The sequence below is a fragment of the Plectropomus leopardus genome, chromosome 1 (assembly GCF_008729295.1).
Source record: "Plectropomus leopardus isolate mb chromosome 1, YSFRI_Pleo_2.0, whole genome shotgun sequence".
NCBI classification, from domain to species: Eukaryota; Metazoa; Chordata; class Actinopteri; order Perciformes; family Serranidae; genus Plectropomus; species Plectropomus leopardus.
In genome coordinates, this window is record NC_056463.1 from 9,833,290 (window position 1) to 9,974,709 (window position 141,420).

Genomic DNA, 141,420 nt, shown 5'->3' on the forward strand with positions numbered 1-141,420 from the left:
AGTGTTATGGGAGTTGATAATCATTGAAACGATTGTATAACATCCGCTTTCTGTTTTTCTCATTTCCTCAGGTGATTACTGTGAGGTGAACGTCTGTCTTAATGGAGGAACATGTGTGACGGGGATAGGAGAGGATCCGTTCATCTGCATCTGCGCAGATGGCTTTGGTGGAGACACCTGCAACCTGACAGAGATAGGTGCGGAAATTTGGAACATTTTGGAGCATATCATGGTTAATCATTCACTTTAAACCAATCTCTTTCCTTCCTGCTTTCAGGACCCTGCAGTCCCAACCCCTGCAAGAACGATGGGACATGTGAGATCATCGCTCCGACCAGACGAGGAGACGTTTTCAACGAGTACATCTGCAAGTGCCAGCCGGGCTTTGAGGGGGTGCACTGCCAGATCAGTAAGTTCCTTCTGGGTTTGATTCATTAGCTGCTTCTCTTGCACTGTGCAGACCATAAATATATTCGAATTTTCCTCTCAGTTGAGTGCACATCTGTTTACCGTCTTGTCAGTTTCTCAGGAGATATCTTGCTTTTTATTTAGTGTTGACATGAAAGATTTATCATCAGGAATGTATGACCTAGATAAAAAAGCAGACTCACATGAAATCACACAACATAAAAACAGATTGATAAAAACATGACTATTTTGCTTTGTTTATAAAGTATATTGTGGTGGGACTAAAAAAGTTCTTGTAAGGCCAAAAGGAGAACTTGGAACTCTTTATTCCCACCGTAATATACTTTTTAACAAAGTAAAATAGTCACTACTTTTTTAACGTAGCTTTGCACACGTTTTTATTGATCTATGGAACTGCTGTATGATTTTATGTGAGTCTCACGAGTGTGAATGCTTTTTCTTTTTCTCATGTTGTTTTGAGCCCCTAACCAAAGGCAATTTTATGTTCCTATATGATAGACAATAAAGTATATTGAATCTTTGAACATCCAAACCAAAAAATAATAAAACTAATGGATTCTAGTCTGAGAAAAAAGCAAGCAAATGGGAGAACGTTAAGTCAAATTTTGTCCAACAAGCAGTGTTGGACAAAACTTGACAAATAGCAGCTCCACTTTCAGCAGATTTCTCTCTAAGTGTGAACACATGAGGTTTTTCCGTCCTGTCATGGCACCAGCAGAGAGAGAAAGAGATGTGTAGTCGGCTCAGCAGCTCCATGAAAGAGCCTCATTCAGCGGCTTCTGTGGTCATCCTGTTTGGCTAATTAGTGCAAGACCACTCCAAGTCTCTTAGCATGCAGACGCCCTGCACACAGATTCAACACTGCGTCTGTTTGTGCTTGAGCTCGAAGAATTTGATAATAGTGAATTCCATCATAGCAAAGACCCGAAAGACGGAGGATTATTTTCTTTCAGCGTGAATCTGATTATCATAAGCCTCTGAACTCTGACTGACACCCAGAATTTGGAACTGAAACAGCTGTAAGCTCTGTTTGTTTGGGCTCAGTACGTATATACTGTACACACAGGGATGAAACAGACAAACCCTCAGGACTTTAATTCATACTATTACCAAAGAGACATTTTTTTGTGAATCAATAGCTCTCCGTCTCACGGCCCACAGCCTGACCACCAATTGCAGTCTTCATGCTCTCTGGTCTTCTACACCCAAACATTTTCTTATTTTGATTCAGGCAGACGTCATCATAGGCCACACTGTTGTCGAGGTGTAGGAGTTACATTTAAGTACTGTACAAAAATAACCCAAAATACTTGTAATTTACTTGAGTATTTCCATTTATCGAGCTTTAAATGTCTACTCCACTCAGAGAGAAAAATTAAACCTTTTACTCAGACAGCTTTAGTTAACTTTCAGATTACAGTTTTTTATCCTCCTCCAGTCCAGTGAAAAACATGTATCTACAGATTTAGCTCATTTTGTTCCTTTTTGGGGTTTAGAAAATTCTCCTCCTTCTTAAGCTAAATAAACTAAACTAAGTAATTTAAAAACCTTTCCAGATCAGCTGGAAAACGCAGTCAGAAAGCTGAAAACAGGGCTGTTTTCACATTTTAGAGACATTTTCTCACAGGATGGCCACACTACAAACATGATTATATAGAGAATACAAAATATAAATAACATTATACATTCCTGTTGATTATATGGATAGTTTATTTTTTTTAAAGTGTTAGTTAGTGTGTTACATGTAGCAAATGTTGGTCGGCGCACTCCCCCATTCGGAGAAGCAAGCTGGATTCCTGCACTGAAGCTAAGCGATGTACTGCTGTGGATGGGGGGCAACAAAATGTATTTTAGTCACCAAAAAAGTCCCACCTAAAAAAATATATATTGAGAGTATTTTCAATGCTTTACTTTTCTGTCAGACAGCTTGTTCGGAAGAGGAAGCCAGATTGCTGAGCCTACATGTCAGACTCCAGCTTGCTTCTCCAAACTGGGTCATGTCAACTGGCATGTATGTAATACACTGTCTATGAATGAAGTACCCTATATAGACCCACTTCAAAAAACTGAACTATCCCTTTAAAACTACCCAACACAGTATAAAAGAGTTCAACAGTTAACATCTACCGCTTTAAAATGCAACATGCACATTATTGCAGCAGTAAAATGAATCAAAAAACATCATAAACACTGACAGAAAACATTTTCCTGCACAATGAGTATGTTTAGTTTTGATATTTGAAGTACACATACTTTTGCTTAAATAAAGTTTTGAATGCAGGAATTATACTTGCAGTGAAGTATTTTGTCAGTGTGGCATTAATGCTTTTGCATCAGTAAAGGATCTGAGTACGTCTTCCACTACTGTGTGCAGGAAATGCACACACTTAAATTCATAGTTAAAACTAATACAATGATAGTGGTTCAATTGTATTTCAGAGGTTAATAAGGCAAAGTGATTTTGTAAGAAATTAGTCTAAGATCAAATCAGTGAGGATATTTTCACGGCCTGTCCCTCGGTAGGTTCACCTGTTTTTCAGTGTTATTAGCTGCGTCGTGCCACTGTTGATACAGCCATACAGCCATTTGTTTCTAAGTTGTGACCAATCCTCTTAGTGTTAACGGGAACAAGAATTAAACCGACCCATGAGGCATTACGTCAAACTGTCATCTGCTTTAGTTCTGTACTTTAGTACAGTTAGTATGACTGCTGACATAAAACAAAAAATTACATTTAATGTATCACAGTGTTAAACTTAATCAAAGTTTGGCTCATAATCATCAGATTCATACTTTGTATTCTGTATCAAAAGTTATTCAGGTGATTGTTGTCTGTACAATATGACCAGCAGGCCTTTAAATAATACAGAAGCACCAGAATGTAAAAGTCTATAGACTAAAAACACAGAAGTGAAGGTTTATGATAAATACTCAGATATTCATTAGAGGATAAATTCAGTGTATTTGTGGCATTCAGTGCAGGATAAAGCTGACTGATGTTTTACAGGCGGTATTTTACCTTATGATCATATAAAAACAGGGTACTGCCTGATGTGATGACAGGTAGGAGCTGAAGTCAGATCTTTGTCAACAGCTTTCTCATTTTTTAAATTACAGACTAAATGTATTTTAATCTGGACCTCCTCTCATTTAAAAATAATTATGCAGTTGGTCCCTCAGGGCTTTTTTTCAAGGCAGCTAAACTTGAGATATAATAGATCTCCTGTTTATTATAGAAAACAATTTAATGCAAGAAAATGAAGCACATTGGATCATCTTTCTGTATCAGACAACTACAGATATTTTTGTGACAGACAGACACAGAGAGTAGCTTTACATACACACACACAAAACACACACACACACACAAACATGGATAAATTCAGACAGACAGATAGACATACATTAATCCACCCAGTTCACTGTGATTCACTGTGATTTCACTGTTTTTTTAAGCTTTGAGTTCAAGTGTATCCACTTGGACCAAACAGCAGAAAGTGGAGCTGCTCTCAGTCCTAATCGTGCTGCAGTGCATTTGTTCGGTGTAGGGAAAAATCGTAACCATACATTACAGTCAAAACCAAAAAGTTTTCTGACAAAACTACTGTTTTTGACCAGACCATAATGTATATATGGATCACTAATACAGGCCGCTCCAGTCACTCAGCAGTGCTGGTTTTTCTCTCTTACCAGTTACCTGCAGTCACCCGTGTCCTCAAAAAACCCCAGCGAGGCTATTTTTAGAAAACGGTGATGTCAGTGAGGTCTGTTGTGTTTTTTGGCCTAATATCTGAATAGTGTTGGAATTTGGAAAGGAAGAGTGCAATAAGGCTTCAGCTCACACCTTTTTTGGCCAGCATGACCCTGTTTTGTTGTGTTACTGCTCAAAAAATAAAGACTTGTTATTGTCTATTTATCATATTTTTTGTGTGTGTATTTTGAGTTGTCTAAGTTGACCAAACTAAATTAAATTATGCTTATTATCATTTCTCTACCCATTTAATTTAGCATCCACCTGTGAAAATATTTAAGCCTTTATCAGATGGATTAATGATATCATCATGCACATTTAACACTGAGCAAAACATGCTGTACAAGTGTGCCATCTAGTGGAGAAGGGCGAGCATTTTGTGTGTTGTGTTGAGAGACCACAGATTTGCTCTGTTACCATGGCTACTGTGGAGAAAGGGAATTGCAGGATTTTACGCAGGAAGAGAAAAAGCTGGGAAACCTCACATATTGTCTAATTTCAATCACTGACTGGAATACAAAATGTATTTTAAGGAGCCCAGTTTGTACATTTGTCCTTTGTGGATATCAGAGCTCTTATTACTCAGAGCCACAATGCAGACAGTTAGTTTTTGGGCAAACTGTTATGTTTTTTTAATTCTAATCTTCATTTAACAGATTGGTCCCATTGAGACTGAGAATCTCTTTCTCAAGGGAGATCTGACCAAGACAGTCAGCAGTGAAAACACAAAGTTGCAGACAGAGACACAAAGGGAGACAAAATACAATTCACAAGCACTAAAATTTGCATTGAAAAACATTGCATTAAAACTATCTATGAGTCAAAAGAGAACTTTCCGGGAGTCAGTTGTACAACCAGGCAGGCTAAAAATGTTGACATCCTATAGAATCTGTTTTGAAGTCTTTCAATTTTAGATTTAAAAACTTTTAAAGACACCAGCTCCTTGAGTTTCAAATGTGGTAGTGTGGGGGCAGACTGAGAATTGCCTCATGTATAAAGGTGTACCAATGTGAGAGCCTCTCCGCATGTACAACTCACAATGGTAAGTCTGATAGTGGCACAACATGGGCATAACCTCCTAAAATCTCCTGTGTCTGTTCCCATTCATCAAGTCATGGCCGCCATGACTTTTCACCTCTAACCTGCTGTGACCTTTAAACTGGCTGCCAAGAGTGCCTCGTCTCTGTGGTGTCGCTCTCAGGGGCGTTTCTGTCATCATGTTCAATTTAAGTGAAACTACTTGTCAAAAACTGTGTGTTGGAGACACAGTGAGGCTTTTGTGGTCCTCCACCTGCCTTCGCCTCCCTGTGGGCAGGTGTGCACCACATCTCTAACAATCAGCTTTTTTGTGATTCCTAATAAAGTTGGTTTGAGGAGTTTAAAGTAATACTTTATTTGTCTTTTTCAGATGTGAATGACTGTGCCAACCAGCCCTGTAAGAATGGAGGGATGTGCCGAGATCTGGATGGAGACTACACCTGCCAGTGCCCCTCACCGTATGTTGGAAAGCAGTGCCAGCTACGTACGTTTACCAATTATCATGTCATTTCATGTCACACACTTGTCTCAGAAACAGAACCAAAACAAGGAACTGACCTGATAATAAAATAATTTTAAATATGTCATTCTGTTAATTAAAAACATAATTCTCTGGACATTTTTTCCTGGCATTTTTAAAAATAGTTGTCTTAATCTACTTATTTCTTGCAATATGTGAGACATTTCATGACAAGTTGCTCAGTGCTTTTTTTCCATGTTTTTGAAAGAAGTCAAACTGTCATGTAAAAGGTGTCTGAACGCAGCACAATAAAAATGTTGTCGATCCAGGTTTCAAACAGTTAAACTGAAAGTGAAAACACATTGAGAGACTCAAAAATAAAGTGGTAAATGTAATTACCTGCTTCCGCACTTGATAATAACTGGATATCTGTTTGTCCCAGGTTGCATATCTCTGCTGGGGATGGAGGGAGGAGCGATCGTGGAGTCCCAGATTTCAGCTTCATCTGTGCACTACGGCATCCTGGGTCTTCAGCGCTGGGGCCCGGAGTTGGCTCGACTCAACAACCAAGGTATCGTCAACGCCTGGACGTCAGCAGCTCATGACAGGAATCCCTGGATCGAGGTGAGAGGAGTGAATGCTTTAAATTCACGAGGGTTAATACATGAGAGCTGTGAAGCTGACTAACATTTGTTATCTCATTAACAGATTAACATGCAGAAAAAGATGCGTCTGACGGGCATCATCACTCAAGGCGCCAGTCGCATGGGCACATCTGAGTACATCAAGGCCTTCAAGGTGGCGAGCAGCCTCGATGGACACGCTTATGTCACTTACAGAGCAGATGGACAACGGAGAGATATGGTTAGTGGGTTTAAAGGAATAGTGTGTCAAATTTAGGGTCACCTAGCGGGGAGGATTGCAGATTACAGCCAGCTAAAACTTGTCCAGATTAGAATTCCTTCAATGTTTATTGCTCAGGAGGATTTTTTTCTGGTAGCCAAATTATCTGCAGAGGTCTCTTCCTCTCCAAAACCAGCTGACCCAGTGATTAACACAGGTCAAACACTGAATAAAGCAGGATCATGTAACAAATCTATTATTCTCTGATGCTGTTTGGCATGTTGGAGATGGGCCATTAGCCTAACATCTGGTAACGAGTGCTCTTCTTTTCTCTCTGATAACTTAAGATCCAGACACGTAGGAGGTTTTTACCAGAAAACAAATTATCTGCTGAGGTCTCTTCTTCTCAAAAACAAATGGACGTGGTTATTAAAGCAGTTTGTCATCACAAATCGGTGTTCTTCCAATGCTGTTTGGACCGCAACCCCAGCACCTGCTAATGTGTGCTTACCATTTACTCCCTGATAACATCAAATCAAACCATTCAGAAGTTTTAACCAGTTATCAGAGGTCTCCTTCTTCCAAAAACAAACAGACCCTGTGATTTAAACCGCTAAAAACACTTAATAAATAAGTTTCATGTTGAAAAATTAGTGCTTTTCTGACACTGCTCGTTGCTGAGGGCCTGCTAACTAAAAAGGTTGACACAGAACGCAAATGGACCCATTTAGAGACAGTGACTGGTTTGTCTATTCTGGGCTTCAGTAGAAACATCGAGGTGAAACATGGCAGATGCAGTGGACGAGGACCCGCTCTGTGTGTAGATATAAACAGCTAATTCTTAAGTAATTAACTCACTAAACACACACACTCATTATATTTCATTTCTGCCAATAAAGCCCCCTAAATTCTACAGACTGGGCCTTTAAATATAGGATGCTTAAATCGTTTAATGCCCATCGAATCAGAACAGAGATGTTTTTTTCTCTACATAATTTACCTAATTTCTTGTGTCTGTGTTCTGCAGGTTTTCGTTGGCAACACTGATAACGACGGCACAAAAACCAACCTTTTTGACCCTCCCATCGTGGCCCAGTACATCCGCATCATCCCTGTGGTTTGTCGCAGGGCCTGCACGCTGCGCATGGAGCTGGTGGGCTGTGAACTTAATGGTAAACGCACAGAAAAAACATTAAATTTAACTTGGCATATAATGACGACGGATAGAAAAACATATTTGATATGAATGAAAAAGGAGAGATGAACTACAGTAAGTTCAAGAGTCAAGGCAAGTAATAACCTCAGTGAACTTTTGAGAAAAAAAAGGATAAATTCCTGAAAAGTGAGGAAAGATTTTTGTTTAGCTTCTCCTCTGTCTCTTGTTTTACTGTGTTTATGTCTCCTTGCTGTGGTTCCTGAGTTTATTTAAATCACACATCATGGCCTCCATTCAGCCATGGTTGGATAGAAAACGCATAATATAAACAGCATTTTGTGGGTAAGCCTCAAAATGTAACAATAAAAGCAGCAATTCCTGGCACAAATGCAAAGACAGCAACACATTTTGTGGGTTTGTCTTCTGTGAACACAACAGCTAAAACATTTGCACAGAAACATGTTCACACACTGCACATTTAGTTTTATACGCTTTATTGCATGCATTCTTCTCCTCTGTGGGCCTCGCTCTGTTGCTTCCTCTCAGTCATTCTTGGGTGTAAAAATCATTTTCTAAATATTTCTAATTATCTTCAAATAGATGAAGGGTGAAGTTAATTCCCTTGGGTGTATTCTTTCTTTCTTCTTTCTCTTTCTGTCGCTTTGGTTTCCCCTCCCTCCGTCCTTCCGTCTGCTTTCGATTCACAGTTTATTCAAACACGGCAGGTTGCTCAGAGCCTCTGGGGATGAAGTCTCGCCTCATCTCAGATGGGCAGCTCTCAGCCTCCAGCTCTTTCCGCACGTGGGGCATCGATACCTTCACGTGGCACCCTCAGTTCGCGCGACTGGACAAGCAGGGAAAGACAAACGCCTGGTCTCCTGCACACAACAACCGCTCAGAGTGGATCCAGGTGAGGGGGAAACTCAGCTGAACCTCAGTGGTTAAAATTTGCATCGCAACCTGCAGGTGTATAACAGTATAACTGTTTTTTGCTCCCTCACCAGGTTGATCTGGAGAAGACCAAGCGCCTCACAGGCATCATCACTCAGGGAGCCAAGGACTTCGGGGTGGTGCAGTTTGTATCGCTGTTTAAAGTTGCCTACAGTAATGATGGAGAGTCCTGGAGTACGGTGAAGGAGGAGAATACCAACAATGATAAGGTCAGACTCATGTGAAGCTCTAAAATTAATTTTCCTAATACAGTACACTGTATATGTCTGAGTGTTACAGCTGTATGTGTTTCTGTGCTGCTGTCCCTCTTAACTCTCTCCCTTACCTCTGTCCAGATGTGCTGCATTCGCTTTTAAGTTGCATTGTTTGGCGAGGTGCAAGGCTGGAAGTCGCCACACCAGAAGCCTCTGTTCTGGCACGGGAGCTCTGAAGCAGCTGCAACTCGCAAAGCAATGCATCTTTTCAGGCAATACAGCACACCTGGGCAGAGCTAAGGGAGAAGGAACAACAGCACAGAAACATACACAGCTGTAACACACTGAGTTAATGAGTCTCTGTTAAATGCAGAGCCTTTAAAAGGGCTTGTATAGTGCTGAATAATTTACGTTGTGTTTATGACTTAAAAACAGGTGAAAAAAGTTTTGCCAGGATGATCTTTCTAATGTCCTTTTTTCATCTGTTAAAGCAGGTGGAAATATACAGAGCTCCCGAAAGGAAAAATATTAGATGTTGTAAAAAGAAATTGGGTGAAAGAAATATGATGAACAACAATATTTGTTTAAAAAATGATGTTGGAAAAAATGTGATGGTAGGAAAAAAAGATTCAATGTTGGTAAAAAAAAACATGGTAAGGGTAGGGTAGGGGCCCTGTAGAAAAAGGTTTTGGCAGGTGAATTTGTTTTTGTATCAGGGTTTTATTCTGTATTTGTTATTGTAATACTACCTTTGGTGACAAGAGGCATATGTGCACCACCAGCTCATGCTCTAAATAAGACAAAAAAATCTAAATTTTTCTTCCTGTTGAGGTTTAGAGTGCGTGGAGAAATTAAAACTCAACAGGAAGAAAAAGAAAAATGAATGTGTTAGTAAATTATGTAACATTACTGACTGACTAGGAATGTATTTTAATCGGCATTAATCTGAGTCATCTGAGTTGTAGTTGACACCTTAAAGTAATAAAAATACATACAAAAACTTTTAACAAAAATACAAAAACTCTACATTATGAGTAAGACACAATAGATTCAGTTCATACCTTGTTGTCCACTCGACTGGAGCTAAACTCCCTTAAAATCTCCCCGTTCGTCTTTTTTACTTATATTTTCTCCATGTTTGTTTGTATTCGTCTGAACGTGTTTTCCTTCCGGTCAATTTCCGTCTTTTTCCCGCCTGCTCGTCAAAATAAAACTACTTCCGTGTTTACAGGAAATAAATAAACAAAAGCAACAAAAAAAAACAACTGTAAAAATGAAAATTTAACACTTTGGCTTTCCGTCATATTCAGAATTCAGAAGGGGTATTCAGAAAGGGTGGTGGTGCACTTCACTGTCTTGTGGCTGAAATAAGTAAAAATAAAGTTTATTTGCATAGCACTCAACCAAAACCAAGGTTACAAAGTGCTTTACACATAAGGACACTCCAATAAAACACACAGCAAATGTTTTACAACCAGACAAGCCTAAGAGGAAAAGGGAATAAACTTGAAAGACGAATGGATAATTAAAAAGCGGAAATAAAACACAGAGGTAAAATGAAAAACTACCAGTGAATTTAAAACAAATATAGAGCCGTTCACGACTTAAGTGTAATGTGAGGTGTAAGGTACAGTGTAATGCACCGGTTAAGAATAAGAAAAAAAAATATTAAAAAGAAGATACTGATGTAGCAACAAAAAAAATAAATACTCTGACAAAAACATCTTTATACCTGTCAAATCTTGACCTTTTTTCACTTGTTCTAAAGTCATAAAAACAGGAGAGAATACAATGTATATCAGACTTATAAAATAAATCACCAATAGTACTAGCTCACTTGAATCTAAGGGTTTTTATTATATTCATTTGTGTGTTTTTCCACAAACTCTATTCTCCAGAAGGAAGTACACAAAGCCTACATTTTTTTTTAGTTTCCCCGTCTGTTCTCACTTTCCGTTCAAGATGAGACATATTTTACGTCTCTTTCTAAAGGGCCCATTTTCCTCATCATGTCCTCTTTCTCTGAGAGAACAAGGACTCGTCTGGCTGGACCCAGATGATCCAATAAAACAGTTTAACAAGCTTTGATGTTTTTACTGTCTCATGACATAATGATGCTGTCCCACGGCTTTTATGTCAATGCTCTGAGTGTCGGGGTGGAGCTGTGACGATCTGGGTCGTAAGGTTGCCAGAAGTCAAACAAACGCCTGGTGACAACTGTCAATAAGACATTTGGTGGCTGTATTCACCAAATGTCTGTATCACCTGTTTCTTCTCACAACAGAATTGTCTCTCAGGAAAATTGAACATACTTTATATACAGCAACTTCTGCTCAATTAGTTAATGCAACCTTATCATTTAATTGCAGCTTTTTCAAGGAAACATCGACAACAACACCCACAAGAAGAATCTATTCGAGCCTCCCTTCTATGCCAGATACGTTCGAGTCGTCCCCTGGGAGTGGCATGAGCGCATCACTCTACGCATGGAGCTGCTGGGCTGCGATGACTAGAAATTTATCATTCATCTAACAGTGCTCCATCCTCCTCCGGTCGCTCCAACACCTGAAACCGCAGCCAAGGAACTGATTTCCAACAGAATAATCTGCTCTGTACTATAGGGGTCGACCGATATTGGTTTTTCAGGGCTGATAGGATTCCGATTATTAGTACTTAATGAGACAAATAACATGTATCTGGAACCAATATGCATTTATGATAAAAATGAAAATATTTTTGTTGAAATTTTAAATTTGGAATATAACAAACTCCAACACAAAACTTTGTTTAAATGCCTTTAGCAAATGTTTAATCAATACTGAAACTTTCAATGTCATTTACAGCAAGTTCCCAGCAACTTTTTATATAAAGTCAGTGAAAATTTGACTTGAAAATTAACAAAAATATCTCCCTGAGGTTTTATAAAGTAAAAAATTCCTCGCATGCTGACACTTTCTTCGCATGTATTGCAGAATGTCTTGCCTGGCATTGGTTTAGTTGTAATACACACTTTTCCATGCTTTTTTTCTCAATGCTTATACACATTACATGAACAAACAGGAGCAGAAAGAAGAACATCTTATAATACCTGCACCTTTCCTACTAATAACAAAAGCCGCAGTAAAAATACGAACAAATAGCCAACATTTCTATATCTACCATTCTTTTTTGCAAATTGTATTAAGTTTAGCAATAACAACAGAAACAATCAGTTACAGTCCTCTTAACATCACTGTTACTCAAAAAGTTCATCATAAAATAAAAATAAAATAAAAAACACTGTTACAGATAATCGCCATAATGCCAAATATCGCCCCTGATAATCACCCAGGCCGATAATCGGTCCACCCCTATTCGCTACTCCCATTTGTTCCTCTGGATAAAGATCCTGTTGGCTGCTTGGACTGTAACACTTGTAGCACTTTCAGACTTTTTTTTTTAATGTTTATGTTAATAACATTGTTTGTTATTGCACACACAGAATCTTCTATGAAGTATCCATGATTTAATTTTAACAGATTTGGATAGATTTGCATAGATTTATTTTTAGTTCATATTATTTGCTCCTTCTAAGAGTTAAAATTTGAGTCTGGAGACTTGATGATATAGTGCTCAGAGCCTCCTCCAGTTGTACTCAACTTAACTGCTAGTTTTAAACATTTTGGTCCCCCCTTTGCAGTCCCACACCAGTTCACAGCCCTGCTATTTTGTGTCGTTTTAACAGTCTGCAGAGAAGAAATGACCCAACACCCAACTGTTTATCAAGCACAGACTAGCATTATGACAAAGGGCCTGTGCAATTTTCAGCATATTTCAGCCTTTTCAACCATCCTTAAAAGAGATAACATGTCCAAGAGCTGCAAACTGAATGGCTTTTTTCCATAAAGTTTTTCATGTGACATCAAATTTTAGCGGCATCTTCCACTTTATTCTTACAATTAATTTCATTGTAAAATAATCATTTTTACAGCAAATGTGAAATGTGCAGAAAGATGTGTAGAAAATAAACGTTTTGCATTCTTTTTTATTTGTTGTTATGCATTGTTGGTCTTAAAACTGAGACCATTTATTAAATGTTTAAAAAAATCTATCTTTGTGTGTGTGTGTTTTTCAGTCAAGGGATGCAAAACATGTCTTTGTCCCGCTTTAGTATGAGCTGATATACTGACCATAACAGCTGTATGTGACCAACTCACCATAACAGTTTATATCCCACTGCAGTCTTCTCTGACTGTACGATGTACTTCTCTTTTGTGGCTGTTCTGCATGAACTGACCATGTACAGTAGACACAAAGGGAGCTGCATGGAGGAGAGGGAAATGGTCATGTTTGGAGGCATCTCTGCATTGCTCAGATGCTGATATAATCCAAAATGTCTTTTTTGAGACATATCACTACACCAACTATCAAGAAACAAGGTATAGTAGGACTCTAGGTTTAGTAGGTATAGTAGGATTTAAAGCATTCAGATAAAAGAGAATTAAACTCAAAGGTTTCCAAGAAGACCCTGCTGTCAGTCACACTCTGTGTTCTTGCACAAAGCACAAACTGTCCCAACCACATAACATGAGATGACTTGCTGAGGCGTTCAGCCTGCTGTTCACAAGAGTAATTACACCTTGTTGGGTACTCATCTCCCCTCTGCGCTCACAGTCCTGGTATGTCCGGCCCCTGGCAACAGCTTTCATCTCTATAACATGAACGCAATGGATGGAAATTTCTGACACATCTGTCCTCACTACGTTGGCTGTATGTGGACGTGTAATTCACACGTTTTCTGGAGCTTAGCAGAGTTTCCTATAAAAGGTCACAGTGCGTAAAGAAAACACATCTACCAGATGGAGTGATGGAGTAGTATATAGGGACCCTCTGCAACAAACATCTGCTGAAAGAGAGTTTAGGAGGAATGCAAAGGAGTTTGGCCCCAAAACATTCTTTCACAAACAGTTGAAAAACACGATACTGTTTGTTATGGTTGTCCTACTACTACACACACACACACACACACACACACACACACATATATATATATATATATTCAAGCTGTTTAAACCTTTTAAACTTGAGAAAATTAGTTTCATTTCTTTCAAAAAACATGGGGGGGGGGGGTGATTTTTTTAAAGGAATACATAAAAAATGCAGAAGTTTTTAGATATTATATTATTATACAGACACACACACACACATATAAACATATACAAACTTTTTGTGTGGTGTGTGTGTGTGGGGGGGGGGGGGGGGGGGGGGTATTTTATACGTTTTTCTTTTGTTATTTTCAGCAAATTTTTTCGTAACTTTTATACTAATTTCTTGCCAATTTTGGACCATGTCTTGACATGTCTATTGATCCCATTTTGGCACCACCATCCTTCCATTCATTCAACGCAGGTGTGTTTCCAGTCAGCAGCCTGGTAGAATCAGAGCAGCACTGCAGCTCTGCAGCTCTACAGAAAAGTCTGGATAAACTTTATCATCATAGCCTCACCTTCATCCACAAAGATTAAGGGAGACTAAACTTGCTGGTTTATGCTCTTTGGCCAGAGACCAGCGCGTCAAAGCTTCTGGAGACACTTTTCTGGAGTCACAGCTGAAAACTTTCTGACTTCTGCTCCGCAGCATCAAATATTACGCCTCGAAGCAAGCGAATATCGGAGTGAGCTACGGTAAGTGAGAAAAAATGATAACAATCCGTAGGGCTAATCTTTATTAAACGAATCACATCATTAGTCAAATGTGCTTCTGAAATTCACTTTAAAATCGATCTTTTTTATGTGCACACTTTGTTTTCACCTGGCATCCGAGTGTGTTAGATATTTCCAAATTGAGTCAAAAATTGTCATAGGTATTGCATCAAGTAAATGTGGCTGAATGTATAAAGATTCATATTATGCCCTTTGCTGAAATAGGCCTACTAGTACCCGATCTGCAAAGGCTGGCTCAGTTACTTGCAGGATTGGAATGTAACGAAGTTTACATTTACTCAAGTGGTTACTCAAGTACAAATTTGAGGTACTTGTACTTACTTCTTCCACTGTTAGTTATTTGAAGTTTTGTGGTGCCTCAGAAACATTAATCTTACCGATTTATAAAAAGCATTAAAGTTGCCCAAGTGGCAAAATCTTATTTTCATGAAGCGACAGAGTGCAATAAGATGGTGTCATGCTGACATCTACTGGCGATGTGCTGCCACCACAGCCAGAAATTGAAAAAAAATAAATAAAATGTATATAATATAATATATATTATTATATTATACTGTAACTCAATTGTTTTTTATTATATTAAATTGACTACTTATTTTTTTCTACCATATGTTTTAAAATGATTTTGTCTCTAGATTCAATATTATTTGTATTTATTTATTTTTTATATTTATTTTGTTTATTTTTATCAAGTTAATTTTCTTTTTAGATCTCTATTATATAACATTGGTTATTTGTTTTATTTACAATGTATTTCATTCACAAATTTTACTAGAGCCATTTTATTTGTTTCTATTTATTTTTGTTTATCTATTTTATATGTTTTATTGTATAAAGTTACTTTAATATTAAGATTTCTATTATATTACATTGATTAAGGATCAGGGTTTGTCCTCTTCACAGCTAGGATGATGATGAGTTTTCTGAAAACTCTGCTGTTTTTTGGACCCGCATGTTTAACCCTGACTGCCCCTGCAAGTCACAACAACTTCTTCTACCATGACTTCCTTAAAGGAAATGCCAACAAAGAAAGTACGCACATGATCAATAAAATATATTTCAGATCAAAGCCAGGTGTATTTGATCTGGTTTCAGTTCCCAAGATGTTATGTCTATATCCCTGCAGTTCATTTCAGCGGCGTGAAGCTGCATGTGGACTCTGCTCAGCCCTCGGTGTCTGCAGTTGGAGGGGGGAATACCACCATACCGTGCAGGTTTTGGTATGAGCCTGAGTTGGGCTCGCAGAGGAAGGTTCGGGTCAAGTGGTCCTGGTTGCCTGCTGCTGGAGGACATGAGACAGACGTACTGGTGGCCATCGGCTCGCACTGTCGAAGTTTTGGAGACTTCAGGTTGTTGACAGGATAAATGTTTCATTTATGATTTTGTATTCTCTATCATTAGTGTCTGTATGAGCATGTTTGTCTTTTATTGACTGATAAGACGTGTGTTGTTGTTGTTGTTGTTGTTGTTGTTGGTTGTTGTTGTTGGTTGTTGTTGTTGTTGTTGGTCAGGGGTCGTGTGCAGCTCAGACAGGATTTCCCAGAAGATGCTGCACTTGTGATGATGACCCTCCAGCTGAATGATACAGGCCGTTACCGCTGCGAGGTGGTGGACGGACTGGAGGACGGGAGCACTTCAGTTTATCTGGAGTTGTCAGGTACAATATGTCCCCCTATACTGATACCATGACTTCTTTTCTCCATGCATGATTTGGCCTACAGGGCACAGACTCAGGGGCCCAAAGTATGAGGGGCCTGCCACTGGCCTCCACCTGTAAAATGTCTCTCAGACTAACACATATGCACCCAATAGAGCCTCAAAATGACCAGAAAGAAAACAAAAAAAAGATTTAAATTTCCCCCAAATGATGAAAAAAAATACCTCAAAGAAATGCAAAATGACAAAAATAACTAAATACACAAAATGTGTCTCTGTTTTTTTGTGTCTCTGTGGGTTAATTGTGTCTTTGTTGTATTTTTGTGTCATTTTGTGTTTTATTGGGATAATTGTGTCTCTTTTAAGATAATATTGTGTCTTTCTTGGCCTTTTTTTGTCTCTCTGTGTACATCTTGCGTCTCCTAGTTGTTTTGTGTGTCTTTTTTGAGTCTTTTGGGGTAATTTTGTGTCTCTGGGAGATAATTTTGTGTATTTTTGGTTGTTTTGTGTCTCTTTGGGGTCATTTTTGTCTTATTGAGGTCATCTTGTGTGTCTTAGAGGTAAAGTTATGTCTGGAAGGTAATTTGAGTCTTTTTGTGATTGTTTTATGTCTCTCCAATGTATTTTATGTATTTTTGGTTGTTTTGTTGTTTTTTTTTAGGCCATTTTCTGTCTTTTGGGAGTTATTTTGTGTCTCTTCTTGGTAATTTTGTGTCTGTAGGAGGTAATCATGTGTATTCTTTCATGTCTCTTATTAGTCTTTTTGAGTCTCCTTGTGGTTGTTTTATTCCTCTTTGTAGTTATGTAAAATAATCCATCCACACTGATATATTCTATTCTCCTCTAACATAGACATGTAATCATGTCTGGTAATATCAGAAGCCTCGTTATCACTGGTAGTGTGAGTAATAATAGCGGAAGCAGTAGCAAAGAGTACTGGAGTTTAAAATCTTATGAAAAGTGGTGGATCTTTTAGTTGTAGTTGAATGTAATTAATTGTACGGCCTTTTTCAGCAGACTTTTTGACAAAAGCACAGGTGCTAATAATAACATTAACAATGTCCCTGTTGTGTTAAGCGTCCCAGTGAGTAACTTTTGAAGCTAACATACTTTTTGTATCAATGACTAATTAATTCTTCCATCCAGGTGTGGTGTTTCCCTACCAGCACGCTCGTGGTCATTACCAGTTCAGCTTCAGGGGAGCCCAGCAGGCCTGCAAGGAGCAGGACGCCACGCTGGCCACCTTCACACAGCTCTTCCAGTCCTGGAAGGAGGGCCTGAACTGGTGCAATGCAGGCTGGCTGGCAGACGGGACGGTCCAGTACCCCATCACACGGCCCAGAGTGCCATGCGGGGGGCACGGCCTTGTGCCAGGGGTCCGGAGCTACGGCAGACGGCACCTGCAGCTTCATCGCTACGATGTTTTCTGCTTCTCCTCTTCACTAAGAGGTGAGGGCGTGAGACTAACCATGTCACACGTTCAAAAGACCGTCTTCACAGCAGAGGTCAGTTTGTCACAGCAGGGGGAGCACAGGTGTTACAGATAACATTAACGATGGCTGTTTAAGTGACTCAGTAAAAGCTGGCAGTGTGTCAGCGAGCCAGCGTGCATGCTACCAGGATCTAAAACAGCTAAATGGAATTCAGCAGCTGTTAATGTCATTATTTCCACCTGTGCTTTTCCTACTGTGACGTGTCCAAGCGTCCTCTGTGAGAAGGGACTCTGTGTTCTCATCTCACTGCTGTGAAACTGTCTTTGCCCAAAAGAGCTTTTTTCAGCTTTATGTCTTCATGCTGTAAATAGTGTACAGCTGTAACTGCTAACAACATCTGTTTTTCACCTCTGCTTTAAGTTATTTATTGCCTTTTTTTTTTTTTGCCTGTTCATTTTTAATTTATATTTGCTGACATTATCTTATTTATATGTAATATCTGTAATAATTGAAAACCCCATTAAAGATATAGTTTAAAAAATAATCACAGAAATTCTAACTGGGAGAAGTTTCAGCTGGTAGCAATCTGTAATCCTCACCTCTAGAGACCATTAAAATCCCCCTTAATCTCACACGCTGGGCCTTTGAAATTACAATTTGAACCTTTAAAGCTCTTCTGCAGAAGATTCATTTTGCTGTATATATCAAAATTTGTTCCTGTTTTCATCCTTGTTTTCATTTCCGATTTACCACCTAAATAAGCGAGCATTTCAATAAATCTAAAAAGAAAATTGATGACAGGATATTAGGATAAAGAATGAATAGCATAATTCTACATTTTTTTTGCTTGAATATTATATCTTTATGTGCTTGACAGATAGTTCCACGGTTAAAAGTAAGTTAGCATTATATTATTATATTATTATAATTATATTTTAGGATATTTGAGTAATTTTAAATGCTCTCCAAGTTTTAGACTAGAGACAAGTTGAAGGATGAAATTTTACAGTTGCTAACTTGTATGTTTTTTAATGTCTGGGCCCCTATTTACAAGCTTTGAATAGCTTATCAGGTTGTCCCATTTCAAATGTCTAATTTTACTTAAATCATGTGTGTATCTGATCAATCTGTGAATAAACAATAAACAAACAACATAAAAAATTTAGAAGAAACTCTGGAGCATAACCTAATATTACCTGTGGAAGGTTTTCTAAATGCATTTTTGCCTTAAAGGTAAAGTCTACTATCTTCAGCCCTCTCATAAGATGACCCTGACTGAGGCTCAGCGGGCGTGTCAGGAGGACGGAGCTGAGGTCGCCAAAGTTGGACAGCTCTACGCTGCCTGGAAACTCACGGGGCTGGACCGCTGTGACGCCGGCTGGCTGGCTGATGGAAGCGTTCGGTATCCCATCACCAGGCCACGAAGAAACTGTGGTCCCCCTGAGCCAGGGGTGCGCAGCTTTGGCTTCCCACCTCCTCAGCACAAGTATGGAGTCTACTGCTACAAGTCAGGCGGTAAATGAGGGTCTATTCCTGTTTTGTACCAGGTCAAAAATATCAACGTTGGCACAGATTTCTTGAAAATATATTTCCCTATTTCGACCTACCTGCTTCATTAATGCCGTAAATTCTGGAAACTCAGAGTAGCGGGAAAAATGAGACGTTTAATAGAAGTACATCTCTCTGTCTTAGTGTCAGAAGTGAAGGATTTTTACATAACATGTCAACTATTCCCTTTAATACAATACATTTTCACTTATATCTATTTTGTTTACAACTAATCTAAAGCATAACAAGTGTTTTCATACAGCTAAACACAGAATCTGTGAAATGCAGCTGTTAGCAGCACAGTGAACCAGATATTCATCCAGGGTAGATTGTTGTACCCGAGTCCAGTCCAACCTTCTTGTTAGGTCAAACTTAAAGAAACTTAAAACATGCAAAAATTTAAAAAAATCAGCAGCCCATTTCACAAAGGCAATTTGAAAGCTCTACTTTTGGGAAAATTTCAAAATTGTAGACTCAACATCTCATAAATGATTGTCACTGGCAGACTACAGATAAATTTTCAAGTGTGATGTTTGCTTTTATTGCTAAAATATTATTACTACAAGGTCACCTGAGATGCTTCACTGCCTTCTGGGGCCCATTTTACCACATTTGCAACATGACATAATTTCCTCCCACATATATATATATATATATATATATATATATATATGTGGGAGGAAATTATGTCATGTTGCAAATGTGGTAAAATGGGCCCCAGAAGGCAGTGAAGCATCTCAGGTGACCTTGTAGACTCAATGCTTCAGAGCTTGTAAACAGTGTTTCACCTCCACTGAAGATGCAGAGGGCTTCAACAAAGATGCTGTCAAAAATATTTAACGATTTGTCCGTTAAAAAAAAACAAAACAAAAAGACAAATTAAAGCCAAGATATTTAAACTCTGATTCTTTCAATAAAACATGTAACAGACAGTAGCCGTGTGAGTGTGCACAATCTTTCCTACTCAAACTCGGCTTCGAAGAGGAGCCTCTCGATTTTCATCCTGACCTCGACCTTTTTCTGAGGGGTCAGCTTTTTGAACAGCTTCACGAGGCCCATGAAGTAGAACTCATCGCAGTCTTGTGGTTTTTCAATGTTTGTCTGTGCAGTTTGGTCACATTTAGAAGAGTTCGGCTCCGTCACAAACTTGCTTCTCCGGGCACTCGCTCCTTGGTCGTCTGAATCCATGATGATGGTTACATCTTCATTGTTGCTGTCATCATCGCTCTCCTGTGAGGACAACACACATGTTTTTAACAGTGAAATAAAATCTGTGGGCTTCAATGAGACTGATTTAGCATTTACGTAGGTATTGCAATGTTGTTAGTGATAAACAAGACAACATTTAAAGCTGGCTAAATCTGAAGTTTCTGAGTTTTGGCATGGGCATCCAAAGAGCATTTTTATAGATGCAAATAAGACGCATAAGTGTTTGAATTTTAACAGCCACAAAATACGTAATATTGAAGTGTACACGGTAGTGAATGCATACAATGTATTATTCAAATGTATATGTTCTTGATTCACCTCTTTAAAATAAAATAGGAAAGATCCTAATGTACATTTCAAAAGCTGATTAGATTTTTTTTCAATTCAGATCCAAAATTTTTTAAAAAAAAAAGATCTATTTGAATTGTTTTCAACTTGAATTTTTAGATCTAAATGAATCGGATCTGATCTGAATATGAGCAACCTGGATTTATTTTGTTGAGATTCTGAATCTCAAATTTTTCTCCCTGAATTTGTGAACAGTCAAGAACTTTAGGGCTGTATTCAACCAAAGGAAAGCTTGGTCGCAATGAGAATTTGGCCCACCGATCGTCCCTGCAAAAAATGTTGCTTTTTTTTCCCTCCTGGACAAAGTGTTCTAAATTAAGAGTTTTTTCCCTCAAATATCCTTGAGAAACAAAGACCCCGCCCTCTAAACAGTTGTGACTGATGACTTCATTTACAGGATGTTTTTTGATCACACACAACTTGGGATTCCAAAAATGCTCCTAGAGGACATCAGAGTTTCACCCTCCAAAGATACTAAAGACACAACTGATACTCGGACATCATATTAAGAACTTAATCATAAAATGTGACTTGCGCACAAACTGATTGTAAAGTCAACAGATGAAACTGTTAAACTTCAGGCTGCCATGCCATTTAAAATGTTGTTCATAATAAAAATGGACATGGGGAAGCTAAAAGAGGTCTGTTTGTTTATGAAGAAGAGGAGCTCAATCCGTACATAAGATTTACTTCACCCACCAGAACAGGAATCCCTGAGAGTGCAGCTACTTTTTCTTTATGACAGAAGATTAAAAGCAACATCTTGATTAAATTTACATGCTACATAATCACAGACTTACTATTTCAAATGAGGGGATGTCACCCACTCCAGGGCTCGAAGATGGAGCAATCAATCTTTTGGTTTGGTTTCTTTGTGTCGCGGCTTCCTGTAGTAGGGATATTTTTTTTAATCTTCGTGGTAGATTTTGCCGGCAGAGTGGCAGATGGTTGATGAAGTCTATTCTCCTTATCAGCGTGGAGGCGCAGTACAAACAGTGGTAATGTGTATACCTTCTGCACTCCAGTGCGCATCTGTAGATTTTGTACTCTGAAATATGAACAAGACATTTCATTATGAATGAATACATGATTAATAATTTTGCTGAAAATAGAAAATGTAAAAACTTTACCTCCAGCAGTAATGGCTTTCTCTTGATGCTTGTTCAAATGATGCACAGCTCTCGAGTGTTTTGAAGGTTTGAATAAAGATGGTAAGCAAAATGGACAATGAAATTTGGGAGGTTTGCAGCAGTCACTGCATAATTGCAGAGGCGGCATGGAGGATCCCTTCTGGATAGTTATATGAATCTGCAACAGATGATTAAATTATTAGAAATAAAACAGCTTCAGATACATCAACTGTCTATAAACTACTTAAAGGGACAGTTCAGATTTTTTCAGTGGGGTTGTATGAAGTACTCATCCATTGTCAGTGTATTACATACAATAGATGTCTGTCGGCACACCCCCAGTTTAGAGAAATGGCAGGAGTTCTGAAACAGAAGCTGAACAAAATAGTGCTGTGGACTGGGCAGTAGCAAAATGTATTTCAGCTCCCAAAAAAGGTCACACCTAACAAAAATCTACAATAGTTCAAGTGTACACTATATTGGGAGTATTTTCAGCACTTTACCTTCACATCAGACAGCCTTTTCCAAAAGGGAAGCCGTTATTAATGGTTTAATTTCCTCATCTATGCTCTCTTTAAAGACACCAGACTCCATTGGGAAAAAAAAAGCGTTTTAATGTTGTTGAACACAGGAGCTGCTAGTGTACCGCCTGACCGCTTTAATCAGTTAGTTAGTTAGTTTGTGTTATTTGTGACTTTGGTGAGTCTAAATTAAACCCTTTTCAATGGCAAAGTCACACAGTGAGACCAAAAAAATGATTAAGCAGCAGTGGAGAAGCAGCTCCTGTGTTCAGTGACACTGAATCACTGTTTTTCTCAGTGTAGTCTGGGCCTGATCAAAGCAATATAACAGCTTCAGTTCCCCATAAAATATCACTGTCTGACAGAAACGTAAAGCAGTGAAAATACTCTTGATATTGTATACATTATATTTATTGTTTTATGGGAGACTAGTTTTATTGCTCACCCTGTCCACAGCTGTACATAGCTTAACCTCTGTGCCAATGGTCCTGCTCACTTCTCCAAACTGGGGGTGCCGACCGCCATTGTAAAGAATATGTTGACTGTGGTTAAGTAACTCAGACAACCCCACAGTCTCACTGACTGCGGCCCTTGTGAATGAAATGCAGCTTATTTAACCCTCTGAAACCTGAAGTAACATCACTTTTCTTGTGCTGTTTTCAGGCACCCTCCACAAGTACTTAAACCTTGAACCCCTGCCAATTGGTGTAATTACTTTCAAAAACACGTGGGAAATATCAGTGAGCAACTTGGTTTGAAATGTTCAGTGAATTGCAAGATATTAGTAGATATGGAAATGATTTTTATTTAAAGTTAGCGGAAAATATCTATTGGAAAAAAAAGGAAAAGTTAGGGGAAAACTCTATTCATAAATATCAAAATCACGTTTTTTAAATAACTGGCGTTACAGAAATATTAATGATTTAATAACCCTTTCAAGTATTGTTAGCCCTGTTTGTTTGTTTTTTAAACTTTCTTTTTCGTGTTTATTTGTTGTTGTGTTTTTCTTTAATTCTAACAAAACGTCAGGTGATTTTTTTGCTCTTTTTACGAATTTCTTGCTAATTTGGGGGTAATTTCCTCTTTAGGTGCTCATTGCTTTTTTTATAACAGGAAACAAGCCAATCTGCTTAAGTTGCAAAGAATTTAAATACAAGTGACTTGTTCTGGAAATGTAAATGTAATGTGTTCGAGGGCAAAAAGATGAGAGGAGCAAGCTAAAACTGAAACAAAACAAACAAACAAACGAAAAACAAACAGAAAAGGCCTAAACATTTTTTTTAAGGCCTGAACAATTTTATTTCTCGTTGTTCGTCTAGCCTGGCTAACTTTTAATGTCTAACCGTTGATCTGTTTTAATGTTTCTGTGGTGGAAAATGTTGTATTTAAAGGTTAAAGTTATCTTTTCGGATCCCCAAAATGACCATTGCGTGCTTTGAAGTAGAATTTACACTTTAACGCAGCGTTAAAATACGTTTTTATGATTAGCATTAGCTGGTTACCTTAAAGATCAAAGCTGGCTAACGTTAGACAATTAGCTAACAGCTAGGCGAGTAAGGAGCACAACTTCTGAAGTTTTTAGTCCTTTAAATGACTGTAAAGTAAAAAAAAAAAAAAAAAAACACATAATAAATCCAAAATAACTGTTGACTATTAATGTTTTTACTTACTTTGAGGTGTGGATCAATGTCCATCTTCGGTCAGAAAAGTTCACAACTTCTACAAAGTTATGTTGTGGTCTTCTTCTTCTTCTACTACTATAAATCCTCCTACTACTTCTTCTTCGTCTGCAATGGTGGTTGGGCAGTTAAATTACAAGCGCATTATCGCCTCCCACAGGACAGCAAGGAAAATAAACATAACTTTACTGTCCAAAACTTACAATAGAAAAAGAATTACATTTCCAACAGCTCGCCAACAGTAGCCAAAAGTTTTCAAGGAAAAAAATCGCCCAAAAGTTTCAAAGAGAATGAATCGCCAAAAGCGTTGAAGAAAAAAAGCAACATAATTTTAAAAAATCCCAGAATTTTTTTAAGTCACAAAAAAATCATCAAGATGTTTTACAAAAGGGAAAATTGGCAGAAGTTTTGTTTTAAAATCACACAAAAATTAAAAAGAAAAACGGCCATATAAAAAGTCCAACACAAAACTCAACATCATATACAGAAATTTAAGCAAGTTAAGTGAAATTTTAAATTAAAAAAAATGAATAAATAAAAATATCTCCCTGAGGTTTTACAAAGTAAAAGTGTTCTAAGAAATCATTAAAACTAAATGCAGATACAGAAAATCAGTAAAATGCCAAATCAGGCTGATAATCTATCGACCCCCATTCTTTTCTTTTTGTATAGGTCTATGCATGTTTGCTTGTTGTTTACTACACTTAAAAGCTGCTGTTGACACACATTATTAGCACCTAATTGGCTTGAGTGTGATGCATTTGCTTCCTGGGATGCCTACATTTGAGCTGTTTCCAAGAATTTTTTTTACTGTCACATCACTCACATGCTGTCCTTTGTTAATTCATGTGCATCCATCCCTACTGGAAGCCATCTTTTTCTCTCCCTCACTGCCAAAAATGTCCTTCCTTGGTCAAAAATCACCACCAATACAGTCAATGAAAATAAACATTATGAAGAAAATGTGAGTGAAAGCAACACTTAAACCTTGATCAAGGAAAAACATGAAACATGCATTTAAAAAAAAGGTTAAAACGTTTTTGAAAGAAAAATATAGTAGCTTTTTAAAAGTAAGTTAAGTTTTAAATTATGTATGTAACCTTGTGAAACCTGAGAAAATTAGCATGGAAAAAAACATGGAAAAATGCAATCAGCTACTGAACAAAAAGGACCCAAGAATTAGCAAGAAGGTACTTCAAAAGGCATAAGACAATTACCTGAAAAATAAAGAAAAATAGAAAAAAAAGAGTAAAACTAGAAATGACACACACACACACACACACACACACACACACACAAGTAAAATAGTATCATTTAAAAAGTTTTTGTCTATTTTTGGCTATATAATTTCCTAATAATTTCTCAGCCCCTCTCTTTTTTTCAATTTATACAAATTTCTTGCACTTTGCAGGACATTTTTTTCCAAATTGTTGATTGCCTGCATTGAAAAATATATCTTGAGGACACATGTGTGTCTCTTTCTGTCTTTCAAAGTGAATGGAGTGGACGTACTGCACAGGATCTTTACAAACTGAGGTTTAATCCCAGCCAGCAGATGGCAGTCAGATGTTTGAGGCTTCATGACAACAGTAGGACCAGAACAAAATGTGCAGAAAGTATTTGACTGTATTCAGTTCTCTGTTATATAACATCTGCAACCTTAAACTTGAGGTTTCATATCCGGATTTTAAGATGATTCACAAGCAGCATCACGCAGTCAGACTGTACAATAGATTTCATCAACTTCCACAAGTTTTCTGTGAACAAACTCCATGCAGTTACACAGAAAATCTGGCTTTTATGGAAATACGATCAGATTAAATGTGAAGAATGCAGACTGACATGAATGTGACTGATGAAAATCTGAAGTGAGATGTGACGTTTAAATTGTTCAGAGGGAAGAAAAAAAAATCAAAGAACAGAGTGTACTGTCACTGAAGTATGTTCACAGACCCCGCAGTATCTCTCAGCTTTATGAGACATTCATATGTGGGACGGTGCAATATTTGCTCTGCAGCTGATTCAGCATCTCAGGTCTGCATGTCAGGAATCACAGAGAGAAAATGTTGACCTATAAACCTGTCACAGCTAAATGTTCATTGGATGATGAATCCAAGTTCATATGGGCTATTTAGATAAACAGATTACACAAAATGTCCATATAGACTAAACAGCTGCATGAGCAGTGAGGTAGTGTCATGTGAAAGGTCAACACAACATTAAGTCCTGATCCACATGAATAAAACTGTAAAATGGAGCCACAACAACTGGAATTCTTCGAAGAGGAAGCAGTTTCATGCTCTGACCTCGACACCCATGACTGAAAGTGCATGACACAATATCTGCGTGAGTAGTTACACTAATTAGGTTTATTTAGGGCTTATTGATTTTATTGAAGGAAAAAAGTTACATGGAAAAAGAAAAGAGCAGACTGCGTCATTTTACATGTGTTTGTATACCACTAAATCTAACAGAACTGGAACAAAATAAAATTTTAAAAAAGCCATAAAATACTGCCAAATACACAAAATATATGTTTAGGTTTGGTTAATTTTATAATATATAAATATTGAAGTAATATTTTTTGTTATTACTTCAAAAACTGATGATTTTGTTGTGGAAGGTGCTAGAATGTAACATGTATGTACTTTCATGTTATTTTATTTAATATTTACACTTGTCTGGAGCCAGTGTTTGTCCATTCTGGGCTACTGTAGGAACATGGCGATGCAACATGGCGATTTAGACGAGACCCTACTCCCTATGAAAGTATAAACAGCTTATTCGAAGGTTACAAAAACACAATAATTCTTATTTTCAGGAGATTATACATCAAAGAAAATACTTTACTATATTATATTCAATTCTATTATATTCAATTTTTTGCCAAAATATCCCCCTAAATCCAACCCACTGAACATTTAAAGGATCTGATTCATGCTGTAATTGAAATATTTCATCGGGATATGGGGTAAAAAGCTGCAAGTGAAAGAAACAATGCATGCATGTAAAATTAACAATAACACAACAGGAGTGAACAAAATCGAGGATTCGAAGAAAAGATCTTCAGCACCAAGATGCATGAAAAACATGATTAAGCCCAACGTGTTACGCTTTCAGTTCCAAGAATCTCTCGGTCACATTTTGAAGGTGATTGTCTTGTCTGTGTATCACAAAGTCGTCAAATGAGAAGGCACGGGTTTGGTAGAAAATATTTATCTGGTCTGTAAATGGAGCTGATATCAACCATACCATCTGTTTTGATTTATTTATTCATATCATCTTGACCCTGTAAACTGTCCACCAGATTCCAACCATGAATATAAAAGCTGTTATATTGTTGCAGACTTCAAAAAATCCAAGAAAATCTCCTCCAACTTGGCAGGATGAACGTCAGACTATGAATAGAAATCTTACAAACTGAATTCCAGTTCACTTGGCGACTTCCTCTTCATAGCTGAGGTTCTCGAGGGTGTAAACCCCAACATAAGTAATATTTTGGTGCAACCTCAGGAAACTGTGTCATGGAGTTGGTTGGGAAGTTTCTAAACAAAACAGAGAGAGGTCAGCAGCAGGCTGGTGAAATAAACACCACAGCAATGTGATTGTGTCAGGAGACGTTACCTTTTGTTTTCTGTGTCTCTGATTCAGACACTTACAGGAACTGTTCTCTATACTGGCAGCCTTATCATTGTGTGCATTGTAAGTGAGTGGCTGATAACAGTGCTGAATGCTACATGGAAAATGAATAAGGGGAGGCATGAGTACTGACAGATCATCTGTACCATGCACACAATGCAAAGTTGCCCTATAATTAACATGTGGCTGTTAGGAACCATGTGGTAAAAGAGGCCCCATCGTCCTATAGATTACATAAGTTAAATGCAACCAACAATGAACTGCAACAAAAGTCTCCTTTGAGGTTTTGCAACTCTCATGTGTCTTTTCACAGTGTTTTCTATCGTTATGAGAATTTTATTTTAGACTGTGAAAAATATTCTATACTGAGACATTACTTTTTTTGTCTTTTCTAATTTAGCCTATAGCAATTCATTAATTTTGCAGCAATGTAATGATGGGTAAAACTTAAGGCAAAGTAACACCAACACAATGAAAACCCCCAGAAATACATAAAAGACCAAAAGTTTTGGTAAAAATCTTTTGCTAAAGAATTTGTTTAAGAAAAAAGGAGTGGTCCTCTTCACAGCTTTTAATGGTGAATCAAACTATAGCAACTCATAATTACTTTGAAATCGTAGCCTTTTAAGAACAATGTATCCATCTACAGTTGGAAAGAGTGTAATCAAAGTAGAGTTCTGCAAAATAAAAAAATCTTAGGTTGATAACAAATAAGCAATAGCTTAATGTTTATGTTCCTTTTGTCTTCATTAAAATTTATGTCAGGCTTACAAATGTAGGGGGTCTTCCTATATACATATACAAATATATATATATATATATAGTCAGCTAAACCAAAGGACAGTGGTGGAAGAAGTATCCAAACAGCAGCTGTGCCACAATGTAAAAACAACTGATTAATACTTATTAATAATGAATATAAAAGAATTATAATAATAATAATACTAGTAAAAGAGTTGCAAAAGTGGCCCTGCGATTCTAATTTAGGTAACTTTAGTCAGCCAATATATTTCTGCTTCTTTCTACAGCCTGCTTATCTATATTTATTTCTGTCTACAGCCAGGGATCAATAAAGGTGCATCTTATCTTATCGTAATGTCAAAGTGTCAGTAAAGTGACTCTGATAATAACTGACTGTCATACAATAAACACACACACCCACACTTTCTTTTGCAATACAAAAGGATGGTATAAATACAGCCTTATTTTTACTTTTTTCCTAATTTCTCGCATTAAAAATTGGGATTACATCACGGGCTCTGGTTAGAAGGTGAATGTGGGCGGAGGCAGGAAGGGGGAGGGAGTTGCGGTAAAAAAAAACCCGCTCCTGATTGGCTGCTGCGGCTTTCTTGTGCTGCTCGAGGTGTTTAAATAGCCAATCAGGTAGCTGGAGCTCAGTATGTGTAGCAGCTGCAGAAAAGTGACGGTCCTCTCTCGGTGGAAGACCGCGTCCGAGCGACACCATCGTCCCTGCTCTCTCAACTAACTCAAGTGCCATGGAGGAATCAAGTAGTTGACGTTACCTGTTGCAACCTTCTCTTTTTAAGCTTTCTTCCCGTCTGATCACTGCGACCCGGTTAACTGACGTTTTTTGACTTTTCGGCGACATATTTCCCCACGAGCTTTGACCATCTGAAACCATGAAGTACATCATCGGCATCGGCGGGTGAGTTCCTCCGGATGAATGGGCAGCTAAAGCTAAGCTAACCCAAAATTGCTAGGCCCTGAAAGCCCGGCACACGTGGAGAGAGAGGGCGGTCATGATGACATCCGATAAAATGTTGCTGTCCACTTTGTTTTCGTGCGTTTGAGAAACCAAAAATATCTGCGTTTTTTTATACTTGATGTAAACACTCAAACGTGTAATTCAGTACATAAACAAAGCCAAAGCTAAGGGTTACTTCCGTGTAATAGAGATGAGCGGACCTGCATTATGCTCAGTTGACCCACCCTTTTTTCTCCACATAATGTAAAACCTAAAATCAACTAAATGTGTTAATTTAATGTTAAAAAAAACCTCCTGAAAATATGTGTTTTTGGCTGAAAACTGGTTGTTTTGTTATAGAAATATGTGAAAATTACACGTATGTAATGTGTATGTACATATGTTTAACAATGTTTGCCCCCCCAAACGGTATAATGTATAACCGCACTTTTATGCGGACGTGCCAGATACAATAACTCGTGTCTAATCATTCATCAGTTTTACAACTTTACGTGGGTTTTATTGTCCACCGTTCATTTCCTTTTTTATTACTTTGTTCCGTCCAGCGTAACCAATGGAGGGAAAACCACCCTCACAAACCGACTGATCAAGAACCTGCCCAACTGCTGTGTGGTACATCAGGATGACTTCTTCAAGGTGAGTCACAGACACACAGCTGTTTGAATTTTGGATAACCAAAGGAATTTCTCCGAGTAACATTATTTGGCAGAGTGGTAACACTTTGCCGCCTGTGTTTTAGATACGGTTTAACCTAGTGAGTAAGTAAAACACCATCAGAGCCTTCCTTATAGCAGAGTGTAGTGTACCTTGGTACATCTTATCAATGTATGTTTCAGCCCCAAGATCAGATTGAAGTTGGTGAAGATGGCTTTAAGCAGTACGATGGTAAGCCTGGGTTTTTAATGAAGGAGTGTGAGTGTGGGTATGAGTGTTTATGTTGTATGTTTGCTCCTGCTGCAATGTTGTGTGTGTAATCTGCATGCAATATAGACAAACATGATCACAGTACACGCGTTTCTTACGTTGTTTCTTTTTTTGCAATTTTCTATACGCTTCTCCTTTTCCTTCCTTTCTTCCTCCCCGCTTTGCTCCTCAGTCATCACTGCTCTGGACATGGACGCCATGATGAGTACGATTTATGCATGGCTGGACAACCCAGTGAAGTTTGAGAAGTCTCACGGCGTCAACAACACCCTGGACACCGAGATCGTCCCAAAGTCTGACCACGAGGAAGAGGAGACTCACATCCTTATTGTGGAGGGCTTTCTGCTTTACACCTATGGGTAAGGATGTGTGCTTATTGCATTTTTTAGTGTTTCTCACTGTAAAAAATCAGTAAGCCATTAAATTAATTAATCTCTTCCCTTGCAGACCTTTGATCGACGTGCTGAACCAACGTTACTTTATTTCCATCCCATATGAAGAATGCAAAAAGAGGAGGTGGTAAGTACCTTAAATACTGTTGTCGACTTATAGTCTAGTCTGCTGTTTGTTACCTTTTTTTATAATTGGTTCTGTGTCTGTGCAGCTCTAGGAACTACGCGGTGCCAGACCCCCCCGGTCTGTTCGATGGCCACGTCTGGCCCATGTATTTGAAACACAAGAACATCATGGAGACTTCAGATGTTGACGTCTGTAAGTGTCTGCATTTTAAAAATATATATATATACATATTCATATTTAAAGAAGTTTCTCCTGTTGATTTAAATGTATGTTTGCTATCACAGTGCAGCTTGATGGAACCAAGTCAAAGGAACAACTGTTCAACTTTGTCTACGGTGACATCCTGAATAACATCCAGAAGTCTCTCTAACAAACAAAGGTAAACAAATCGTCCAGCTGCCTGTTACAAAAAATCGTTGTGTCCAAATGTGAGTTTTCTGATTTTGTTTTCCTGTGTTTCAGGTCATACGATCGGCTAAAAGGAGCATGTACTCAGCCTGCAAGCAGAACACCGCCTTGCCTTAAAGTTTCTACCTGGCAGCTCATTTAGCTGACTGCTACGATTTTTTGTAAATGTTTAACTGATGGCATCAAATGCTGGCATGTTTTTATATCTACCATATTTATTGCTTTATTACAGCCCACACTCCAAAGAGAGTTGATGGAAACATTCAGAGGATGGTTGCACTTGTGTCAATAAATGATCCTCCTGCCAACACTGTGCTCTTCTGATTATTGTAAGAATGACCAGTGCTCATATTGAAGTGAAAACCAGACAAAATGTAACTTTAAGACATTGCTAAGAGTCTTAATGTGTGAAGCCCACATTTGTTAAATGTAGTTTTTAAATATAGGCCCCCTTTTCAACACTTGCAGCCCTGGGTGGCTGCTAAGTTAAGCACAGCGAGCAGACGGCTTTCGCTATCTTGCTCACAGGCAGCAGTTGGTGTGAGTGATAAGTGGAATCTCAAAGTTAAAACTCGTGACCTCAGGTTTGGAGCACAACCTTATCTAAAGTCAGACGCACTTGTGTGCTTTCCCTGGAAGTGTTGCCTTCAGAATAAACCACTTCAGAGGTCCCCTTTACTTTGTTTTTGCTTTGTGTAATAATGCAGACCAGGTGAATAAGTAAATGCATGATTTACACAATATATGTTGGAAAATAGTCCAAATGTTGAACTGTGGTGTTAAAGCACATGCAGTAAATAATGTATGTGTCCACAAACATATTTAAAGCCTGGTATACACACTGGTTGCTGTAAACAAGGTGAAGCTGAGCAGAATTTCTGGGCAGGAAAGCATCACTGGATGCAAGTGGACCATCACATGGAGAAAGTGGTTGGTGTACAACCTAATTTCACTCCCACACCAATGTTTTTTGTCTTAAAAGTCGTGGATTAATCCCAAATGCTAAGACATTTATCTTAAACAATGCTTTCCTCCAGTTGCAACAAATTAGCTCAAACTTTGTCAGATTCTCCATAATCTGCAGTAAATTTGGTTGCAAACACTGTTAAAACTGTTGAGTTGTTTCTGCAGGGACACATAATATGATATATTCCTATGTTCTTGTGTGTGTATATATGTAGTTAATGTAATACAAAATGTTAATATAATAAAAAAAAGGTAAAGGCAACTTTTCATTCAATTAGAGAAGGCAACATACATAAAATATACATTATACATTAAAAAAACATTAATATTGCATATAAATTAAGATCAATTGGGAAGAACAAACATTAAAGGACAATCAAAGCAAATAAATAGTTGCAGACTGAAGAAAAGAAAAGTAGAATGTTTTTAACTGATATAACGTGCCGACTAGTGCAGTAATATGCAGTAATGCGATGCCATAATAAAGCACTGAGCCCGTATATTAACATTCCTGTTTAAATACTTCCTTGAAAAAAGACGTCAAACGTACACAAACTAGATAATGCTTTTAAACTGTGCAAGCGTATACAATATTCATTTTCCGTTGACGGAAAAATACTGTGTTGAAATCTAGATTAAACACCAGCAAAAGTCATGGGTGTGTCAGGCCCCTCTTTCTTCATTCTGCTGTGAAAGCACACGTTATGTAATGTTACTATGGACATGTATGGATGGAAAAAGGAAGTAGGTCAGAGCTGTAAGTTGGGGAAGAAAAACGTTTGGCCTACATACAAGAAGTCGTCTATTCTCCCTCTTTGTAGTCTGCATGAAGGTTTTTACTGTTTTGTGTACAATCAGTTAAAGTAAGAGCTTAAAAGATGACTTTTGATATGTTATGTTTTCATTTGAGTGTTTTTTCACCTTACCTCATTCACCTCACCTGCCTTTGAAAACAAGCCGCTTTATATTTTTAGATCTATTGCCTGAAATCTTTTTTCCATTAAACAGTCACTGTTTTACCACTGATGTGTCACTCCGAAATAAAACAATCCTCAAATGTTGATGTTACACCAACAAAATGGAGGTGTGACAAAGAGAGCACGTGTGTATTATTCACACAGCATAAAAAAGCTGTTCTTCTCTGGTTCCAGACAGATGGCATGATTATTGACACATCAGCGTCTCTGCAGCAACAGCACAGAAACACACACACACACACACACACACACGGGCAGACAGTGAACATCTGTCTTAAACAGCATGTTTTTTCAATGCAGCTTTGAGCTATGCAGTCAGGGACTGTTCTTTATATCTGATGGGGTGTGGCTGTGTTTGTTGGTTAGTTTATACAAATGGTTTATTTTTGGAAGAAATATTAAATGAGACATACTAATAGTAAAAAAATTAAGGAACCGATTTGAATGGACAAATTTGAGTAGGATGACATTAAAATAAATGAGTTAAAATGGCTTAAATAAAACAAGTTGTCAACTGAATATTACCACAACTTTTTGATTAATAATAAATTGGTTGAACCTGATTAAGCTTTTCATTGTCAAAGCAAATCATGCTGGTTGCAATAAATTAACTGGGTTTGTCAGACCCATTAGATTTATTTATTTATTTTTGAAATATCACTTAAGATATGATTTGGTTATGTTTTTTTTTCTGACACAAGCGTTTGTTCCACATAAGTGAAATCTGAAAATCCAGTGATAATTTCTGTTTTTACACTTTCTGGCTATGATAATTTGGCGAATTTTGAAGAAAGCATGCCCTCCAAACCGGTGGGTTTGGATGTCATGTTTTCTTTAAAAATCGACAGTAAAATTAATACAAAATTCAGTCATTTAAATTTGTATGCCCCATAAGCCAAAAAAAAAAAAAAGATCTCAGGCACACCTTCCCCTTTTTGCACCATCCTCTCCCCTCTCATAAATAATGAACAGTCCTTTACGGTTTATAGCTATGTGGGGCACTTCTCATTTTTAAATTGAGGTTTTATTTTCATATTCATACAGTTTTTTACCCTCAGTTCACTTCTAAAGTTCTTCTCCACCCCTGTCCTCTCTGGTACGTTACAACATACCTGCTGCATCTGTCCTCACACATAAAAGTTCACGTGTCATGAACTTCCAGCTTGTCCGGCGTGTACTTGTTATGGTTGTTTAACTTGAAGCTTCATATATTCATTAATCTGTTCTGAAACACAACCACAAGCTAAACAATACATATGTTCTCTAGTTGTTGGCTGCCATTCAAGATCAAGTTATGTAACTTCAGTCTATGGGCTGTTGTGTGGAGTTTGAGTAGTTCAGTCCACCAGTACATTCAAATGTATCTGCGGAGAGAGGAAACGAGATAGGGAGTCGGAGATCTTGTTACAGTCCCATCCATCTTGGGTATTTCCTGCAGCATAACCACCAAAATACTTGTTAACAATGTGATTATTTAGCTTGAATCAAACTTTTCAATGCATTTTTTGCCAGATATGCCCATTTCAATGTGAAAGTCTTGTTCAAAAAGCCAGTATTCTGCATGCTGACGTCCCAGCGTGCTCAACATTTTAACAGTGACTCATAATATGCTTAACTTCTGTGCCAGGAATCATTTGGAGACACTGTTAATTCCCTCGAAGGGAGGCTAACTCATTTTAAAATGGGTGTTACTTCATAACATACACAAGCTGGTCAGGCTGGACTTGAATGTGAGAGATAAACAGTTATGTAAGCTTGACTGCTGCGGGTATGGCCTCCCTTAAAAAAAAACAACACTACATTAAGGCTGCATAAGCTTTAATGACCTTTACCTTTTTGTGTCTTACTTAACACAGCAATGTGATGAACAGGGACAGCTCAAAAACAGTAATTTAAGACTTTTTTTTCACTAAAGTGGCTCCTTGCTTGGAAAACTAGGTTACTGTGAACTCATTGTCCTCTGCAGATACAATACTTCATGGATGAATAATACTGTGGTGAAAGAGCACATCGTTTTTTTGACACCCATCTTTCTGGACGACAACAAACCCTGCGGTTTTCTAAACCGCACCAACCACCACACTGGCATGAGAGCTGCAGTCCTGACTCTTTACTAGCTCTTGTTTGTGTATGTGAGCAAGTGTCTGCCTGTCTCTGCGTCTGCATGAATGTACGTGAGTGTCTGCGCCACTACACACCTCTCCATAGTGCATCGAAAAAGCAGAGGAAGCAACAGTCTGCTGTGGTTGACTTAAATAGACCATATAAACAACACTATAAATCCTCCCTTCAGACCTCTAACTCTATACAGTTAAGGTTTGGACTATCACATCTCCACCTCACGCAGGTCAGACAGGACATGGCCGAGCAACCACTAACCATCCTGGCGGTGGAGGTGACTGTGTCTGTGTGTCTGAAAACAATTTCTTTGTCTCGCTCGCAGATTTGCAGTTTGTCCTTTGACATTTTTCCTCCTGTTTTCCTCTGTTACCCAACCAAAGAAAACAAGAACATTCATTTAATCAATTCATGCTTTCCCTCCACCAACCACGCCGCTCTTCAAAGCCTCCTTTCCAGAGTTGTTTCTATATTTACTGTTTTTATTACAGTCTAAGACGAGCCCACAAAAACCAGCTTTCGGTGCCATAAAATCGTTAGTGATGCTGGGGGATGTTGTGAGGGGGCATTGTTTTGAGAATGTGATCCTCTAAAGGCCACATGGCAGCGAGCTGAGCGGGGTTAAAGCTGCACCTGTGGGGCCGGCATGAGGACAGCCTTTCACCTACTGTGGTTCACCCGCTGCGTCTGTGTTTACGCTGAGTGGAACTGGCCTGACCACAGTGCAGACACAACAAGACACTGTGTTACGCATACATGGCATTAGACACTTTAAGTGTACACACTGCACTGCTGCTGCTGCAGCACACAAGTGGTGGTGAAAATATTTAGCTACAGGTCACAGTGCATTTTATTGAAATACAGTTACATAAGCATTATATGCTCAGTGTACTGAGGGTTTAAGAGGACACATGTTGTGTTTAAATAAGCTTTATTTTATTATTGTATTATATCAACTAACCCATTAAGCAATCTAAACTCCAGGAGCTCAGAAAGCTCCAGGCTTACTGAATCAACACATTGGTACTAATTTAATTAAGAATTTGTTTACTAAAGCATTAGGCTATATTAACTGGAATGATGGGGGCTTAAAGAGCATCCTACCTTATGACTTACTTTTTTTTATAATTTAATGTCTGTTTTGCGTTTGTACAAACAAATATACATTGAAAGGGGGAAAATCGCATTTAAAGACCTTTATTATTTCAGGTTTGTGCTTTTATTAATAGTGGTAAGTAACCAAGTACATTTATTCAAACACTGCTCATAGGAACATGTGTATTTACGTACTTTGCCACTTTATACTACAGTCCCGCTACATTTCCAAGTAATACTTTTTACTCCTCTTTTATTCAACAAATATGTTTAACTGAGCCGTGGACTTGAGTCAGACTTGAGTCACAAATTTGATGACTTTGAAAAGATTAAAAAAAGACTTGCAACTCAACTTTGATGTTAACATCATTGACTGGTGACTTAATTTGGACATGAGCCTTTTGACCTGAAAGTACTAGGTACTTAAAAAGTATGTTTTTTAAAAAGTCTGTCAAGAATCAGTTCATAAAAATTCATTTCCTTAGTCAACTAACATTAACACTATTCATCACCAGCAAGTCGACACTTAATTTCCCAGATCTACTTTGTTTGAAGAACCATAAAGAACAAATATCACGTTACCTACAAATTGGTAAAAATAATGTGAACAATAATTTTGTTCACATCCAAAAACTATGTGGTGGCCAATAAAAAAAGAACCACACAGTGCAAGATGTGCAGGTGGAAAATGACAGACGCGACAATTTACAACTTATTTTCCAGATTATTTGACATAACTACATAAAGTATATACTAATAAAATGCAATGCACTAGTTAAGATGAAACCAGTGGCTCTATAGTCGATTCAGTTTCACTGGAGACAATTTCCCTCTGAACGTGTCTGATGGGTTTTGTCTACATTGCTGTTTGAAATTCAAAGAGGCAAAACTATCATGTCATTGTAATATTCACAAAAAAGCAAAGATTAGGGAAAAGATTTTGGTGTAGCAAGACTTTGTTCTATCTTCTTTCCTCTGCTGTTAATCATCCCACAAAGCCTCAGGTTGATCTTGTGATTCATCAGAGGGCACAAGACCCCTTGGTTGTGAACCACTGGAGTAATAAATAACTAACTGTACAAGACGTACTAAACTTGTTCCATATCCACCAGCTACAATTGTTAAAATGTACTGACAAATTGATGTAGCAATATAAACAATTGACAATTAAAGGCAAGGTTTTTCTGCAGAACATGTACTTTTACTATATACTTTCATTTGCTTTTTATTTTACTAACAGTAAGGCAAGGATCTGAATACTTCTTCAACTGGTTTTCACTTTTCATTCTCCGAAATCAGTCTCACTCTGTGGCCTCCGGCAAGTAAGTCCATCCGTGGAGCAATGAAGATGAGGCTATCTTAAGTATAATGTGTTGTACATATAACCTCTGACAATTGTTCAAATAACCTCTGAACTGTACTGGAAAACCATGAAATCGAACAGTAAAACACAGTAAAAATTATCTCAAAACTGTACATGGGTTAATACGGTTCCCATCAATGTATGATATCTAAATAAAAGTGAATCATTGTTTTGGAACAATGCGGTGGCTACATCGTAAACGCTCATGCTTAAATATCTACTCAGTACCATCTGTTGAGTCACAGAATCCTGCACATAATTACTAATGTCCTCCGAGCCCAATTATCCAGACGTGCGTATGTAGCGTTATATAAGAGCCGGTTGAGGAGGGAAAGTAACCTCATTCACTGTCAGTTTGGTCAGAAACACCACAAACAGATATGTTTTCCAGAACCTTCAACCCAGCTCTTCACATGGTACACAGCGTGCATGAATACTACCACACCAGCCAAATGGTAAAACCTGAGGGAAATAATAACATGATGCAACCATCCAACCATCAGTGTGGGCCCAAGGACCATATCCTGTTATGGTGGGTCTGGGTGAGGCCTGGTGCTGCCAGTCTGAAGCCGACCACAGCCTCCCACACCTCTCCCGTCTGAATCACTGTTTACTGAGACAGGAAGGCCGTCCGCTATACAACATCATCATCTACTGCTGCTCCATGTCTGTGACTCGCTTGTGGCTTTGGCAAAGAGGGGTTTGTGTTTTCCCCGACGGCCAAGTTTCTAAAAGCAGAGACAAGTTAAAACCAAATGCTTGGAGGAGTAAGAACCCAGCCTTGGAAACCACTGCTCCTCTGAGCTGTCTGAAGCCTCGGACGCCCCCTCCTCCTGGAAAAACAGGGTCCTATTCAATCAGAGGATTCACTAATGAAGAGCAGACCCTGTTGGGGATTTAGTGAAATATCACAAAGTGTGAAAACTCAAAAAACAAAAGCATGTGGTTGGTTAGAATAAAAGTAATTTTAACGTTAATAAATATAAATAAAAGCTTGATTTTTTGTCTGATTTTTTAAGTTTTATGAATCTGTGGATCACTTTGTCCTGCTGAAAACATTTGTTTTGTATTTTGCCCCCTGATTGGTGATCCCGGGGCCAGCCACAGCCTTTCTGGGGCTCTAAAGGCTTATTTATGCTCAAGGTAACATATATTTATGAACACAAATGGAGACTTATTTCCATATTATGTGTTCATTTTGTCTGTACATGTGCACATTTTCTGAAGCCTACAAACTGGGAAACTGAGTGGTACCACCAGAGATTTTGGGGTCAGTCTAGTGCTGTCACAGCGAGATGACAAGGACATCTAAAAAATGCCAGAACGGAACAAATCTATAATATAGTGAAGAGAACTGTCTGTCCACATACAGCAAAGTACTTATTACGGCCTTACAGACCACCGCCATCTACAACGCTGCTTCCATTAAAAGGAACATTATTATGACCTCCTCCACCGTCACCATGTTTGTTGTGGTCAGAAACTTTTGACTCCACCCTCTGGTGCCATCATGTGGATATATTTATGCCAACAAGGAAGTACGTGGGCTGTGACTGTCACGTGTGAAATGAACATATCTATTTTTATACATAAAGGGAGAATAAATGAGCCAAAGGAATTTGCTCCCATCCTTCATTTACACATTTCAGTCACCTGAAATCACTAAAATATGGGATCTTCTTATTTTATGCTGCATTGTAGTTAATAAAATGCATACAAAGTGCCACAATAAAGGGATAGTTTACCCCAAAATCAAAAACATATTTTTCCTCTTATTTTTAGTGCTATATACCGATGTAGATTGTTTTGATGTGAGTTGAGAGTTGGAGATATCGGCTGTTAAGATGTCTGCCTTCTCTCCAATATTATGGAACTACACTGGACAAAAATATAAACACAACACTTTTGTTTTTGTTCCCATTTTCACAGGTTTAGGTTAAAGATTTAAGACTTTTTCCAAAAAAGATTACTTTGTAGGGGGATTTTCCTCATATTTGATAATCCGCTCTACCACGTGAGCTCAGTAGTTATGTTTCCAAAACAAAAAAAATCCAAACTTTGGTCACAAGTTTGTTTAAATCCATTTTTGTGAGCATTTGTCCACCTGACAGGTGTGGCAATAACAGGATGTGGACTGAACATCATTACTACACGTGTGCCTTGGGCTGCTCATGATAAAAGACTTCTCTTAAATGTGCAGTTTGATCACAAAACACAATACCACAAACGGAGCAGTACAATACATTGAACTACATCTGTGTAGCGATGATGCTGTATAATCTTGATACATCACACATGTCAACTGGATTGATTATCTTGGAAAAAGAGAAGTGGTCATTAAAATATGCTGTCAAAGTTTGAGAGAAATACATCCACCGAGTACATAAAAAAGTCTTTCATCTTTAACGTAAACCTGTGAAAAATGGAAGCAAGCGTTGCACTTAAATTTTTGTTCAGTATGAATTGCACTTAGCGTTTAGTGCCTGAACAAGTCAAAATAATACATCTGAAAAACTCAACAGCAATCTCTCTTTTCAGAAATCATGACCCAGTTACTCATGATAACCTACAGACATTGTTGTGAGCAGTTTTATGTAGGACCATTTGTCTTTCTACCAAACTACACCCGCTAACTGTTTCACCTTTTAGATGGAAAGTCCCTTTGAGCATCCCAAGCCAGGTGCCATCTGGTTACATAACATTGGAGAGAAGGCAGTCATCTCTACCAGTATCTCCAACACTCACACCAAAACAGTCTAGATTGATAAATAGCACTACAGCACTGCAAAAATGGGTATTTTTGAATTGGGGGTGAACTGTCTCTTTTACTAAAAAGATTCATTACTGATTCAATATTATTGCACCTGCAAGATTTCTTTATGTCTGAGGAGTATTTCTGCCTTCAATGAGCCTCTGACCAACATTTATATAGGCCAGACCCGAGCAAAACTTCCCTTTTTTGGTCTTCACATCACACTGACCCAGTTTCAGAAAAACAACAGCAATCAGTGTAGCAAAAGGCACATGGAGCTGCTGTATTTAGACATACGCAGAAAAAAATGTTAAACAAAACCCAAAGTCAAGGTACTGAAAACTATATTCAAAGTGTGGTTTCCACTGCACTGCCTCACTTTCATCAGTTTGGGATCAGGCTGCCCCTCTCCCTGAAGCTGGACCCCTCCATGGCCACACTGTGGTGTAGTTTCCGCCCCAAGGGCCGGCTGGGCGGGGGTGGATCAGGCCATGTTGGTTTTGACTGAGTTTCCTGCAGTAGTAGTAGGTATAAAATTAGAGTTTTATGTGAAAAGGAGGGGGGGTGGGGCAAACACATGGTTGTGTTGGGATACAGAGGAATGTAACCTACTTTTCTGTCAACAAATGCCTGTTTGTACGGCTGGTGCGTGATAATGGTAGATAAAATGCGCGTGAAAAGAGACAATGTTTGTCGAAAACATAGTGTTTACAAATTCTGTGACAATCTGAGGTTCATGAGGGCAAGCTGAGGCTAAATTTGAAGCCAACCAAGGCCAGTGAACCAACATCAGTCCTGGTGCTTCATTCTGCAGCTTGTTAATTGCAGTTAACTACGTCCACCTGGCATCCCAGGTGAGCGGGTGATCTGGCCCTGATTAGATGCATACAACTTTACATTTTAAATGTTCAATTGCACACAATGCATTGAAGACAGATTCTTACAGTTTTCATTTTAAAGCTAAGATTACAAAGGCAAGGATGAACTCACTGATAAGATCTCCCTTTCTGCTTGTAGGTGTGCTTATCAGTAACATAAGCTGGTGCAGAAATGTAAACCCGAAAAACCTGCAGAAACTCCACCAACCACATTTTGCCTCTCACAGCTCAAGATCTGGTGAAATGAATTCTGGTCTCTGCTGACACCTGGTGGACTGAGATTCTTAATACAGTTCACAGAGTTAATGATTGTGCATTTGGGACTGAAAAGAGCGAGTTTACACCATGTTAGACATGAGAGAGACATTATACTCTCCTACACACACACACACACACACACACACTTGAGAACCCATTTTGCATTACAATTCAAATGTGTGCAACCATGACAAATACACAGCAGCAGGTTCATATCCTCACTTACACACACACACACACACACTGTAGTGCAATGATTCCCAGTTTTTTTCCCTAAAGGGACCCCTTTTCTATCATTGAGTAGATTGATGACCCCTGAAGTGGCATTTATTATTTTCATAATCAATGCATAACAATCAGAGTAAAGAACAACTAATAAAGTGAAAAATTAACTGTGCTGATCCCTGAAGTGTCATCTCTGTGCTGGTTGATTTACCCAACTATGCTCTTTATATGCAGGCAGATGATCATTAGGTCAACTGGGAACACCTGAGAGTGTTGCAGGTTTTATTTAAGTCTGCGTGCAGCTGGTAGCCTGTCTCTGACTCAATTTGCTGCTGCTGTATCTTTTTATCTTTTTGCCTCTTTGGTTATGTTGCTTCAGTTCTGTGTTTTGTTTTTATGCACCTTTACAACAACCACATGCATTTTTTTACCAGTGTATCAAATCCACTACTGACATAACTGACTTCCACGCTGTAAATATTTAATTTTTATTTGGCCTATTTTGGTTAAATGAATATATTTTAAACAACTCTGCCATGGTTTGTCTCTATTTTGTTGTGGTGATTTGACCTAGGTCATAACAAAACCCAAATAATAAATGCAATAAGTGCAAGACATTTATGTAATGAGTAATTTGAATGAATTTTGAGTAGATTTATTTTAATTGTTTAAATAACTTTTAATGCTTTTTTTCTTTTTAACAATCATACATGCTTAACAGGCTTTTTTTGGAGGCAAATTCAGTGTTTTCTTTCCCTGATGCTTGACCTTTGTTCTATAAGCTGTTTGGTTGTTTTAACAGAGTACTTGTTTAATGCATGACGAGGCTGATAAGACATATCATAAGACAAAAAAAAAGGGTCAGAGCAGACTATACCTGCTGAGGAGACTCAGATCCTTTGGAGTACAGGGAGCACTCCTGAGGACCTTCTTTGACTCTGTAGTGGCATCAGCCATTTACTATGGAGTGGTCTGCTGGAGCAGCAGCATCACGACTGCTGAGAGGAAGAGACTTGACAAACTTATCAAGAAGGCCAGCTCTGTCCTGGGGTGCTCCTTAGACTCAGTGCAGGTGGTGGGAGAAAGGAGGATGATGGCTGAGCTGTCATCCATGCTGGAGAACGACTCCCACCCCATGCATGACACCCTGACTGCACTGGAAAGCTCCTTCAGTGACAGACTGCTTCACCCCAAGTGTGTGAAGGAGCACTACCGCAGGTCCTTCCTCCCTGCTGCAGTCAGACTGTACAACCAGCACTGCTCCCAGTAGACCACACACAACAATAACTGACTCCACTTGTACAGCTTAATACCACAAGTGCAATTTCACTTTCACTCATGCAACTGTAAACATTCTTTATTTAACTGTTGAGTTTCTCGGTGTTGTAAATACTGTATATATTGTTTGTTTATGTCGTCCTCTGTGCTTTATTTCCTTCATCTTTATCCTGCACATTCCTTGTTTTTGTACTTATTTATTAATATAGTTTATTTTGCACAGTTATCTTTCTATTTTGCTATCCCTTTGCTGCTGTAATGTTGGAAATTTCCCCACTGTGGGACTAATAAAGGATTATCTTATCTTATATCTTCTGTTCGGACCTTTACTGCATCCTTATCCTGTGAGGCTATTTTTAAATAAATGTCTTCAATAATAATCTAAACAAAAAAAAGTTTTCTTCTCAGAAATTATTTTTTCTTAATTTTTTTCTACACCTCTTAAAATCAAGCCAGCTTTGCAACCTCCTGTCAAGCTTTGCCGACCCGCCGTTAGGGTTGGACTGCCAGGTTGGGAACCACTACTGTAGTGCACAGCTGAAAAAAATGTATTAGTAAGCAGAATAATTAAAATTTTAAGTTATTTTAAAACAAAACAGTTTGTGCTGCTTTTATTATTAATTGTAGAAACAGTGGAGTTCTAGGCGTTAAGTAGTGCATAGAAGCCTCTTGAAAGGTCTGTTAAACAATTTACACATGCTGGGGCAAAGTTTGGTACACATTATAATCTGGGCCCCCAAAAAATACAGTCAGTTAACTTTAGTGCAGACCTATGTGATTCGAAACACTTACCTGTTTTATAACATTCAACACTAACAGGACATGAAGCCCCGAAACAACAACATAAACACTTTGTCTTTTACAAAAGACGGCAAAGGTGTCGATTCTCCTCCTGGTCATTGTCTGATGGCTGAAAAAGTGTCTTTGAGTGATTTGTTCACTTCTCAGGGAAGTGCTCCAGTTTGTGTGTGTTGTCAGAGGTTGATAGTGGGACATACCAGCATTTGATGATTTAGTCCATGTCTTTGGTTTGTGGAGATCTTGGCAATGTCTGACCTAAAAGGATCATACCTGACTTTTTGCACGTTTTTGCCCATTTACTAAGAACCACATATATTTTCTATGAAGTGAACCATTTTCCAAAGCATATTACTCTTATCAGTCTTAAATATTTTCAAATGGATTTTTCTTAATCCATTTCCTTCAATAAAGACTATCTTATATTTTCAAATGAACAAACATCTCTTTTACTACTGCAGTGTTGGTATACAGATGAATAAGTCTCATACAAGTGAATAAACAGTAGGAGTCAAGCTACCAGATAACAACTCACATCCCTAAAGTCAAGCATATCTACCAGAAATACAGATAATGATATTTCATACATTTACAGTCTTTTCTGTAATACTGTTGTCAACAACGACAAACCAAAAATGTTTAAAGCTATTTCAGTCCCGTTCTAACAAAATCATACCATTTCTCTGCAGAAGCTGTCCCCCCAAAACTTTTTAAATGTGGTTTTCAGGTGGTAAACTTGGACCGAAATTGATTTCTAACCCCCAAATTCCAATCAAAAACAAGAAAACAGCTTGAAATAAGCAAAAAAGTACTGAAGTACTGTAAAAAACAAAACATGTCTACTTCATAATTTTCACTGTGATCGCTTATATGTACCAAGAATGTTTTAAGTGGATTTTATTACTATATCAGAAGAGTTGATACAATTGTGACTCGGATCTGGTGGAAAAACGGCGCTTTTCTCACTTTCCCTGTCTGATTTTCTACTGTGTTGTGTCAAATAAAACGCAAAATGCCCTAAAAATTATCTAAAAAAACCAAACAAAGCTAAAATACTTTGCTTTGGAAAATGGTCAGCAGTAATGTAATGTATAGTTGATATTTAATAAATAGGCTAAAGCATGCAAAAGCACCTGTATGGTCCATTACTACGGCAGACATACTTGGGGATGATCCTAAGTTCTTTTCGCAGGTTTGGCAATAAGTTGTCTTTCTCTCTCAAGCTCCTTCTCACGTTGCTGCTCTTTCTCCAGCGCCTCCTTCTGCTTCTGTTGCTGCAGCTTCAGAGCTCTCTTCTGAGAGAAAACAACAGTCAACATTTAATCAGTGTATGAACTGTTTCAGGGGAAACTTCGGTATTTTTCAACATGGTTCCTGTTTTCAGTTTTTGTGTCAAAGAGACTAATAGAGACAACAATTTCTGAAATATGTTCAGTATTGAGAGAAACCAGCGCAGCCACAGCAGCGACACTGGCCGCTGTTTAACTGAGCAATTGTACACTGTCAGTTTGCATCCACTAAACATGCTTATTTTTTGCCACTGACAGAATCAGACTGTTATCGTAAGGGCCTGACAACATTACAGGAAAAAAAACGAACCCCTTTAGGAGAAGTCTTGCTCTGAAATCTTGTGAGAGGTGACTTGTTGCAGAAAAACAACAGTGGAAATGTGAGTGAGAGTTAGAGAGAGGAGTGCTGGAAAGAGTTTGCTTTGTTGGAGTGTAGAAAGTGTAGCTTAGTGTTATCTTAAAGGGTTTTTTTTTATCATGGCTGAACATTTAGCTAATTTCGACAATGTGGAAAAGTCTTCAAGATTTCAGAACAAGGCCTCTGTTTGACTGAGACTTGCTAAAACACAATAACAAATAGAGCGGACCAGTGAAAGGTAAAGAAAAACATTTAATTTCTCTGTAGGTTTTTTCCTGTAACGTTTTCAGGCAATTAAAATAACAATCTGAAATTGTCAGTGGCAAAACTAAGCACTGGAAATTGATGTCGCACAAATGCCTGTAGGGATTACAGTGCAGCTCTTTTGCTGCATCAGCTGCTGTGGTCTCTCTAAAAACTGAGGCAATAGTCAAACAAAAGATCTGCACACTGTATTAAAAGCTCCCAGTAAATTTTAATTGTGAAATGTTTCGATCTAACAAAAATACAGCATGCAGATCTTTTGTATGACTCTTGCCTTGATTTGATTTTTTGATCCAGCACCTGTAAAAGTCTTTTGGATTTGCGTGCCCTACACCATGCTTGTTACTTTCTTAAAACTCACCCAAATTTCAAAAATGTGTTGTGTCGATTTGTCATTAAGACAAAAACAAAAACATGAGAAAAAGGGTTTAGAAGTTTCCCTTTAATTTGCATCCATCCACCAATATTTGCTGCTTAACTTTGAGCATGGCAACAACTACACGAAAGCAAAAGATTCATGTTAAAAAGAGGTACCTTTAGTTTAGTTGTCTTTTCGTGAAGCATAATCATCTCTTTCCTTATGTTCACAAGTTTATTGTGGTAAACCTTCGCCTCTGTAAACTAAAGACAACAAACTGGATCAGAAATCATTCCTGTGGGCTGGTGTAGAGAATAAAGACAACCATAAATGTGTAAAAATGAAATTATAATTCAGGCCAAACATACCAGTGAGTTGAGGTCCAATAAGGCATTACATTCTCTGAACTTGGTGACTTCTTGGTCCAGTGTGTCCAACAGAATCAGCTGATTTTGTCTGGTTGAGACAAAAATAAGGAGGAGAAAATTAAGTGCACCTTCTCATTAAGTCTCAAAAATTAATATATGCTACTCAGTCAATGACAGGATGTTAATATGTGTCCCGCTGAATTTTACATTTGAGAAAGACACATCAGATTGATTTTAACAGGGTTCCCATTCATTTTCATGGAAAAAATTTCCAAACTGTTTCATGACTTTTCAGTGACCCATAATAATTTAATTTAATTATAGCATATATTAACATACTTTTTGGTCGTTCCTTGCGGTAACTTTATTTTTTGTTCTTTTTGTGTCTTAGATTGTTGCTTTGGAGTTGTACATTTTGATTTTGTATTTTTGTTCCACGTTGTCTGTCTGTAACTTTTGTTGCTGTTTTGGGCAGGACACTCCTAAAAACGAGATTTTTAATCTCAAGAGGTTTTTCTGATTAAATAAAGGGTGAATAAAATAAAATAAAATAGTCAAACATTGACACATAGTAGAGCTACATTACGTTGACGGCTACAAAGTATTTACTTGCCCTTATATTACATTATGTGAAAGGTAATTCATGGCAGATTATTGTAAATATGTCATTCTACACAACAAAATTTCATGACTTTTCCAAAACTTCCAATTATTTTTTACTAATTCCATGCCTTTTCCAGGATTGGACATTCAGCACATTACAGCAGCTGGTCAACCAATCCATCCAGTCCATCCTGTATCACCCGTTTGTTTACTGCATACTGACGTCTCTGTATATCAATGTCTGAGAATCACATGACTGACTGCTGTGCAGGCAGGGACAGCTTGTCTTTACAGACGTTTCTTATTAACAATCACACGCCAATTCACAGAAATTTGTGAGAGAAGATTTTGTAAGACATAATTCTTCACCACTTTCTTTTTAATCTACTTTACCATGAGATACATGGACACAAGACTCTGATGCAAATTCAAAAATGCACTGCAGGAATTGAATGATGTTACCAGCAGGAACATGGCCAAGGAACTGGATGTAATTTTTTTCATGTGAGCTGTTGACTGTAATCAACTCATCCTTCAACTTCAAAGATGTAGCAGGATCAAGGACAAAATTAATTTTCTTTTTTAAACTTGGTTTAAAAAATAACCAGTAAATCTACCTTCTACCTTCTTCTAAAGTAGTTTCTAACATTGCATCCCCCATGCTGTTTTCTGTCTCTTCAAATAAAAAACGTATAGTGAACCACACCGGCTATGCTCCCTGCCCGATACAGAGCATGTAGCCTTGTGATGTGTAGTCCCATTAAGAGCACTTGTAACCCTGGTTTGGTAATACTGAAAAGTTTGTATCTGAATCAGGGCGATCCGATGCAATGTAGCTTTGGAAAACTGGTACAAAAGTAAAATGGTGATCCTGGACAGCAAGACATTTGATTCCCAAATCCACATCACTTTGATCCAGATGAAATGTTTTGAACAACTGGGCCCTGAAGTCTCAGAGCTAATTTAACAAATTTGAGACGTACAAGAGTCCATCTGCCTCGAGCTGCTGCTGACCTCTTTATGCACCCGATGAATTCCCGACACTTACCTTCAAGCTGATTCCTAGCAGGTGTGACTACCCTACAGCCGTACTTGAGGCCCTAACTATCACCACAAGAAAACAATACTACTAAACTGGACAGGCAGGAAAAGGGTCAATATCTCACAATGGTTAGATCTCCTAACTTGCACACTTAGTTAATGCCACAAAAATGTTGTATTGGATCACAACGTTTCTACCAAAGGTCTTCCTCAGGTAATAGCTTTTTTTTTTAACAAAGGGGACCACACCCATATATCTAAATATCGGACGCCAATTGGCTGACATGCACCATGATGCAAGTGTGGAAAACCGTATAGAAAAAAACCCCAATGGAAGAAAAACTTCACAGATCATAAAAATACAACAAAACGAGTATAATTGCATAGTGAATACATATAGAGACAATACATGCAGTGGTCATCTTTAGAGAAAATCAATAATTTCGTCACCATATTTGGCAATACCTAGATATACTGCCATACAAAAAAATATATATACATAAAAATATAATTGTTTTGTATAGTATTTTTGTATGGCTCACTTGGATTGCAGTATATATTTATATATATATATATATATATTTGTATATATTTTTATATACACCTGCATCATGGTGCTTGTTAGCCTATTGGTGTTGATATCTATATATATGGGTTTGGTCCCCTTTGTTCAAAAAAAGCTATCATCTGAGGAAGACCTTTTGTCGAGACACTGTGATCCAATAAAACATTTTTGTGGCATTGAGTAAGTGTGCAGGCATACCTTCCTTTTCCCTGCACCTTCACCCAAATGAAAAAAGAGATGTGCGTATAACCCCTCCTTTTTCCTAAAATAGATCTCCTAACACAACAGATACCACTGGAAAAACAATCTGCTCTGCAAAAAAAAACCAACTTGAACAATTCAATAAAATACATTCAACACTTCTCAGCTCTATCATATTGCTGGCGAGCTGATGCCACATTACAGATATAAATGTAAAAACAACTGTGTAGCTGGCAAAGGGAAGGGAAGGAAAAGGAGGAAAGCAGGAAAGGAAAAGAGAAAAGTTTTTTTTAAAAAAAGTGTATGTGCATAGTGTGGATGTGTACAAAACCCATATCGCAAAACTTGTTCATTAAATGTAACTAAACCCAAATAATCAATCTTTACGTTTTTGTTATTGTTGTTGTTTTCTTGAATTTATCCTATATCAAATCTAATATCATCACTTTGCTGCCCTAAATGGTGAATAAAGGGTTAAAAAAAAAATTTTTTTTAAAAAAGTGTGGCTACGCTACAACTCTGATACTCTTTATAAACAATCTGGACCCTAAATAATCAAGAGTTGCGGGTCATGAAACATCGAGCAGAGAAATACTCACGTGAGCTCTTGGAGGGCTCGTTTAGAGTTCTGTAGATCTGGTAGGTAGTGAGAGAGTAATCCTTCTGTGAGTTTGTCCACAGCTTTCTTATCCACAAACACGTTCTCTACAGGGGCCGAGCTCTCCAGACACAGCGATTCCTGCTGTGCCAACTGGAGATCTGTCAAAATTTAAGAAAAAAAAGTATGACGCAGTTTTTAGTGTATTTTGAACATTAAAACACGTAAACATGTTCTAGTATAAACCACCAGTATAAATATGAACTTGGAAATGAGCATAATATGGGACCTCTAAGTCTAAACATTGTTGTGAAGCCCCGTGGTCACTTCCTTAGACCCCTAAGTTAATAGTCAGTCACGACTCACAAGTGAATGAGGATGCATCATCTACCCTATGACAGGCATAAACTGAGGCTGGATTCAGCTAATATTCACTGAAGTTATTTACTGCGAGGTAGTGGTAGGTATGAGGTGAATGTGTAGTTCAAAGCTGATCTTATGGTACTAAGTACTAATAATCATATTAGAGGACTTTGCCAAGGAACTACAACTCCTTTGGCCAAACCATTGTGGAAATCCAAATATGAAAACATCAAATGGGAATCCATGTGGAATAACAAATATTGTTCCACAAACAAAATTAAAGAAGTTCCCTTTAAAATCATACATTGAATTTATCCTGCCAACCAGGTAATCGCTAAATTCAGAGATGTGGACTGTATCTTTTGTAATAATGATATCAAAAGTATTTGTTATTTATTTTATGAATGCCTCTGCATTCAATTATTTTGAAAGGAAATAGAAAATTATTTTGTAACACTGACTAGTTCCAATAATTCGATAAAAAAGCAAAACATAATATTTTTGTATGATAAAACGGACTTGATAGTCACAAAATGTTTTTTTGAATTTTTTATGAAAAATATTACATTTGTGAATGTAAATGGACTAAAAAAAACAAAATAATAGTATTCAAAATAGAAATGAACATTTCATCCAAACTTACACAGACTGAAAGACAGCAAAGCCGAGAAAACACTGGACATTTGTAATACTTTTTTTTTGATAAATTGGTTGATCCCCCTCTGTATATATGTAAATAGTTGTAAATAGTTTGTCCTGCATGTTTTTTGTCCTGTCTTTCTGATGTTTTACTTTCAGTGTCCAATTTCCTGTTTGTTACATAACTGAATTTGTAAATATGCTTGAGCCATGTATGGAATAACTGGAAAAAAAATAAATAAAAATCTTTATACAGGATCATGCAGCCTGGTCATGGCAGGGCAGACAGGTGTACAGAGCACACACACCTTCACTGTGTGGAGGTTCACTCTGGAGCGAAGGTCCTTCATCTTCCATCTCCTCTACCTCCATGCGAAACCACTCTGTTCACCCACACTGCTTTTATCACCTGTACAAGAGTCATAAATAAAAGACAGACAGGTTTTATCAGATAGAAACTATCAGCTGAAGGTTAGCTTATCACATCACATCATTGAGGAAGTATTTTAGCTAGCTTGCTGAACTGCCTCATAATGTGAACAGTGTGACCAATTAGCAACCAGACAACCTGTAAACATGAGTCAGCGCCGTCTTACCTCTTTGACTGTTTACTAACAGTAGCTCTAGCTGTGAGGAGTTGATTTATTTCGACTAAAACGCAGAAGAAACAACCACAATTCTGGATTTGTTGCAACGTCTGGAGGGAAAAAAAAACATCATGTGATTCGTGCGTCGTCACGTGACTGCGGGCGAAACCAAACTTGCTAGTGTTATTTCTGAGACCGGAGAGGGCTGTCTACGACTCTGATGTTTACACCAGTATTACCATGACAGTCCTTAATTTGATGACAAACTAAGTTAGTACAACGTTAAAGTACATCCATCGGGTAAGTTCGGCTTTTATTTCTTTAAAAACTACCACGCTACAACGGTTGTTTGTGTGTCGCGAGCTCAAATGAGAAGATAGCTAACCGTTAATCGCTAGCTTGTTTCTGTTTAGCCGAGCCTGTTTTTTGAGAGTTTGTCAGATCATGAGGGGGGTGAGAGTGACTCAAGGACTTTTATTTAACATATGAAGTCACCAACTTTACTTAAATAAATGTTGGGATTACGAGTTGAAATTGCGGAGCTGCCCGGAAGCCGGACGTGTAACGGTGCTCTCCGGTGTCACTTTGGTGATGGTAACGGTGATTTATTTCGGTAATTCAAGTTAACGCGATTGCGTTAAATCGAAAGGAAAAACAAAACGAAAAACAAAACAAGCACACTAAATATATAGACAGAAAGGTGAAAGTTTAAGCTGAAGCTTATTATAACTTATTCACTTACGCACTGCCATTTAAAATCTTGTGTTTTCCTTAATTTTCTAAGTTTTTAAAATCAGAATAAAACAACAACAGGACAAAAACGGGAAACAGTAACAATATTCTGTAATATTTCATACTGAAATATAAGCATACGTTGTTTTATAGCTATTCACCACCACAGTTTGATACATTTTGTTTTTCAAGTTTTATAGTGAACTGCACAGTGTTTATATGTTATCACAGCCATTCCACAAGTTAACTCCTCTGATAGATACACATCAGCTCTCTATGTTTGTCCTTACCCTGTGTTTTCTGAAAATACATCTGTTTCCTTAAGTTAATACTTGTTCCCTCTGTTTTCAAACAGCCTCTGAATACAGGTAGAAGGATTTTTTAAATGTGTACATTATTTGTGCAGTTTTGAAATCAACTATATCACAGAATTTTAAAGCATGTAAGTTAATAAATAGAGGGAGTAAGTAAGTAATGTATGGAAGTATGAGAGCACAATATAGTATACATAATGACTTATGGATGAAGGTTTCTTTAGTTTTATATAATAAACTTTTGTTTCTTTCTTTGTCTCCTCTAGGTGCAAAAATGGAGTAGAAAATCCAAGATCTCAACCCAAAGAAATATGAATGATTACCTCAGAGGACAGTGATCTACATACAGAGCTCATCTAATTATTAAAAATGTCAGGTGGGAACCTATTGAGCAGGGTACGGTCCGCCTTCAGGAGGGAGCGGAGCGACTGGGACCTGAGCGACACAGCGCCCTTTGACTTCTCCGATGAGCTGGTGGAGGATGAGACGCCCAAATTCAACAAGCTGAAGGTGGTGGTCTCCGGGGAGATGTCAGACTACTCTGCCGGAGCTCCGTCCAACGGAGTGGCTGTGAACACGCTGGTGGTGGCGGATGATGATGACTCCCTGCTGGACTCCTCTTCCAGCCTGGGCAGCCCGGGGTTAAACATGGACCCCTGTGACAACTGCACAAAGAAGAGGGAGATGATCAAACACAAGAGAGTGATGAAGAGGCTTGTCATTGCAGCTTTGCTTTATTTCCTTTTCATGACAGGTGAAATCATAGGTAAGCATGTGCAGAACCTCAAACTACAAAACTGTTTTATAACTGTTTCATATCAGGGAGGCTTTATGACCAACATTTTACAGAGAAGTGGAGGACAAACAGCCTTTGAAGATGTTTGTCTTGATAAGGCTGTTAAAAGGAAACTGAGTATTGCAGGAACTTTACATGATCAAACAGGTAGAGGCAATGCTTTCACTTATCAACAGTCAAGTAAGTTTAGAAAATGAACTCTGATGCCCCCTATAAAGTTGGTTTCCACCAGCATTTTTTTTAATGTGAAGGTGCACCATTTACAAAAATGACCTTTGCTTACATCATAAAACATTAACTTTGGAAAAATGAGCAGAGGGAGCTGAAGTTGAATAATCATTTATCTGATGCAGTTTTTTTTGAAAGGAAGCTCTGTAATGTTGGTTTCAGGGTAGTTGTAGCTGTGGCTTAAACATGGGTTGTACACATTTTTATATTATCAAGTCCATCACTCGTATCTCATAGCTCTACATCAAGACCACAGTTGCTGTAGTTTCTGTCAGTGTGAAAGCAGCCGGAGGCCCTTATAAGTGATAATACATGTCAAACTGCCATATCAACCTCTTAAAGTTCGTCCTGCTGACTTGCCTATGCTGAATCATTTCCTAGATTAATAATTTTAGTCCTTATAAGGTGCCCATGTTGGAAAGTTTACGTCAGTATGACAGTTTTTTCTAATGAAAAAGTGGTTACTGACTTATTTTTGCTGATAGCGTGTGACAGTTCAGCACTTTTTAAATCAGATTTCATTTTCCAAGAGTCACTTTGGATCATATACTTTTTTTGTCACTGTTTGGAAAATTCAATTCTCCACTGAGCGAATTATCACAAAAAAAACTTCAAATGTACCTGTGGTTTCTGTGAGTTCACAGCATACCCAGAAATCCAGCTTTGCACCTTGCTCTTGGTGTGTGTCTTCACTTGAGCTGAAGCCCGTATAAACTCTTCTTTCGTATCTCAAAATCAGTACATGTATAAATATGTTTGAGAGATCTCAACAGATGTTATGTTCTTTGTTCGCATTGTCTTTTTCTTTCAGGTGGTTACGTGTCAAACAGCTTAGCCATAATGACTGACGCTGTGCACATGCTAACAGACGTGGTAGGCATTTTATTTTCTCTGCTGGCCCTCTGGCTCTCCACCAAGCCACCCACCAGGAGGTTCACGTTCGGACTGCATCGCCTCGGTGAGTCTCTGATCTCAGACCCACCCCTTCACACTTCCGCTTTCCACTTCCTCTCTGTCTCTGCTTCTGCGTGAGACCAAAGGATACGTGTGGTTTTGTTGCAAATGAATCAGTTCAAAGAAGAAAGTGTGTGCTCTGCAGTGTTCAAGCGAGATCAAATTTCAGACATGATATTTTTAAGTTTTATGAGAAGAAATGCAGATGAATGATATTTCTACCAATATCTAGTACACTTTGATTACATGAGCTGTTACCAAAATTAATATTTGTCATCATTACAACACTATTGTGTGTGTCTAGTTTCCACCAGTGAAGTTTACCTCTTACAGTGTGACTGTGGTGTTCGATGCTGGTAGATGTCTAGCAAATATTGCTTTATTAGTACCTTTCCTGATTTACAACAAAACTCTACACTGTTGCCAAATAGCTGCAATCACTCATGGAGATAAGAACCAGTTTTGTTCTAACATAGTTGAATATCGATAACAATGTTACTTGCAATAAAAAAACAGATATTAAAGCGTACTCAGTTCTTGACTCAGACTTGCACAGTGCAGTGTGTATAAACTGTTTTGGTTCCTATTAACCATACGTGAGTCTTGAGGAGCTGCATTATTTATTCATGGCCAAACTGAAACTTACACTATTTATTTACTAACACAAGACAACTTTACTGTGGATTTATTCTCTGCCCCGAGCGGAGCCACCGTCAGTCTGTATCTGTCACGCTTGACTACATGCTCGCTATGCACTGAGCAATTCATATTGGAGCAACACTTTTATAACACCAGATCTGATTCTCAAGTACGCGATCTTGCCTGTGTCCGTCTTAACCCTTTGAAATGTGGATTGACATCACTTTTTTGTGCTGTGTTCACATGCCTTTCACAACTTTTTGGACCTTTGTGAGTGAGTTGGTTGGATTTTTTTTAAATGCATAGGAAAAAGGAAATTAGCAGCTTGAAACATGCGAATAACAAGAATTTAGTAGATTTCAAAAATTATTTAACAAATAAGCGAGGGAAAAATGTCTAGAAAGCAATACTTATAACTATCATAATTATATATTGGAAATATATTACAGAATTATTGTTGTTCTTAAGCATTTTTTAAGGCATTTTCTTGTTTATTTTTGTTTGTTACTTTACTTTTATTATTTATTTATTTATTGCTGGTCTGGACCCCTTTTATGGGGATACTCAGCTTGCTTTCCCCAGGGGCCACTTTTCAAAATGACAAGCGGCCAGGGGCCATTTAATAAATAAATGTTACTAATATTTATCAGAATAAACACAGAAAATCCTGTTACAGCATCCCCATGTAGATCAGGTGTGCACAGGAGCATTTCTAGGATTTGAGGACCATGAGGGGCTTAGCTCAGACCTGTGTTGATTTTTTTAAAGCTATATTTCGATGTATTTTATGCACTCTTATTTACATTTAAAGTACCAAAAATGAATCAATTCATTTTTATTTTAATTGGAAAATGGTCGCCGGGCCACCCAGCACCCTATCGGGGGCCAGATTTTGCCTGCGTGTCAAAAGTTGAGTATTACTGCCATATAATAACTCCCATAATAAACAAATACAAAAGGGGACTTCCTGACCAACTATTCTCTGGATACAGTCATGAACTGATGTCAAAAAATAGCATGCTTTGGTGCAGTCCCATAGGGCATGAGTTAACTTCCTCTCGTCAGCACCCGGGGTCATGTTTAAGCTACATACAGCTACATTAAGCACACATAAAAGACATAATATCATTTATATAAATGGAGATCAAGAAAAGGTCCAAACTCTCTTTTGGAATTATTAGATTTTAACAGATTGGATCATTTAAATTTTTTGAGTTGATACTTAAATCTATCCAGTATATCACGCCATTGTATTTGGCAATATTTGTCTATTGTTTCCTACACCACTTTCCTTCCCTGTACTGTTCAGTTAACCATTGTTATTCATCCTATTCAAGCACATTCTTCCTGTTGAGATCAGTTTTTTCCTTCCAGCTGCTCCTGTGTTTGTTGTTATGAACATGTTTTGTATACACAACTGACTGTGATTTCCTGACCTAGAGGTGGTATCGGCAGTCCTCAGTGTGGTGCTCATCTACATCCTGACGGCCATCCTGCTCTACGAGGCGGTGCAGAGGACGGTCCACCAAGACTTTGACATAGACGGAGACGTCATGCTCATCACTGCAGCTGTCGGAGTGGCTGTCAACCTCATGTAAGAGAGACGCTGATGGGTAAATGTGTGTTTAGAGAAAACTGGGAGGCTGTCACAAGCTGAAGTACAAAGACACTGAGTGTCAGCAAAAATTCAACAGTTCATCCCAAAGTACTGTCTTTAAATGCACTTTATTAGCTTTAAATTGCTGATCCTCAGTGTTTGACCATATATACTAAAGACTCACCAACTGCAGTGAAATCATGAAGTATACATGTAATGTCAACACCTAAATCAAATCCCCCTTTCTTTGTTTTTTGTGTCTTTAGAATGGGTTTCTTGTTAAACCAAGGTGGTCACCTTCACTCTCATGGCCATGGTCACTCTCATGGCCACGGTCACTCTCACAGCTCGAGTTCACAGCCGGCTGGTTCAGGTCAGCCGCAGAGGCAGCACGGCAGTCTGGCTGTAAGAGCTGCTTTCATCCACGCTCTGGGAGACCTCGTCCAGAGTATCGGGGTGCTTATAGCTGCCTACATCGTCCGCTTTAAGGTACCTGCCCTTTCTAAAGAACGGTTTGCCAACTTGCCAACGATTTAGTGATAATTATTAACACAGCTGTTTTTTAATGTTGCTTCCATGAACTTTCTCTTTCTGTCTCTAAAATGTCTTTTGTCGAAATTAATTTAACTTTTCTTTCAGTAGACTTGCTTAATTTCCTTTTCTGCTATACAGCTACATTGTGGATAAAAGTAATTTGTACCTGCCAAAATAAAAATGTACTTATTGAACCTACTACTGGTCATTTAGAGAGTGTTTGACCTTTGTCAGAAACACCTTGTTGAACTAGAAGGGCAGTCGGAAAGAGCACAACTGCTAGGGCCCAATGCCCCACAATCCTGTAATGTAATCAAAATTAAAAAATATTTTGGGTTTCTGCCCCATTATTCAGATCTGCATCAAAATTTAATGTGTTCTTCCTTGGCCCTTGCTACACCTTTCCACCAAGTTTCATGAAAATTGGGCCAGTAATTTTTCAAACCAAGCAGAAAACATAACCTCCTTGCAGGAGGTGATAATTATTGGCAGTCATACATTTTCCGTTAATCTATTTCTGTGTAACTGTTGGCTGTAATCTGGTTTTAAATTAAACTCTTGAATTGAAATTACTTGACATTTACAAACGGCCGACATGGCTCAGCATGCAATAGGTGCATTCATTTTAGTAACTAATTATACTTCAAGAAAACTTTAACTGTCAGTTTATCTGATGTAACTCTGACTTCACAGCCGGAGTTTAAGTTGGCGGATCCTATCTGTACCTACATCTTCTCTGTTCTGGTTCTCTTCACCACATTCCGCATCGTACGAGACACAACCGTCATTGTGCTGGAGGGTGAGTCTTTGGCCGTAGTCCCAGAGTCCTGTCAGATGATGTTGTGTCGTATATAGAGTGGTGTAGGTGCAGTAAGGTGTTGTTTGTATCTTGCTGTGTCAGGTGTTCCCAGACATTTAGACACTCAACGAATCAAAGAGGACCTTCTGAAGCTGGAGGACGTCCAATCGGTCGATGAGCTGAATGTATGGGCGCTGACAGCTGACAAGACGGCAGCCATAGTGCATCTCCAACTCAGTGAGTAGATTTATGACATCACTGCATGCCATAAGGGAGAGGGAGTACAGTCAACTCTCTAATCTGTTATTCAGACAAAGCAGTAATAGTTGCCCCTATTTACTTTTTCCTTTTTAGTTTTCAAACAAAAAAACAAGGTATTTTTTTGTCAGCTCTGTAGAGTGATTATTGATTTAGTATGAATTATTTAGTATTAACAATCTACAAATTTCTCACTTATAGTTTTTGCAATGCCATTTATGTGAAAGTAGGTAATGGTAATATAATATAAAGAGGCTCCAGAGAGGCTCCAGAGAGAGGCTTCCTAGGACTAGTTCCTAGTCCAACGTCTTTGGTTTTACATACAGTAATTTTAACATTTTGGAGTTAAGAAATGTTGGTTGGGCAAAACAAGACACTGATGAAGTCTCTTTAGCTTCTAGGATATTGTTACAGGCTCTTCTTGCTGTTTTCTTATGTTTTGTTGACTGTATGATTAGTCAAAGAAATTAATCAGAGACCAATATAATGGTTAGTTATATACTTCTTTAAGTGCCCCAGTTAACCTTTACTGTGAAATTGACTCACTTAACTGGAATGCATTTGTTACTCATTTAGTTAATTTCTGTGTTGTTCTTGATGGGACATGTAAACATTTCTGCTGTGGATAAAGTGTATTGCCACACACAGTGCTATAGGTTATCTCATTAACTCTTTAAAACCTGAGCAAATGAGCGTCTTAACAAGAAATTGCCCAAAAATTAGCAAGACATTAGTAAAAAGTTACAAGAAAATTAGCTGAAAATTATCAAAAAAAAAGGTAAAAGCGCAAAACTAGGGGATGACCAAAAAAAGTGCTTGAAGAAAATAAATTTGATAATTTTCTAAAGATTTTCTCCCTCTTATTTAATTTTAGGGTCATTTTCTTGTTACATTTTACTTTTTTTCTTTTTGTCAATTTGATTGCCTTTTTCCCGTGTTATGAAAAGAAATCAAACCAGTTTGCTCATGTTTCAAAGGTTTAATTACTTGTGATAGGCATATGAAACAGCACAAGAGAAGTGATGTTGATCCAGTTTTCTAAGGGTTAATTCTCAAATGCATTTGTGCGTTCACAGCGCCCTCTAGTGCCAGCAACTGGGAGGACGTCCAGGCGAAAGCCCGCCACTTGATGCTTCACACCTACGGTCTCAGCAGGTGCACAGTGCAGGTGCAGACACACAGGCTGAGGCCGGTACACAGTTGTTCACACTGCCAGCAGCCCAGCGCCTAAAAAGAGAGACTCGTGCTTACTTTGACTTCCACAGTGCATTTCATGGAGCCAGGAGAGTTCAGCGGAGGGGCCTGGATGTCACAGCGCTGTCACAACTCAGTGCCATAGCAGGAGACATAGTATGTAAGTAAAAGAAGACTGGTGCCAAAGGACAGTCAATGAACCACACGTTTCTAATTAGAGGATCAATACAGCATCCAGGGACCTTATGCACTTACGCTCACAAAGCTTTCGGGGTGGAGTTTGAATGCTTGAAGTCTCAGATGAGAAGAATGCTCTTAATTCACCATTGCAGCCTATTCCAACTGTTAACTTTTTTTTTTTTTGTATTTTGATGTTTGATTTATCACACCTGATGTTTTGTCGTCAGATGTAAATTTATGTTACCGGGTGTGAGGACTGTAAACTAAGATTGTATTATTTTATTGAGGATGTCAGCAAATGAAAAGTTACCTCATGTCATTGGATAATAACTGTGGTCGCAGTGCATATAAGCTGTCCGCCTCACCACCGGCGCATAGAGAGGCGAAAAAACCCTTTATCATTGTGTCACTTTAGCAGACAGGACATCTCATCAAATGCACTCAATTATTAATATTCTTTAGCCAAAGTCTGTTTAACACAGATTTTTTGAATGCATTAGGTATTCTTAAAACAGTCTGTACTGACCAATACTTCAAATGTCAACACTTAACATTTTAGCATGTCTCTTAATTTATGGGAAGCACGCAACTGACAATCACAGTGTGACTGACTTTGGAAAAGGATAAATGCTACAGTGGTGGGACCGATGTCAGTACGGCTCCAGCTTCACACTCTATGCTCAGCTTTATTTCATATCATTAACTGACAGTATAACAATGCGGGCAGGTATTTGGAGTCATCAGTATTTCAGAGTTGCAGTGTTTTCAGGGAGGGAGGTGTGAGTTGAAATTTGCCAATAAAGGTGTTAATAGTGTTTTCCCTAAGAGGCTGTGAAGAGGGTTTGTGGTAAACATTTTCATGTTTCTGGTATTAATCATAAAGAGAAATCAGGAATTGGATCACTGTTTTTGTTTATAATTAAGTATTTAATCTCTCAGTATTTTGTTTTCCTGATAATTTCACAAAATCTACAAGGAGATACCATAGGCCAAAACATTTTTTTCATGCACTTTTGATATTTTGGGCTATTCTGCTACCGTACATTGGTGTAGATTTCCAGGGGGATGCAGGGGAAACGTCCCCCTCAATATTTAGTATGCATTTGTCTCCCCCAATAAAAACATAAAAGTAGCAGATGACTTTTATCTGACAAAATCAAAGATATTTACACCTTCAGTTGATGCAGGAAATTGACAAATTGGTGCTCCAGAATGCAGACAATTAAGTATTTGATGTGCTTTCCCCCCAATGTTGAAATAAAACCTACACACTTGCTTCCATATGATGTCTTCTTTCAGATTAGTTGAGACAAAATTTCTGTTCTGTGAATTCATGCAAAGGGCACATTTAATTAGATAATGCCTCATTTCATATTAAATCTTCAGAGAACTTGATATACAAAAAAATACCTATCTCGTACATACACCAAACCTTTCAGTTGTATTCCCATGCTGTTAACAGTGGGGTTAAACATACCGGTGTATTGTGAATAGCCTGATTTATATAACATTTTATACAACAGTTAGATCCCACCAAGCAATTTGATTGGTCAAGAGGCATTCATGAGTGTAGTACTCATTCCATGAGTACTGCGTTGGGATGTTTTAACTCTTTATTTATCACTCCACCTTACGGCTGTCATAAACCATTAACTAGGCCTGTGGTAGTTAGCTGATGTTACTGTAGATTGTAATGTAACAGTGCTCTGAGGTCTATTTTTGTCCCTCTGGGCTTCCCGTATGTCAGGGTAAAAATGTAAGTTGTGGCGGGAACTTCCACTCTTTTCGGGGCTCGTGCTTGTGTGTGAGCGTTGATTAGCGAAAATAAAAGTGCAGCAGTTGCTGTTGAAGTTGTCAGACCACATCTCATCCCGTTTATTGTTTTATTAATTAGCCAGTTAGGCGAAGCTAGGTCGCTCGGTTACATTGGTGGCGGTTGTGTTCTTCAGCAAACCGCTGTGGGGGCTTTTCTGTGGACTTGTTGAGCCGTTACCCGTGCTATTTAGCTTAGCTGCCTCAGTATAGCTAGCTGGTTAACCCCTGCATGGTGCTTCAAGACTGTTAACTGCTATGTTACGAAGATGTGGCGTCGAGACTTTTACCGTTTTAAACCCGGCACGGAGATGTTTGACAGTTGCTAGCCCGGCGGGGGAGACTGCAGTTATGAGCCGGTAAGGATTATTCCTCCTCGCCTTGGTATTTCAGGAGAGCCACACAATATACAATAGTGTGCTGCAGTTAAGAGACTTTTATTTCACTGGAAACACACAGATAATTGTACATGATACGAAGCAGCTGCCCTGAACATAATATGTAGACATAACTAGAGCGCAACGGCTCTGAACCTAAGGAACACAATGTAGTTTTGTGTTGCTAGGCAACAGCTGTTACTTTCAGCGGTACCGGAACTGTTGGTGTCGGTGGAGCAAAAAAAAAAAAAAAAAAATCATTAGATGAACAGCCAAATCATAATCTGTTGTTGCTTATTATTATTGTTAACTAATATATGACGGTTGTGGCACTGTTGTATAAAAGCATTATCACACTGGAGGTAGTGCTGTTATACTGTATATCATCACGGCTGTGATTATATTTGGCATCTTTGGCCTCGTACCTGTGACTGAAGAGGTACAACAGCAATCCCTCTCATGTGATATGGCTTTAATATTATGAAAAACACAGCAAAAGTTGATTTTTGAACTTTGATTCTTTTTCTGGAAATGTATGCAAAAGACAAATCTCTAATTAGGTAATGCATCATTTGCAAATTTGAATATAAAATTTCAGAAAACCTAAAATACAAACAATAATTGTCTGTCAGTAATCATGAAGGGAAGTTTAATGGTGATGTCTGGTGTCATGATTCTGGATTTTGTTTGTAGATTGTTTCTTCTTTTATTCTGAAAGTCAGTCACCTCCTGTTTTACTTCAGGTCTTTGTGTATTTTCCCACCTGTTTTCCTGCACACCTGCTTTTTTTCAGTCTCCTTAGTCCTTTGTTCCTCATGCCACCCTAGTTTGCGATCAGTTTAATCTTTGTGTTTTTCCTTTGTACTCTGAGTTACTCCTGCCAGCATCTTCAGTTTTGTTGTGTGGCTGTTTTGGATGTCTCGTACCAATTTAAATAAAATCTAATTTTTTGTTTATTTCACATGCTGTCGGGTTCATGAGCTCAGCCTTAACATTTACTTCATTTTATTTTTATTATATTTCATTTTTTTCCTACCCTTTTCACCTGTAATGTTGTATTTGTCATCTAAAAACATATGGAATTTTGTAAAACATATAAAGATATATAGATTTTATAAAACATATATAGAAACTGGTCTGTTGTGTGAGTTGGTGAAATGTTGCTGACGGCATTTAGTGTGCTGTCACTTTTCACCGCTAGGTGATGTACTTCTACAACAGCTGAGAAATCCTTTTTATGACATGATCAGTTTGATAAGATAACATACATACACATTGTTTGCGTTACACCTCTCATTTACCACCTTTCACTTCTTAAATGATGGTGCACTCATGGGCTGAACGGCAACATAAGACCCAAATTTATGTTTAAAAAGATTATTCTTTACATGATCAAACTGTCTTAAATTGTAGTTTCTCTTGCATTACTAGGTGCAAGTTTGGAGGCAAATAAATCCTTCACCATGGAGAAAAATTAAGTTTCAATACAGTATGAAAAATTAAAAAATTAATAAATACAAGGCTCATTTTCACATGTCAAAGCTGAGTGTCTGTATATTTATCTAGTGGTAAATGAGCAAAGATATAAGAATAAGTATATTTAAAACATGAAAACACCATCTTACCAAGGATTTTCACACAAAACAAAGTTAATGTTTAAAATAGACATATCAAAGGTTTATTATGACAGAATGAGTTAACTGGGAGTGTCTCAGTTTCCAGGTAACCAAAAGCAGGCAACTCCTCTGTTTGCATTGCAGTAGAGCCAATTGTTTACAGCATCCACCTGACCGCCGTGCTTCACCTCAGAGAGCCATAAACTGCTGTAAAGAGCCCTCTTTACTCACTGGTCTCTAAACCAGCGAGAGAAACAATATCCGGGTCAAAAAAAGTCACTCTTTGTGTTTTCACAATAATAGCATTGAAGTGCGCCACTCACACATGGGGATTTCCATTTCTTACTTCTCCTGCACTGTGAGAGTGACTACTTGCTTTACTTGCTGCTCACGTGTTCTGTGGTGTCACTACGTCCATGACCGAGTCACGTACACAAATTCCAGCAACGACATCCTTCCTCTTTGGTCATTGTTTCCCTAAATAACCTTACAGTTGCTTGATAGGTGAAATCAAGTTCTCTCTCACTCTACCTTTATTTTTAAATACAAGACAACTGGAAATGCCTTCCGGACATAAAACAAGTCAGCACTCATCCACAGTATCTCCTGTTTTCATTCTCTAAAGCTATGAAATGTGACTATAAAAGAATAATTCAAAATCAGATTTAAAAACATGTAAAGAAACAGTCGCAGCAAAGAGGAGGGAAATGTTTAAAAAAGTGAAACACTGTTTCTGACATAACGTGCATGTAACAAAACAGGAGAATGGTTTCCTGAAACTGATCAGGAAACAATGTACTCGCCTCTCTCTTTGTTTAGTGTTTAATAATTCATGAAAACCCTTTCAGATTCAGCAGTCCAGTGGCTGTTTGCCACACTACGCCCTAGTCAGACACCGTAGAGGTGTTTTCTGATGTTTTTGCTCTCTTCTGAGATACGAGATGGATGTTAAGAGGATTGTCTCTCATTAGGGAACACAATGGGAGCATTGAATGCTCATGCAGCTGTAAACTGAGCAGATGAGTGCATTTGGACATTGCTTGATGGCAGTAATTACTTTATAGCTGTTCTTCGCCAACAACACCTCGCCATCTTCTTGTCTGCAAACATTTAAACAAAAACTGACTGCATCTTTTAAATAAAAAGTGCAACGATTTAAAAAGCAACATCTTACTTGTTTTTTTTTCAGCGTTCAAGTTCAGTTCAGCGGTTGACAAAACAATCTCACCTTTTTAGAGGAAATACACCTCTTAGTCTTTATTTTGTGTTATTCCTCGGTAATTGTTGTTATTCCATATCTCTAATCATCAAATAAATTCAATCAATCAACCTTAAGGTCCATTTAGTAATTGTTTTGGAGCTATATGAAGTTTCCTTACTTATCATGAAATTGTAGATGTTCAAATGTTCTCAAATGATTAACTTACCTCTCATAAGATTACACACATTTATAACATGACAACATGTCAAACTCTATCGGCTGATGATGATCATGTGGGAACTTGTGTGGGAGATTCTATTTTCAAATAAATATAAAAATTTAACCTACTCATGTAAAGCATTAGATCTTCTTTTTCTATTTATTGCAAGAAAATCACACTTGCATCAAAATAACATTAATAATACCTTTTCCAGGGAACTAGTTTTGTATGTTTCCTTACTAGCAGGTTTTACTGGGAAACCTAAAACGGGGCCTATTGTTACTATTATTGGGTACACCTGTGCTATTTCAGCTAAGTCATCTATCTGCAGTAAAAAAGTCTAGTCACTGATGCATGTGCTGAATACAAACACAGTTTGAAATGATAGACTGACATTAATCTTTCTTAATGCCAACAATGCATTAGTCAATTTCACAATACACTCGGAGTCGCCCAGCCTGTCTGAAGCACTCAGCCACAAACCCATTTCTCTTTAAAGGAATAGTGTGTCAGTTATTGCTCAGAGTTATGAATGAGGTGATGAGGCAGAAGAACAGGCAGGGAGGGAAACTCAGGACTAGGGACGGCCTAACAGGTGTGCAGCTGGGTAAATGAGGGAGAGGCAGCACAGGAACACAGACAGGGAAAAATGCAGTAAACTGAATCCCAAAACCAAGACAGCACAGTCCTCTTAATGATACACCAATCAAGTGAAAACAAACACAGACCAACTAATGTAGGCCACTTAAATTAGTCTTTTGCAGACACTCAGTCCAGTCTCCCCAAAAATCTGAAGGCATCAGGACACAGCAGACTGTGACAAAATGTGTGCCCCTACTGGGGACTTTGTCAGTGGTGGATAAATTCACATTTAGTGCAACAACAGTTTTTCTAGATCGTTCAAGTATGTAGCTACTCCCCTTGAAATATATTTTTTTAAATCCAAATAGCCTACCCTTTAATCATTTTACGGGTTTCAAAGCATTTTGCCACAGTACTATGGTTAAAATTAGCCAGATGACTAACACTGGCACATTTACAGAAGTGTTGATTAGCGTGTTGTCCTTATAAATAAGGGAGAGGTATGTGAAAAAGTGCCTAGGGCAGGGGTGTCCAAACTTTTTTTGAATGGGGGCCAGATTAGATAATGTGAAAATACCTGTGGGCCAGCTACTTCTCACATCACAGGGGTTGTTAAAACACATACAAATGACACAAACACAACTGTTTCATCTTTAAGTGGAAAAATGTTTAACTCTTCACCACTCCTGAAAGCAGCAGCCCTCGCTGATCTGTCTGCTACATTGCAGGAAATATCTGGTGTTAGATAACTGTTAAAATTTTGCATATTTTGCCCATGCAGTTCCTACTTGGTGCATGTCTACAAAAAGTATGATTGTCCTGCCATTGTGTGGTGAATGAAAATAAATGCAAAGTGAACTTGCTTTATAAATCAATATAGTGTTAATCACATAGGATATTTTGAAAGACATGCTGAGGGCTGTTTAAAATTGGTCCTTTTGACCTGTCACAGCAGAACATGCACAGGTTTAAATGACAAAATTAATTATGAAAATGAAATTAATTTAACTGCTTCAACAGCAATGTGTTGGTGATGTCAGTGCTGATTTACTGTAATGTGTGAATTCAATGAGCTCATTGTCAGTGTTATTAGTAACAACTGTGTCAGAGAGCAAAAAGCTATATCAGGCTTCAACAACACAGACAATACTTTTTTTTAAAACTTAGATTAATGATTAGTTTTTGTCTTTTCCTTGGACTTGTTGACAAAGAAAAATATAGATTACCACCTTACTTTTTCTTTTACTATGCTTTGATGTGTTTACTCATGTAGCCAAATCCAACTTTTTAGCATCGTATTTATAGTTCAAACTCTTTTTGGGAGGCAGATGATGCAAAAAAGGAGATAATACTATTAGTTATGCAACACAAGCCCAAAATATAAGTATCTAAAGACAATAACAGGAATAATCCTTACCTTGACATACAACAAAAACAGCATGCAGCACCATTCCTAGCTAAGTTCAATTTGTAAGCACTGAATTTATAGTGTCAACAGTTTTTGGGAGGCAGATGATGCCAAGAAGAGAAATTACTTTTAGAGCTGTAACACAAACCAAATTATAATAATAATATCTCAAGACAGCATTGCAAATAGTACTGCATAAATATATTTATACTTTGTTGATTTTTAAGAACAAATGCAACACTGTAATGAGAAAGTCATTCAGCATGTTCACAACAATAATTTATTGACACTGTACAATACATTATTTACTGAGTTTACATTTTGTCTTTCATATTTAGACACTACTCACATCTACTTAAAATTAAACACCACAGCTTATTTGATGTAAATGTAGCTCTCTAGCTATGATCACAGACTTCCAGAGGAAGCTTTTCACTTCATGGTAGCATGACTACAGTTGTTCTACAGTTGTGGATGGATGTCCAGAGCCGGGTGAAACCCCACCAGTGGAGCAGAAGCATTTCCGCACACTGACTGTCAAAGCATCCTAGTTTGTGCAGAAAGGATTCTGTTGGACTGATGGGGGGCAGGCAGGTGGTCTCACAGTGGATCTCTAGAAGACACCTGCCTTTTTTACTTGGTGAGACTCTTCACCAACTCCAGCTCCTCCACTGGTTTCCACTGCTGATTGATGGTGATGAGCTGCAGCACCAGAAATAAAAATTAGGCTTCATATGATGTATTTTTAAGGTGTTCAACTTTAAGCACACAAGTAGCATGTACAAACATGTTTGGCAACATAGACATGATTGATCTTATGTTGCAATAGCAGGCTGACACTAATCAGATAACATTTCCTCCTCAGTGACTCAGCAGTTTGCAGCTGCACTCTCAAAGATTTGGCTCATATTTCAGTGCCAAGCAAAATAAAACATCTTGTCAAGCTCGTTAAAAATCATCCAAAGATTATAAAATATTGTGTAATGATTACACTTACCTTTTGGGGTTTTGATGGGTCCAGTGTCTCCCATGGTTCTGGGTTTCTGGTCTTGTTTAAACTAAAAACAATGAATGCAAATGAAAGAAAGAAGTCAGATTCAAGTGTGAGAACAGGTAAAAAGTTAGGTGCAATTTAAAGCACTTAAAAAAATAAAGTGAAATGTAGTTTTCTTCAAATTAGAAAAAAGCAATAACACTCACATAACATCAGGTTTAGTTAATAGAAAGTAGATAGAAGCAGTGGTGGCTCCTGTTGCAGCAAAAGCCATGAACCCTATGAGAGGGATCAGCTGAAACACACATGTAAAAAAAATAAATTTTTTGATGTGCATCATAATTTTTGAATGCATGTAATTTCCTACATGGGCTGTAAATCCAATATCCGGACAACATAAAATAACTTTTAACTTAAAATGTAGACGACCAACCTCCTTTTTCTTCCTCAACATTTGGAAAAACCCAACCATTTTTCAGATTTCTTTAACACCTAGAACATAAATTGATTATATTTCCACTTAAAAGTGAGGCTAAGAGTCCATTCAGTGAATTAAAGTCAAAGTCACAGTTGCAGTAGTGTGGGAGGGCTCACCTGTTGTTGCTGAGAAGTCCTTGAGGTCTCTTAGCGCAGCATCCTGTGAGGCGGCTGATGTAGGCTGGATGAGAGGTTAGTACGAGGTGAAAGGCACGTAGACAGACAGAGCTTCCTGCACTGAACCGCACCAGTGGAGTTGAATTCATCAACAGATGTAATTTGATGATCAATAAATTTTCTGAGTGCGCAGCCCCCTCTTGTGGCTACATTGGGAAAGTGAAGGTCAATGGCTCAAAATGTGATGTGATGTGATGAAGTGCTTCTCAGTGATAAAACACGAGAAAATACCAGAAGCCATGGATTGAGTTTTACTTATTTTATTTCAGAGCACACACTCTGTAATAATAAAATTTAAAGGACATATGTGGTTTATCATCTGGGTGGTGTTTGATATGCGTGGATCTGCTGGGCGGTGAGAGAGGGGCTCATTTTGCTGAGGGACTGGAGGAAGTGTGTGTGCTTGATGGCAGAAGCCTCCATGTTCTCCTCCTGTAGCGCCAACAGAGCAGCCTGGAAGACAAAAAAAATGTTTTCAGGAATTCTTACTCTGCCCACTGGTCTCTGGATAAATTTAGGACTAGGATTACATTTTGTATTTTAAAAAATAAAGTCTTCACATTACCTCTTTACACAGATTTTCAAGGTCAGCTCCAGAGTAGAGCTCAGTCTTTGTGGCCAGCTCCTCCAGACACACATCAGCATCTATGGGCATCGACGCTGTACACACCTTCAGGATGCAAAGACGGGCCTAGACACACAAATATAGGAGGTAGGTTAATTAAAGTTACACTGATATGCTGATGATACACAGATCTCCCTTCCCCTTGAGGCTAATAACTACAACAAGCATCAAATCCTGGATGGCTTTCTCCAAGTTAATGAGCTGAAGTTTTTTTTAATTTGGACCATTTGACAAAATTATTTCTCCTAAACTTAACCCATTGGCTCCCTCAGTTAAACCACATGCAAAAATTATTATTATTTAATTATTTGAGTTTGACAAACAAATCAATATGTTAAGAAAATTAAGCTTCATGCAGCTATACATCATCTGCAAATTCAGATATATTCTCTGTACTTGTGACCTAAAAAAGCCACACATGCCTTCATAAGGCTCCCACCTTGATTTTTGCAAATCTTTGTATTTTGGTATCACCCAGTCTTGTTTATCTACCACTTAAAAATGCTGCAGCAAAAGTCCAAGATCAAGAAAGAAAGAGCACATTTCTCCCATTTTTGCCTCAATGCACTGGCTGCCAGTTAGCAACACAATTGATTTTAAAATCCTCATGTTTGTTTTCATTATGTAAAAAAATATAGTAGTCCCACACAGCCAAAAACTGTGTAAGGCAAAAACTAAGGTCCACACACTGGAGCTGCCTTAGGGGCAATTTATTATCACCACGAGAAGTGACAATTGGAGCAAACACTCTTCTTCAGACAAGTCTGACAAAGAGCAGTAGCTTTAAATGTCATTTGTGGATTTGCTAATAAATTAAACTTAAAGAGGGCTGCAATGTGGAGACATATCTTAATTGTTTTCAAAGTGTTAAATGGTTTCACCATTTCTTGTATAACAGAACTTGTGTTACACTGTCAGAGAATTGAGATCTTCTGATGAAACAGTTTGTCCTGACATCCAGGACTTGATGTTACAGAGACAGGGCCATCTATGACTGCACCAAAACTATGGATTTCTCATGACTCACAATTCTCCCCCACTATGGACTGAACTTCAAGATTCATCTTAAAACTCACTTCCACTCATTAGCTTTTAATTGTGCCTAACCAGCTCCACTAACAATATAGTTTTCATTACTATGTAAAATTGTTTGTTTCCTTTCTTTGTTTTTGTTTCTGCTATAAAGCACTTTGGGTCAACTGATTTATGTTTAAAATGCTATATTTAAAAAGATGATTTTGATTTAATAAATTGCTTCCAAAAATGCTCATATATTACTGCTGTTATACTCCATTTTAAACAAATAGCTTACTTGCTGGTCCGGTGGTGGGACGTAGATGATGTGGTCCAGTCTGCCAGGTCTGAGGAGGGCGCTGTCTAAACAGTCAGGTCTGTTTGTGGCAGCTACCACCATCACATCTTTGTTGCAGACTTCCTGGCAATCCAGCTGTTGCAGAGCAGATACGGTTTACAGCATAAAATGTTGACTGAATCACCTCCTACTGATCAGATGTGTTAACAGAAGGAGGAGTGACAGCATCAGAAACACTTTTAACAGCTGACCTGCTCCTGAGTGCGATTCTCCTCCACTCCCTCCGCCTGGAGGATCTTCTCTGTCCCTCTCCTCTCCAGCGTCTTCAGTCCGACCCCATCCATCTCATTCAGGAGCACAGACAGGAGGCGCGTCTGCACACTGTTCGGTGTCTGACTACTTGACCGCGAGCCAATCAGAGAGTCAATCTCATCGAGGAACAGGATACAGGGAGCACAGGCGCGGGCCTGACGAAACAGCTTCGAGTGGACAGACAGATGCAGGTGTTTATGAAAGAAATTGAAGGATGCAAACACTACAGCCAATCACAGGTGTTATAACAGAAAAGAAAATACCTGAGCTAAAGCCCTCTCTGAGTCCCCGACAAAGGGGGAGTAAAGGTCAGCACCGCCGACAGACAGGAAGGCACAGTGAGACGAGTTGGCTGCAGCCTTGACGAGCGTTGTCTTTGCACATCCTGGAGGTCCATAGAGTAGCACACCGCGGGGCCGACACAGACCCAGACGGACAAATGCCTCAGGGTATAACATCGGCCACTCAATACTCTGATGTTCAGAAACAAGAGAGGACAGATGCAGAGGAAGCAAAACCCATAAATTCCATTTAGTATTTTTCTTTCTCAATTAACAGATGAGATGATGTTTTACATCGTCTAATTCAAACACTGTTGCTCAGTCACCTGTCTTAGCTTGAGTTTGACTTCATCCAGACCTCCTATCTGCTCCCATGTCACTGGAGAGAGCTCTGTCCTGCCCAGGCTGCTCCGCAGGCAGGAGGGACGCACCGCCTTCAGGGCCTCCTGGAAGTGCGTCATACCCATCACCTGCTCTCCTGAACCCTGCAGACAACAATAACAAGGCAGCAATAGAAGAAACACATTCATAAATCTTTGCCTTCAATACACTGAAGGACCAGCTTTTATATAAAAAAAACAAAACAACAACAACATATAAATCTGGGGTATGACTATTATTGCGGATTAAATTATTTGGAATTTTGGTATAGTTTCTCTCTTTTTTTTGTCTTTTCCATTTTTTTTTGGTATGACCTAAACCTAGTAATGAGCCTACACCTTTTCGGTCTACATTCCATATTTTCATTTTGTCTATCATTTTAATTTAAGGCCTTGTTGTTTTTATACTTTATTATGTGCATTCATTTTGGGAAATTATTGATCAAAAGAAATTTCCATATGCCTTTACTATAGATGCACTGCAGTGTGAATATGAGTGCATGTTTTTTAGTGGAATGCCTGATTTATATATATTTTATATTTAAAGCACAACACACTTTCCAAACAGTTGATTTGAGTGTGCCCCAACTCACACATGTGGATACACACGTTAGGTTGCCAAAGAGCCACCATAATACTTGTGTCTAGCTGGAAAGCCGAGCACTAAAGTGCATTTTTCCTGTTCTGCCTAACGTATCAAATCAAATATGAGTCTTTTGAGATACTGTACTGTAATTCAATCTGTAAATATTCTGACAACAGGCATACATTTAGCTCACATGCAGTGCAAATTTTGAGCTAAAAAGTATTAAAATATGAATGTTTTGTTTCTATGTGATACATCATCACTGTATTTACCTTTGAGTTTTCCCGTATAGCGTGCATGGCAGCCTCTGTGCACAGAGCGCTGAGGTCCGCTCCCACATATCCTGTAGTTCTCTGTGCAAGCTCTGCCATGTCCACACTGGGACACACAGGCATCCTCTCACACAGAACCGACAAGATGGCTTTCCTCTGCTGCAAGGTGGGAGCTCCGATGATAATCTGAAGGAGAGATGTAAAAATGAAGAGTCTCAAAGAATGATTTACATTTATTTTTATTTATCAGGTTTATTTTTCTGATCCACACCTCTCTGTCAAACCTCCCTGGTCTGCGCAGTGCTGGGTCTAAGCTGTCCGGCCGGTTGGTGGCTCCAACGATGAGGAAGCGATCGGACTGATTCATCCCGTCCATCAGTGTTAGGAGCTGAGCGACCAGGCGGTTCTCAGGTGCCGACGAGCCGGTTCTCCTCGGACACAGTGAGTCTAACTCATCTAAGAACAGCACACACGGACCCTCTTCAGCTGCAGATCGCGCCTGCTCAAACACAGCACGCAGCTTCTCCTCACTCTCACCAGGCCGTGATCCAACCACCTGAAATAATGATTCACAATCAGCTTTTTTGTTTGGTCATTTATCTGAAAAGTTTAAGTCACAAATAAACAGATTGGTCCACACAGAACCAAACAAATGATCTTTTAAAAGAATTAAGTTAAAAAGGCTAAGAAAGTTATTGCAGACTCCTTCAATGTCTTGTATTCAGAATACAAACTTCTACCATCAGATAGACACTATATAGTTCCAGTTAAATACAGGAGGAGATACCGAATAGGTATAAAAACTTTTCTACCAATGTCTCTGAAACTCCTATATTCACTTAAAATCAGGAAAAAGAGGAGGGTGTAAAATTTGGGGTAGTGCAACCATTTGATTACACTGTATGTCTACACTTGTCTGTGTATTTTTTGTGGCAGCCTTTATGTCCATAGCAAATTTCACTAGGGATAAATAAAGTCATGATGAATCACTATGAATAATAATAATATACAGCTATATTAATAGGCTGAATTTATACAAAAAAAGACTTCACGTGGCTCTTTATAAAATAAGAAGTTAAAAAAAATGAAGTGTAAAATGTGTCCCAGTTTGGTTAAATTTGGATCTCTATTGGTTGAAACTTCCAAAGTAATTCATTTTAATCAATCTCAATCCATCATCCAGAATATACATCAATAGCTCTCTGATACTAAAACTCTTTGTACCATATAATGCAAAAATAAATACATACATATATATATGTATGTATGTATTTTTGCATTATATGGTACAAAGAGTTTTAGTATCAGAGAGCTATTGATGTATATTCTGGATGATGGATAGAGATTGATTAAAATGAATTACTTTGGAAGTTTGGTTGTGAAATTGTGAAGATTATCTCCTTGTCAGTATATACTACAAAAACTACAGTGCTGACTAGTTTTAAATTGCACATAGTGATATATACTGCTGCTTGGATATTATATTTAGGTACTCTCCTCCTGAGTTAGATATCACCATATAAGCCCTAAAATGGCATTTATTTGTCAACGGTCAGAGTTTTTTGTTGTTGGTTTTTTTTTTGCTATTCTGAGTTTTTAGCATGTCAAGGAGTACCTAACCCAAAAATGCTTATGTTTTGTTTGTTTTTTATTGAATGATTATTTGTGGTAGTTTTATGTTGCCTCCTATTTTTTGTTAGTTTGCAAGTTTGAATTGAATCATTATTATATCATGTGGACACATAAAGTAGATGAACATCGTTTTTACCTCTGGCCCTCTGACCACCACCAGGCTGGCTCCCACCTCTACCACAACTCTGCGCACCAGCAGGGTCTTGCCCACACCTGGAGGCCCCACCAGGAGTACACCTCTGGGACACGACACACCGAGAGAGCTCAGGGTGCCTGGATAAAACAGAGGTACCTGCAGCATCTCTCTCAGGGAGGCACTCACCTAAAATACAGTAAACCAAAACAAATTTAGTTGTTACATACTGGGAATACACACAGTGGATGAATACACATACTGTACAACACATTCACATTATAGTCATTTGATTTGAATGTGTTTCTCACATAACACTGTTTGTCAAAGGGACACAATGGTCACTTATTGTATTGTCTTTATGATGACTGCTGTAGGGTGACTTTAAAGATGTTTTTGATGCGTTTTTATTGTTTTATGCTATTCTAATGGTTGTTGAGAGCTTGGGGATGCAGGACAAATTTTCATGAAAACTGACAATAAACTATCATCTTAATTACAATGAATATATGCTGACCTCCTCCAGTCCCCCCAGTGGCACCAGTTGCTGGTCCTGCAGTTGACTCCTGTAATGCCGCACAGTCTGGATGCAGACTATCTCCACAGCAGTTTTTGAGGTGATAAATCCAGCACTGTCTGTGTCCAGGTTGACGCTTTCAATGACAACATATCTAATCTCTGTATCAAAATCCTCCAGGTTGATCACATGCTTCTCATGGACCAAAACACCTTTCAGCATGTCTTTCACAAGCTCGTGAACCAGCCGAGGAGGTGTGTGTTTCTTAAAGTCAGCACCCTGGACCACCACAGTGATTTTAACACCTTTCAGCTTGGGGCAGGACACAGGTGTGATCTGCTCAGGGTCCACGTTCAGGTGAGTGGGTGGGTGGGAGATCAGACTGGGAGAGGAGCATTTTAGGTCCATCTGTAGGAAGCCCTCTGCGAGGTCAGGCCGGGGCCAGGCGGTGCACAGGCAGCTCCCCCCTGGGACAGACACCAACAGCGGGGAGCCCAGACTCAGACCCAGCGCTGACATCAATCCCGGACCCAGCCTGCACCTCTGAGAGCCCCGGTCTGATGGATCCACTGACAGCAGCCGCAAAGACATTTCAGTCCACCAGCAGCCTCACAAACTGACGGTAAAATATAGAAAACCCAAATAAGTAACGTTATTTCTTCATCACAGAACAAAAAAAAAACAACAGTGCAGTGAAGCTCGTGCATCACTTTAGCTGCAGCTAAACTCAAGCTAGGCTACATGCTACTAGCTGCTAGCTACAACTTTATTGTTAGCTGCGAAAAATACTTTTTTTTACACCAAAATGTGAGATAGTTATATACCAGATGATAGGTGACACTGGTGAATGGTGGCTAAAATACTGTCAGTGTGAAGCGCGTGGCGGTGCAGATACAACAAACCGAGTAATGTTTACAAAAATCCATGTGGCTCTGTAAGAAGATGGCCAACCAAAACCTTTTCCTGCACGAGAGGAGCATGCATGTATTATAAGGAGGAGGAGACGTAGGACCTGGTTTCCGCGTCGAAAGGGATTGTGTTTATCAGAGTACGAGTACGAGGGTGGATGGGATTTGACTTCTTTTTTTTAATTTTTTTTTTTTTAAATATCATCATGACCCTCCCAAATATTTTTTCGAACCCCAATGAGTGCCTTGGGGGAAATGCATAACCCCATCTCCGATATTAATTGCATATTTCAGTTTCTGGTTACCATAAATGGTGGGATTTTGGAGATTTTTTTAAAGAAAAAATCTTTACAAACCCATTTTTCACACGCGTAGTTTCTCACCCGTTTTGAACCACTGCCTCACTTCCCATAAATAACGGATACATAACAGACCTTAAATGTTGCAATTATTGTGAATTTACAAAGGAATAAACATTTTTTTGTATTATTATGGAAGTCAAAGCATACTATCTGATCCTTATCACTGTTATTTTACATTAGAATAACAACAAATAAATACTACTACCAATCTTATTTTTTTCTAAGAATAAAAATAACAATTTGATATATGTAATTATATTTGGATATTAATAGTTTTTGGAATATAGAAGTAAGGGAAAAGTCTTGGTCGTCCAACAATTTATAGGTTAGGCCTACATTTTTCTTTGGCGCTCTGGCGTCACCCTGCGTACAAAAAATAAAATGCAGTACGTTTAAAAAAATTAAACAAAGTTTTTCTCACATATTTCAGAATTATATGTGTGCATGTGACTTTAGCATTATTTTACTTTAGAGCTGCGTAGGAGGCGCGAGACTGTCGCGAGACCATCCATGTAAGCACAACAGTTACCTTTTTAAAACAAATTCATTGTTACTATTTCTGAGAAACATGTTAATTCAGCCTTTAACTCGCATTTTGTCTGGCAGCAGAGACGGCGGGGAGTTTATCTGCTCCAGGGGTGGTCATGAGTGAAGTCACATGACTTTCTATTTATATATAAATAGTGCGGCAGTGATATCGAAACTGCGGAAGGTCGACTGTCTGCCCTCGCGAGCAGACGACGGAAATTGGGGGTAGGACGTCTGACAGGTGACCCTGCTGCTGAGGGAAAGTTGAACCATTAACCTGCTCTTTCTGGGAATCTGAAAGGCAAGTCTGACAATAATAAAAACGCAAATCCTTTAATTTATGAATGAAGTAGTAAAAAGGTGGAGTGTGAAGGGCACTGATTGACTGTGTGATACAATGAATGAAAAATGGTAAATAGTGTACAGCTGGTCTGACTCAGGTGCCAAAACACCAAGAAGAGTGCCTACTGTTTTTCACACTTAAAATTTGTGGGTGTTTTTTTTTTTTTTTTTTTTTGAGAAATCAGCATTTTGAAACACTTATTGTTACACTTTTGGTTGTGTAAGCAGGTGTGTGTTTGTGTCCTGAGTCCTGATCTGTCCTCTCTAGGCCCACAACACTTTATCTAATTCCCTGCCCACTTGTCTCTGCTCCGGCTCACAACTACCAGCCCAGACTTGGCACAGTCTCCCCCCCTGTGCCGTCATAATTCCAGATCTCGCGAACAAGTCGGGGGTGTGTAATCAACCCTGGGCCCTGTGTGTGTGTGTGTGTCCTGCAGAGCTGAAATGTCACTTTGCTGTCTGTAGGCCTCGCTGCACAGACAACCTGCGACTAGGGGGGCTCAGGACTTACTTTTGGAGGAGGGGGCATTAAAATGTGCTTTATTATTTGACAGCTGTTAACTTTCCACCTACCTCTGCTTGTTTGTGTTCATCTTCAAAAGCCAGAGGGAGTCTCAGGCCGGACGCTCAGTGGCCATGTCGACCCTCCTGCGCTGCTTCTCCAGCTCCTCTGTCTTGTTCCAGCGAGGGGTCCGTCACAGGACACCTGGACGCAGGCATTTCAGGACTTTCCCTGTGTTATGGGACCAAAAGGCCTCCAGAGGTAGGAAATGTACAATCTCTGTGCTTAACCTTGCAATATTTTTGATTTTTTTTTTCACAGAGGACAGCCTGCATGCTTTCTTTTACTGTGGATTTCCTCTGTGTCTGAGGTTGAGGAATGAGAGTTCACTCAAGGACACTCTCCCTCTGGCCAGAAGAGTGGAAAAACTCCACAGATCGTGAACTGTTTGCAGCAGGTTGCTAGAGATGTTCCCAAAATAGGGAAGGCTGTAGCGAAGCAGGCAGAGGCCGGCTGTGCGCACTGTACTCGCTGCTAACATGTGAGAACATATGAGAGGTCAGTTAAAGGTGACATGTAAAAGTGTCACTGCAGTTCGGCAGGTCATGTTCATAGGCGTTTGTTTATAGAGTCTGTTTGCCGGGCACATGTCACAGAGCTTTTGTGGGAGTTTTGCGAGTTACTGAGTGCTTTAAAGTTTGAATTTTGAACATGTGGGAGTGCAGGCCTCTCTGCGTGTGCGCGCTGGCTCAGAGCCAATCACCTGCTAGTAATGTCTCCATGGTGGCGAGGTCACCACACCATGTATGGAGTGAAATGTGTAACCTGACACTGTTCTCCTGCTGCACAATCTTGACTCAGTGCGCATGCTCTCCTGTGTTGAGGTAAAGAAACAAAAGCTTCTCTGTTTTTTTACAAAGTGATGTTGTTTATTTGTATGAACGCTTCAAATCAATTTTATTTATATCTTCCAATACCACAAATATAGCCCCTTGAGACAAAATTTGTCTCAAGGGGCTTAACAATCTGTAACGCCTTCAATACCCTCTTTTCTTAGATTAGTGATACTTCAGTTTACTGCCTGTGGGCCAAATCTGGTCTGAAGACCATTTTTTAACTCACAATTCATATACATTCATTCATACAGGGATTTTTTGGTATTTTTATAGTGTAAATAAGATTGCAGATTGCATAAAATAGCATAAAAATAGAGCTTGTTTGTGTATTAAAGTGCGTGTCAAGAGATGATTCCTCAAACCAGAAGCTTAAGCCCCAAATGTCCTAAAACACCAGAAACACCACTCTGTACACCTGATCTGTGCGAAAATGAGTGAGGACATCAAATGTTGAAAGCTTTAACAAGCAATTCATTTATTACACACCGGCCAAAACAATAAAACCACTGGTGGGTGATGTGAATTAAATTGATTAAGTCGTTACAACGCAATGTTCTTTTGGGAAAACTCTGGTTCTGGCATCCATGTGGGTTCTACTTGATGTGCACCTCCCACCCAAACACCATTGCAGACCAAGTACTTCCCCTTCAAGAGAATAGCACTCCCTGATGGCAGAGGACAGCAGGACAGTGTGCTTTGCCACACCATAAAAACGGTTTAAGAGTGGCCCCATGAATGTGACAAAGACCCTCTTGCCTCCAAAGTCCCTGGATCCTGATTGAGCATCCGTGGGACATATCTGTACCCCACCTCACAACCCACAGGACTCAGAGGATTCACCACCAGTACCCCGGGGCCAGACTGCACAGGGCACCCACAGGGATCCTGTGGGTGCCTCAACAGGTCAGAGCCACGTTCGAACCAAGGAAGCCCCACCCTGGATCAGAGGCACCTCTGCGGTACCGCCATGTCCCAGGAATATTCGATTAGATTCGAATCTGGGGAATTTGCACATCAGGTCATCGGGTGCGTTCATGAATCTAATCTGATGTTCAAGACTAAACTGAGAGAGCAGGTCTACGAAACTGAGCTTTCTATTTCTACATGAATTAAGGACCGGTGAATCACACATTTACTCTGTTCAGCGCTCTGCTGCTTGTGTCAAAACAGACAAGCTCTCATTACGACACTCACTCACTTACTTACCTGTAATGCTTTTCATAGCTTTATATGTTCTGCAGACTCAAATATCAGCCGGTTTGTGTGTTAAGGTGTGCTCTACAAGGACCTGGTGGTTGGGGTTCCCAAGGAGACGGTACAGAATGAGCGTCGTGTGGCGTTGTCTCCTGCCGGTGTGGAGGCGCTGGTCAAACAGGGCTTCCAGGTGCAGGTGGAGAGCGGAGCTGGAGAGGAATCCAAGTTCTCTGATCAGCAGTACAGAGATGCTGGAGCCACCATCACTGATGTCAACGGAGCCCTTGGCTCAGACTTGGTCCTAAAGGTTCGAACACGAACAAGTTTCTATCCCAGAACAAGTCTGTTTCTAGTGGAGTCTAGATATTACTGAATTTCTACTCCTGTAACTTACTTTTTTCTGCTGTAGGTTCGAGCCCCCAGTCTGAGCGAGGCAGACCTCCTGAAGCCTAACTCCACCTTGGTGAGCTTCATCTATCCAGCCCAGAACCCCGAGCTGATGAGCAAGCTGTCAGAGAGGCAGAGCAATGTGCTGGCCATGGACCAGGTGCCCAGAGTTACCATCGCACAGGGCTACGATGCTCTCAGCTCCATGGCTAACATCGCTGGGTAAAAAAATAAACATTTACAGGCAGATTCAAAGTTTTTTAGCTGTTCAGAAGTGATTAGTTACAGTAGATTTCACTTGAATGTTTGTTTTTTAGGTACAAGGCTGTGGTTCTGGCTGCTAACCACTTTGGCAGATTCTTCACTGGTCAGATCACAGCTGCAGGAAAAGTACCCCCAGCTAAGGTAACTGTCAATGCAAGTCAACATGGGTGTCTTCAGTCTTCTCCCAGTATGTCCTCATTAATGTTACTGTCCACAGGTCCTGGTTATCGGAGGCGGAGTGGCTGGTTTGGCAGCAGCAGGTGCAGCCAAGTCGATGGGAGCCATAGTCAGAGGGTTTGACACCAGGTAGAAGAAGAAAAACAGACACTGGGCCTCATGCAAGGAACAATATATGGATACATTTTCTCTTATTTTTGTTCTTATTCAGTTAGTACTCTGATTTTTTAGATTCACCAGTGTTTTCTTATTTTTGCTTTTCTCTTAGGTTAGAGAAAATTTTACGAGATTGATAACGAGATTGTTCGAGAGCACTCATACCAAAATAAGATAAAAACATTTATTTTTTATGGTCCGCAAATTGTGCAAGAAAAAATACATTTTATATTTGACGAACATTTAAAAAATGCATGAATATCATTTAATCAAATTTAGATAATGTTTCAGAGTAATTATTATGACTGGATTATTTGATTTCAGGGCTAAAGAAATACTACTATACTTAGTGCATTGATCTTCTTACTGTGATTTCAGTTACTCTGTGTCCCTCTGCTGACCAGTGCTGGAATGTAACTAATTATATTTACTATAAGTACTGTTCTTAAGTGCAAATCTGAGGAGCTTTTACTTTATTTGAGTATTTTTATCTCCTGCCACTTTCTATAGAGGGAAATATTGTACTTGATACTCCACCACAGTTATTTGCTAATGACTTTACAAATTAAGATCTATGTGCACAAACCATATAAAATTATATAAGTGCAGCTAAAACCATTAGTCAGTTAATTAGAAAATTAAATGGTAGTCATTTTTATAATTGTATAAGTCATTTTTGATGCAAAAAACATTTCATGGTTCAAGTTTCTTATATATACCGTTATGTATAAGGACTTGCTGCTTTTCCTTTTAATTATTTGATTCATTAAATTATGTTAACCTTTTTGCATGTGTACAATTTACATTTAATACTGAAATACACTTTCCTGAAATGACATTTACTAACAGAAGGCCTACGTCAATTTAACAACTGCAGAAGTTTTCCTTTTTATAATCTTTTTTTTTGGTGTCATGTCTCCAGTCTTGGACATGTGAGTCTTTGCACACGTCACAAAACCTGCCCTTTATAAAGTGTTTGGGGGGGGGATTCAATGATGAATCCCACTTGATCAAGTGGGATTCATCATTGAACACACCTAAGTGAGAGCAGATTTGGGTGGTTAAGAGTGTTTGGTGCATCTGGAGTTTACTTCGGTTGTTTTTCTCTTACCAGAAAATTAAGAGAAAATATAAGAGAGATTTAAGAGAATGTTGCTGCAAGAAGCCTTTATGTCTCAGACTGCACACTGATGGTAAGAATTATTATAACTTTAAAAATAATAAGTGTTTTTTGACTGTCAGGCCAGCAGCCCTGGAGCAGTTCAAATCATTCGGGGCAGAGCCTTTAGAGGTAGACTTCAAAGAGTCTGGCGAGGGGGTCGGAGGTTACGCCAAAGAGATGTCGAAGGAGTTCATTGATGCTGAGATGGCCCTGTTCGCCAAGCAGTGTAAAGAGGTGGACATTGTCATCAGCACAGCTCTGATTCCAGGTCAGTCACACGAGCACCATCTCCCTCTCTTGTCTGTTTCTTTCAGTGTTTAAAGCTGTATTCATCAATATATTTGGCAAAGTAAAACCAAACCAAACGTTGAATATATTCTTAAATCTGACTGAAATCATTCTGATTACATATTCCAACTGCCCGCTGTGAAACGCCTAATCTGTTGGATATATAACAAGAAGAAAGTTGGTTTTTTTTTTACATATTGACAGAATTAAATTCATTCAATACACAAGGTATAGAAGGACAAAAAGAGGTTCCAGCTGTTTATACAATTTAGTAGTAAGTGACACAGTTTACTTTTTATCTGCAAAATACAGATGTCCCCTAAGCACCTCAAATGCACACTTGGTAGATGTTAAAAAATGATTAATGTTCCTTTTATGTTTCATATGCTAGGCTACAGTTAACTGCACATTGGGATTGTAACAACAACAACCCCTAACAGCTGGGATCAAACTGTTGCACTGGATGGGCAGACCTTGTTCAGAGCCGACAGGACACAAGACTCTGATGCAAATTCAAAAAATGCACTGCAGGAATTGAATGATGCCACCAGCAGTGACATGCCCAAGGAACCTGAAGAAATCTTTAAAGTAGCTGCCGATTTTAATCAACTCATCCTTCAACTCCAAAGACGTAGCAGGATCAAGGATAAATGTAATCTGTTTAAAAAAATGACAAATATATCTACCTTCTACCTTCTAAAGGTAGTGTTTCAAAATCAAATAATACATGTTTAATCAGAGCACTCACATTAGAAGGTATATATAATTTTAATCTATGAACAATAGAAACAGCAACACATCTAGTTGGCCAGAGACATGACTTTAAGTCAATGCCAGTGTTGCCTCATGCTATTGATTGTCTAAGTAGGGACTTAACTGCTAACACATTAGCCATAACAATATGATGCTTGTTTTGATGCTTGTTCAGGCGTTTTACTGCCAACTTGTGGCCAAAAAATGATTAATGCAGCTGTGATATGGATTCACTGTCCTTTGATTGTCCTGTTAACTAGATCACACAATATTATGAACATTTAGTGCATCTCATCTGCCCCTGTGGGAGCGTTTCCATCCACCTATTTTTTTAAATTTGCACAAGTATGCACAAGTATGTAACCAGAACTCTTCCAAGGGGTTTGAGTGGTGCTCTTTCAACTCTTTGTAACCTGGATCAACATCACTTTACTTGTGCTGCATTCAGATGGCTGTTGCAAGTATTTTAGCCTTTGAAACCTGAACAAAATGGTTTTATTTCTTAGAAAAAGAAAGAAACACAGGAAAAATGCAATGATCTACCTGGCAGAGAAATGTCTCAATGGGGGGATATTAGAAAATGATACGAAAACTATATTTTTGATTTTTAAATCTTTATACATTTTTAAATATATATTTTATTATTGTTTTTATATATTTTCAGCAATTTTTTTTTTTTTTTTGGGGGGGGGGGGCATCTCTTTCAAGTTGCTAATTGCCTTCTCCCCAGGGTTTTGACATAAAATCAATATGATTTGCTTGAGTTTCAAAGGGTTAATAAAGTCATCTCTTTGTGCCCTCTTCTGCATTCTGCACCTGACTGCAGAGTTAGCACCACCCACTGCTTATCTTGATAAACCAACCCCCAATATTAGCATAATAGTAGTCAATTGAAAAGCACTCATTTTTGCATTTTCTTTGTCATATTTTCTGAAAATTCAGTTAAAGTTCGCACCACACTGGGATAGAAACCCACTTTATGTTTGCTGTTCCCATGCAGGGAAGCGGGCTCCCATTCTGATCAAAAAGGAGTTTGTGGAGTCGATGAAGGACGGCTCTGTGGTGGTGGATCTGGCTTCAGAGGCAGGTGGCAACATTGAGACCACCAAACCTGGAGAGCTGTACGTTCACAAGGTGAGTTTTCTTTGCACTCAGCAGATAAAAAAATAAATAAATAAATCCTGACTTAATGTAAAATGTACTGATGATGTACTTGTTTTTGTAACTAGGGAGTGACACACATTGGCTACACAGACCTGCCCAGCCGCATGGCCACCCAGGCCAGCACTCTATATTCCAACAACGTACTGAAGCTGCTAAAAGCCATCAGCCCAGACAAGGAGTACTTCCACTATGAACCCAAAGACGAGTTTGACTATGGAACACTTGACCATGTCATCCGTGGGACTCTTGTTATGAAGGTGGGTTTTTTATTTGTTGTAACTGTCCGCTGGCAGCCTCCGAATTTGCTGGCATCCCTCCCTCCCTCTCGGCATGAGCTATCAGATCCTGTCATGCTACGATACTGCGCCAAATGAGTACTAAAAACCCAGTCCCAGCTGGGAATAGCTCATGTTGGATCCCAGCAAGAATGTTATGAACGTTTCAAAATATACTTTTCCAGGAATTTTGGCTTTGACACTTTGTTTATGGCAGAGAAAGCATGCAACCTCAACAGGACATATCGGTTTACCCCTTGTTAAACTAAGCATTATTCAGGCCCCTTAAAAGAGAATTTATCTTTGAAAACCACTGGTAACTGGTTCGTGATTGCTGTTTGTTCAGTATAATCTCCTATGCGGTCCATGAATTTGTGTTTTGAGTGCTCCCACCATCCAGCCGAGATCTCCCACAATGCAAGTCTTGATGTCTGTTTCTCACGCAAAACTCTGTGGATGTCCTCTGTGTTCTCACACTCGTCCTCTCGTGTGTGTTTTCTAATGTGTCCAGGAAGGCAAGAACATTTTCCCGTCCCCCCTCCCCAAAACAGCTCCCCCAGCACCGGTGAAACAGAAAACAGTCGCAGAGTTGGAGGCTGAGAAGGCGTCGGAGATCTCCCCCTTCACACGCACAATGACCTCTGCTGGCATCTACACCGGAGGTCAGACACGAGTACACAGACACAGAAACATTCAGTCAACTGGACATCTGACACAATTTCATGCTCTATGAAGTCATTTTATACTCTTATACAATACTCTTAAAAATACCCAATTCCAGAAAAATGGTCCTTCTCTACTGAGGAAAACTCAAAATTTAGATTCAGCTATACATTTAACTGTATGTCAATATATGGAATTATTTAGCATTGTTTGTAGCAGTTCCAAATAGAACTGAAACAATAGGTTGAAAATAAATCACCATTTATCTTTATGATCAATTAAGTACATTTTAGGTCTGGGAATTGATAAGATTTTAGTGATCCAAGTGCCATTATTAATTCTGTCAATTTACTTATCGATTCCTTATCAATTTTCTGTGTGCTGGTGGTTTTATTCATCATCTAAAATAGATGAAATGAGGGAATATTTGTACAGCATTTGTTTTCATTTAGGTGTTCTTAGTCAAAGAAAAATCTGCTAAGTCTGCCTGCATAGGGTTACTTTATATATGCATACTGTTTTTATTAAAACGCGATACTTACCGACAATAACACATACTGCTTGTTTGTGAAGCTGTGGCGCTTGCATGTATCAAATACTGTGTGTTAAATATAAAGCATTTCTGGAGTTCAAGCCCATGTATCACTGGAAGATGTTTTAGCATATTGCTGGTGTTTCCACCCTTACTTGAAATTTTATAGACATGACAAGCAGCATTGTTGTCATCTTTCTTTATGGAGTGAAGCCACGCTTTGGACTGTCTCCTTCTTGTTGCGAGTTTCCAGCAGCGTAGATGCACAAGTTTGAAGCCATTGTTTTGCAACTGTAACAGAAACATGCCGGGATCAATAAAAGGAAATGATTTACTTGGAGGCATACAAATCTGATGGATCAAACAATTTGGAGGCTGTTCTCAATTTTCATCCCAAGAACATTTTCAAACAAAAATGCCAAACATTTGGATGATTTAAGCTTCTCAAATGTAAAAATGTGCTGCCTTTCCTTTTCTTACATCTTTAAAAAAAAATGAGCATCTTTGGGTTCAGACTTCTTGTTTGGACAATAAAAAAGCAATGTGATGTCCCAATGAGCTTAAAAATGCCTCCTTGAGAGAATTATTTTCACAATTTTTCTATTATATTATTGACTGAAAGATGAATTTATAATCAAGAAAATAATCTGCACATTCATTTATTATTAAAAAATAAGTTGTTAATTGCAGCTGTAGTTCTCAACTGTGTTGTGTGGAAAGTTTTTGCCTAAGGTTTTTCTCACTGGGAGCACTGAGATCACCACATCTTGATGGGACATTTGAACGTAGACATTATAATTGGGCTCAGTGGGGAATACATTTTTCAGTAAAGTATGACGTTCAGCTCTTTGAAGTTTCAGAGAAACTATGAATCATCACACTTGCATAACCTGTTATGAAATTAGAAGTTTTCCTCTTCAGTTATTCAGTTGCTTTAATGCTCAAAAGGGACAGGGGGGGAAAACAACTGCATATTTTGTTCCACTGCATCAAAATGGAAAGAATTTTACTCAAGCATACAAACGTAACGGCAACACTGCTGTGTCTCTGTAGGTGTCTCAACCTGCCTCGCTCTGGGCATCATCTCTCCCAACGCCGCCTTCACTCAGATGGTCACCACCTTCGGCTTGGCTGGGATTGTGGGATACCACACTGTGTGGGGCGTGACCCCCGCTCTGCACTCACCCCTCATGTCGGTCACCAATGCCATCTCAGGTCAGGAGTCAGTATAAAATGATTATGGCCAGATGTAAAATTGCTGTTTTTCTAACAGCGATGGTAACTTTTTTGTTCTCTCTTGTCTGTCCTCTCTGGCAGGCTTGACAGCAGTTGGAGGTCTGGTGCTGATGGGTGGAGGTCTTACACCCTCCTCCCTGCCTGAGAGTCTCGCTCTTGCTGCAGCCTTTGTTTCCTCCATCAACATTGCAGGTCTGATGTTCAACACTTAAACACAAAAAAACCCAACAAAGAACTAATTTCCTTTCCAGTTTAATAAAAGAAAAATGTGTGTATGTTCAGGTGGTTTCCTGATCACACAGAGAATGTTGGACATGTTCAAGCGTCCCACTGACCCTCCTGAGTACAACTACCTGTACCTGCTGCCTGGGTCTGCGTTTGTCGGAGGATACGGAGCCTCAGTGTACGCCGGATACAACATCGAGCAGGTTATACATCCTGTCATTCCACTCACATTTGTTCTCATTTAAAAATATATTGCATCAAGAAATAAGTAGCATTAAAGATTCAGTAGGTAACATTTATAAAAACGCTGAAAAACAGTAAAGAGTGCTCATATTTAAAATCAGAATCAGAAATACTTAATTGATCCGGGGGGGGGGGGCGTTGTTGTTGATTACAGTTGCTCTGATGCCAGCATAGAGAATTATCACAAGTAGAAATAAGTACCAGCAAAAGTATATAGAAATGTAAAATAGAAATACAGTAAGAGCAAACAATTAGCACAGTGTCTAAATATTTAAATATTAAAAAAAAAAAAACATGTATAGTATGTTGAGTGTGTGTAAAAATCTAAATGTAAGAAATGCAGTAATAGACATTTAGCACTAAAATGTGAATATTTGAATTATAATATGGATAATGTGCATGTGTAAATTGTGTAAAATATGAAACTGTTTATGCTACAGTGCAATGTATAAAACTAGTATGTAAGATAAAAATAAAATAATAAAACTGTAGCTATACCCTGGCAGTAGTGCAAGAGACAGAAAATCTGTGAAAAAATCATGTTCCTCTGTCTCTGGCCCTAATGGTAACTGCAAAAATCCACAAAACCTGAACGAAAACAACCAATCAGAGTCAGGAGGAGTCTTTGATGCAGTGTCACTGCACAGTCTCCACACCCTGCACATACTCTTACTTAGTCAAGCTCAGTGTCTTCAGCGTGCAGCTTCAGTCTCAGTTTTGCATCCTTTCGGTCCCATGAACTCACTCCACCTCGCAAAGGCTGCTCTGATGTTTACTGTTGTTTCATCTGTTTTTAGTGCTGTTGTCAGCAGCGCAGCATATGCACGAGCAGTGATTGACATTGTTAGACTCCTGGCTCTGATTGGTTGTTTTCATTCAGGTGTGATGGATTCTTGATAATGTTATTAGGAGCACTAACAGGAGCCATGGAAAAATAATTTATTTTTCTAATGTACTAACGTCAGAACATAGTGACAGTTCAAGCAAATATGATAAAGTTGTTTTTTTTTGTAAAAGTTATCTACAGTACCTTTAGGTAGCTTGTCAGTAAATTAAAATAACAGTCAGAGTATGGCTTTGGTTGTGTTCATAGTGATTTTTTTTTTTGTCAGTTTATAAATTGCATTGATTGGTATTAGGGGACATTGTCTTTAGGACTATAAAATGATTCCAAAACCATCAAAATAATAATATATAATATACTGTAATATCAAAATAGCTACATACAACTTCTTTTTAATTTGGCTTTATTCATTGTTGAACTTGTTTTATTCATTTGTTTATTTCTTACTGATGATCCAAGGACAGCTTGTTGAGATCAAATAAAACTCTATTTATTTGAAGGAAATTACTGTGTAGCAGTTGCAGTAGTGAGAATAGTGCCAGTATGAATAGTGCAAATATAAAAAGTCTAAGATACCAACAAACTGCAAATCCAAAAATATGTTCAATAAATACATTGCTGAAATCAGGTTAACAATATGGGTCATAGAAAAAAACCCAAATTGGATATATATGTATGTATGAGTGACTTGACTGTGACTCTTACCATGATCAAGCGCTACACGCATAAGTCATTTCTTTTTTGTTATTTCAGATGATGTATTTGGGCTCAGGCTTGTGTTGTGTCGGGGCGCTGGCAGGCCTCTCTGCTCAGGGCACCAGTCGTTTGGGGAACGCCCTGGGCATGATGGGAGTGGCGGGGGGCATTGCTGCCACGCTCGGTGCTCTCAAACCTTCACCAGAGCTGCTGTCTCAGATGTCTCTGGCCATGGCCACAGGAGGAACCCTGGGTAGGTAGCCGCCTGCTTTTAGGCCCACTCTGGCATGGATTATCATCTGCCGCAGCACTGCTTACTTTAGTCCCTTGTTATTGATCACTATCTAAATCCCACTGTGAAACATGCTGTGCTGCATCATGACAAAGAGACCAGAGCATTTCTGGGTTTCAGTCTCCATTTAAAAAGAAACAAAATTAATAAAGCCTGTGCATGGGTCCTTTTAAAGTCTTAACAGTTTGTTTAGAAAACTCCAAGACCATCATGAATGAGTTACATGTTATTAACTTTGCATGCGACTGCCCCGGTCTTTTGAAGAGTGTGATTTTTTTGCTAATTCATAACAGAGCATCCATCATGCTGTCCAGATTCAGAGATGAGTGGATTTCGTCATCATGTGTGAATGTTGTACATGTTAATAGTAATTTGAGAAAGCAGGATGATAAATGATGTTTTAATCAGCATGCACACACGCAGGCAGCAGAGCATGAGGGTTTACTCAGTGTTAAATTAGTGACCCCGTGTTTTCGAGAAAGCATACTTTGGACTCATTAGACAGGCTTTGAAGATCAGGCCCCATTTGTGGAGAGTAAAGTTACAGAAATCAGGTGTTTGCCTTTTAACCATTTTGCTTTTTTGAAATTATTTTTATTCAATCATAGCCAAGAAGTGTGGTGTCTGGTGTTTGAGTCAGCCAGATAAACTGTTGTAACTCTGAGAGATTTATTGAGATCTGTTTTTGTCGGATCTTCATATCTCCTCTGCAGGTCTGACCATTGCCAAGCGTATTGAAATCTCAGACTTGCCGCAGCTCGTGGCAGCCTTCCACAGCCTTGTGGGGCTGGCGGCCGTTCTCACCTGTGTTGCCGAGTTCATGATTGAGTACCCCCACCTGGACACTCACCCAGCTGCCGGCGTACTCAAGACTGTGGCGTATCTGGGCACCTACATTGGAGGCGTCACTTTTAGCGGCTCACTGGTGGCCTACGGCAAGCTTCAAGGTAATAGATTTTACTTAAAGATTGATTTTTTTATTTTTTTATGTGAGGTTGTATAGTCAGCACTCTCCCAGTTTAGAGAAGCTGCAGGAGTACACATGGAAGCTAAGCTGTGTACTACCGTGGACGGGGGCAAAAACAGAATGTATTATAACCATCTAAAAGTCCCCACTTTAAAAATCCATAACAGTTCAAGAGTACACAAATTGAAAAAAAAAATAAAAAAAGAAATTAAAAAGAGAGTTCTAAAAATCAATGACCTGGAAAAAATACTTTAAAAAACCTTTTCCATTATGTTTTTGAAAGAAATCGCACCAATTTGCTAAGAGTTCATAGGTTAAATACTTGTGAAAGGTGTCTGAAAACAGCACAACAGAGTACAATAAAACTACTTTGTCCCTGCAATTAGTGAAAAATCGTAATTAAAAAAAAAGTCATTTATTATATTTTATTATAATTTTATTTTAATATTGATCAAGATAAGTAATGATAGGTTTTATCATAATCGTGTGGCCCTGGTACATTTTTTCTCCAAAGGGGGGCATGCAACATTTATTTAATACACTGACTGTGGATAAGTACCTCATACATCCCCTTATACCTATAACAAATAGAGCAAGGAGAGTATAAAAATGCATATATATATATATATATATATATATATATATATATATATATATATATATATACTGTGTGTGTGTGACATGTTTTAAAGTCTGTAGACTGTGTCCTTTACACGTCTGATCATTGTTCTTTATTTGACACAGACACACTAATACCCATATAAACACTCTGAGTTTTGCGTCTTCTGGTGCTGATTGTCTCTTTCATCTAGTTAAAGCCAAAGATCCTCTGGTAAATCCAGGCCTTGACTGGGGAGGGGGGTTGTGTGCATGTGTCAGCAGTCACTGGTTTACATTGCAGTGCCACTGATCAAGAGGAACGCATGAGAAGCTTTCTGGTAATTTGTTATGGGTAGGGGTTGCGTGGCTGTGGTTGTTGGAGGGCGGCTGTCTGATTTGTGGATGGGACAGACTCTTAGACGGCTGATTAGAGGCCTCCATGGAGACGTCTGAGAGTTCAAAGACACTCGACACTGCTGAGGAGAAAAGTGTGTTTACATGTTTTATCTTGTCAAATTATTCCCCTTCAGCCTTACAAAAAGAGTGACAGTCATTTCTGGCTTCTCTGAAGATTTTGTGCTGGAAATTTTTTTTTCTGCAGGCCTTCTGAACTCCGCCCCGCTGCTGTTGCCAGGACGACACGCGTTGAATGCCGGTCTGATGGCAGCGTCAGTGGGAGGCATGGTGCCCTTCATGCTCAGTTCCAGTTACAGCACTGGCATGGGGTGTCTAATAGGAGTGTCTGGGCTCTCCACTGTTATGGTGAGTTTCAGCAATTCACTTAGCTGAGAGCAGGTGAAGCAAAAAACATTACAAATAGCTGGAAAAGCTTGAAGATGTGCAACTTCTTAAAAACAAATTTTATCTTTTTTTTTTTAGAAAGTATGAATAAGGATTAAATATTCTTATTTAGAGCAAAAGTTAGTACTTTTTTCAGTTTGTGACCTGTATTCTGGGTAACCAGTGAGTGAAAATAGATCTTAATGGTAAAAGAATGTATAAAATTAATTTTTGGACATGATACTTTTAAACTAATGGCTGTTGTTACAAATTAGGCAGAACAGAAGTCTCATTTTGGAAACAAGTTGGTTTTAATTGGCTTAAAGGAACACTGTGTAAGACTTAGGGAGATTTAAAGGCATCTAGCTGTGAGGACTGCAGATCGTAACCAGCTGAGAGTACTCCCAGTAAAAATTCCTTCAGTTTTCAGTCTCTTCCTCTCCAAAACAAACAGACCATATGATTTAAACCTGTAAAGACAGATTTTTTGACATGAAAATGCTTTATTTAACGTTATTCTGATGCTCTTGTTGGTGAGGGGGCTGCTCACTATGAAGGCTGGCACGAAAGCATGAATGGCTCTGTCTACAGCCAGTGTTTGGTTTGTCCATTCTGAGCTACTGTAGAAACATGATGGTGTAACATAGCAATCTCCCACTTCCCAAAACCCACTTCCTTGTTGATATAAGCAGCTCATTCTTAGACACTTATTTTTAGTTGATTGAGAAAACATACTTATTATCTTCCATTTCTTCCAATATTTCCCCCTAAATCCTCCAGATTAGACCTCAAGTGGCTCAAATGTCTTTATCAACTTGATTTATTATTTCTTATCCAACCTCTGCACAGGGTGTAACCCTGACTGCAGCCATCGGAGGCGCTGACATGCCCGTGGTCATCACCGTGTTGAACAGCTACTCTGGATGGGCGCTCTGTGCTGAAGGTTTCCTGCTGGACAACAATCTCATGACGATTGTCGGAGCTCTCATTGGCTCTTCCGGTGCCATCCTCTCCTACATCATGTGTGTGGTGAGTAGACACCCACATGTGTGGATGTGCTCAGAGTGCTCAGCACATTTACCCGAGCCTGAGTTATTGTCTTCTTCTTCTCCAAGGCTATGAACCGCTCGCTGCCCAATGTGATCTTGGGTGGATACGGCACCACCTCCACAGCTGGCGGTAAGCCCATGGAGATTGTTGGCACTCACACTGAGGTCAACGTGGACCAGACCATCGACATTATCAAAGAGGCCAACAGCATCATCATCACACCAGGTACACACTGAACATGCAATGCAATGCATTTCTGAGTTCACAAGGAATGTCATTCTCAATATTGTGTCCAAAATGAATAATCTGGCTCACCGGCCAAAACAAATTCATCCAAAATGTATTTTATTCACCCAAAATTAAATAATTACGTGAATGAATTATTTTATTAATATTTGCTGTTTTAATTCAAGTTCTGTGCAAAACAGTAAACAAGGTGACAGATGGTTAATTGAACATTTTGTTCTTTTGACAAAAACCTGTCACATCATGGGAAAGTTAAATGCGTACTCCACTGATTTAGCATTGCCTACAATCTTGATGGTGGATATATCACTTGAGACAATTCATCACATTTCACGCAGATCCCTCTGGAGCCGCAAAGACTTTACACAACTTTTTTCATATGTAATAGTAATCCACAAGACCTGTTTTTTGTGTTAAATTGTTGCCGTTTCCCTTAAAGCCTTACTTTAGAGGAATATAAGGGAACCTCTGTGTCCATTTAAAGAGGTACTGCACATTTAAACATACTTTTTTAGCTGTAAACTAAATTATGACGAGACTGTGATGAAATACATCAGTGTTATATTAAACCATGCATTGCGTACCTATAGTACAGGGGCAAAAGCTTCTTCCCCAACACAAAATGGAGACCCTTTTGAGAAAGACCAGATCCTGTTGGAGAGAAAGATGTATAATGAGATTTGGGTCCACAACAGAGACTGAGGTGGAGCGCAGATTTAATATCAGATTCTCTCATCATCAGCGGATCCTCTTCTGGACTCCAGCTGCAGCTTTCACTGTCTGGATCAATAACGTCAAAGTTCTCTCTCATCTCATTAACTTCACCCTCAGTCTGACCGTTCTGCCAAAATGGGGATCAGAAATGTTTTTGCAGCAGCTCTGGAAAAGCAAAAAGTTTTTGCAAAGCATTTTAGAAATGGATTGATTGATGTGACAGTAATTAATTAAAACTATATTGAATATTGAGGCACAGTAACCACAAGAGGGAGCAGTTTGTCCATGAATGATTCCCTCGTGGACTCTCGAAGTACATAAATTGAGTGTGTCTTTACATGTTTGTCAGCAGAGAGTAAAGGATGATGTATCGGATTTTTGAGTGTGAGATGGAGCCCACATCCTGATTTATTAAATGGAAAAAGCCAGACTTGTCTGTCTGACAACCAAGTAGTTGTCAAATGGCCTGAGCAGGAGGAACCCTGCTGAATAACTTGGATACTTGGATTGCTGTTGTTTTCCAGTGGCTCCAAACCAACGCAAGGACAGCTGTGTGGTCCAACATGCTGCTTTGATTAGAGAAACAGTGAAAAGTCATAAGAGCTATTGAGTCCAGACTCGAGATTTCTCCATGTGCTGTCAACAACAAAGCACGGCAGTGAGGAAACAGAAGGCTCCAGTTGTCTGGGGAATTAAAAGATACAGGTTACGGGCGACTGGCTTCAAAAAACTCCATTAGGGGTAATGCTGAACTCTACAAGGTACCGGACCGCCAGGGTTAAATGGGGGTTATGCAGACCCGGCGAAAAGAGTTCTTTGCACGCAGGGGACCCAAATGCACACCACATATGTGAAAGGCTTCACAAGAAAAATGTGTCTCAGACCAATGAACCCCTGTGATTTAATACAGAGAGGAGACTTGTGGTGAGTGAGGACACGGAGAGGAGGACAAAAGACTGAAGGAATCACTGGTTTTATTGTTGTTGAACCCCTGCTGGATTGCTGTGTTTTCATTTAAAAATGAACAATAACTGTGTCAAATTCTCATTTATTTCAATAGGGCCATAAACACAAAACCAGAATAGGAAATACTATTGGATAATAGATTCAACCAAAGGAAGGATTACAAAATCCCTAGATACTAGTAAAATAAAGACGATTATATCCTCAGATAATGTCTGCAACTTCTGAGGCTGTTGTATGTTTATTTTCTGTGTTTGGTTTTTAGGTTGGGGTCTGTGTGCAGCAAAAGCTCAGTACCCGATTGCAGACATGGTGAAGATGCTGAGTGAGCAGGGCAAAGCTGTCAGGTGAAAGTCTACACTCGTCTTCATTTTCTCTATAAACAAAATTATTGCTGCTTTTTTTCCTCAGTGGATTTATTCTGATCTCCATATTTAAGGTCCAGTGTATATGATGAGGGGCATACGTCAGAGAGAAAGTATATAAAATTCATAACCATGTTGTCATTAACTACCTGAAACTAGGAATCATTATGTTTTCATTACCTAAAATGATCTGTTTATATCTACACGCATTTTCACAGTAGCCACTGTAGTTCTCCTACATGCTTGGCAGAAAGGAGAAGTTTCAGCTCTGAAACCTCACCGCTAGATGCCAATAATCCTACACACGGGACCTTTAAAGAAGAGCGAGGCAGAAGTAGCATTTTTGAGTGGTCCTAAGTACCGAACTTTCAACTTTCTTTTATGCGACTTTATATCTCACCACCACTACATGTTATAGGAATATAATTTTACTCCATTTGTGTGACAACTATTGTTTCTAGTTGCTTTTCAGATACAGATTTTGCCAAATAAACATATGAACATGTTAAAGATTAACTTACCCAGCAATATATCAAGTATTTAATACTAGCTTCATCTCCACCTACTACAACATGAAAATACTACTTACATGTTTATACTGTGCTGTTCCTTACAGGACTGGGAATCACCAGAGGCCCCATGATACAGTATTATTTCAATTTTTAAACCGTTAGTTATATATCGAGTATTGAAATAACATATATTGACAATATAAGGGACGTGCGGCACAAAAGAAGCAGGGCATCATTAATCAGCGAGCAGCTAATCAATAAGCGCCTCCAACAGGTTCGGTATCCACCCAGTGGCTGGTCGTATGCCCGGCCAGCTGAACGTCCTGTTGGCTGAGGCTGGCGTTCCCTATGATGTGGTCCTGGAGATGGATGAGATCAACGAGGACTTTCCAGGTAAACTTTTCTTAAAAAAAATATTTCTAGTGAGCTATTAGAAAATTTACTGCTACATGTTTGTCACTTTGGCAGCAAGGTGTCAGATAATAATACTGGATCAATTATATGTAATAATCTTTTCCCTCTTTCATTCACACTTGGCGCAGCCTCGTGTTGTCTTGATATTTAGACATGCCATGTTATCAGGGCAACAGACTTGTTTTCTTAGCAACCAGGCATGCAGTCTGAGACACATGGTTCTGTTTATGACAGCGGGAGATAAGTGTGGTGCTGGGGAACCCAATAACATTAGTGAGGAGGACAATTGCAGAGCATTTAGCCAGCGGTTTGTCTGTCTTGTGTATTAATGTGTAAACGTCTGTGGCCCACAGAGACAGACTTGACACTGGTCATCGGAGCCAACGACACGGTGAATTCTGCTGCGCAAGAGGATCCAAACTCCATCATCGCTGGCATGCCGGTCCTGGAGGTGTGGAAATCCAAACAGGTTAGCGTACCTTTTTTTTTAAATTATCTTTGATATGTTTTGCTGCACCTTTTTTAGCCCTGTAGTACAAAAAGTGACCATGTGACTTTTTCAAACTGTACTCCAGGTCATTGTGATGAAGCGTACCTTAGGCGTGGGCTACGCCGCAGTAGATAACCCCATTTTCTACAAGCCCAACACGTCAATGCTGCTGGGCGATGCCAAGAAGACGTGTGACAGCCTGCAAGCAAAGATCAGAGAGGCCTACTACTAGAGTCCCCTCGTGATCTCACCGTCACGGACAGAAGTTCTCAAGTGCACAGGCAGGTTGACAGAAACCATATTTCCAGCATTAGATTTCAGGTTATATATTTTTGGAGAAGAGATTTATTGGGTCTGCAACAAATGTGATTCGATTACAAAGATGCCCAAGATTCAAAAGATGATTTGTTTTGAACAATAAGGGATATGACAAAGTTAAAACACAGATGTGCAATGATTTGTAAATAAAATATTTAAATGTATCTGAAGTCTATTTCCTTGCATTTTTTTAATATTTAAAGGAATAACCCCCTTTAAGAAAACTTTTTTCTCTCACATGCTTTAAAGGTCAACAGAGAATTAAAAAAAAATCTTAATAAATCGAAGTCAGAGGTCTGTGTTTTAACAAAACTATATTAAAATGTTAGTTTACAAACTTTCACACATCTCATGCAGTATAATCCAAGTCTCATTTTATGCTCAGTATCTCCCAAACAGACAGCCCTTTCTGACAGATAACTAAAAATTAAACTTACCTATGCTCTCTTTTAAAGCCAGACTCCTATTGACAAAAATGGTCATTTTACCTCACTTAATACGAAGGCTGCTGGTCTCCCGTTGCCTCGAACTGAAGTTTATTGGCATTACTGTGCAACTTTGATAAATATAAAATAACCCTTTAAAACACCAAAGTCACCCAATAACACAAACTGACTCATGGAGGCAGTGTTCAACCAGCAGCTTCTGTGTTCAGTGAGGTAAAAATACTGTTTGAGTTTGTAAAAGGATGTTGTTTTTTTAAATATAGTTTTACTGTTTAATGTGCCGCCCCATGACTTAAATTCATTGAGAATTTTCTGGTTTGAGATTCTTCATTCACCAGACATGCAAGAGAAAAAAAAAGTTTCCTCACAAATTCAGTGTAACATGGGGTGATATACAAATGCTCATTTGTGGGGTGAATTATTCCCTTAAGATTTAAATAAATGAATCACACTCACTGCAACTTAAATGAATTAAAGTGGGAAGAGCAAAAACAAAAAACCCTGGAACACAGATTTTTAAGGTTTGAGATTTGATTATCAGGGTTGCACCAAAATTTTAAAAAAGTGCAAACCTTTCAAATCAAAGAAAAGGCCAAGGCAACACTATTTCCCATCTTATTTTAAAATACCTGATAAACAGTTTGTGTGTCACTTTGCAGCCGGTTTTGTTGATAGATTTCCGTTATCCAGTCAGTGCTGCAACTTTAGGATTCCTATTTCAGAGCTATATGTCTTCTATTTACTCATATCAAACACACCTCATTCATGTTTGGCAACTGTAAACCCTCATCTTTTATTGCATGTTCTCATACAAATAGATGTCCCTTACAAAATAAAAATCACTCAGACATAAAATAAAACTGGACATACGAGGGCTTGCCTGTGAATATACAGTTCATAACAGTCTCTTGAAGCTGATCTCAGCATTTTCTAGCATCTGTCTTAGCTTTGTTGATGACTGAGTGCAGGTAAGAGTAGAAGAAGAGCAGGTTATCATATTCTCCGTTGTACTCCTGAGTGAGGCAGAGCTCATGGAAGTCCTTAAGGAAATAATAAATAGCCTCTATTGTAGAGAGGTAGGTGTCTGGTTTGCCCTTCTGACTGCGCCAGAAACACGTTTTCCTAGTCTTCAGCTCTACCCGGAGCAAATCTGCAGGAGAGCACATGTCAGTCAGAGAGCACGCGAGAACGCAGAGTGAGATCATGTTAAACAGCGTTGTGGGTGAAGTACTTTTGCCCTTAATAATCACCAGCAGTCAGAGCTGTTTGAAAAGCTGCACAAATGCAATCTTTCATGATTACCTTGCAGTCGCTCGTCTGTGCTGATCTTGTTGGTCTGGTTCCATGTGCTGTCAATGAAGACCACCCTCTGAAGGGGAAACACCCTTGACTCCGAGCCCTTTGCTTCGTCTGGGGTCCCTGACTCCGGGCTCTCTGCCATGTGTGTGGCGCCTTGATCTTCCTCACTTTTCAGCCTCTTTACGCAGGGTTCATCAGAGGAGTCATGTGACCCGCTGTCTGTCATGTCATGCAAGCATTGTATCATGTCATGAACTGAGACTGACCCTGGACCAGGAAACACCAACACCACCTGAAGACAGACACATCAAAGACTGATGGTAGAACATCATCATACAAACCAAGAGTGTGAAAAATAAGTGATACAAAGACGTGTTTTTTTTTTTTTTACAGCGTAGTGATTTATATATGTTTTCATTTAGGAAGCACTGAAAGAAAGAAATACAGTTTGATGGGAGCAAAATAAAGTTGAAAAATCAAAAATCAAAACATGAGATCATTCAGTTGGGTAAAACACAAAGCAAGAGGGGAAAAAAAATCAAAGAAAGAAACTGTCAAATCCAATAAACAGACAAGGCTTGTGCAATAAAGCCACTGTAATTCTGTAAGACAAGTCAAATTATCGTATCAGAATATGTTTCATGTAATTAGTACCATGAAATTTAAATTTCAAGGATGAAATGAAAATGCTGCAATTGATTTGATCCTCTGAACTATTAGATAAGATCTGTTATATAAGATTTTTTTTTTATTTCAGTCAGTAACACACAACATGGATCAAAACTTGTGCTTCTCTTTGTGTAATGTGATAGCAGTTGGAGGCGGCAAAAGCTCAGTCTGCGGGGACCTGGGTTGGGAACCGAAGGGTCGCCAGTCTAAGTCCCTATATGAACTGAACATGGAATTTGTACTGGTAGCTGGAGAGGTGCCAGTTCACGCTCCTGGGCACTGCCGAGGTGCCCCTGAGGGAGGCACAGGACCTCCAACTGCTAGGAGCGCCTGTCCATGGGCAGATCAACTGCTAAGAGGCGGCACTGTGGTCTCACATAAAGAGGGTAATGGGTTCATTGTTTGAGGTTTATCGTAGCCTCTAAATGCCAGTAGCGTTGTCAGCGTTAATGGTTGTCTTTCTCTCTGTGTCAGTCCTGTGATAGTCTAGCAACCTGTCCCGGGTGCACCCCACCTCTCACCCAACAACATCAACTCTAGCCCCCCCGTGACCCTGAAATGGGATAAGATATGCATGGATTAACTAATAATGAAAATAATCATTAGTTGCAGCCGTAGGTCACATCATCACAATGACACTCAAAGGTGTAAATTTAAGGAATGCTATTTGAATGTCAGATACCATTTGTAATCATGCTTACCACTGAAAGAAAAAGCAAAAGCCAATGGCACATTCACTCTTGTTTGCTGTTTTGTCAAACTAGAGCAGAGTTTTTTTTGGTGCTGTGTCTCTTGGATTTCTGCTGCTTTTGGTTTGGTACCTCATCCACTATGTTTTTTATAAAGACCCGACCTCACCTGAGCACTGTGGGGGTACACGCCCATAAATGTCCCAAACACAGAAAATAAGAAGAAAATACAGTATGAGTCTATATATTGTTTTTTTAGGGAAAGCCTTCCTAGAACATATATAAATAAACTCCATTCTTTAAAGATGGAAAACAACTAACCTTGTCCTTTTCATAGTCAGGTATGCAGGGGTAGGTGTATATCGTGACGTCGCTGGGTGCGAGGATCTTTGCATGGATTGCGGTGCTCTTGCCGTCTGTCTCTTTGGGATGCTTGATGATGTCTATCTTCACAGGGAGCTGAGGACAGCATATGATACGTAGAGTCAGATCCAGAAGTCAGAGGAAAAAAAACACATTTTATAGATCTCACATGAAAGACATGACTTAACATTTTCCACCACATTAGAATACTACTATTACAGCAACCCCATACTGTAGCTGAAGGCCTCTCTTAGAAGAACAATCAAGAGAGTCCTGACCTCTTACTGACCTTGATTAAAGGGATTTCTTGCTGGCTGACACCCAGTAATGAGCAGCATGTGTAGCAGAAGAACATCCTTGATCCTCCACATTTAGAGCATTTCAACCTGCCCCTCTCCTTTACCTTCTCCAGCACCGCATGTGATGCCAATTTTAGACCTTGGAAAGGCTGCTTGGCAAGCTCACAAGTGTCTGATGAATCACTGGAGACTGTTGTTTTGTCACGGCAACTAGGATGGAGACGCTGGTCTTGAGCCAGGCTGCTCATGCTTGCTCTTAAAAGGTTGATAGACCAGTGCTGAAGTATGCAAGCCCTACATTCAAAGCTGAACAAGAACGACAAAACAAATGATGCAAATATTGGCAGACAGAAATAATCCAGCATTTACATAACCACATAGCAAAGTGAGAGGTAATAAAATGTGGAAAAGTCATTAAACAAGGTAGTGTTTTTAAAAAGGCCTTTCAGGAGTCATTTTTCAGGCTAATATGTTTTATTGATTAAGGAGATATTGGCTATATTGATAGAACATTAATACTGTGATGAGAACTGATGATGTCTTTGGTTTTAATTATTGTTATAATATGACGTAGCTTGAATGCTGTGTTTTTAATTTCCACACAAAATCTAGTATCATATCAAGGGTTTCTGTTCAGATACCCAAACTCTGAAATGAGCTGATGAATAAACTCAGATATGTAAGTCAATATATTCTTTGAGTTTAAAAAGGGGGGGTTTCTTATAATTCCATTTTAAGTGGCCAATATGTGCGTGTGTAAATGTATGTGTATAATTATAATTATGTGCATGCTTTTAGGTACATACATTTAAGTACCATTGCTGTTTTGATGACTGCAGTAATATTAACTATTGGAATTTTATTTGTCCTTTTTCCGGATTTTATATTTGTTAGTTGAGCTACGTTTTCATAGTTTACTTAGTTTTTCTTTTTTTGTTTACTTTTTTATAAACATTATCATCATTAATGATGGTGATTCCTGATATTTATTGTATTTTCTGTATCTATTCTACTTTTGTATACAGTTGATTGTTTTTCATTAGTATATTATGGACCTCAATAAAGTCATTATCATTACATTGTTATTAAAAGTCACACAATTTTCTGATTTGACTGATAATCAGAGTGAAATGATCAACAATTCTCTTTCTGCTTGTATCCACAATGACAAAATAATTATCTATTCTGACATCACATTAAACCAGTCCTAGTTTAAACTTGAAAGCATCAACATTCACACTAAAATTACTGTCACAATATGAACAACATCTAGTTGATTTTGTCAGACAGCAGACTTGAGAAAACAGAAAACGTGCTGTATGCATCAGAGCATTAAACAAGATTCATTCAGAACTTAACATTTTGAAAACCAAGATGAGACCAAAAAAAGATGGCCCAAAAATTTGCAAGAAATTAGTAAAAAGTTACAAAAAAGATACATACATGTAGTTCTTTGAGTATTTTCCCCGTTTTGAAAAATGTCAAATAATCACCCCTATAGCTAAATTCCTGTTCATTTTTTGGGTCTCCTTTTAATAATTTCTTGCCGCACACTTCTTGTCAAGTTGTTCATTGTGTTTTTGTCCTATGATTTGAAAGAAATCCGATCAATGTCCTCAGGTTTCAGAGGGTTAAATGCTTGTGAAAGGCGTCTGAACGCAGGACAAACAAATATATCGATCCTGTGTTAAAGGGTTAAGCTATAAGACTTTGACACATGACAAAGTCAGTCAAAAAACTTTTGCAACATAAGAGGCATGTGGTGCAGGAGTTAAAAGCCTGGATGAGACAGCTAGCGAATGAATGCAAAGTGAGCACAAGTACCTACCGTACACAAACCAGCATTTGATGAACAGCAACCCGTGCAGTTACCATTGGATCCTTGGGGTTTCTTTCTCTTCTCTTTAGCTAAGAGAGATCTAACTCTGCACTTAATACTGCACGTCTGTCCCAGCGTACATACAGTAGATAAAGTACAGTGCACTACAGTCCCTGATTCAAGCTAGCTGCTGTTAGCTAGCTTCAGTTATTCTCAACATCTGGAGCATCGGCTACAGATCACGGTGGCTAGTTAGGTTAGCTAATACAAAAGCCTAAAAGAAAACATACGTTGGTATAGTTCCGCTAAAGCAATACGTTGCCCACTCAAATCAATCGCGACTGAAACGTGTCTACCGGTGTGTAGCATGGTGTGTAGCTACAGCTAATGTAGAACAGCGTGAGCGTCTTCTTCTACGCCGGAAACACTGTCCCGCGTGAAGGAAACGGCGGTGGATACCCGTTGCTAACAGGTTGCTAAGCACCCAATTCCGAACGTGAGCCGCTGCGGAGCGACGTTACCTGCCGGCGGTGGACAGTTAAGGCACTGCACTGAAGGTAATGTGTAAAGTTAGCTTGTCAAACAAGAAAAAACTCGTACACAGTTATTTATCAAGGTAACGTCAACGTCAATTCATAAAAAATGACAATAATTTAACTGTTAAGGTAAACGGAAGACTCGAGGTTAGCTAGGTAAATGAACCAAGACGTTTAAGTCGGTTTATTGTTATGTCGTGAAAGTTGAAATTAGCTTATCAGCCGTCAGGGAACTTTTTCCTCCGTCAGTGTTGTTTTCTAGCGTACACAGTAGGCTAAGTAGCTAGCTGTTAGTTAGGTTATTGTTGGGGTTTAAAAACAATGAAAGTGTTAGGGGGGTGTCTGTACTTATTTAAATAAGTAAACAGTGTAGTAAATTGTATTTTGTCAAGTTATATAACATTTTAATACATCGAAATGGGCATTATTTTCAAATAATTAGGAAAGAAATAATGTAAATTAACTCAGCTTGAAACATTTTCAGGGATTTCCTTTAAAAAAAAATTGTCAACAAAACTTTAAACTCTTGAACCGTCTTTTTTTCCTTTGGACTTTTCACTCTGAGCTTATACTCTGGACATTTTACATTTTTGCAGCGCTCCTAACTGATCTCAAAACCACCTCCCCTTCCACAGAAAATAACTGTCAGTGAACAATGAATGCTATAGATGTTGCTTGATGAAATTGAGCAGACAAAAGGTCATGAAAAGGTCATAAAACAGTCTCAAGTTACAAGATTTACTTGCGTTTAGAATAGAGGAAGTCTTAATTTGTTAAATTTTATGGTACTGGGCTTTCAAAGTTTAGCCTGAGAAAACAGATAGGATATTAAGATATTATTTACTGTCTAACAGAACTTACAAATATGCTTATGTGATGGCTTTTTAGTATGATGTACTTTTTGTAATTCAATTTACTGCCTTGTTGATATAATTTCTTAGTTGATGTTTCTTCATAGCCTGGATTTGACATTGAATAACCCTGCATGTCTCGCATTTTTCAGATATTAAAATAATGTGATTTATTAAAAATGAGTACTATATTCAAATAAAATGGCAATCCAGTCTAATTTTTATGATAGGTTTTGATTCTGCTGCAGTGGAAATTTCTTGGATGCCATGCAAGCAGTCATTCTTAAGAAGCTGGTGCAGTAGCAAAATTCAAGTTTCACAGATAATATTACCCCAGTGATCAAAACTTGAAAGGTCAGCTCAGGGAAAACAAACATGAAATGTCAATATGCATCTTTCTCATTCAAAGCCAGATGTGCTTGATGTGATGTAAAACAGATTGTTTTATGTCAGATTTCAGAGATACCTGAGCTGTTACACTTTTTTATGAAAAAGACAATCGCATGCGGACCTGCATGGCAAACAGATGTGTATCGAATGAGATCTTCCAGTGATATTAGATTCCAGGCAATCAGAAATCTGCAAAATGTGCACTGTGTGCCAGCTTGCTCAGAGAATCATTGCGGTGAAACATAGTTTTTAATATTCACATTATTCACACCGTGCTTACCTGTCATCCCTGCAGGCTGTGTTGTTCAAGGTCCAGGAGCCTTCCCTCTGCGTTATGGGGCCATGCTTAAAGACATCATCTGGTAGTTCTTCCTCCACAGGTTCAAGATGATTCAGCTCTTTTAAACTTCAGAGAATGTTTTAAATTTGCAGATTTAGATTGCGTAGACAGGATTTATGATTTTTCTGATTGTATCTTGAACTGTGCTTTGGTCTTAATACTCTGTATTGCCTTTGGCATTAAATTGTCACAAAGCTAGACACAACAATATCATGGTTTAGATCCATCTGCCTTTGTCAAATATGAATGGATTGACTGTTCCTGACATGTCTTATCATTAAAATTTATTTCTTTTCCTGTTTAGTCTAACACAGAGGAATGGAAAAACAAATTGTCTGACAGCTGGATTTTAGGAATGTTTGTTTTGCTGTTGACGGCAGTCCAGATACATTTTTAAGAAAACTTTTAGTGATGCATAATTTTTCTCTGTATTCTGTATTGTTGCCAGTTCTAAATACAGTCAGAAAAATGAAAATATTAAATCAGATATCTAATATGGTCTTTCAGGTGTATCCAGATCCAAGGCTTATTGGCTCAAGCAGTCAATGCAGCAGTTTATCAAGCGTTACCTAAATCAAAACAGTGACGAGATGACCGGACTGATGTTTTGGTTTTCTTACATTTCTCAGGTAACCACAAGCTGATCATATATTTTTGCAATGCCTTTCAGACTAACAGACTTTCCATTTTTAATAAAGTGTGAGTTTTTGAACAGTTGCAACATCTACTTTCAGTTGTGAAACCCAAACTCTTCTCATGGCAACACAAGAACTTAAGTTGGCTCGCTACAGCAGCTGGAGATGAATATAAAGAGAAGAACCCTGCTTATGGTAAGACTCAAAGTGTGTTTTTGCACTCTTGTGCATGTGTTAACGTGTTCCAGGATAACCTCCTGAAGCCCAGCGTGATTTTTGCTTGAAAGAAGAAGCCAAGTTCCAAACCTACTAAGCATCCATATTAGATTTATGAGAACAAACTGAAAATCCTTCATTCTTAAATCTAATTTTATTTTTTATTTAACTGGATATGTCTTAAAACTCTACAAAAGAGAATTTTAGACACTAAACACACTCAATAACAGCATGTCCTTCCAACAACAGTGTCCCTGTTTCTCTCGATAATCCACAGACCCTGCTGTCAATACACTTCATCAGCACTATTCATGCAGTGGGATCTAATTCCAATCCAGTAACCCTAAGGCAGCACTGGGGTTAAAAAAATGTGCTAACCAATGCCAACACTTCTCTTTTAATACAAAAGTTTCTGAGATTTTAAGTTTTCAAAACAAGCAGGGTATTTGCAAGGAATTACTCTCAAGCCCCTGAGATAACCACTGAACACTACTTGGTTTTGCTTTCTTAGTATCCGAAAGACAGAAGGAGCCTCAAACTCTGATAAAATTCAGCACTATTGTGGAGTTGGCAAAATATTTGTTGGACCGATAAGCAAACTAGGTAGCCATCATCATTCACACAAACCAATGGTGATGCAATGTACGAAATATTAGCATTTTAAAATCATCCAATGTTACCCTCATTTTGCAGCAAATTCTGAAAAAGTATTGTCTCTTTATCCTATGTATCTTTTTAGTGTGATGAACAATGTGTCAATGTGACATCTTCATCTCGTCTCAAATCATCATTACTGTAATGCATTTATGCTGATCTTAGAAATTAGGCTGTAGCAAATTTTGATCCAGGAGCTAGATGTCAGTCCAAGCTTCTCTTTGACTCGTCGCAATATTTATCCCAACAACTGGAACTCACAATTATTTACAGCGATAGACAGACTCATTACCTCTGATTAGTGATGTGGAAAGCAATGATTTCTGAAGCACTGACTCACTATGAGGCAGTTTTAGTGAAAATGGTTTACTGTTTCAAAGTATTTTGATGTGATCAAAATGGTAACATCTGCTGCCCAAATTCTTGATAATGCCTTTCAAGGACAGGAGAGGGCCGAGGTTGATAACAGAGTCAGTAGTCACGTTTGCCCATTTTCAATTTTAATTACCAAAGATGAATTGTAGTAGCTATCCTGATTGTCATTATATTATCTGTGGAAAAGAGTGGCCCATCTCCCACTTTTTATACCTCTGCAGCAACTGTTACTACCGTTGGAAGCATCAGTGAAATAAATATACAGTATGTTGGCATGGCTATTTACCAATGTAAACATAAAATGATGTTAGATTCAAGCCGATATGTTGGTCTCTAGTGATTGGTGAGGGAAAGTCGAATTCCCCTCCCCCACGGAAATTGGCTAGTGTGCGGACAATGTCAGACTGAAGATGGAAACGAAGTGTAAAAAGGTGACTATTCACTCTGATACTGGGCAACGTTCAGCTCCAAAGAGTTACTTTTTGCACACAAACGTGTAATGTTTAAATCCTGTATAAACATATTTTTCCAGTGAGATTTATGAAATTATGTGTATAGCATATTAACACACTAAAAACAGAACCGTGCTGACTTTGAGGAAGTTTTATAATTATAAAGTTATTAACAGAAGTCTATCCAGAATTTCTGGCTATCAGTGTGAATCTGTTGCTTTGTTAGACTTTTGTTTGTGTTGACAATAAACCAGTCATTCCACGTGACCTGCCACATGAGCAAACACTCTTTCGACTCCAAATATGGTCATACTTGCAGACTTATCTCTGATGTTCACAAATATGGTGTTGCTGAAAAACAAACTCTCATCTGTATGGGATAACACAGAAAAGTCTTTCATGCTGTATTTGAAAACTGGAATTGTATTGCTTAAACTTGGGTCCAACCTTTCAGGTATTAACTGTTGCAACCTGCAACAGGTAGTAAACTTGGACCTGTTAAGAACGGCAGATTTAAAATTGTGGTCTCTTACACTGGTCTACTGATGAGGTAAAATCTTGACCATAAAATAGCATTTTTTACTCCTGTAGTGTTGAAATTGAGGCATTTGTTTTATGTATTTTTGGCCAAAATTATTTCTCAGCGTAGTTTACCCAGCAGTACCAGTTGTTGTAGCAAACTTGAATAAGTTAGTAGTCTGTGAAGTCTCTAATGTTGTAGTATAAACATTTTATTATAATCATAATTTATTATGATTATGCATTTAATATACTGTCAGGTAAAGTGCAATATTGCGGCGAGTTGCTGGAGGTCCTGACCCTCTTTCACAATGATCTGTTGTTCTGGGGGGTTCCGTATGAAGGGCTGCAAACACAGAATTCCCCACATTGCATAACCGCAGATTTTCTCGGGGGAAATGAAGGTTTATGGCTCTGAAATGTATCAAGTTCAACTCACGTGTCCCCCCCCTACCCCCTGGCCTCCACTTTCTCCCGCTGCCCCAACACCACCTCTCCACATCGCACGAGACTCCCCAGCCGCTCTCCCTGTTTAGCTTCACTTGCCTTACTTTCTCATCCAACCCTCTCTCTGTTTGTCTCCATCTGTTCTTCCCTGCAGTGCTGTTCACAGCCAATGTGAGACCTGCTTCAAGCAGACGTTTATCTGCACATGCTGTCTGCATTATGGCACACATGTGGTCTTTTGTATACATGCTTCCACACAAATGCAACTATAACACTGCTATTTTTAAGCGTCGCAATAAATTGTAAAGCATTGTCATAAAGTCATTTCCAAACCAGGGAGGTCCATTAAACTGCACAGTAGCTTATAGCTATTTTTTTTTTCAAATCAAAGGAAATAAAGAAGTGACTTAAACAATAGTATTACTCTAAGCTAATTTAACTTATACAATTATGATTTTGCTGTGCTTTAAAACTACAGCACACTAATTAATGATGTTCTACTGGCTTGTTTTGATTATAACTAACTTATTGACCCTAATTTATGACTGCATTTGGTAAGCAATTACCAATATGTAATTATTAATATTACAAAATAAAAACTATTTAGACATGCTGTTAAACAATGTACTGGCATATATACAGTGATAACATTACAAGGCAATATTTCTGACTGTAAAGAAACTCTGTCTCGTAGCTGGAAACAGTACAGCCGCTTTCATAATTTTGCTATTTGATAACTCTAATGTGCAGCAGATGAAGAAAATTGCATGGGAATCCCACATTTTGTGGAGGAAAAAACATTTTTAAAAAAAGTATTAAAAGGATTTGTGATTTCAGGAGCAATTTATTAAACAAAATCTGTAGGTCTTGGAACACCTTGTAAATATAATTTATATGTCTGGCGTGCCTGTGTTATGTCTTTTTTTTTCCTTGGAAGTCCGTCGCTTCACGTCTATGACAGTTCTCTCTCATTCTCCTTGGCTTCAGCCTCTCCTCGTCCTGCTGGGAATACACAGCCTTGAGTCTGAAATGTGTTTACATTTTGAGCATGTTACAAATTATCTGCTAAGACTAACTTTGCGTGACTTGGCAGAAGCCTTCACCTTGCTCAGATGTTGTTTGGGTCAAACTTATTTCAGGGGTTTGCTCTCTCAATTTGACTGTCTATCTGACAGGGGTTCTCCAAGCCAGATGTGAACTCAGGCGAAAGGTAAATCTCATGCTGTGTCGGTGTGCGTGCGTGCCTGCACGCATGTGTTTATACGTGCGCATTTATGAGCGTATGGTGTGGGCAGCCTGCCAATATGTCTGCAATATTTTTCTGCACTGACAAGACTCCACTTGTACTCAATACAATATAAACTCAGAGGGAATTAACATTTGAACCATGTCAGTGTATTTTTATCTTCCATCATAAATGAATAGATTTATCCTCAAGATGTATTACCACATCTCAACCTCCCTTATCAGATTGAATGACTCTGCTCATGCATATCATGTGTGGACAATTTTCCAAGGACACTAAAGTTTTCCCAAACGTTTCTTTTCAATGTGTATTCAATCTTCATAAAGAGAACATCAACAGATTTGATTATCTTGTCATTAAACCAGCTTAGCCGTGAGACGGACGGCTTAATACCTCCAGAGGACTGTAGACATATCAGAGTTCAAAAGACTGTAGTCCCTTAATGTGTAATATGTTTCCTCTACAGGTTTTTCATATTATAGAGTTACAGGCTGAATAACCCCAATTTTATCAAATGATATTCAATGATAAGGTTAGGACTTATCCTCAAACAGACATTTTCTAATAAGATCAGAATCACAGTAATTGCCAGATCATGCGGTTTTTTTTTTTAATATTATAATACAGTTTCATAATGTACCAAAATTGAGGCCAGATCACTTGAGATTACAGATATTTAAAAAGCTAACCGAATAACAAGGTCCTCTTTCTTATTAATGGTCGGCATGCAAATAGTAACAAAATGTTTTCATGTTTTAAATCTGATTCATTGAGTTATTGAGAGTGTTGAACATGATCACAGTGTGTCAGCTGGATAAAATTCTCGTCATCTGACTCCAGAGTTTGCCGCTGCGCTCCATAGTTTCATACGTGGCAGAATAAAGGCATGGTTAATGTGAAGAATAATTTCCCAGGAGTGCATCAAGCAATATTTTATATATTAACATCAAATTTAGTGTATTTCTGTAGCATGAAATTGTTGCCAGTACTGCCAAATCATCTAAAATCAACACGACAGATGTTGGGTGTGAAATAACGGCTTACTGATTAAAGATAGAACATTAAGCAAGTCAGTGAGTGTTGGATTTTTTTTTTTTTTTTTCAAAAACTGACAGACCAAAGCAGGAAAAAGTGCTTGTGAATATTAGAATAAATCAAAACTTCATATAGGCTATTTCCTGTGAGCTTGTTTTGGAGTCCTTTATACCCCCTAGTGGTTAAAAAATTAATCACATTAGGTCCTCAGTAATATTAGACCTGTGCAAATAGGGCTAAATCTCACTTGTCATGCCTTGAAAAAAAAAAAAAATGTCCCTTATAAATAAATATGTGATCTTTTAATGTATGTAAATGTTAATTCTGATGGAAAGAGATTGCATAGCATACACGTTTATTATGTTGTTCATTTTGTATTTTAATCTGGATATCTTTTCAGCAGCAGCAGAATATTTTAGCATTTCAAAATCACACCTTGATAATGAAGAGGGAATCAGTGAGCAGCTACAATGCATTCGACCAGAGTCTGGTCTTCAATGCAGGAAGAACAGACAGATCAAAAACAGATCATCCACAAACAGATTGTCCTACACACACTTAATTTTACTGAACATGCCATTGTAGTTTATTGTGCCTCTGTTTTGTGTGCTCTGAGCACTTGTACCAGTAAAAAAAGACAAGTCCAGCTTGCTTCAGCACATCTTGGTCAAGCCAAATCTCCGTTCTGGACCTTTGTGTTGATCAAACAGGTCTCCTCATCTGGCTGGGTGTAGATCATCTTTGGAAAAGGATACAGTCCCGACTGTGCATAATACATTTTACTGTTTTATAAGAAAACACTTAACTGTTTTATAAGGAAATATAATATTTAACTCAAAATAACAATAACATTGAGTAGTGATTTTACAGTTTGTTTACCAGCTGAAGTTATGTCAAATATTTCCTTGTCTCAACATCTTGTTTGAGGATTTTTGGAATACTTCAATGTGCCCTTCTGATATCTGTTGCTTGTGTAAATTACAACATATTATGGAACCTTATATAACTAATCTACAACTGGAGGAGAGTGGAGCGTGATGTTGGTAATGAGTTTACATGTGTCTGTTAACATATATAATATTTGACGGAAATCATACACAAATAGTCCTTTTTAGCTTTTATGAGTCCACCCTCCTCTCCTCCTCCCTGCACTTTATAGGGATGAAGTGAGATGCTACATGCTCCCTTCTGGTCTTCTTCCCTCGCATTGGCCGTCCCTTCTGAGACAGAGCTATGAACATTTCTTTGCCATTTTTAGTCCACTTTACAGAGGAGTAAGCATTGAAATAGTTTTCTAGGAAAACCTCCTTGAAGTTGCAGTTTTCATTGTAGATCCTCTGTAAAGGATGAGACAAACAATACAATCAGCATTTGTCTTTACTGTCAATACTTGGTCTTGATTATTTCTAGGTGTGGGAATCACCAGAGGCCCCACAATACGATATTAACAATATAATATTATTGCAATTTTTTACTTTTTCGGTTGCCTGTTCTCACTCCCAACTCTTCAAATGTCAGTAGTGTTAGCGTCAGATGCCACCGCAAAGAGGCACACTTCACAGCGATATACCATAGACTGTATACAATAATGGACATAGTGACCATGATGTCACCCGTTGGTTTGCAGACCTCTGTTTTGAAGACTGAAGTTCAGCATTTTGATTGTCACCATCTTGTTTTTTTAGAGTCAGAAGTGACCATATTTGGACAAGAGTGTGGAGTTGTGGCTGAGCCAGAGGTGGATATGACTTACAGACCATGATGACGCCTTGCGCACAGCCTGTCACACAAGCAACTCCACCCCTAAATATACATAACTTTTGGCCTTAATAAAATGTAAATGGATTTAAAAAAATCACCTCTGCTACACTGTCATGGATCTTGAAATTAACCTCGAGGCCAAAGCTATCCCATATCCCCGTAGACTTCCATGTTAAAATGCCCAACTTTACAGCAGAAATAAATATGTTTACAGCCTCAAGCAAAAGCAGATTTTGGTCTCTATAGCTAATTTCAACATCCATGACAACTGTGCGGAGGGTGAATTTTTTATAACTCACTTGTTTACATTTTCTTAATGCCCGAAGTTACGTATATTTAAGGGTGGGGCTGCTTTAGTGACAAGCTGTCTGTGAGTCATCCCCACCAGTCTTTGCTGTTCCAACAAACAGTTTTCAAAAAAACCCGGACTTTCACCTGAGCCCATTGATCACTTCCTGTATGAATGTTAAGCCAAACCATGATGTGTTCATTCTAAACCTAACCATGTACTTTTAGCGCACAGGAAAATGTATGAAAAAAGGAAGACGTTTGCCTATGCTATAAGTGTATTGTTCATTTCCTGTGAAAACAAAAGTGTATTTTAAAAAGACACGATTCATATAACAATCGTAAATTGACATGCCATGCCTGTACATCAACAACAGTTACAGGAGGGTACCTAGCGCGTCATATTTAGATGTAAAGGTCCACTGACATGGCGGAAGTATCTGATGAGTTTGGATGAAAACATGTTGTTTTGAGATATGCTGAGTATTGCAATAACATATATAGCGATATATTGCAATGTATTACCTATTTTCAACTGAAAATTATGTCCCTAAAGGAAAAATTTGTCAGTATCTGTTTTATCCAATAATTTATTGCCGAAAAATGCATTCAATGGACTGACAAAGAAATTGATTTTATTTTTTTTTGGTAGGTTACCAAAAGTTTGATTTGTATGTGCAATACTAATAATTTATATAATTAAAAAAATGGTACTTGGCTTTCTTGGATTGGTACAATACTGCCACACAAATTATCGCAACAGTATGCTGTATTGATTTTTTCTCCCACCCTTAGTTATTTCAAAGAAATGCTTTGCAAAAACTGTTTTATTTCTGCTTGGCAATGAATCATCTGAAAGAAGTGTATGACTTTTCTCACTAAGGAAAAGTATTACCTTGCCTTGCAGCTGTCCAGCCTTGTTCATAGAGATATAATACTGACTCTTCACTCCTTTGATAGCCAGTATGCCTCCCTCAGACACTGTCCTGATCTCCAGGATACCTGCCAGACATCCACACAGTTAGTCAAAATGAGACATATCACAGCAAAGATAAGACACTGTCAGCACCCAGCCTTCACTCCAGCTCCGCGCTTCTGCCCTCGACATTCATCTTCATTAAGAAACAGGATGAAGGTTCCTGTGGTTAATCAGTCTGTGGTCTCTCTGGCTTTATTCAAGCCTTGTTAACTGGCCTGGGTGGCCATTACACAAGCCACAACCTATGCCATAGCACATATGGGAGACAGATTAGGCCTCTCTCTCCTGGGATTGAGGAAACTACCTCCTTGCATGAGCTTTGCACGCTATGTTTTAGGCCTGCTCTTCAAATCTGTGGGAGAGTAAAAACACTTGTGCTTAACTATTTTGGTTTAGGAACAAATGAGAGTTATGGTGTTTCACCTCCCATGAAACTGACGGCGTCAAATTATCTTGCAGGACCTATAAAAAGGAAGAATGCTTTTTAATTTATCATATAATCCAACACACTGCTGATCATTAGTCTAGTTTGATTAGTTCTTGTAATTGAAGGTAATGTTGCTGTTATCCATAGAATGAGAGGGTTGCACTCAGAAATGCATCATTGAGTGAGTTTACTTAACCAGTTGTCAGGCAATGCACAAAATGTTTTCAGCCTTCATAGGTGTGTGATGATGCTGCAATTACTAATATGATAACTTGAATCAGTAATATTTATAAGAACATGCATTTTGAGGACACCAACAAGAACCAGATAATTGGTTTTTGGTAATAAAAAAATCTTTGTTGTTTTTGCAGAAATTCTTCATTTGACAGACAGAGAGAGAGAAAAAAGGGAAGAGCTCTATTAAAGGTCTTTAAACTGACATTGAGCATGCTGCGTTTTAGTGTTTGCGTGATCACAAACAGATGGCAGCGTCCCAATCTTGGAATGTTGTTTGTGCTCTGCACGCACTTGATATTTGGCTTAATAGGAGTGCCCTTTGACTGTCAAATCATATCTGTTTAACCATATTTTTCTGTTCCACTGTTGAATTAAGTTATCATGGCTTATGGTGCTGTTTAGATCAATATTGTCAGAACTTCATCTTAATTTTTAAACCTCTCACTGTGCATTTTAAGACCATTGATCGTTCGTTTCCTAAAAAAGTGTAGATGAAACTGTTTGTTTCTCAGGTAGGGATTTAATTTCAATAATCAGTGTGCTTCAATTAGTGTGTTTTTATGGTTGTTAAGAAGCATGGAAGTGCTATTCTCATAATATTACATGTAACAGCTACAGTTGTTTGGTCTACTAAAGATGGAACACATTTCCACACACATGCACACACACATATTGTTAACATTTTGGCTCTGACGCAGACAGCCTATCCTCAGCTTGAACAGATTTGTCATCACTGGCTTGTCCAGCCTCTGGCGAAGTAAACTAACTTGTGGGCAATCCCTGATACTACTTTCTCTGAACAAAGTTTGAATCAATTGTTTACAGCCACCGGTAAGATGTTGCAATATTGAGATTAATATTGACTGCTTCAGAACTAAAAGCCTTGACAACTCCAGATATCTAGCAAAATTTTAGTGACTTTTATTGACGTTGTCTTTGGCTGCAAATCTTTATTGGCCCTGAATCTAAAAAAAAATGCTCCATATCTTCATTACATTATCTAAACGTCTGTTTGGTATTTCCCAAATTACACTGAATTTAATGGCAGGTTTAGGATACAATCAGTCTGTGGTTTTGCCATTTAGCTGCACCTGAAACCAGGTCTACTATGTCACAATCTGGGTGATTTACAATTTCAGTGCCTTTATTGTCATAGCACAGCTGTACAACAAAATTGAGTAGGAACTTAATAGAGAACGCGACTAAAACAAACTTCTACCCACCAATAAAGTCTCCTAACTTTTGAATTACTTGCTTTCCAGTTGTCATGCTGTGGTTTGGAATTTGTTGATTACCGACTTTGAAGTCATTTATCTGTTCTTTGCTGTGGCTTAACACAACTTTTTTTTATTGATATTATTAACACATTTTGTTACTCAGCTTAAGCCATGCCATAGTCTTTCCGTTTGACACAAACTTACATGTGTTAGTGATTACCATTTCCTTTTTTCTTAGAAGTGAGTCTTTTAACTTATACTTAACATGTGTTTGTTTGCTTTTGAGGATTTGTTTACACATTCGGAACAAAATTGTGCTAGAGATTGTTGCCATACCACTTTCATTAGTGAAACAGCAACTGTTTATTTTTTATGATGCTCAATATCAGACATTTTATTTCTCTACACATACAAAAGCTTTAAAAAAGATTTAGTTTTTAGATCTAAACAAACCTTGAAATACAGTAAAGTTGTAAAAAAAAGTTTTTGTGTGGTGCAAGAGATGAGTTCTCTGGAAGTAAGTCTATATTTGTGTTGCAGAGGCACAAGGAATGTGGAGGCCAAAAATAATGGAGCTCCAAGTTTCTCATTTTGGCTTTGTCTTTTTCTGTTTTCTTGTTTTTTGTTGTTTTTTTTTTTTTTTTTAAACAAAGCTTTTATGCAAGCAGCTTCTCAGGAACTCTTCTTCACTGTAGCCAGAGACATGACTCACTGATTTATTACACATATATCTGCACCACGCTCGTCTCTTCAAAGGCTTATTGGTCAAATTTGCTGTCTGCTTTTAGCGTGCGATTATCAGCCACATATGGGTGTATCAATTTTTCTGTCTTTCGTTGCCAATTGTTGCACAAGCATCTTTTCCATCCTCTATGAGGCATATCCCTGTCAAGCCAACATTCCAGCTGCAACCACACTGTCAGATAGGAGGAAATGATATCTGCTTAAAACATCCTCACCGTGACAGAGATTTCCAATGATACACAAGAAGCAGTTTTAACAAAGTACCATGTGAAATCACAATTACCATGGCCATTACATAAAATTAGTCAGTCAGTAGTGAATTGGCATGCTTTATGGCACATTTTGCCACAGTAATTTTGGATCAGGGTCATTTTGGTGGCTCTCTTTGTGTGAGCTGTCAGTTACTAATCTAATATTAATGCCAGTTCTTTGTCCCAAGATCTCATTCTGACATGTCTAGGTGTGTAAAACATGCGTGAGTACGAGATCTCAGGGACCTTGCAGCCGTCACACTCCAAGACCCTTCAGTTTACTTCATTACAGCTTTTGTTTACATGGTGTTATGGTTTAAAAAGCCAAAGCTCCCACCTGCTTCATTTTACTTCTGTCACTTTGGCTGCTCTAACAGAGAAGCATGACCCATTAACACTGTGATTACACTGCAGAGAGATCTGCACAATAACACCTCCCACGTGCTTCTGTCACCTTGACATGCCAAAGGTTCTTTACTGACTCAGTGGAAAGATCTCACAACTCTGCATGGCTGAATTATAACAAATTCTAGGACTAGGTTCACACCAAAACTCAAGTTAATTCACATTTGGAAGATATTTTTGGGCATTTTTTATCACTAGTAAATGCAGAACAACTTGACAAAACATGATATGATACTTAAACAAAAGAGTCATCCTTACTGTAACAGTTGGTGACATCTTGAGTCCCGTTGATATTGCCAAAGTCATCAATTGTCAGGAACCACTGCGTGCGGCTGTACAGTTGTCGGATGCGCACGTCCCCTCCCTCCATGTAGTCGTAGTTCCTAGTGTGGCGCTCGTGTTTGGAGCAGTTCATGATGGCGGCAAGTTGCTCTGGAGTGCAGTCACTGTAGACCACACACACGCTGCCGAACAGGAAAATTGCGTGCAGGTAGAGTCCGGAGAACAGATTTTGAAGGTTCCATGTCAGCATCCATTTGCGCATTATAATACAATGCAGTGGGGATCAATGAACAACATACTTAAATGTGAGACAGAGATTGCGCGCTATCCCTCAGCCCGGCGACCCCCTGCTCCCTCACTTGTGACCCTTGTGTTGGTCCCTGTTCTTGCAGCAGGGGCTTCTAGTGGGACCTTGAGACAGGTTGTGGAGGAGACTTTGCGGAGCTTGTTGGGGTTGGCTTAAGCTGGAGTGGGGTCTGAAGACAGGTGACGGTATTATGAGACGTCTCTTTAGTCCTCAGTGACGGTCTGCGGTGACTGCTCCATCCTCTTGGGCCATAGTCCGAAAAGGGACGTCATAATCCAGTTCAGGAAACGTTATACAGGATATCACTATAAAAAAAGGTAGACCCATATGATTTTAGATTACAGTTGAAAAAATAAACTTAAAAGAACACTTGCACGATGAAATATTTTTGTCAAAGCTGTCTCAAAAAAACAAATTCACCATTAGCTCACATAAACAAACACCTTTCAAATACCCTCTGGTTTTCATACAAATATGAACTGTACATTTACTAAGAATAAATTAAATTTTCTGTGGTGCACTTTGACAGGCAGATGTCTCCCTATCATGGACCCAGAACAGTAAAATATTGCGTCACTGTTGTTGGATTCCTTCACAAGTCTATGCTCTGTAATCTCCTCTGCATCAGCACACATACAGTATGTACTATCAAACAAACTATTCCTCTTTACTTTAAAAAAACAAAAAAACAAACAAAATAGTTGAATGACTTACATGTGCTCAGAGGGATGACAGGAGTTGTCAAAGGTGTGTTCCCTTTCAGAGAGAGGTTTAATTTGAAGACTCTGTAATTCTAAAGCTGTAGTCTCAGTTGTAAACCAAGCCCAGTAGTGCAGTAAAGCTAAGCAAGAGCTTGGAGATTCTGTCAATTCCCATGGATGTCTCCCTGATTCTGGCAGGCTGACTCTGTGCATCTTCCACTGTTGCTGTGCACTCTGCTTAGATAAATGCCTCCTGCTGACCTCACTTGAGAGCAATTAGATCCCAACCAGTCAGCTGTCCCTGGCTGAGATGCAATGGAGAAACACCCTCTGCCTGCCTCTCGCTGTCACTCACCCACCGGACATGAGAGGGAGCTATAAACTCTCAGGAATAGCAGGCTTTCCTTGGTATGCACTCCTAAATACTTTAATAACATTTGCATGCACACTCACCCTTGCAGAACTTACTACAACCTCTCTGCCTTTTCCAAGAAACATCTTGCACTTGAATAGGTTTGCGCTAAACTTTTTAAGCATCTCATAATGACTCACATTAAGCTTGTGATATTTGCTCTGATGACAAAGCTTTAAAGAATTTTTTCCCTATCATTTCAAATGTCACAATTAATTAGTGGTTTTACTTAGCTGTACTGAATCATTGGTAAGGATTTATTGGCTCAAGTAAAAAGAACTTCAAAGAAGCTCTTTAGTTTTTGCTCTTATTGAGTGTAATAGTGGGAAGCAATATGTTACGGCTGGCAGGTATCTATCCAAGGGGAGAAAAACAGAAGACATAACTGCTCACAAGTAGTCATCTCTGTGTCAGGGGTCGTGCACTCTTTCACTTTTCGTGTTTGTATTTAAAGTCAAATTTATTGCCTTTACATACCTGGCCTTTCCTTGGACTCACCACTTCAAAAGTTTATATGGGCCCTAATGACGTGCTCCCCTGTGGAGGTCAGGACTGCAGGCCTGAGAGGGAAGGACTTCTGGCTGCAGCAGGTCGCCTTCTCATCTCTAAACTGGGGGTCGTAAAGACCTGATCTATTAGGTGTCACTCAGGCCTGTTCATCTGTCCCTTCTATCACCTCAGAGGCAGTTAACACACAGTTTTTCTGGACGCATAGACTATGGAAACAATAAATTACTTCAGGCAGCCACTATATTACAAATACCTGACAGCTAGACATTAAAATGAATGCAAAATCATGGATTTTCAATATCAATTGACATACAAGTCCATGCACATGTACTTTACAGGCAATAATTTGTTTGAATCCTTTTTATTTTAACCGAATAGTTGGGGGTTCAGTGCCTTGCTTAAGGGCATCTTGACAATGCCCAGGAAGCAAACTGTCACTTGTCCAGCTAGTCCACACACCATACTTGATCTGGACGGCGACTTGAACCGGCGGCCCCCACTTCCTAAGCCAAGTCCCTATGGGCTGAGCTCCCGCTGCCTTGAATAGGAAATATTTTTCAAGACTGCAGTTTGTGAAAATTTTACAGAACCACTCTCTTTAAATTGCCACCTCCTCATGCTGGAGCGGTTTGTGTGACCCTTGGAGCTGTGTTGTCAGGGGCAGGTAGCACCTGGTAGGGCCCCCTGAGGCACATTTCTGCCAGGAGAGAGGCCAGACAACACGATTCCAGGACCCTTAAATTGACCCCAACAGAAATGAATGACCTTGCCTTGAATCGGGAAACTGGGCCCCCTCCTGTAGACAGGGCTGTTACGGGAGATTGCAGGCGAGACCTTAGTGGTTGGGCCTGGTCATGCTCAAAACAATGCAGGGTCTCCATGTAGGCCCACTTCCTGTAAGGATCTGTTTTTGATTATAGTGCCATGTCAGTTGGGCAACAGGTGGCCCCTTTGAGGACTGACCTTTGACTGCAGACTGACACTTCTTTGGTGGGAAATAAGGTGGAGCCAGCAGAGTAGTTGGCCTCACCTCAACTTACTATGCTATGCGCCAAACAGCAGCTCGGAGTATTCAGTCTTCTTTGAATTTCTGGATAATGTCCTTGAGATGTCTATTTTTTTTTTCCACTTAAGTGAAACCATGGCCACTTTTACTTGATGAAAGTGAGCTGACACTTAGGCAGGGTTGGACATTAATATTCTAGTCCACCTGCCACCGTGTCTGAATTCCAAAATCTACCAGTCACTCAACAGATTACCATTGTTTTTTGGCTTGGTGAAGAAAATTTAGCAGCCACTTGCATATTTTATCAGCACTTGGTTGGTGGCTGGTACTAATTTCCAACCCTGCACTTAGGCCTTAGGCAGCTAAGTCACTTAGTAGCCTAATTTCCGCTTTTTAATGCAATGAGAATGCATACGATTGGCATTCACACCCTAGTCAAATGACTCTGCAGTAGTAGTAGGCCTTATTCACCTCCGATCGGCACTGATGGGAACACAACATCCAGGTGAACGCCCTGTTTTCAGCTTTTTAACTGTTGAGATGCAACGATGCTCCATCACTAACTGCAGTCCATGTCCTCCTAAGCAGCACTAAAACACAGATCCAAATACATCTGCACCAAGTTTGAAAGATAGACTGAATAAGTAAGACATATATAAGGAGAAGAAACCACTGAAAAGTTTTCAAAGACCTCTGTTCCTGCTGTTGTCTACTGTTTACCTGTTCTCCTGCGTGTCCATGACATAGAACAAACACATCAACAAAACAACCCACCCACACACACACACACACACACACACACACACAAGCTGACAGCTGACACACTCGTGTGATGCGGTGTGCTCACTGCAAGTGTGTTCCCTGCAAGTGAACACACTTCATCACACGAGTCATCACACGGTGTACAGGCATATGAATGTATAGCTTGTACACCGTCTTTAAAATATGTTTCAGCATTTTGTCAACAAAAATATGTGTCATATGTCTACGGTCAGACAACTTTTCTCTATATTTTGTCAAATTTCAATAACAATGGCTTGTTTTGAGTCTCCCTAGCTTGACAAACATGGCTTCCAAATCCAAAAAAAAAGTTTCAGTGGAAAATAGATAATTTGATAGTGCATGGACAGATTTGTTTGCTTCACTACCAACGCTGCAAAGTTAAAGTACCAAATAATCATAAAAAGCCAACAGCAGTGTTGCCACCTTGTGGTAAAACATATCAACGAATGCTCATGTAGACCTACCTATTAGCAATGTTGATCGGCTAATTTCAACTAAATGGCTGTTATCTTCATTATGAGGCTCAAATATGTTTTGTGGCAGCACACAGATTTTTTTTTTCATTTGGGCCAAAAATGTTTCTTTCAATAGTAAAGGTATCCGGTCCCTGCTCTGGGGGAAAGGTCACTTTCATTACTGTCAGTCATCAACATGATAACCTTTCATGACATTTGGTATGGGTTTGGGAGCCTGTAAGAATATACTTAGGTATATGTGTATCACTACATGAGTAACTGTTCAGTCAGTGACCCTTGTCCTCATTTGTGATGGATCAGCAGGAACAAGGAAATGGTGTCTAATGAGGCTTCTTGGAGATGTCTGACATTTTTTCTGCCCTAATTGAAAAAACCAAGTCATGTGAAAATGTAGAAGTATAAATTTAAGTAGCTGAAAGCTGAAAACAGCATGCAGCTGGAGCCCCTCTTGGGATAGTTGATTGCAGCAGTTAAATGTACCTCTTCGTACAAGCTTTACAGCAGCCCCAAGTTCACAGGTTAAGGGCAGCACCATTGCCCTCAAATGATGAGGAAAGAGGAGACGAGGAAGTTGTAAACTCTTCAGACTTCAGATTCTTTTTAACATATTAGGTTTTTGTACGCTCACTTTGTTCTTTAAAAAGATGTTTGTGCTTACCCGTGTGACCTTTGCTTTGAGTCACAGCATATCAGATCGGTTTTTATCCTCTGAACGAATCAATTATCTTTGTAACAGGAACTGGCATTCATTGCTAAAGTAGTCCCCTGTTTTGATTGTCAAATTTATTGTGCTGTTGTATTCTGTCCAACCCATTTGTGATTTTGCCATCAGAGCTGAGACTGTAAAATAATCTGCCTGAAGACCAACTCACTTACTCTCATCTATATTGAATTTTAAAGCACTCTTCAAAACAAATCGGGACACACTGTTCTTTCAGCTGTCTTTTGTTTCTTATACTTTTTCTTCCTTCTTTCCTTCATTATATTAGATATTACTTTTAGAGGTTGTAGTTGTATAAGCTTTACTTAAAGGTTCAGTGTGTAGGATTTAGAGTGATAGATTGGCAGAAATGGAATATAATTTGACAAGTAGGTTTTCTTATGCGTATAATAATAATAATAATAATAATGATAACAATAATAGCTTGGATTTATATGGGACACAAGGAAGTAGTATAATCACTTGAATATAAGAACAGTTGTGTTTTTGTTTCCTTAGAAAAAGCCGTTTATGTCTACATAGGGAATAGGTCCTTAACTTGTTGATTGCCATGTTGCACTGTGCTTTTTCTACAGTAGCTTATGCAATCTGCAATCTGCAATCTGCAATCCTCTGCAATCCTCACCATTAGAAGCCACTAAATCCCCTTAAATCTCACACATTGTCCCTTTAGTAGAAGTGAAATTGTAATGTAATGCAATGCCACAACAAAAGCATCATAAGTCTACTTCAACAGGCTACAGGAATGCCTTGAATCAGAGCCTTGAATGCTGAATGTGTGTCCTCAGTTGACATGTCATTTTGAGTGCATATGCTCTTATCAGATCTTACTTGTTCGTGTGTGTGTGTGTGTGTGTGTGTGCATCCACAGTACGTGTGGTGATACAGATATGTGTGTGTGCAGGTAGTTTGGTTTTATAGCCCGCATGGCCGCCTGCTGCCATTCAGTGATCAAAGGCCCAGCTCTGTCTGGAGTTTACAGTAGCATAGGAAGTGCAGTGGCCGTGAGGCAGACTCACTAGATCTGCGTGAGTGAGCCTCTTTAAATTTCAGTGCCTTTACCTCCATCAGTCCGCCTCGCTACTTTGTTTTAGCTCTCCCCCCTTTTCTCTTTTTCTGTCTGAGTTTTTTGCTGTTTTGACGAGTGGAAGTCAGCATCTAAAATGTTACAACTCCTTTTAATTGATTTCCATTGTCGAATGTTATGTTGAACATTGTTGAAGCCAGTAGAGAGTCTGTGAGGGTTTGGATGATTGCAGTGTAACACGCAAACCAATCACAGCTCGCCATGAACTCAAATCCCGTTCCAACTCCAAATTCAGAATAACCTCCAGCTTCAGTCGGAGAGCCTGCTGTGTGTCTGCCTGCTTCATCCAGCATGAACTCACAGTGACACGAACATCAGTTAGTCAGTAGAAGATTTTACTCTAACTTGTCCAACACCATTGTACCATTTTACTAGTTAACATCATGATTTAATTAAAAAATGATAAAATAATAAGATAATTTTAGAAAAAGTTATTAGTTTTTTGTCTAGCTTTTAGAAAAGTGCTGTGTTGTTTTTAAAACTTAACTCATTCCGACATGGTGGGTCAACAGCATTATTCACACAAGGATTTGGGGGATTTATTTACTGCTTTTCTGAAAGAAATAAAATGCTGTAGGGCTTTCTGGGGACTTTGTTTTAATAAAACTGTTGTCATGCAAATCACACATAAACTCACTGGCTGCAGGCTCACTTGATACAGTTGTTCAACAAGTTGTTTCCAACCCCTCCTGTGCAAGACCCGATTATTGCTACGTGATTTATCACTGTTATATCTGAAGAACCTCCTGAAGCGTTAGCACACGAAGCTAGATCCAGAGTTTATGATAGTTTCCACTATTATGGCCGAGACATCTGCCTACACACAGTGTCTGTTCTCAACACTCTAAAAGCATTCCTGGAGAGAGGAGAGCCTCTGTGTCTGTGCGTCCCTGTGTGTATGTGTGTGTGTGTGTGTGTGCTCTTTACCCTGTCTTATATTGATATGACTGCATTTACGCTGGGAGAATGGATTATGTCTAAGGTCGGTCTATTCTTAGCACTGTTTTAGACTGTTTGGGTTTAGCTTTTGCTTTCTAAATTCCATGATAATTGGGGATCTCTAGGGATGGAGCCTCACAACATTAGCTCCAACTATAAATAACTAGCTTACAAACACACGCACGCTTGTACACACACACTGTACGCTCGTGCAAACACACACACAATGGCACAATGGTGAAACTTTGCTTTGATAAAATAGCATCAATCAGTTGAATTGCTTCCGAAGCCAGTTGAGTTCTCTGGAAACAGATCAGAATACTTAATTCATCTGGATTGCCTTACTTTTTTCCAGTTTATATCATCATTTAATCATATGGCCCATGCACTAAATTAAATATGAAAAAATAATAAATTCACCAAATAAGAGATGCCTTAGCTGCCAGTACATTTAGTTAAGATTCATCTGTCTCTGTAATTGTTTCACACACATCAAATGTGTCTTTTTTCCCCAAGTTAGATATTGTCTCTCTTAAACAAAACATTTCAATTGTTTAGGCCGTACTCACCGTTTAAGGTAGTGTACAAAGAGGAATAGTAGAGCTTTGTCTGTGACCGCAGGCTTTGCAGTACTGTGTTAACACAGCACGTGTACACATACACGGTTTCTCACACACAAACACACACACAGCCACAAACTTCCACTCTGCTCGGCTCTTTGAAGCTTCTCTTCCTGGGTCCTGCTGACACACTGAGTGTTAGTGCAGTAAAGTGACACATGGTCACAGCTCAGGTTGTCACTGATATCTCTGCTTGGTCCGAGGTGTCAGATGGAGGTAGCTAAATTTTTTTAGTCGCCTTCAATAATAGTTTCTTCTGAATGCAGCCTGAGTATATTTAATGAAATATATTCTGTCAGATCTGATGTTAACACCACCCTGAGCTGACAGTAAATACTAGCTAATGATAAAGTGATAGAAGTGAATATCAGAAGTACATTTCAAAATTTTTCTGTGTCACAGCGATTTGTTGGTAGTCACTCTTTACGATGCCGTAGGCAGTTGCAGTGCATTAGGGCCGGTGTAATCGGCCTTGTTAGAGAATGTGAACCAGCGTGGTGCTACGCTGTCGGGGGAATACTCTGATCCCATCTAATGCAGGAACAGCTGTTAGGGATCATAGTCTTAACTGCTCACCATATCTGTTCGTGTATCAGAAAAAGTGGAGCCTTGCTTATGAAGACATGCTCGGCCTTAGTGGCTTTAAGAGAGAAAGAGGGTCTAAAATAAGCACTTTGAGTTTTCTGAGTCAGAGCAGTCGACAGTTTACATACAAGCCTCTGATTCAGCTGTATTTACAATTTGAAGCCTAAATGCATCACGAAAAGATACCAGCTGTTTTCTGAGGTGTGAGTTAGTCATTTTTCATATTCTGTAGTTTTTCAATTGCAATTTCTATGTATTTTACAGTTGTACAAGGACAAGAACCTTGTCGTTAACCCTCATGTTATTTTATATTCTCTTCTTACATGCTCAGTTTTTTTTAATAAATGACATATACATTAGGGGTGTGAATCTTTTGGTATCTCATGATTCTTGGGGTCACAATTCAATACAAAATTGGTTCTCAATTTAAAATTATTCCCGATTCAGAATCCATTTTGGATTCAGTACATAGAGATGCTAATTTCAGAGTGTACTCCATCCTAGTGATAGTAACTTTTCATTGTAACAGCAGTTCATGAAAGTACTGCATCACGCGAAACAGTGGGTGGTAAAAGCTTTCGGTAAAAGTTTTTCGAAACCTTGCATTTTGTTTGGTATTTATTGGTGTTTTGGTGCCCTTTTCTCTGCTCAGTCAACTCCTGGTAGCTTAAATTGCTGTGGTCTCATCCACATAAAGCACCGCTCAGTTTTTGTTACCTTTCATGTCTTAATCTGAGGCAGTTAACATTCATGGAACAATTGTTTCTCAAATAAATTGTTTATTTGAAAATATACCAATTGTGAAAACCCCGAAAAATTGTAAAATGGTAAATGGCGAATTCCAGGATTTGGTGGAGGATTGTGATCATGGAGGTCTTGGCTGCCTTTTTCTTTCTTTATCCTCTCCCATGTTTTTATTGTTTTATTTACTTGGTTTGGTCTCTTGCTTTTGACTTATCTCAACTGTAATATTGTGAGGAAAAAATATTTATGCTTATGACAAGGAGTGAACTTAGAAACTCCATGTAGCTATATTGTGTTGCTCTCCTCAGCCACCAGTCAGTTACTCAGTTGCCTCTTCCTCTGACTGCCCTAACTCTATAGGTCATTACCTTTTACAAACTGCAAATTATGTCCCCAAAGGCAAACTTTATCACCATTTCTTTTATCTTAGATTTCATTTTTTTTTTATCTCAGTTTAATCCTTTTTAATATTAAAGTGTATCCACTGATAAAGCGATTTATTTTATTATTCGAGTAGGCTACCAAAAGTTGGATTTGTATTTGCAATACTGATCATTTATATAATTAAGTAATCAATACTTTGCAACCTTATAACGATATGCCAAATAAAATATCACAATGCCGTGCTGTATAGATATTTTTCATCAAAAAGTGGCTTTCTACACATGTTACGCACACTATAATGTATACATTACATACATTTAAGCAATCAAAATGCACTATTTTTTGTTAATATTTTTATTAATTTTAAGTAAAAAAAAAATCTCATCGTCTGATGGTGAGTTGATTATCAGAATTGGTCTAAACAAGTAAATTGTGGTCATAATAACTCCCAGCAGCCATGTGTTCTCTAAAGAGAGCTTTATTTAAAGAATTATCCGAAATTAATACGTCAGATAACACTCTGTTCTCTAGGAGATTGCTGTCATGACCGTTTTAAGAGCTACAGTTGCTTTCCTCTTTGACACAAAATACTTCCAGATGAGTGTCTCATTATTACTCCGAGTCTCTAAATTACTCCCTCTGTCCTGTTATTCACTTCACGGTCTTCCTCTGTCTCTGGTTTCCCCAACCGTACAGCTTGACTGCAGGTTATTTTATGATAATAATGACATGATAAAACCCCTGCACAACATGCTTTTAAAAACAGACCAGTAAATAGCGTGCTAATAAAATGCCATGGCTCATCTGGGTGCGGCACTTCACATTTTAGTCTAATCATAAAAAGTGTGTGTGATGGGAGGCATTTCACACAGCAGGGTGCAATTATAATAAGGTGAGATTCAAACACACAGTGTTGTAGAAGTGAATTAACGTAATGAAAAAAAGGCATGTGTGGGTCTTCACTGGGCTAAATGGGGCACTTAATGAACTTGGCATCTATCTGGCATTGGAGGAGATGTGAAAAGGAGGGCTGGATGGACGTTCTCGACATTAATGCATGTTTTCTAACAACTGCAGTGGGTGGTGTTTTGTCTTGGAATATAAGTAAGCCCTGGGAACATGCTAATATTTTCCGAAAGACTTGAAAGAAATTTAGAATAAGAGACTGCACTGAGTTAGAGATTATAGTATAACTTAGACTACCCCGGATGTGATGTTATGATTTCAGCTCTGTGTGTGACTGTTTCTGTAGTTCTAACAACCCCAATAGAGTGATAAGTCCTTTCTATCAGATCATGTCACATCAGTCTCAGCAGTTACACTCTTCCAGTTTATCTTTTAACTTATATACTTTAATATAGTTTATTACAACCTTAATATATTTTAATCTAGTATTTAGCTCAAGAGGCTTGCTAACTGTCTTCTTCTTTCCTGCCTTTTGTTGGCAGTGTTTCTTGTTGTATTTGTATGTTTTTATATGTATACCAACATTTCTAATGTGACATAGTTCTGAATACATACATAAGTTGACTTTTTGTTCTGGGCGTGTGGGGGATGTGGATGGCAAGACACCTAGATGAGACAGCTGATAAACTGGAGACCACTGTTGAGACTAAGAAAAAACAAAGCCAGTTGTGTTATAGCTAGCCATTTCTGCTTTAGGGGGCATTGTACCATTAAAAGAGGGTTTTCTAACAAGCTGCAGCTGAATTTTCAGTGGGGATTGTGGCACCAAAGGGGGTGTTTTCTTGTGTAATGAGTTTCCACCAAAAGCGTGAGTTTTTTTGAGAGCCGTCGCTGTGTTTTCAGTGGAGATTGAGTCACCAAACGTGGCATTTTCTAACAAGCCATTTCCAGCAGTGATTGTGTCACCCAAACTGGGTATTTTAAGCCAAATAATTATCTGTACTTACCATAACCAAGTAGTTTCTGTGCCTAAATATAACCTCAGGTAACCACAGCATTGTTGAAATGTAATATTTCAACAAATTTGTGATAGTTTGTGATAGTGATGTAAAAACGTAACATATCCATGGTTCAGAAAGGCACAATGCCACCATTTAATTTTGTAGATTGGATTGTGGGTTGGTTCAGCTACTCTTTGTGAGCTTCAGCTGTATTTAGGCCCTGCTGTGTCTTTAGCATCATGACAAGATTCACTTAGAAATTGTCTTGTCAATAGAAAACGGGCAACTAACTTTGGCTCTAATGACAAGGAACTTGTGACTCAAACTACATTGGCTGAATTATCTTGATAGGGACTGCCCACTCAACATCTATAGGAAAATAATGATATTGCAGGGGCACATTTTTAGCGATCAGTCTTGGTGTGGTCACTTCCCTCACACAATGTATCATTACCTCTGTTCCAGTTTTACTGAAGAAATTGTTGTTTACAGCCACCTTCCAGAGTCACACGATATCGCATTAGAGCTCACTGCTTCCACAACTTCCACTTTTCACTCTTGTACTGTATGTGATTGCCATTGGTTTTAGAATCCAGACATAAAATGGGTGCTCTGAACATAGATTCAACAAAACAAAAACCAAATCCCTAAAATAAACAAAGAAAGGAAATGCTCTGTGAATCACTCGTATGGAACACTTGAGTTGTGGTGTGGTTTGGAGTTGTTACAGACATAGAGACAGCAGGAGAGGCCAGTGAGGGAGACACCTCCAGTCAGTCAGAAGGCACGCACACACACACACACTAATCAGCTGTCCTTCATTTTTTTATCCACAATGGCAATTAGTGTAAAATAATAAGACAAGAAGGACTCGTGATCAGAATTAATCTCCCTCAAGTGAAAGGCCAAATAAGATTCCTTCTGGGGCTGAGCTCGTTTTGGATCCATCTGAAGTCCTCCTTAATCTTCTCATAGCTACTGGCTTTAGTGGAGCCATAACCATAACACTGAGTCACTCAACTGTTCATTAGCTTCTGAGAGGAATGTCTGTGTCATGTGTTATGACAGGAGTTAACGAGTGCCAGTATTTTGTGTTTTATTTTCATAACCCTCATTACAAAAGGCTGACAAGTTCACGGACTCACAAGTGTGCTCGCACACAGTTTATATGCAAGGATTTCTCAACACGGAGCAAAACAAATATCTTTAATCAGGTTTACATCTATTGCTTTCAACACTGAACATAATCTTGGTGGTATTTACGTGTTTATTTGCATCCACAAGTTAGTCATCAGCCGTGTGTTTGTCTAAGCGGATCATCTATGCAGATGTCCTGTGGAAGCCAATCTGTGTGTTTTTGCGTGTTCACTTGCTGAAGCTTCTAAACGGCCATTAGATGTATCCATGTGGTTTTATTTTCGACAAGTAAAGCACCGCTCTCCGTGGCTTTTAGATAACGGTGCCTCTCAATCTCTGTCGCGCCTCCCTCTCTGTCTCATTGTAAGGATGGATGTCTTTTTAATGGTGGAGGTGGGAGATGCAGAGCAGAGCTGAGAACAGAAGCTGATGTTGGAGGGAGAACAGACGCATTAGCCCGATGAATTCCTGATAGTGGCTAACTCGCCAGGAAGTTTCTCTGTCTGCCTCATGCGAATGGCGTTAAACTTGCTAGGTGATTAGGCGATGTTCTATTTTTATGGCATCAGCGCTGTTTTTCCACCATTTTTCCTATCTGTAATTCCACGCACCTTTTTATCTCTTTTCCTTCATCTTGTGCCACTCAACATCACTGGCTGTGCATTATTCTAGAAAGGTCACAGGTCAGAGTTTCTTTGTGTTTCATTAGAGTCCTTTATCACCTGGATAGCCAACACTTACCATAAGTGGAAGAGAGCTTTGTAGCGAGACAGAGATGGATGATCGGGGGTTGTTCGTGTGGAGAGCAGGTGTTGTCTAGAGGAAAGAGCCTGCTGGGTGTTGTCTGTGTGTATGTGTTTGGGTGTGTTTGTCCAATGGAGACCCATGTGAGGCAACATGCATGCAAGAGGCCAGGCCACAGGCCAGAGGAAATAACTTTTGAGATCAGTTATGTCCTGAACTGGCCTGGTATATAACCAAAGGTGTGCTGCTGCCGTCCACTTGAACGAAACACACTGCCAAACCTACATGTGTTTCTGTTTACCTGTGACATCTGTTGTAGGGAATTAGTCATAAAAAGCACTTGAAACATTTACTTAACTGCCATTCTGCTTAGTAACAAAGCACGCACAGGCAGAACAGTTAACATTTTTGAGTAAAATGTTAAAACAATTACTAAATTGAGGCAGATGAACTTTTTTTTAAAATAAATGTTTCCAGCTAACTATGAATAGTATTCAGATGATGTAAAATTGAAAAATAAAAGGTTAGAGGTAATTTATTGCTTTATTCATCTTTTTCACAATTTTTGTAACGTAAAGCTGAAATCTGTAATTTTCCACATCTGTAATTTTCCACGTCCACATTTTCAATGATGACAGTGCAAGTCGACACATTGAGTAATTTCTCTTTACAGCATAGTGTAGCTAGTCCCAGGACAAGTTAATACATTGATGCATGAATCAAAAAAAAGTGTGAGCCTAGTTACCAATCATCCCATCTTCAATATCTGCTCCTTTTTTGGCTTATCTGTGTCTTCCAATCCATATGCTGCTCTTTTTATCAAACAAAATGTGACTGTTTTTCCTCAGTTTTTGGTCTTTTTGCGTCCAGTCTGACTCTAAACAGTACAGTAACTATGGAAGTGAAAGGAACTGTGGACTGTTTGTAGTGTTTCTTTGTAATCCAACTTGTCTGAAAATTAAATAAAAAATAAATAAAAGCATCTCTCACAAAAAAATGAATTTACTGATATCAGCATTGAACTGCATGAATTCTGATGCCAAATTAGATTAGGTTTAAAAATGTTCTAATTATGATGTCATTTTAACAAATAAAATAGTATGAATAACAGTGAAAAATGTCACTCAACTGGTCAGTGTTCCTGCAATGTTAAGTAATTTATACGTATTGTTCATTAAATTTTGCAAATATAAATAAGAATTGTAGATTAAGGTCCAGCCTTGATGTTGTGGCTCTGATCATAGCCCATTTGCATGTCATTTTAAACAAAGGCATTTGCCAAATAAATAAATGTAAGTGTTGCATTCAGGGTCAGGGGCCCCAGTCATTATTTGACCAAGAGTGCAGGTGGTGTAATAACCCTATCTAAGAGAAGGCAATGGTATTTCTATTATTAGTTGTTGTTTTTTTGTCAAATGTATACATTTATTATCAAAGAAGGCACTATTTCATGTCATTTAGGGATTAATAGAGGATAATACTTGCCTCAGTGATCAGCTACCCTCCAAAAAATTATGTCAACCTTGAACGGCTAGTCTTTCTGGCATCCTTTTTCCATTAGCGAAAGAGGACATTGTTCCTGTATTTGAGGGGATGACATGCTGAAAGGATGAAAACACTGAATAAACAGTCCTGGCCAAATAAAGGGATAGCATGAGTTTACAGATTAGCCCTTCCCACAGGGTGGAGGGGCCTGTTTCACAATGTGCTTTCACTCAGCCCATATCTTGAGTTGCGTGAGAGATTTCCATATCTCACACACTCTTGTAAATCACAATTGAACAGTAGTAACTCAAAGAATGAACTCCAAACACGTCTGCTTTCAATTTGGGCCCAGGGGTCCTGCCAAGGCTGGGGCAGGCTCAGAGACCACCCCTCAGCGCAGATTTACTGGCCTCATCACCTCCGAGGACTGCAGGAACGCCTGCCCTGCTCCCGTCACACAGACACACACCTCACACCTATAGAGCGGGGGTGGGTGAGGTGGAAGAAGGTCTGTGTTGTAGGGGGAGGAGGGGGGAGGGGCTTCACATGGTGGAATATTTAGACCCCACAAAAACAAAAAAAAAAGGTTAAGCATGCAATTTTTTGTCTTCATTTTGCCTCTTACTCCAAATTGTTGATATTTATCATTACATTTGTACATAGTAATACACTATAGGCTATAATTGACATTATTTTCCACTGTATAATGTGAATACTTGGTAAAATATATCACTTCTTGGTTGCGCTGTTTATGCTCTAAAATGCTGGCTCTATTTGATCTTTAAAATTACACAATTCGTGTGAACCAGAGAACAGAATAGACTCTCTCCAGCTCACTGCTGGCCTTACTCAGCAATTGGACACACCAGTTCACATTCTGGAGATTAAATACTCCCCAGTTTATAGACTATGTGATCCTGTAATGTGGAATGCATGCATGAATCCGTTTCAGAGCTCATCAATATCCTCTCTGCTGTGTGACTTCTATGTGGTCACACTACTCACCTGTACCAAAGACTAGTGTTGCAGGGGTCATAGAAGAGGAGATTACAATTGGCATCACTGACAGGTGACCTAAGTGGCGTGTCGTTCTCCATCTCTCTCTCCCTTCATTTCCATTTTTGTCTCTACTATACGCTATAAATGAATAAAACATTAAGAAAAAAAGCAAATAATCATGATACAATTAACTTAGGACTAGTTTTGTACTGACATGAACAAAACAGTTAGAACCATCACTAGACTGAGTTTACTTACAAATAAAATTACTGATTGGTGATGCAAATGCTTACAAAGGTGAAATTAATGTGTCCATCTTGGAACAAAAGAATTATTGCTGAAAGAATGAAGCAGCTAATCAGTGACAAAACATCTTTGAGCTAAACTGAATGAAACAAACTTAAGAGTTTTCCTTGACGGTCGTGCTACAGGATTTTTGTTGTTGTTGTTGTTGGGGGTTTTGCTTTATTTTAAATGAACCCTGGTGATTAACAAACCTGAGATCTAATGCCCTGCCCAGACAGCCATACTTTGACTAGAACTTTATAGAAAATAGCCCAAGCTGTCCAGTGATTGGTGATTACTCACCAAGGACCTCACAGGGATAATGTATCATTGATCAAATTGACTCATTGGCTCTTTACATGGCAAATTCCAAAGCAATGAAATAAATCACCATGCCATTACAATATCCTTAAAGCTGGGGTAGGTAGAATTATTTTGGCATCATTGGGCACAAATCTCATAATAAGCTTTGAGCATATTGTATCTCAAATGGCCTGAGACAACACTAGAAGTATGCACCACTGGGCTCAGGCTTTTGAAAAGCCAACCTGTGACAGGAGACTTTGGCTAATCACAGGTTATTTGAGAGAGAGGGCACTCCCTCTGGCTGTTCTATTAATGCAGATGCACAGGCACATTCCTTCAGTGACGGCCTGATTTAATGGCAGAGAGTCCCTTTAGAGAAAGTTGCTATTGCAGCTTTGGTAAGAGCTGCCTACACTGCAGAGCATCCCAAAAAAGAAGACAAACTTCTTAAAAAGAGAGCCTTAAGGAGAGTCTGACAATAGACGGATTAAAACAAGTGTCGGCACCCAATAGGTCACCTAGTAGAGTGGGCGCCCCATGTACAGAGGCTGTGTTCTCACCGCAGCTGCCGCAGGTTTAACTCCGACCTTGGCTCTTTACTGCATGTCATGCCTTCTCTCTCCCCCTTTCATGCTTGAGCTGTCCTGTTTGAATAAAGTCAACAAGCTAAAAAAAATCAGTGGAGGGTTTCAGAGATGGGGACAAAATGTTATTAATAGTTTAACTTTCTGCTAAATGGAGCTACACACTCACAGCTGTTGGCTTCAGGTTCACATTTATGTAGCTAATGTTTGCTAGAGCATCGAACCACAGTTTGTCCTCCGCCTCATTTCGAGCTGAGAGTGGGCGGCAGCTCCAGGGACCGACCCTCTGTCAGCGGCCTTAGCAACCTGAATCTAGCCAGCGCACACCCTAGGTCTGGGGGACCACCTGCAGAATCAGCAAACTTATTGTTGCTGCTGTTTCACAGATTAGAACTGGCACGGGCCACCAGCCTGCTGCGACACCCTGCCGGATGTTGGGGGGTTTGCGGAGGCCGAATTCAGCCTCTGCAGCCGCTCACCAAAGGTTCTGCTGCCCACTCTCCTCCCAGCAAAGCAACCCACAGCAGCTGAAGCAAGATGAATCAAGGAGTGGCTAATTATTTTTTCTTTTTTTTTTTAAGATATTTTTGGGGTGTTTTAATTAATAGGATAGCACAAGTCTGAAAGGGAGAGAGAGAGGGGATGACTTGCAGCAAAGGGCCGAGTCCAGAATCGAACCTGCGGCCACTGTGGCAAGGGCACACTATCCACTGAGCCACCAGGCGCCCTGGGATGGCTAATTCTTGTCTGATTTGTGGTCTGATGAACAGACAGAGAGAGAGAGTGGGGCAAGACAGTGTTAAGTGAATGTGCTGCATGCAACTCTACAATGAAATAAGATCAAATAATGTAGGAAGCGTACGCATATGCCTGTGGTCATTTGGTAGGAGGGGGTTAGGACACAGAGCAGAGAGCTGCAGGAGGAGGGTGTTTATTCAAATTCTGCCATTTTCCCTTTGCCAGATTTCTGCCTATCCCAGCTTTAATTTCACTTTTCAGTTGTTCAGTAGTAACACAATAGCGGGATCCGTGCTTGCCAGACAAGTCTCGAGCAGAGACCACAACAATTGTAAGACTTGAAAAAAAGGAGGCTGGTAGAGTAAACATATTTCTGTGGTCCGGAGGAACCACACACCAAGGCTGTGTGGGATGTGAGCAGTGGTTGTTAAAGCATCCAGAATAATGCATGTGAGATTATGGACACCACTGTGTGTACTGATCCAGAGATACCCCATAATAGCTTCGCCATCATACAGACATGGCTCACACATGTAGAGGTTTCACAAGTATGTATACTAACACATTTCTTGGAGCGCTGCCCTCTCTTTAAAACTAATGACTGACTCCTCCATAGTTGACTATATTACATAAAGTCAGGCTGTAATAAAACAAACTCACGCTCTGTCTGTCTGTGCGGCCATTGAAGGATGGGAGTCTCACATGAAAAAGCATGACAGAATTTTCTAAGAACCTGAATAATCAGCTTACATTGGAGCTAAGTAGGAACAGAGGGTGGTGGACTCGTGTTTGCTTTCCATTTTCAGCTCTGGCACAGTTTCAGGCCACCTTGAAGAATCTGAAAACCATTATCCAGGACCGTTGGTCAAAAGTGCAGACTGTATAGGATATCACAGCGCTGTGCCTCACAGAGAGACAGAGTGATGAGGATAAAGATGGAGGGGGAGAGAGAGGAGAATGGGGAAGGGAGGTATCATGGATGAGATATCGTGCGAGAAGGGGAGAAATTGAGACTAACAGAAGTTCAACACGCCTTCCTGCGTAGACGTCTCAATTACAGCCAGCTCGACATGTCATTCATGTGGATGTGTTTGGTTTCACAGAAACAAAGGCATCCTCACAAAGTGATGTAATTCAGAGCGGCCGTTTGTCCATCTGAAGTTACCTTCATGGTTGTCTAACACACCACCTTTTGCATGCAACAGCAGATTAGTAGACAGGCCTGCAGACAGGCTTTTCCCCCCTATTGTCTCTTCCACACGAACCCACTAAACATGCATAAAGAGGGGTCACGCACATGAAGACAACATCAATCGCTCGCTGTATGGCTCTCAGTGAGCTGCTGACTGATGCCTCTTAAAGGGAGCTGGTAATAAAGATAGGTGTGTGTAAATGTAGGTCTCTGAGTGTGACCTGATGTGTGCTTCTTCAATGTGCGTTTTAGTTGGTTTGGCTTCATAAACGTGGTTACTTTATCTTTGCGTGTGTGTGTGACTGCATCTGGGAAGCCAGGTCAGATGTGTCATTGTGACATTTTCAGTCAGCTGATGTCTGTGCTGTAGACCTTTTAACAGTTTTAGAAGTTATAGCGTGATTGTTTATATTTTAACCCTTTGAAACTTAAGTATAATGGCTTTGTTTTTTTTAAAACATGGGAAGAAGCCAATGAGCAATGAAGAAAGAAATAGCTCAAAAATTAGCAAGTGCAGAAAATTACCTGAAAATTTACCTGAAAAAATGCTTAAAAAATAATGATAATTTTGTAACAATATTTTAAATATGCAGTTATGATAATAATGATAAAATAGTTTTCTCCTCTTTTTCTTCTTTCCCTAGTTTCATTAAAAACATTTTTTCAAATCAATACTTTTTTGCAATTTGTGAAACATTTCTTGCCAAGTTTTTGAAAGAAATCAAACCAGTTTGTTGAGGGCTTAAACCGTTTAAATACTTCTGAAAACAGCCCAAGAAAAGTGATGTGCCTCCAGGTTTCAGAGGGTTACTCTAAATAAATATTATATGGGAGCAAAAAATGACAGTCTGCACTGCATTGTGGAATAACTGTGTTAAGATTATACAAAAGCTCTACAAATGTTATATGTGCGTGTCTGACAGCTTGTTTTTAACTACCTGTTTCTTCAATACCCCATCTGGAAAACGAAGGCATAATGGTGAGTAAAAAGAAAATGAGCAGGCTGAGGGAATGTCTCAGATCGAAGTATATAAACTTAACTTTCATTGTTTTTTTTTTTTCTTTATTTGGATCCTGTTTCGGTTGTTGTAAGGTGGACCCAAACGCAGCACACTGACATGGGTAAGATGAAGGTTAACAGGTTTATTGCAAGGATTACTGATGATGGAGACGGGTTGAAGAAAGGGTTGGCTGGTGACGGCAGAAGAGATTAGATCGGCAGGCAGACCAGTAGGAATCCACTCTAACTGATGCTGTGTCTCAATTCAGACACATTCATGAGCACTCTTACATGTAGTACACTGTGTACACAGTGTACCTACTTGTGTAATGAGTGAACTCTGCCAGGGTAGTATCGTCTCAAATCGAAAACGATTGTGCAGTTTTTAGAAATGACATTCACAACATCTGAATGCTTCTTTTTCTTCTTCTAAATGGCAAACTGCACCCACAAAGAGCATTGCCACCAACCGCCATTATCGCCTACCAAAACATTTTCCAGCTTGTTGGCTTGTTCACTTGAGTAACTGAAACAGCTTTGTGTGCCACCATTTCCATGAGTTTGGTGGTCCCTCCCCTTCTGCTGCAGAGCAAGATGGTGACCATTGAGCGCACAGAAACATGAGACTGCTGCAGCTTAGCGGGAACAGAGGTTGGCCTGGCCAAGTGTTAGCCAGGCTACCAACTAGAACTAGTAATAGATGTCAGTCACCGACCGTGGACATTAATAATGCCTAAAGAGCGGACCAAAGATGGTGCCCAGTCATTCCAGTGGAGTTTCTCGCCTGGTGCATATGCCCAAAAAGTTTTCTAGTTTCCGGTTTTACTTTTGCAGTTTGCCGCCCACTGAATATGCACAGTAGTGTTCTTCCTGCTTGCCCTACCTGCGAGTTCTTGCTGGGCTCATAGACTTTACATTGTGATGATGTCGCTGATTTTTTAATCACTTCTCTCAGCACAGGTAAACTATATAAAAAAATATAAAACCACCATGGCTCAAAAATTCAGAATTGATAGAGTCATAAATGACCTTGTTTTCATTATGTGCTGTCCTGTCAACAGTTTTATAAATTTGTCTTTTATAATGATGGTCTATGAGGAAAGTGCTTTATGGCCTGAAGGGGATTTTTTTTGCTGCAATACTGTGGGAGGCCACAGGACAAAAAAATTTGCTGCAAGGCTGAATGGCTTTCCTGGAGGCCTGCCACCAACTGGGACCAAAGAATGGTGTTGGATAGGTTGTTATCTGGGGACAAGGATCAAGTAGCAGCTCTGTTGTGCTGGGCAGCAAAGAGGCCGAGGTGCTTGGCAATCGAGAGTCTGAGGCGCCTCACCACACCTTTTTTTTTAAGGTAACAAAGCTACAAGCAATCACAATGTGCAGTTTGTCCCAACAGTGCAATCTTTCTGCCTCTGTCTTGTCTGTTTGGTCCTGTCTTGTCTGTCCAGTCCCATCCTGCTAGTCTTGTCCATCTGGTCTTCTGCAGTCTGTTTCGACCACTTGGCCCTGTTTTGTCTTGTTTGCCTTGTTTGTCAGATGAATTTAATTTACATATGAAAATAGGTATGTATTGCGTATTTGCACTTTGTATATCTGTAAAACACACAAAATAATAATATATCTTAATAAAAGAGAGAGAGTTCATGGTACCTTAAATCACCGGAGTGCAGGTTGGTTGCTAGCACCCTGGAGGCCAGCAGACTGGGAAGGAGGTTGAAGGTTAGCAGACAGGGGTGATGACAAGCCGGAAATAAGGCCGTACACAAGCATAAGATGGAGAAGGCCTTCTAGTAGCCAGGGTCATGACCAAAAAACACTTTGTCAGTCCAAAATCAGTCCGAGTGAAGGGCAGCTGGGTGGGTATGTGTGTGTGCGTGTTAGGTTCATGTTGGACAGATTTTTCTGTTATGGTTTTAGTAAGATGAACTCAAACACTGGACAGACCACCAGAAATCCAATGTGAGTCAATGATCTGGCACTGATTGGGAGAAGAGCCGGAGCTGATATGCTGGACAGATTGTAAGCAGGTGAGCTGAAAGGTTAACAGCAATACATGAGGACATACACACACACATGCCCAAAGAGAAGCATACCAGGGACATGGAAGACACAGGAGAAGTGGAGAACACAGGCAAACACAAGGGAGAGACAGCGGCATGGCCGTGGCCGTGACAGATCCCCATTAGCTTTCACCAAGTTGTTTGCTCGTGGTTTAAAGCCAACACAGAATAATGATGAAAAAATGTAAAAAATGTAAACAGCAAATTGAAACAAGACACAAACACAAACTGTGGAAAACCTCAAATAATAGCTAAAACAAAATTGCATCTACATTAGATTAATGTATTTTTGTTTCAGCATCTCTGAAAAATCTACTGGCTATGTCTTTTGTTGAAAAGACTTATATTTCAGACAGAGGAAGCTCTACAAAGTTTTGATCACATAATTGTTTGTGGCCATGACACTACCAAATGAACTTTGCTAAGTGTATTATATCTAAGACGAAATTGCATATGTATACAAGTGTTTTACACAAGAAGTGTGATTTATTACTGTAACACAACACAATTGTCTAATGGCCATGAGGCATCACCATTACACTGAAAGGATATGTCAGCTGGTTACAATAGCTGCAAAATATACAATAATTCTTGGACCATAGGTGATTGTAGGTCAGATACGTCAGTCATTTTGTCTAAAATCAGTGGGAAGTGGTTTTGAAATGGCAGAAAATTCTGTAAAGCTGTAAATATCTGAAATAATACGGCTTACGATAGAGTAATTTATACAAAAATACTGGAGACTTTACAGCATAAGAGTGGTATGCTGTTCAAATTGTAAATCACACAGTTCAATACTGCTCGGTTTAGTCTTGTCTCTTTGCATTAGCCTTAATAATGGATTATTTCTGAATGTTTCCAATTTCAATTGATTATATTCTCTGGAAATCCTCTGATACGCAAGGATATTGTCCAAGTATTCTCCAAGGAGGAAGAGAGGAGCCCAGGTTGATTTTAAGAGGCAAATTATCCCCCTTTAATGATAGGAGAGCGGGGCGATATCTTTTAAAATATTAGATCATTAAATGAGATCATCTTAAAGTAATCATCCCTTGACAGCAATCATGACAGATCCTCAGCAGTCTACCTTCGACTCTCACGCTAACATGCTGATGTCATTTAAGGCCTCCTCTTCTGAAAGTATTGTTGTTTGTGGACACTTTGACAATAATAGACTTTCATCACGTTATGCCGCATTGGAGTACAAACAGGTATAAAAAAACAAAGTAGATGATGATACTTAATCAAGTGATTCGGTGCCATATATGAGGAACTTCACATTGCATTTGACAAGTGATAATCCCCTCCCTCACGAAAAAAGCAAGTGCAAAGCTTCAATATGTTTTCATTTTTTCTTTTTTTTTTCATCGTCTGACCACCTGCAACTTGCACATGTCATGCTAGTGCCAGTTAAGACATAAAGTAAATGAAATCCAGACCTGTGCTTTGGGGTCTAGTGAGCTGTAAGGGGGACGTGTAATGGGAAAGCAGCACACTCCCTCTGCACTGTACACAACAGTCATTAGGCAACCCATCTGCTCAGTGCTTGCATGCTAAGCTGTAATTTTCAGGCTCTGGTGTGTGTGTCTGTGTTTCTGTGTGTGCGTGTGTGTGTGAGAGGCCAGCAGTGGCGGGCTTGAAGCAGAAGAGATGCTTGTGCATGTGTATCTATTGTGTGTGTGTGTGTGTGTGTGTGTGTGTGTGTGTGCGTGCATGCTATTATCTGGATGTCATCATAACCACAGAAATCAGGGTCTGATAGTATCTTCCCCACCCCCCTGCTCCTATCCCCAGCCGGAGTCACGAGAGCCGAGGGTCTCCTTTGACCACACACACACACACACACACACACACACACACACACACATACACACTGACACTAACACATAGACACTGCATCATGCTTCCACATTTTGTAGGTAAACATCTCCAGATTGGTGAAGCGGGATGGAATTCCCGCCTTTGTGGGAAATGTGCCCAGAACCATTTGTAAACTCTCTTCTCTGCTGCCTCTTAACTCTTTACAGATTGTAAAACTCTGGATTTCTATCAGAGGTTACTTCGCTGAGATTCTCGACGCTTTTTTTCTGTGGGTCATGACAGACCCCCTAAAAAAACGCAGTCACGCAAAAAACCCAATATATATTTATCTTTCTCTGGCTGAAGCCTCACAGGTTTGGTCGCATGTATTCATTTCTGTGGTATTTTGGGAACATACGCACACTACGCTATAGCCCGTTGCTTCTGTGTAAATATGTGGTTAGCAGACTACAACATAACATAGACAGTTTACATGTAGACAACACTGTGAATGATATAGATTTACTATATTGTGTTGTATGTTACGCATTAAACCCATGACTTTACTCCAGGGGGAAAGTGTTTGCCTGTTTCCCCTTTACAGCATAAGAGTCTACAATCACATGGAGGCGTTGGCAGTCTGCCAGCCTTTACTGTGGACATGGCTAAACCTGAGCCATATGCTTCATCTAAGTCAGTAATACATTGTGTAATAACATTTGTTGTATTATACTTAGCACGAATCTTGTGCTCATAAATCTGAAATGTTGTGGCAGCCGAGATTAGGTTCATAAAAACGTCTGCACGCATAGTGTCATCCGATGCAGCGCTGGCCCTAGTATCGTAAACACTAGCCCCAGCTTAAGCCCCACAGCGTGCCTTGGTCCTGGCTTCAGCTCTGGTCTTACCCCAGTTTGTGCCATAGACTTTTGTCAGTTCATTAGGGCTTAGACACACAAAACCAACATTAAAGAACTAGTGGCGACAAAAGCTGACTGTTACATTGCCTCGTGTCACCTGCATCTTAGCCAAAAACTTGAACACATCACAAAGACTAGAGTCAACATCCAACTAGTGCGTACAGTTTGTGCTTCAGAAAAATAATTCTCTCTGGTGGTAGTCTGTATTCGTCATTCAGAAAGGGAAACCAGAAGATCGACAGGATGATTAGCATCTTAAGCTAGTTAGCCATTAGCACATTAACAACACAACCCAATGTTGAACAGAAAAATGATATTTACTGCGCACCATCAAACAGTGATACAGTTATGAAATGTTTCTGTTAAAAAGCTCAATGACTAAAAACATGATCTTACCTCATTTAACAAGTTAATTTTGATCTCATGCCCTCTTGACTTTAGCTGTTTGTTTGCTTTCCCCACTTAGTTTATCCTCTTGTGCACTGACTTTCACTGCCAATCAGAGTGATTTCACTCTCCGACGGGCCCCGCTGGACCCACTGGTCCCATTGCCGGTTCACCATGCTGAATCCACAGAAAAACATTCCACAAGGGCCGACAAGGGCAGACTAATGCCAACAATGCATGACACACCTCAAAAACCAGGGTGACAGACACTCAGCAATAGCCCGACATTTATAGATGGCAGATCATCAGCTTGCTGTGTCAGAGATCATAAGGTTCGGACATACTTTTTGCACTGGACATCCAGGGAAGCCATTCTATTAGTAATACAATTGGTGGTTTGTTTGCACCCCCAGCTGACCTGAGGGTCAGGGGGTGAATTTACAGTCCCAGCACCAACGTCAGATGAAACTGAAACTAGAATGATGCTGTGGGGTCTGGAGTGCATGTCTGTCAAATATCGAACATAAAACTGTCTTCACAGCGGTACAGCGCCTGGCGTCACTGCAGTGTTTTGGACTCGACTGAGGAACAAGAGATTGAATCACACACTATGCATACAGTCCTCGTGGTTAGAAAGATGGGCTGCACACAGACGTCCACACTGGGTCCTCATTTGCGTCACACAGACCAAAGCAGAGCCTCGCATACACATGGACTTTGAAACCATGGATTGGCCCTTAGACTTTGGCGGGACCTTACTTATATGGGGCCACAGAAGAAGAGAAACACTGAATGCTGAACTACTATTTCTCTCCCCTCCCCTCCTCATTGGATTTGTTAAATGCTGCAAATGTGGTTAAGATGTGGGTTTAAT

At 39.0% G+C, this 141,420-nt stretch overlaps 11 protein-coding genes and 1 long non-coding RNA gene across 16 annotated transcripts in view; 6 read left to right on the plus strand and 6 right to left on the minus strand.

The window, feature by feature from the left end:
• LOC121942568 (EGF-like repeat and discoidin I-like domain-containing protein 3) overlaps nt 1–11,515 on the plus strand; it is a 15,133-nt gene extending 3,618 nt beyond the window's left edge. Inside the window, exons 2-10 of one of the 2 annotated variants that reach the window (XM_042485818.1) lie at nt 72–197; nt 278–409; nt 5,589–5,702; nt 6,121–6,302; nt 6,387–6,542; nt 7,549–7,693; nt 8,385–8,587; nt 8,682–8,837; nt 11,192–11,515. In XM_042485818.1, coding sequence (XP_042341752.1) covers nt 72–197; nt 278–409; nt 5,589–5,702; nt 6,121–6,302; nt 6,387–6,542; nt 7,549–7,693; nt 8,385–8,587; nt 8,682–8,837; nt 11,192–11,335 — 1,358 coding nt within the window. In that variant the 3' untranslated portion in view covers nt 11,336–11,515. The remainder of the gene's footprint in view (nt 1–71; nt 198–277; nt 410–5,588; nt 5,703–6,120; nt 6,303–6,386; nt 6,543–7,548; nt 7,694–8,384; nt 8,588–8,681; nt 8,838–11,191) is intronic. The other variant, XM_042485826.1, reaches the window with a different exon arrangement.
• Nucleotides 11,516–14,411: 2,896 nt separating this feature from the next.
• LOC121945188 (hyaluronan and proteoglycan link protein 3-like) lies at nt 14,412–19,177 on the plus strand. The gene is made up of 6 exons (XM_042489233.1): nt 14,412–14,485; nt 15,428–15,556; nt 15,651–15,873; nt 16,036–16,181; nt 17,327–17,629; nt 18,847–19,177. The coding sequence occupies exons 2-6, from the start codon at nt 15,433–15,435 to the stop codon at nt 19,134–19,136; spliced, it is 1,086 nt and encodes a 361-aa protein (XP_042345167.1). The 5' UTR covers nt 14,412–14,485; nt 15,428–15,432; the 3' UTR covers nt 19,137–19,177.
• Nucleotides 19,178–20,002: 825 nt separating this feature from the next.
• Nucleotides 20,003–24,131, minus strand: LOC121944900. 2 transcript variants are annotated; one of them, XM_042488859.1, is made up of 5 exons: nt 24,040–24,131; nt 21,849–22,026; nt 21,730–21,766; nt 21,519–21,605; nt 20,003–20,391 (listed from the first exon to the last, which is right to left on the minus strand). In XM_042488859.1, the coding sequence occupies exons 3-5, from the start codon at nt 21,748–21,750 to the stop codon at nt 20,122–20,124; spliced, it is 378 nt and encodes a 125-aa protein (XP_042344793.1). In that variant the 5' UTR covers nt 21,751–21,766; nt 21,849–22,026; nt 24,040–24,131; the 3' UTR covers nt 20,003–20,121. The 2 variants fall into 2 exon arrangements, with proteins under 2 accessions (XP_042344793.1, XP_042344785.1); XM_042488851.1 differs by having other exon boundaries at nt 21,519–21,766.
• Nucleotides 24,132–29,072: 4,941 nt separating this feature from the next.
• Nucleotides 29,073–31,572, plus strand: mibp2 (muscle-specific beta 1 integrin binding protein 2). Its single transcript, XM_042491939.1, has 8 exons — nt 29,073–29,353; nt 29,959–30,049; nt 30,250–30,298; nt 30,510–30,696; nt 30,785–30,856; nt 30,942–31,048; nt 31,141–31,235; nt 31,319–31,572. The coding sequence occupies exons 1-7, from the start codon at nt 29,328–29,330 to the stop codon at nt 31,224–31,226; spliced, it is 618 nt and encodes a 205-aa protein (XP_042347873.1). The 5' UTR covers nt 29,073–29,327; the 3' UTR covers nt 31,227–31,235; nt 31,319–31,572.
• Nucleotides 31,573–43,754: 12,182 nt separating this feature from the next.
• Nucleotides 43,755–51,316, minus strand: bloc1s6 (biogenesis of lysosomal organelles complex-1, subunit 6, pallidin). Its single transcript, XM_042491963.1, has 6 exons — nt 51,216–51,316; nt 50,928–51,028; nt 49,619–49,778; nt 46,610–46,697; nt 46,418–46,504; nt 43,755–45,267 (listed from the first exon to the last, which is right to left on the minus strand). The coding sequence occupies exons 2-6, from the start codon at nt 50,989–50,991 to the stop codon at nt 45,148–45,150; spliced, it is 519 nt and encodes a 172-aa protein (XP_042347897.1). The 5' UTR covers nt 50,992–51,028; nt 51,216–51,316; the 3' UTR covers nt 43,755–45,147.
• An 80-nt stretch (nt 51,317–51,396) lies between these two features.
• slc30a4 (solute carrier family 30 member 4) lies at nt 51,397–60,712 on the plus strand. The gene is made up of 8 exons (XM_042491950.1): nt 51,397–51,506; nt 52,519–53,018; nt 54,088–54,234; nt 56,310–56,463; nt 56,733–56,955; nt 57,694–57,799; nt 57,902–58,036; nt 59,134–60,712. Exons 2-8 carry the CDS (start codon nt 52,622–52,624, stop codon nt 59,286–59,288), a joined length of 1,317 nt encoding a protein of 438 aa, XP_042347884.1. The 5' UTR covers nt 51,397–51,506; nt 52,519–52,621; the 3' UTR covers nt 59,289–60,712.
• Nucleotides 60,713–66,833: 6,121 nt separating this feature from the next.
• On the minus strand, nt 66,834–68,331 carry c1h15orf48 (chromosome 1 C15orf48 homolog). The gene is made up of 5 exons (XM_042489769.1): nt 68,236–68,331; nt 68,075–68,133; nt 67,848–67,936; nt 67,645–67,705; nt 66,834–67,349 (listed from the first exon to the last, which is right to left on the minus strand). Exons 2-5 carry the CDS (start codon nt 68,111–68,113, stop codon nt 67,281–67,283), a joined length of 258 nt encoding a protein of 85 aa, XP_042345703.1. The 5' UTR covers nt 68,114–68,133; nt 68,236–68,331; the 3' UTR covers nt 66,834–67,280.
• A 210-nt stretch (nt 68,332–68,541) lies between these two features.
• Nucleotides 68,542–75,283, minus strand: spata5l1 (spermatogenesis associated 5-like 1). The gene is made up of 11 exons (XM_042487008.1): nt 75,170–75,283; nt 74,346–74,961; nt 73,832–74,017; nt 72,335–72,619; nt 72,064–72,249; nt 71,152–71,310; nt 70,808–71,017; nt 70,484–70,711; nt 70,233–70,367; nt 68,861–68,986; nt 68,542–68,748 (listed from the first exon to the last, which is right to left on the minus strand). Exons 2-11 carry the CDS (start codon nt 74,934–74,936, stop codon nt 68,611–68,613), a joined length of 2,244 nt encoding a protein of 747 aa, XP_042342942.1. The 5' UTR covers nt 74,937–74,961; nt 75,170–75,283; the 3' UTR covers nt 68,542–68,610.
• A 1,050-nt stretch (nt 75,284–76,333) lies between these two features.
• Nucleotides 76,334–96,020, plus strand: LOC121947082 (NAD(P) transhydrogenase, mitochondrial-like). Of its 2 annotated transcripts, XM_042491983.1 has the most exons (22): nt 76,334–76,444; nt 77,091–77,251; nt 79,158–79,387; nt 79,490–79,689; nt 79,785–79,872; nt 79,949–80,037; nt 81,307–81,494; nt 83,268–83,401; nt 83,497–83,688; nt 84,218–84,368; nt 85,955–86,116; nt 86,219–86,329; nt 86,420–86,565; nt 88,203–88,398; nt 89,151–89,384; nt 90,606–90,766; nt 91,634–91,813; nt 91,900–92,059; nt 94,023–94,104; nt 94,909–95,027; nt 95,402–95,517; nt 95,624–96,020. In XM_042491983.1, exons 2-22 carry the CDS (start codon nt 77,125–77,127, stop codon nt 95,768–95,770), a joined length of 3,213 nt encoding a protein of 1,070 aa, XP_042347917.1. In that variant the 5' UTR covers nt 76,334–76,444; nt 77,091–77,124; the 3' UTR covers nt 95,771–96,020. The 2 variants fall into 2 exon arrangements, with proteins under 2 accessions (XP_042347917.1, XP_042347908.1); XM_042491974.1 differs by lacking the exon at nt 76,334–76,444 and having other exon boundaries at nt 76,880–77,251.
• A 1,044-nt stretch (nt 96,021–97,064) lies between these two features.
• On the minus strand, nt 97,065–101,854 carry dtwd1 (DTW domain containing 1). 2 transcript variants are annotated; one of them, XM_042486471.1, is made up of 5 exons: nt 101,450–101,854; nt 99,612–99,927; nt 99,281–99,418; nt 97,605–97,893; nt 97,065–97,452 (listed from the first exon to the last, which is right to left on the minus strand). In XM_042486471.1, the coding sequence occupies exons 1-5, from the start codon at nt 101,494–101,496 to the stop codon at nt 97,223–97,225; spliced, it is 1,020 nt and encodes a 339-aa protein (XP_042342405.1). In that variant the 5' UTR covers nt 101,497–101,854; the 3' UTR covers nt 97,065–97,222. The 2 variants fall into 2 exon arrangements, with proteins under 2 accessions (XP_042342405.1, XP_042342395.1); XM_042486461.1 differs by lacking the exon at nt 101,450–101,854 and having other exon boundaries at nt 99,612–100,543.
• Nucleotides 101,855–103,530: 1,676 nt separating this feature from the next.
• LOC121941545 lies at nt 103,531–107,750 on the plus strand. The gene is made up of 4 exons (XR_006105761.1): nt 103,531–103,597; nt 104,065–104,186; nt 104,292–104,387; nt 107,010–107,750. It is a non-coding gene; the product is annotated as an uncharacterized LOC121941545 (long non-coding RNA).
• A 1,757-nt stretch (nt 107,751–109,507) lies between these two features.
• fgf7 (fibroblast growth factor 7) lies at nt 109,508–116,943 on the minus strand. The gene is made up of 4 exons (XM_042489048.1): nt 116,749–116,943; nt 115,704–116,339; nt 112,081–112,187; nt 109,508–110,473 (listed from the first exon to the last, which is right to left on the minus strand). Exons 2-4 carry the CDS (start codon nt 115,987–115,989, stop codon nt 110,255–110,257), a joined length of 612 nt encoding a protein of 203 aa, XP_042344982.1. The 5' UTR covers nt 115,990–116,339; nt 116,749–116,943; the 3' UTR covers nt 109,508–110,254.
• Between the last annotated feature and the right edge of the window lie 24,477 nt (nt 116,944–141,420).

Bases quoted from the DNA above. Each gene is read 5' to 3' on its own strand.
- bloc1s6 (XM_042491963.1), bottom strand. From the start codon at position 50,991: ATGGAGGTAGAGGAGATGGAAGATGAAGGACCTTCGCTCCAGAGTGAA. The intron at 46,698-49,618 runs GTGAGTATTTCT...TGTCTCAACCAG, and splicing joins CGAGCCCTCCAAGAGCTCAC to ACAAAATCAGCTGATTCTGT. The intron at 46,505-46,609 runs GTATGTTTGGCC...TGTTGTCTTTAG, and splicing joins TATTGGACCTCAACTCACTG to TTTACAGAGGCGAAGGTTTA.
- LOC121945188 (XM_042489233.1), top strand. From the start codon at position 15,433: ATGATGATGAGTTTTCTGAAAACTCTGCTGTTTTTTGGACCCGCATGT. The intron at 15,874-16,035 runs GTTGTTGACAGG...GTTGTTGGTCAG, and splicing joins CGAAGTTTTGGAGACTTCAG to GGGTCGTGTGCAGCTCAGAC. The intron at 16,182-17,326 runs GTACAATATGTC...TCTTCCATCCAG, and splicing joins AGTTTATCTGGAGTTGTCAG to GTGTGGTGTTTCCCTACCAG.
- LOC121944900 (XM_042488851.1), bottom strand. From the start codon at position 24,063: ATGGACATTGATCCACACCTCAAA. The intron at 22,027-24,039 runs GTAAGTAAAAAC...CATCTGTTGCAG, and splicing joins ACATTGATCCACACCTCAAA to ATTCATATAACTATCCAGAA. The intron at 21,767-21,848 runs GTAAAGTTTTTA...TTCATATTTCAG, and splicing joins GAAAGCCATTACTGCTGGAG to AGTACAAAATCTACAGATGC.
- spata5l1 (XM_042487008.1), bottom strand. From the start codon at position 74,936: ATGTCTTTGCGGCTGCTGTCAGTGGATCCATCAGACCGGGGCTCTCAG. The intron at 70,712-70,807 runs GTATTTTCTTTT...GTCCACTCGAAG, and splicing joins CAGAGAGGGCTTTAGCTCAG to CTGTTTCGTCAGGCCCGCGC. The intron at 70,368-70,483 runs GTCAGCTGTTAA...GCTCTGCAACAG, and splicing joins AGAATCGCACTCAGGAGCAG to CTGGATTGCCAGGAAGTCTG.
- mibp2 (XM_042491939.1), top strand. From the start codon at position 29,328: ATGAAGTACATCATCGGCATCGGCGG. The intron at 29,354-29,958 runs GTGAGTTCCTCC...TGTTCCGTCCAG, and splicing joins TACATCATCGGCATCGGCGG to CGTAACCAATGGAGGGAAAA. The intron at 30,697-30,784 runs GTAAGGATGTGT...CTTCCCTTGCAG, and splicing joins TTTCTGCTTTACACCTATGG to ACCTTTGATCGACGTGCTGA.
- LOC121947082 (XM_042491983.1), top strand. From the start codon at position 77,125: ATGTCGACCCTCCTGCGCTGCTTCTCCAGCTCCTCTGTCTTGTTCCAG. The intron at 83,689-84,217 runs GTGGGTTTTTTA...TAATGTGTCCAG, and splicing joins GTGGGACTCTTGTTATGAAG to GAAGGCAAGAACATTTTCCC. The intron at 84,369-85,954 runs GTCAGACACGAG...GTGTCTCTGTAG, and splicing joins TGCTGGCATCTACACCGGAG to GTGTCTCAACCTGCCTCGCT.
- c1h15orf48 (XM_042489769.1), bottom strand. From the start codon at position 68,113: ATGGTTGGGTTTTTCCAAATGTTGAGGAAGAAAAAGGAG. The intron at 67,937-68,074 runs GTTGGTCGTCTA...TGTGTGTTTCAG, and splicing joins TGTTGAGGAAGAAAAAGGAG to CTGATCCCTCTCATAGGGTT. The intron at 67,706-67,847 runs GTGAGTGTTATT...CATTGTTTTTAG, and splicing joins TTAACTAAACCTGATGTTAT to TTTAAACAAGACCAGAAACC.
- slc30a4 (XM_042491950.1), top strand. From the start codon at position 52,622: ATGTCAGGTGGGAACCTATTGAGCAGGGTACGGTCCGCCTTCAGGAGG. The intron at 54,235-56,309 runs GTGAGTCTCTGA...TTCCTGACCTAG, and splicing joins GTTCGGACTGCATCGCCTCG to AGGTGGTATCGGCAGTCCTC. The intron at 56,956-57,693 runs GTACCTGCCCTT...CTGACTTCACAG, and splicing joins CCTACATCGTCCGCTTTAAG to CCGGAGTTTAAGTTGGCGGA.
- dtwd1 (XM_042486461.1), bottom strand. From the start codon at position 99,986: ATGCTGGATTATTTCTGTCTGCCAATATTTGCATCATTTGTTTTGTCG. The intron at 99,419-99,611 runs GTCAGTAAGAGG...TGCTGTCCTCAG, and splicing joins AAGAAATCCCTTTAATCAAG to CTCCCTGTGAAGATAGACAT. The intron at 97,894-99,280 runs GTTAGTTGTTTT...GTCTGTCTTCAG, and splicing joins CTGACTATGAAAAGGACAAG to GTGGTGTTGGTGTTTCCTGG.
- fgf7 (XM_042489048.1), bottom strand. From the start codon at position 115,989: ATGCGCAAATGGATGCTGACATGGAACCTTCAAAATCTGTTCTCCGGA. The intron at 112,188-115,703 runs GTAAGGATGACT...GATGTCTGGCAG, and splicing joins AGATGTCACCAACTGTTACA to GTATCCTGGAGATCAGGACA. The intron at 110,474-112,080 runs GTAATACTTTTC...CATCCTTTACAG, and splicing joins CTGGACAGCTGCAAGGCAAG to AGGATCTACAATGAAAACTG.